At 38.5% G+C, this 144,179-nt stretch overlaps 4 protein-coding genes and 2 non-coding genes across 6 annotated transcripts; 3 read left to right on the top strand and 3 right to left on the bottom strand.

Moving 5' to 3' along the window:
* Window positions 1-15,205: 15,205 nt before the first annotated feature.
* On the top strand, window positions 15,206-16,277 carry LOC145051234 (expansin-B15-like). Its single transcript, XM_078999334.1, has 4 exons — window positions 15,206-15,356; window positions 15,456-15,568; window positions 15,681-15,871; window positions 15,956-16,277. The coding sequence occupies exons 1-4, from the start codon at window positions 15,206-15,208 to the stop codon at window positions 16,275-16,277; spliced, it is 777 nt and encodes a 258-aa protein (XP_078855460.1).
* Window positions 16,278-43,844: 27,567 nt separating this feature from the next.
* LOC145055895 (small nucleolar RNA R71) lies at window positions 43,845-43,951 on the top strand. Its single transcript, XR_013685442.1, has one exon. It is a non-coding gene; the product is annotated as a small nucleolar RNA R71 (small nucleolar RNA).
* Window positions 43,952-67,959: 24,008 nt separating this feature from the next.
* Window positions 67,960-77,045, top strand: OVA2 (tRNA synthetase class I (I, L, M and V) family protein). The gene is made up of 22 exons (XM_079000939.1): window positions 67,960-68,236; window positions 69,246-69,417; window positions 70,206-70,360; window positions 70,445-70,546; window positions 70,817-70,886; window positions 71,211-71,323; window positions 71,412-71,480; window positions 71,554-71,661; window positions 71,817-71,961; window positions 72,096-72,327; window positions 72,478-72,764; window positions 72,842-72,978; window positions 73,888-74,035; window positions 74,162-74,293; window positions 74,591-74,719; window positions 74,807-74,934; window positions 75,050-75,214; window positions 75,346-75,471; window positions 75,925-75,998; window positions 76,082-76,334; window positions 76,414-76,593; window positions 76,671-77,045. The coding sequence occupies exons 1-22, from the start codon at window positions 68,213-68,215 to the stop codon at window positions 76,899-76,901; spliced, it is 3,180 nt and encodes a 1,059-aa protein (XP_078857065.1). The 5' UTR covers window positions 67,960-68,212; the 3' UTR covers window positions 76,902-77,045.
* Window positions 77,046-81,144: 4,099 nt separating this feature from the next.
* Window positions 81,145-86,713, bottom strand: LOC145052987 (putative histone-arginine methyltransferase 1.3). The gene is made up of 15 exons (XM_079000938.1): window positions 86,264-86,713; window positions 85,512-85,574; window positions 84,987-85,089; window positions 84,598-84,741; window positions 84,301-84,404; window positions 84,094-84,192; window positions 83,933-84,002; window positions 83,759-83,855; window positions 83,591-83,645; window positions 83,376-83,459; window positions 83,164-83,241; window positions 82,961-83,064; window positions 82,646-82,818; window positions 81,605-81,759; window positions 81,145-81,533 (listed from the first exon to the last, which is right to left on the bottom strand). Exons 1-15 carry the CDS (start codon window positions 86,465-86,467, stop codon window positions 81,450-81,452), a joined length of 1,617 nt encoding a protein of 538 aa, XP_078857064.1. The 5' UTR covers window positions 86,468-86,713; the 3' UTR covers window positions 81,145-81,449.
* A 17,452-nt stretch (window positions 86,714-104,165) lies between these two features.
* Window positions 104,166-106,114, bottom strand: LOC145052986 (xyloglucan 6-xylosyltransferase 2-like). Its single transcript, XM_079000937.1, has one exon. It carries the CDS (start codon window positions 105,779-105,781, stop codon window positions 104,408-104,410), a length of 1,374 nt encoding a protein of 457 aa, XP_078857063.1. The 5' UTR covers window positions 105,782-106,114; the 3' UTR covers window positions 104,166-104,407.
* Window positions 106,115-106,537: 423 nt separating this feature from the next.
* TRNAK-UUU (transfer RNA lysine (anticodon UUU)) lies at window positions 106,538-106,610 on the bottom strand. The gene has a single exon. It is a non-coding gene; the product is annotated as a tRNA-Lys (tRNA).
* Between the last annotated feature and the right edge of the window lie 37,569 nt (window positions 106,611-144,179).

The raw sequence follows: 144,179 nt of genomic DNA, 5'->3' as shown, positions 1-144,179 counted from the left end.
GTCGATATGGATTTTTGTTTAGGTTATTGGACTCGTAGATACTAATGAAATAATATATTTTTTTAACTTTATATATATATATATATATATATATATATATATATATATATATATATATATATATATATATATATCAAACGGTTTGGTTCGGGTATCGGCGGATACCTAAAACCAAAACTGAAAACCGTAAGCACGAAGCTTAGTGAGCTCCCCAAACTACCACATACCATACAATAACATATAAAGCATCTACTGGGCCTTGCCCACTGCATCGGACCGAAGTCCGGAAACTAACCAGGGCCTTGCCCTCTGCATCGGACCGAAGTCCGGAACTGATTGGGACCTTGTCCCCTGCATCGGACCAAAGTCCGGAACTGACTGAACGTAACATAGCATAAACATATCAACAAGCATGAATACATATACTACATACTGCATAGGAACAGAGTCCGGAACACATAACACAAAACATGCTTGAATCACAAAGACATCAAGCACTCTAACTACTGCATTGGACCGAGGTCCGGAACTAACTGAACATAGCATAACATAATCATAGCATATAATATAAACACATATACTGTATACTGCATCGGACCATGGTCCGAAACACATAACTCACACCATATCTGTATCACAAAGACACCAAGCATACTGAACTACTGCATCAGACTGAAGTCCGGAACTACTGGTAAGTAAACGGGCCGGCATTGTGGCCGTAGACCCGTTCCTATTGGAAAGAAACTCACCTCACACTGCTGAAGTCTCGTAGACACAATCCCACACTGCTGAAGTCCCACAGACTCCACCCCAGCTGCTGGCTGACAGATTCCCGAACTGTCAACACCAAATAACACCCAATTAATAATTGCGTTCTAACACATAACTAAAAATACATGCTTTGGATAATTACTACATTACCTCTAGCTTGGCTTACCCAATCCCAAGGCCCAATCCACAGGCCCAAAGTCAACTAGGGATCAAAGCCCAACATATGGCCCAATTTTCCAAATCGGGCCCAATCCTTCATATGGGCCTTACCCTAAAGCCTAACTAATTACTCTAGTCCATTTGATTATTCTCGGATGGCCCAACACTAAGCCCAAGTGAAATTAGGGTTTCACATCAAATGATAACTAGGGTTAAGTGTTTCTTACTTAACCCACTAAGGACTTAACACACTAGGGACTTAATCCATTAAGTCCATTATTGCTTAGATTAATTTCTGCCAATGATTATTATTTAATATTCACTTATTAAATAATTCTCGTGTGTGTGCTGATAATCTCTTAAATATTAGTATTTTCTCAATTAGCCCATTAAGGACTTAGTCCATTAAGTCCTTTACTCTACTAGATAAATGAGATGGAGTGATTGGGCTTAATACATAATCCCATCTCAATGGCCCAAAAGTGGGTCCAATAAGTCTAAGGCCCAAACACTCACAATTAGGGTTTTCTAAACCCTAATTAGGGTTCCTCATCCAAACGTGGCCCGATAGGCCCAAAATAAATCTCTAAGCCCATTAGGGTTTTGCTTGTGGGACACCACCCACTACCACCTTGGGTAGTGGTGGTCCATGGCGGCTCGCGGCGGCGGCCACCACCTTACGGTGGTGGTTTTCCATTTCTTTTCATTATTCTTTTGGCAATTACAGTTACAATGCTTTAATCAAAATGAACACACACCACTAACTAACTAACATACACACACTTCCACACCATGGTGGCCGACGGCGGCTCGTGGCGGCAGCCACCACCTCACGGTGGTGGTGATGGCTTTTTCGGCCAAATAAACTTCCACACACTTCTTTATTGAATAAACCCACACATACAGGCTTCTGATTTGCGATGTGCACCCCAACCACCCGCTTGGTGGCTCACGGTGGCAGCAGCATCACCGGGAGCCAGCAGTAGCGACGACCACCATGGCAGGCGGCCATGGTGGTTCTTTTCCTCGATTTCCGGGCAGCAACAATCTCACAACACTTCATGGTTCGACAGCAATATGTATATTTGCGTGACACGAGACCACCACTCCCACCACCGACTAGGCGGCTAGCGACGCTGAAACAAGCTGGGGGGTAGCGACCAAAAGTCGTTGCCGGCGACAACAATGATCTCGACATTGAAATCGAAGAGGAGAATGAAGAAATCAAGTGTTGCTGGCATACCGAGAAGTTCCAGATCGCTCTTGGACCATTCGACGACGTTCTCGGCCTCCATCTTTAGTTTTCGTCGACTCTTACGGTTGCACACAACGACATCGGCACCAGGGGCTGTTGGGTGGCGTCCGACGGTAAGGTTGCAGGTGGAGGGATGGAAATCGAACCCGAGATCGGCGGTGGCGGCTGGAGGAAAATCGCACGGTGATGGCGGCTGGAGCAAAGAAATGGTCTCTTAGTTTTAGGGTTGAAGGAAATGACGTGGGGAAGGGATACGGGTATATCCCGTATCTTATTCCAAACATATGATCAGATTATTCAACTTCAGCCCCTCCACCCTAATTTGTTTTCAATCAAAGTCCAAAACATACCAAATAGACCCTACCCACAGAAATCTTTACAGATTGCATCCAAAACTTACCTTTTAAACCCTGAACCCATAAATTTCTTTCATAACAGATCCATAAATCACCAATAAACCCTTAAGCCTTCAAATCTTTTCAATTTAAGTCCATTAATTACCAAACGCACCCTGACTTTTGTAATTATGACTTTTAACTCCTCAAAACTATCACCTCGCTCAATTATTATTCATTTTAGGGCTTCTATACATTTATTTATTTATTTTATAAACGGGGTGTTACAACTCTCCCCCACTTAAATTAGATTTCGTCCTCAAAATCAATCCTTATCATACCTTACACGCTAGCCACTCAAGTAACATGGTCACCATCCTGGGCGCACCCTAACCTTCTCAGGGTAGTTGTAACCAATCATCACAAAACCCTAACATTTGCAGGCGAACTAATCCCTCGCAACAAGCTCTCGTGTACTCTGTCTGACGTTTGCTATCTCTAGATGATCTGAATCCCTAACAGACCACTCATACTGAATCATTATAGCTGAACCCCGCGGTGGGTGACTAAGAATTACTCAGAAATCTCTTACACTTATCATACATGAGATCCTCAAATACCATCACTGATGGAGACCCAAAACTGTTTGAATCCCTGATCTGCCTGAAAACACTGAACTGCCTGAAACACTGACTGTCTAAAACACTGAACTGCCCGAACACTAAACTGCCTGAAACAATGAACTGCCTGAATAGTGAACTGCCTGAAACACTGAACTGCCACATGGCTGCTTCCCAACATCTACCGAGACCTACCTGGTCTCAATTTTCCGCCAATCATCTGAAATATCAGGTTCCAGCCCAACTGTAGAGCCAAAGGACTCCCTACTTAGCCGCCTCGCACGACTTCTAGATGAAATCCTTCTATGGATCTAGCTGCTACTAGTTATCCTGACACTGTGTCCCTAACGGCCTTCTGCTCTAATTGACTGGTTCCATGTGTCGAATCCTGACGTCACCAAACCCAAAGCTAAACGCGATTGCTACATCACCAAAGGTAGCCTTATGTCATAAATGACCTTAAGCAGTCCACTGCTTCCTTGCTCTCATCTCTATAGTGGCGCTTCTACAATCTTATCACTGGCTTAACCAGGTCTCATCTGTCTGGGAAATTCCAAAATCCAATCCGTGGATTTCCATTTCCTCACTGCTATACCCGAACTGGTGGGTAGTACTGATCTTTTCGCGTTCTAACAACACACTCACGCTATCTACCAACCTAGTGAAGGCTGCAGCTATACCCACAGACTCACATCACTCTAGTACTATCTGCTAATCTTGTGAATGCTACGACTACACCCGCAGACTTACAACACTCTAATACTATCTGAATGCTAGTGAATGCTACGGCTACACCCGCAGACTTACAACACTCTGATACTATCTGGCTGCTAGTGAATGCTACGGCTACACCCGCAGACTTACAACACTCTGATGCTATCTGACTGATAGTGAATGCTACAGCTACACCCGCAGACTTACAACACTCTGATGCTATCTGACTGCTAGTGAATGCTACGGCTACACCCGCAGGCTTACAACACTCTAATACTGGATCGAACACGCGCTTGCCCCACACTCAGCTGAACTCGTGTCCTGACTGGAATCCCAAACCTGATTCCCTAAGGCTTGCTAGTAACATCACGGGAACACGATCTCCTTATTGGCAGGCTTTTCCGAACTTCCATCTCACACTATCCTCAAACCATACAACCGCTTGGGCTATCTTCCTTCCCAATAAGGATGCGAAACTTATCCTAGTCTCAAAACTGCTCCTACTTCTGAATCCTTGGGTGATTCTCCACCACTTTGATTCAGCTAATGCCCTACAGCACACAAAACTGGAAGAATTCCCAATCCTTCTCACCACCCATGACCAATCTGCTAGAAACCACACTTACCATTGCTAGTGTTTCAACACTAGCTAATCCAAAAGATCACACAACTTCTAAAAATCCGAATAAATTTCCGATAATAACATGCTATACCCAGGAAGCTCCGAATCTCAAATGGAGACCTCGGAATCTCCCACTGCATCACGGCCTCTATATTGCCCGGATCGACTAGAATATCCTTCTGATTAACAAGGTGCCCAAGAAATTTCACCCCGCGCAACCAGAACTCACAATTGAAGAACCTTGTGAAAATTCTCTCCCTCTTCAAAGTCTCTAGCACCTCCCTCAGGTGCTTCTCATGCTGCTCCTCAGTCTTGGAATAAACCAAGATGACATTGTACCTTCCCAATCCTGTAATCTAGGGAATTGCTCTATCACTATTCGTTAATGCTTCTCGGCATGGAATTGGCATATGACATCTCTTGAACATATAATTCAGACACAAACGGAGGATAACCCAGAGTCACACTACTCAACCCCTGGAACGAAAGACTTTATCATGCAGTTTCCCGCACGTGCTGTACTGAATCTAACCCTGTTGGCCTCTTAAAAGCTGATCTGAAATCTACGATCTCCTCCCGAGACCCTTCACTATAAGCAACTGATATGGTTCCCTCTTAACAATGTGCTCTAAGTCAATATCCCGCTCTCGTGCTCTAGAAGTCATATCATTCAAGGTCTTACACCCCGAGATACTCATGATCTCCCTGCTATCATTCTACAGTATGTTCTAATAACTTACCTTCTTCATTTCCTCATCTGCTACATATTGTGGCACCATATAAGCTCTTTCCCGAGACTTGGCAGTGATCTCTGCCACAGTCTCAATCTCTTAGTGGAGATTTAACAACTCTTGCGCCAACTGCTGCGCCTCAATCGCCTGGGCACACTCTGCCCAGAATCTGGTCTAAAAGTCATCCCATGACATAGCATCAACCACATCATCACTCAACTCACTACCAACCTCTTCCTATCAATCTTGTGCTCTATCCCTCAGGAGATGGGAAGTAAGTCAGATCTTGTTTCCTTTCGAGACAACGTCTGGTACGAAAAGTGTTGGCAACATCTGCCAACCATCTGTTACTAACAATGGGATCCCTAACCCCCATGTCAATCTGAAGCATCACAAACTCTGAATTCCCGAAACATCAACGTATGGGTCTCTATCATGACTGCTATCTCAGTGCAGAATGCACTCGGCCTCTCATCACATCTCTATAATGCCCTCCTTGATCACATTGAGGATCACAGGAGTCTGGTCAATGATATTGCGCGAAATTCTCAGATGAAATGAACTCCCTCATCTGAATATCAATCTGCCCGGCTCCAGAGTCCGAGCATGATCCCCTGTCGACACCAGAACTACCATCTGGTCTACCACGTAGCGTCACTATACTCGACAACATGCCATCACTAACATCACGATACTCATCCAATCTCGAGCGATCTCACACACTACAAGTTCCCTGGATTCATCTCAGCCTTCCTTGATTCAAGTACAGATCCTCTGTTTTCAGTAGTACGGGCCCATACAACCTTCCACATCTATCCGTACTTTCCTCAAGTACTGCCTCGACTCCACCAAGTCACTTCTACTACTGCTGGTCTCTGCTACTCTCATCCTAGGCTTGCCCTAGGGAAATCTCTGACTCCACCAACTCACTCCCCACCATCAGCTGCATAAGAAGTTCCTGGTTTCTTCCCCTAACTAGCTCGTGAATACTATTACATATTACTCAGACTAGATAATTCTTCGAATGAGAGACCCTAACCTACAACGGTTGGACTCAGACAAGAGCTACGAAATAGGGCTAGACCTAACCTTCTGAAATTATTTAGTCCTTGCAATATGTAACTTATCATATTCGTTTACTAGTTAGTGAAAGACAACTAGAACCCCTAGGAGCACAAAGCAAGCAGCATTCGGGCGTTGAGTACACATACTAAAGCATATACTACTCTGGCTATCATACTGGCTACTCTGTACTAGCATGCATCTCTCAATAAGCTGGTACACATATAACAGGCACATAAGGCATCCTTCCTAGATCCTTAGACCTATTCTAGCATGCTGTTCTACTGAAACTGAAACTGATATTGATAACATAAACTTGTATGGGTAATTTGGGAATACTTACTTGAGCTCGGCTGATTGCATGCACCACACCTTTTTTCTATTTTCAAAGTTATTCTCTTGCTAAAAATTATTTTTGCTTCTCTAAAACTCTTTTCTTTTTAAGTTTTTTTTTTCTAAAACTCTTTTCTTTATACTTTTTCTAAAATTGTTTTCTTTTCTCAAATTCTTTTGTAACCATGGTTTTTCTCTTGAAAACTTTATACCACTTCCTTAGTTTGAGTTCAGACACACTCGGGAGTGCGCCCGAATCCCTCAAACCAAGGCTCTGATTCCAACTTGAAACATCCCAAAAATACAGTCTAAAAATTTCGTTTTAAATTAGTAATAAAACCATATTCATCAATCGTCATATAAGAATCATAAAGAATGTATCTCAAAATATCTTAACAACTATCAAATATATCAGAGTATAAACATCCCAGGCTGAACAAATGATTTGTGCACTGCAATCTTCCCGAGCTCCTCTTTTGAAAACTGAGTACCTAAAACCAAAATTGAAAACCGTAAGCACGAAGCTTAGTGAGCTCCCCCAAACTACCACATACCATACAATAACATATAAAGCATCTACTGGGCCTTGCCCACTGCATCGGACCGAAGTCCGGAAACTAACCAGGGCCTTGCCCTCTGCATCGAACCGAAGTCCGGAAACTGCATCGGACCGGAGTCCGGAACTAACCAGGACCTTGCCCTCTGCATCGGACCGAAGTCCGGAACTAACTGCATCGGACCGAAGTCCGGAACTGATTGGGACCTTGTCCCCTGCATCGGACCGAAGTCCGGAACTGACTGAACGTAACATAGCATAAACATATCAACAAGCATGAATACATATACTGGATACTGCATCGGAACAGAGTCCGGAACACATAACACAAAACATGTTTGAATCACAAAGACATCAAGCACTCTAACTACTGCATTGGACCGAGGTCCGGAACTAACTGAACATAGCATAACATAATCATAGCATATAATATAAACACATATACTGCATACTGCATCGGACCATAGTCCGAAACACATAACTCATACCATGTCTGTATCACAAAGACACCAAGCATACTGAACTACTGCATCAGACTGAAGTTCGGAACTACTGGTAAGTAAACGGGTCGGCATTGTGGCTGAAGACCCGTTCCTACTGGAAGGAAACTCACCTCACACTGCTGAAGTCCCGTAGACACAATCCCACACTACTGAAGTCCCACAGACTCCACCCCAGCTGTTGGCTGACAGATTCCCGAACTGTCAACACCAAATAACACCCAATTAATAATTGGGTTCTAACACATAACTAAAAATACATGCTTTGGATAATTACTACATTACCCCTAGCTTGGCTTACCCAAGCCCAAGGCCCAAAGTCAACTAGGGATCAAAGCCTAACATATGGCCCAATTTTCCAAATTGGGCCCAATCCTTCATATGGGCCTTACCCTAAAGCCCAACTAATTACTCTAGTCCATTTGATTATTCTCGAATGGCCCAACACAAAGCCCAAGTGAAAGTAGGGTTTCACATCAAATGATAACTAGGGTTAAGTGTTTCTTACTTAACCCACTAAGGACTTAACACACTAAGGACTTAATCCATTAAGTCCATTATTGCTTAGATTAATTTGTGCCAATGATTATTATTTAATATTCACTTATTAAATAATTCTCGTGTGTGTGCTGATAATCTCTCAAATATTAGTATTTTCTCAATTAGCTCATTAAGGACTTAGTCCATTAAGTCCTTTACTCTACTAGATAAATGAGATGGAGTGATTGGGCTTAATACATAATCCCATCTCAATGGCCCAAAAGTGGGTCCAATAAGTCTAAGGCCCAAACACTCACAATTAGGGTTTTCTAAACCCTAATTAGGGTTCCTCATCCAAACGTGGCCCGATAGGCCCAAAATAAATCTCTAAGCCCATTAGGGTTTTGCTTGTGGGACACCACCCACTACCACCTCGGGTAGTGGTGGTCCATGGCAGCTCACGGCGGCGGCCACCACCTTACGGTGGTGGTTTTCCATTTCTTTTCATTATTCTTTTGGCAATTACAGTTACAATGCTTTAATCAAAATGAAGACACACCACTAACTAACTAACATACACACACAGCCACACCATGGTGGCCGGCGGTGGCTCGTGGTGGTGATGGCTTTTCCGGCCAAATAAACTTCCACACACTTCTCTATTGAATAAACCCACACATACATGCTTCTGATTTGCGATGTGCACCCCAGCCACCCGCTTGGTGGCTCACGGCGGCGGCAGCATCACCGGGAGCCAGCAGTAGCGACGACCACCATGGCAGGCGGCCATGGTGGTTCTTTTCCTCGATTTCCGGCCAGCAACAATCTCACAACACTTCATGGTTCGACAACAACATGTATCTTTGCGTGACACGAGACCACCGCTCCCACCACCGACTAAGCGGCTAGCAACGCTGAAACAAGCTGGGTGGTAGCGACTAAAAGTCGTTGCCAACGACAACAATGATCTCGACATCGAAATCGAAGAGGAGAAGGAAGAAATCAAGTGTTGCTGGCATACCGAGAAGTTCCAGATCGCTCCTGGACCATTCGACGACGTTCTCGGCCTCCATCTTTGGTTTTCGTCGACTCTTACGGTTGCACACAACGACATCGACACCAGGGGCTGTTGGGTGGCGTCCGACGGTAAGGTTGCAGGTGGAGGGATGGCAATCGGACCCGAGATCGGTGGTGGCGGCTGGAGGAAAATCGCATGGTGATGGCGGCTGGAGCAAAGAAATGGTCTCTTAGTTTTAGGGTTGAAGGAAATGACGTGGGGAAGGGATACGGGTATATCCCGTATCTTATTCAAACATATGATCAGATTATTCAACTTCAGCCCCTCCACCCTAATTTGTTTTCAATCAAAGTCCAAAACATACCCAATAGACCTTGCCCACAGAAATCTTTACAGATTGCATCCAAAACTTACCTTTTAAACCCTGAACCCATAAATTTCTTTCATAACAGATCCATAAATCACCAATAAACCCTTAAGCCTTCAAATCTTTTCAATTTAAGTCCATTAATTACCAAACGCACCTTGATTTCTGTAATTATGACTTTTAACTCCTCAAAACTATCACCTCGCTCAATTATTATTCATTTTAGGGCTTCTATACATTTATTTATTTATTTTATAAACGGGGTGTTACACACAACTAGAAATTTTAGCTAGAAAATTCTATACTCTTGTAAGCATCATCAGTTGTAATACATGTAATTCTTACTAATATCAAACATTATGCTAAATCAATGACAACAAATTCAATCAAGGTTCATCCAGTAAAAGTTCAAAACTCTATACAAAACGTTTTAAACAGTCAATTAAGGGTTGAAAACCCTAAGAATCCCGGTTCAAGTTTATGATGGACTAGGATTTTCTTATTGGGCCCAATGGACCCATAAGCCTTCAATTCGACTATTTTGGGCCTAAATACCCTAACTGGGTTCTAATTGGACTCACATTCATTAAACTTAACATTTTGGGTCACATGGGTTTAAAATGGATTAATTTACCTCTAATGGGCCCTGTTGGGCCATAAACTCATTCTTTTATATCGTATTTGGGCCATAAATACTCACAAGGGCCCAATGGGCCGAAAATCATTATTGGGCTCCAAAAATTTGAAACTAAGACTAGAATGGGCCTAAACTATCTCATTCTTATCCTTCTTAGCCCAAATCTCAGCCCACTAGATGTGTATATTCATATTAGTATTATATATATATATATATAAGAGAATTACCATGCAATTGACACATCATAATTTCATGGTGGTTCTCCATGCAAAAGACCCATCAAACAAAATGAAAATCACATACATCTAGGCACCATCTTATGATCGCCTCCTCTCTCCGTCTCTCTTTATTACCTTCGACCGAGATTCAAACCACATACACACACACAATATCAAACCCTCTCTAATACACTTTTCAGAACACCTCTCCCCTTCCATCAAGAATTTTCAAGATTTAGAGCTTTCCAAGGAGGTTTTTCATCCAAAATCACTTCAAGATACACTCTTGTGGTAAGATCTTGTAAACTTGAGTTGATCTAATCCATATTTAGCTAACTCACTCCTTATAAACACCTATTCTCATGATTTTCTTCCTAGAACTTATCTAAGTTCGAAAGTCCACTCAAGGAGCTAGCTAGAGCCAAAAATCACATCATCTTCTTCCACTCAAGGAGTTCATACCCCTTATTTTTTGGTTTTTATATTATTTTGGGGGAAAATACGAGTAAAATGTTTAGATCTATGTGTTTTATGCATGTTATGTGTGATTTCTTGAATTATGTTGTGAATATGTGTTAGATCTTGACAAATCTCGAGATCTTTAACAATAATGGGTAAATCCATAAACTAAAACACTTTATATATCATACTACAAAGATAAATGTGTTTTGCATGTCCAAAATGTGCAAAACAAAACAAAAATCTTATTTATGGATCATTTTTGACAAATAAACAAAGATGAGGAAAAATTGTGACATTTTCGGTTTTTATAAGGATCAAAAAGGTCATATTTGCATAAAATTATGTTTTTATGATAATCACCCTTTTTTAAAGGACCAAAGATGTAAATTTTAACATAATGGGCTTAAATTTTTGGACCTTACGATTTTTGGGCCCAAATTGTGAAAAATGTAAATTTTGGGGATTAAAAATGTTATTTGATCAAAAGCTTGAGCCAAAAACATAAATAAACCAAAATACGGGTTAAAAAGGATGCTTATTTCTAAATTGGGCTAAAAATGCAAAGTTTTTGGAATTTGGGCCAAAAATGTAAAATTTATTGAAAGAGGGCCAAAAATGTAAACTCTTTTACCAATAATGGCTGAAAATGTAATTCTATGTGAACAAGGGCTGGAATGGTCAAATAAATATTTTGGGTCAAATATGTCAATTTTTGAACAACTGGACGAAAGATACAAATTTTTATAACTTAAGGGTTTAAAATGGTATTTTTATATATAAGTTAAAATATATCGTTATAAATCAATGGATATTTTATAACAGCACGAGTTAATACTTCATCTAGAAACACTATACCACAACAAATATACAAAAATAGAACAATGGTACGAATATTGGGCCTAATACTTGCTATATGTGCTTATTGGGCCTTTGTGACCCATTTACATGTTTATTGGGCCCAATATATTCATTTCATGTCTATTGGGCCTTAATGACCCAATTACATGCTTAATGAGCCTAAATTAGTTTTATATGTTATTGAGCCTTAGTAGCCCATTTGCATGCTAATTTAGCCTGGATAAATTCATCATATGCTTAATGGGCTTTAATGTGTCCATTTGCATAATATCAAGCCTGGAAATAACTTACATGTCTAATGGGCCACAGCTGTCCCTTTTTCATGTTCGTTGGGCTGTGTCTTTTCACATTCAAGTATCATCTGGTGTTTATAAATCAAAATATAACATTAAACATATTCATGTGGCAATCATTGGGATCTAGTGAGAATTGTCGGTTGACACCATTGAGTGCTTGGTCGTAGCCTGTAGTTATAATCAGAGTTTCCTGGAGGGAGAGCAAGAGTTTGTGTATAAATCTATACGAGGGTGACTCCCCCACACCTGAATTGTTCGCTACAGTTAGACTCGGCCAGTATAAGGTGACAAAACCTTGATCAAACTGGCGTTTGGAAAAATGTCAAGACAGACGAATTAGTCATTATCATGCATGGTTATAACGACTCACGTAGAGATCCATTACCATCGATACAATACGGGAATCAAAGTGCTTAAATCATGATAATACGAAAACAATTCATGCGGTAATACAAGGACTACGACACTTTTATAAATCAGAAAATATCGGATTTTCTGAGGAAATACTATTATTCATTACCTTCTATTTACAACATATAGAATACAAGGAAATTTTTTATCATTGTTTATTTACACATGTTTTTACAATGGAAATCATACATACATCTATACTTGATCATTACATCGTTTTCATACAATTTAAAGAAAATATCGGATTTTCTGGGTTATACAATCAATACAAAATCTTTCAGTCAAACATTCTTATGAACTCACCAACATTATATATGTTGACCATTTTCAAAATAATGTGTATCCTCAGGTAATCGATAAGCCGAAGATTCATCAAGAGTATTTTTGGAATTTCTTTTATACAAATGTCAATTTATCGTACAATTTATGTTTTGGAATATGTACTGTAAAACAATGTACTTGATGTGAACAATACCAGTTGTGCTATGTAATGTTGGGTGATGATTGTGTTATGTTTCATGTATATTCATTGTGATGATATTTCAATTTATAGTCACACGAGCCATCGGACGTTTCTGCCGTCTGGTTCGGGGGTGTGACAGCTTAGTATTCATAACTATTAAAGAATAATTAACGTCTGAAAGTATTTGGTGTAAGCTGAAATTGAAATTAAGCAGAATAAGTATGCCCTCATATCTTAAAAAGTGAAAGGTGGGGAGTTTAGCTATCAAATGAGTCATTTTGCAAGGTAGGCTATAAGTCCATAGTCCATGGAATTTTAAAAAAATAGTCTTTCTTAGGCTTTTAGCAGAGAATTTATACCTAAAATAAAGAAATTCCCTTAGCCATTGTGCTTCTTCGTAGTTAGTTGTTGGTCAACTACCTGAAATCATAAGGATATGCAGTTAGTTGGTTGTGTTAAAAAATACATCATTAGGAGATATGTAGTTGTGATGTTTACCTAATCAATTAAGACCTCTGTAGCATCACACAGAAAAATTAATTAACTCAACTTTTATAAAATCAATTATTTCAAAATTAAAACCAGATGACTGCAATATGTTTAGCCATTTCTATTGTCGGATTAAAACTAATGCAATATCATCCAACATGTGAGTTGAAAAAAAAAAAAAAAAAAAAAAAAAAAAAAAAAAAAAAACCCGACAACAAAAAAACAGAAGTGGTTGTGAGGCATTTTATTGAACACTTGGTGTGTACAAAAAATCATCATAGGTTTACCACACAAGTAAGAGTCGGAGAGGTGAACAATTGTTGAAAAGAAACAGGAGGATGCCAATAAATTCACCATTTAAAAGTCAATTTTTACATGCTTACGTTAATGTTTTGAAACTCGGATGTGCAATTAAAACAACGAGAAGAAGAATTGTAGTAGCTGACCTTAAACTGATTTGTAGAGCACAACGTAAAAAGGACCGGATCCCTGATTTCGTGCTCATCAACTGAATTCAAATATGGGATGTTGATTTTTTTGGAATACAATAAAGCGGTAGTCAATGAATTTTTGTTGATTATTTAGGAGAAATACGATTTCAAAACCGATAATGAAGTGAACGGAAAAACAAAAGAACGTGTAAAAAGCATGAGAAGGGTAATTTCGGAAATTCAGTTTGATAATATAGGAGACGGAGGAGACTGAAGAATTGTCACGTGACATTTGAGGTATTGTTTCATTAGAATAGGGGATTTTTGATTTTCTAAAAATTTATTTTTTTCTTAAATTAAATTTTGAATATTTTAATTAACTTTAATATTTTGCAATAATGTTTTTACTTTTCTAGCAATGAACTTCATTTTTACCCATAAGACTACAACTATTTCACATAATAACAATATACTTATATTTCCTCCGGACGATACATTAGTATTTCAAATCCAGTCATGTAGTTTAGGCCACATTTGCTGCGGATCAAGTGTAAGTATAAAGTCATGGGCAAGTTCTTTTTAGGTCAAAGTAGCAATGTACTGTCATTTCAAATTATACAATGATGTTGAAAAGGGGTACATTATGTTTTCATTTATTGCTATATTTCTATTTTTTATTTTTTATATAACAATATTATTTTCATGATTTATTGTGTTTTTTTCTTACTTTATTCAAATTTATATTGCATTGTATAACATCATGATTTTATCAAATATGTACACATATAGAACATAGTTCAAAACAATAAATATATTAATTTTAATTAATCATTATAAACTTACGGCCAAAACTTCTATCTTTATAATTTAATATTTTTCTTTTTACAAATCTAGATTTGTCATTATGATTTTAAATTATCAATAATGATTTTTTTTACGTATATTAACCTAGTTTATATATATATCGTTTCACAATAAAGATACAAAACTTTTGTGTCAATAATATATACTTATTTAATTATATATTTGATTTATATTTAAGGTATAACTTAAGTGCTAGCTACTGGTCAATAACCTATAATTATATACCTATTTAATTATACTCTTGACTTATTTATGGTATAACTTAAGGGCTTTTATGTCCATAACAATAGTATATACATATTTATTTATATTCCGGACTTATTTATGGTATATCACCAATCACAAGAAATTTAAAACAATGCAAATATAACTTCCTCTACAGAAATTTTACTTACCAATCTTATGAAGATATTAAAAAGAGAAAAAATGAAAATCATATATTGAGCGTATTTCAAGAACTATATTTTTGTTAACTAAATAAAAATATTAATTATGCCATCCTTGTTACCAATATAAATACCAAAGGATTAATGCTGACCAAAATCAAACTAAAATGGCCTTCAACCTTCAAAACCCTTTTTTCATTTTCGTTTTTGTGTGTTCAATTGCTTCTCTTGATGCAAGCCATGAACTCTTTGTCAATGGAGACGGATATTCACCTGCTTTAGGGACATGGTATGGAGACCCAAGAGGCGCTGGAAGTGGTAACAAAAACTAAACATTATTTGTAACATTTCATTTCAGGAGAAAATCTCATTACTTATGAATAATCTATGTATTATTTTTATCAAAAATACGTACAGGAGGAGCTTGTGGATGGGCTAATGATGTACAATCTCCTCCATTCTCAGCCATGATAGCAGCAGGAAATGCAAGGATTTTTTTGCAAGGCAAAGGATGTGGAGATTGTTATCAGGTGAAGAAGTTAATCCGGAAGTGATGATTTTCTTCACTCTGATTACAAAATATGATCATTTTTTTACGTAATTATCAAAATTAATTTCATTATTGTGGTTGATTCTTCTCAGATTAAATGCAATCGAGAGCCATACTGCTCTAAGAACCCTATTAGAGTTACAATAACCGATGAATGCCCAGGTGCATGTAACAATGTTCCATTTCATTTTGATTTAAGTGGAACTGCTTTTGGTGCAATGGCGAATCCAGGACAAGCTGATAATCTTCGTAATCTCGGCCAAGTTGATATTCAATATCGAAGGTACATACTAACTATATATTTTACTTGTAAGATCCTTCGAATTAATTTATAAAAACATTCGTCCATGCATGCATGTACGTACAGGGTGCAATGCTACTATGGTAGAACAAAGATCGCTTTCAAGATTGACGCAAAAACAAACCCTTATTGGTTTGCAACTGCAATAGAATTCGAAGATAAAGATGGTGGACTTCGGTCAGTGGAGATAGCCTCTGCTAATACGCGACGGTTTGTTCCAATGAAGAATATTTGGGGTGCGGTTTGGCAAGTCGATGTTAATCCATCTCTTCATGCTCCGTTCTCGTTCAGGCTCGCATCTCCTTCGGGTTCAGTTGTGGTTGCTACAAATGTTGTTCCTATGGGCTTTGTGCCTGGAAAAACTTATTTCTCACACGTAAACTTTTAGATGCTATATATCAATGATTTTATAGGATAGATCTGAAGTAGAATTTTCGTTTTAGTTCGAGTATAATGTATTTCGTCTAGAAGTATTGCTGATCGTTTAGGATGTTTGGGTTTCTTGTTTAATTAGCTATGATATATAATATCAATATGACATGCGGAATAAATTGCTTTTAGTTTTTATGGTGGATATCAAACTTATCATTGTATGTTAGGGTCCCTATAATTTTCCATGTCTATTGATCTCTAAACATTAAAAAGTTTAATGCACTAGTGTATATTTCAGCATTCTACTTTTGACGAGACTTAATATTTTTTATTTCATATATATCATTTTTAATAATTTTATATAATACCTAAAACTTAATAGTTATGCTTGGGAATGTTTTTTACATGACACTAGAAAAATATTATGTAATTTCTGAAAGTTTTCTTCATTAGTCGTTTAATTAACTTTGATTAAATTCTTTTGAAATCTTTGTGTATAACTTTAATTTTATTTTATATGATAGTTATGTATCCGAATGTCCAGAGGGATTTAGTTACAGTTTGATTTTGAATTTTAGCTTGAAATTTATGGTTTTTCTATTAAATAAAGGAAAATATTTTTTTCCGGTTTTAACCACCAAAGTTAGTTTAAAAAAACACTTTTTAATGGGTTTCTAAGGTGATGAATTGCAAATATTCTTCCGACACCCCGACTAAGGTTTTTTCGCTGGAGTTCAGTTTTTTAGTTCAAAGTTCATTTGTACATGGATTGGTGAGGATTTTTTTTTCCAGTTTTTCTTTGGTGGGTTTACTTTTAATTTAATTTTTTTACTTTAAGAAGATATGATTTCCATGTGCTTTGATCTGTAATAGCAAGGTGTTCAATGCCTGATTTCACCGCCACTTTAACCAATAAAAATGGGATTAGTGTGTGTACTACCGCTTCATTCTTTGGAATTATACGACATCGTGTTACTACATGGGTTAAAGCTTTTCACTTTCCGATCCTTCCACGGCTCACTCCATCTTCCCCCGCCGCTCCACCTACTAACTGCTTCCTTTACTACATGGGTTAAAGCTTCTCACTCCTCCACAGTTGATCATTCTGATATTTGATTTCGATGCAACATCGATCTCCACTTCTCACTAGAAATCGATTTATCAAAGGTCATCCCTTTGCCAACCCTGCCAGTCACGTAGGTTAATCGATCTTCGTTTGCTCATCTCAACAATTTTGTGTTCATATCAACAAATTCTCATCTTCTCATCTTTCAATTTGTTTTTCATTTCTCACTTTCATCGGCATGTATGCATCAATTCTTAATTCTTCTACATCACTTGATCATACTAGTCTGTATTTTATCGGTTCTTCATATAATCCAAATTCTCTTCTTGTTACCTATGTTTTCAATGGTGTTTGGTTTTAACTCATGGAAGAGATCAATGATGATTTCTTAGGTGCGAAAAACAAAATTAGCTTTGTAGCTGGTTCGATTGCGAATCCTTCTGAGTCAGATCCTTCATATCCCAATTGGTTTTGAGCTAATTCTATGGTGATAAGTTAGATATTGAATTCTCTACACAAAAAAGATAGTTGATAGTGTTCTATTTCTTCAAATTGCTAGAGAGATATGGACTGGACTTAATCATCGCTATGAACAATCCTTTAAAGAATCCTACATTACACAAATAATTGATTGGTAAATTAAAGTTTTTACTAAATATTCACCCTGATTTGTCTTATGTTATTCAACATTATGAAGTTGACATTCATGTATTTCGATATCACAAAAGTACTCCTACAAAAGGATTGTTTTTAACAAAAATGAATCATTCCAAGTTGAAGCCTTGTATGACTTGGATTGGGGTGCTTGCCCAATTACACACAAATCCATTAGTAGCTTCTTTATACTCTTTGGAGGTACCCCAACTTCATGGAATTCCAAAAAGCAAACAACAGTTTCTTTATCCTCGGTTGAAGCTGAGTACCGATCCATGAGACGAGTTAACATGGCTCACTAGCTTACTAGACGAGTTACGAGTTCCTAATATCACTCCAATACCATTGAAGTCTGGCAATCAAGCTGCCATTTTATTGCTCGCAATCTTGTTTTCCATGAGCATACCAAACACATCTAGCTGGATTTCCATTATGTTAAAGAAAAGTTACAACAAGGATTAATCAAATTGTCTCACATTTCAACTAGGCAACAGTTTGTAGATGTTTTCACAAGATCCTTGAATGGATCTCAACATCAACAAGCTATATCCAATATGGGCCTTCATTCAACCGTACAAATTAAATGGAATTTTACATATAGATTAGAAGAGCCAGTTAAAGTCGTTATAATTTCTTTTAGCCTCAAGGGCATTTTCTTCATTTTGACATTAAGCTGTTTTAGTTAGTTATAGACAATTTGATGTACAAATATACATGATTAGAGCTGTATTGTAAGTTAAGAAATCAAATAATGAGAATGATTAACACTTTTCTCACTTAACTACAACAAATTATGGGGAACCTTAATCAACAGTTCCTATCCTTTTGGTAGATTACATTTCTCAAACATTCTTATTAAGATAAGGATTGGATTTATCCTATAAAATTAACAGAAATATTTAATTTTTGTTTATACTCTGTAAAATCCATATGTTGTTTATTCTCGTACATATAATGTTAAAATAAATGTCATAAATAACTACACATTTGCTAATAATATATCATAATTTACAAAGTTAATTAGTAAACAATATTAAAATGTGAACATTTTGTATGAGGAATAAAATTTTATACATATGTATCTTTATTGAATTAATTCAGGAAAAATATAACAACACCAATATGATTTCATAAATAACTTGGAAATGTTGTTCTTGTGCTCACCAATATGATTTCGGGAGTCGAATTAGGTAGGCTATGCAGCAAATGACTAGATTATCTTAAATGTGTGACAAATCCAATGACAGTTTAAAGGGATCGGTTTTTGCAATAAATAAACTGAGAAAAGCAATGCATAAAGATATAGCAAGACTTCTGGTTTTTCTTCTTGTACATTCAACGTACCCTATAAAAAGGCTTATATAGTCCAACTACAAGGGGAATATAATTCTATGTTATAGATAAAGACTAGGCTTATTTGAATTAACAAGAGATAAAGATGAAAGAGAAAACGACTGATAAAGATTTCTTTCAGTCCCCCTTAAGTTCGTGGAGATTACAAACGCCTAACTTGTCAAATAGAAAACGAAAAAGATCAGCTCCAACTTCCCAATAGTTTGGTGAAAATATATGCTACTTGATTCCTTGTGTTAATGATGCACGACTTGCGATTACAAAATTTCACTCTTTCAAGAACAAAATAACAATCAATTTCTACGTGTTTGATGTGTTTATGGCAAACTAAATTATCGGCAATATGAGGAATAGTTTGGTTATCACAATAAAGAGACAGTGGCTCTGACTATGGGGCAACATGGTCATTCACTAACCAATGCATCCATAGCATTTCACTGACTGTCATTTTCATAGCATGATATTCTGCTTCAGCTGACGACCGGGGCATGATCGATGTAACATCCCGAGGTTCAGGTACTTCTAATTTCATCCCTATAATTCCATTTCATGTCAATTGGTCAAGTTGCAACATTCTTGGGGTTAGACAAGGCATGTTGGAGGCACCAACACGGCGTGTCTGGATATTAAAAGGCGTGAGTTCCTTTGGGCAACACGACGTGTTGACCGCTGAAAATAAAACCCTAACATGTCGGATGTTTCTCCCTATTTAAAGGAATGTGGAGGCTAAAGTTTGTCTACCCTCAGCCTCCATCAGTCCCTCAAGCTCTGAAAGAAACCTTAATCATTTCCTCCCTCATTTGTGAAGCTAGTTGGTGTTTTGAAAGAAGAAGGTGAAAGAAGGAAGCAAAGATCCAACAAACAAGCCCCATTCTTCAGTTTGGCACTCTCATGGACCCTTGTAAGTGTCCAAGACTCAGTTTTTATCATTCAAAGTTGTGGGATCTTGAGTTTTGTTCCTTTTTCTCCTTTTTCTTGGATGTTGCAATGGATGGATCTAGTAAAGGTTTCAACTTTATGAATCTTCAGGTCAAGGTGACCTTGTAGTGGCTTGGATCTGGTCTTCAACCAAGTTTTGATGTCATGCATGGATATTAGGTCATAAATCCCCTTTTTAACCTAATATGGGTTCAAGACATGTATTGGACATGCATGTCTAAAAAGCACCAACCTTTGGGATGGTTTAGGTATTTGAACCACTTCTGGAAGGGATAAACTTCGGATCTTAAGGATTATGGGTATTGTGGTTAAGCCCTTGCTTTTTCAAGCTTGCATTTTGGGTTTTTAGACCTTGTGGTAGTCTCAACAGATAAAGTTGGAAACTTTATCCTTCCTAATCACATTTTGGTCTAGATCTGAGCTTTGGAGCTCTTGGGGTCAAAAAAGGCGGCTGAAAGTATTAAGTTGCGGGAACTCTGGCGAACACAAGGTGTTTGCAAGTCAACACATCGTGTTGGCTGAAGTTTTCCCGTCTTTTTAGATGCTCGCAGAACACGACATGGTCAAGGGGAAACACAGCATGTTGGGTCAACATGTACTGTTGACCTTGACTATTGACTTTGATCAAGTTTGAATTTGAGGGTATTTGGGGATTTTGATGGAATTGGTCTTGGTGGATGTAGGAATTCAGTAGAGAGCTAAGATTTGGAGTCGAGCCTTATCAGTTATGTTCATCTTGTGAGGTGATTATTCATCACTATACTTTTGGGCCAAAGGCACCAAGGCCGGTCCATTAGTTTAATAACCTCATATTGTTGATATGCTGAGTATGGAATAGATATGCATGCTAGTCTGGTAGATATGTAGGACTACCTATGATACTATTTGTTTATCTATATATGATATTATATGTTATATGTCGACATATTGTGTAGGTTGGGTTGAGGTTGTATTGCTCCATGTTGTAGCCAACAAACCCTTGAGCAAACCAGATATGAGCTGAGGGTCGGGGAGGGCATACCAGACTCATAATGAGGGCTTATGAGCATTCTAGACACGAGTTGAGGGCCGAGAAGGGCATGCCAGACTCATACTGAGGGCTTAATGGTGTTCATTCTGAGGACTGATTAGGCCGGGGAGCAAGCCAAACATAAGTTATGGGCCAAGGGAAAGCCAGACTTATGTTATGGGCTCAGGGGTAATCCAGTCGGTTAGTTGTGGACCCATTGCGTGTTTTTATTATATATATGCTATTTGTTTGTGTATTGGTATTTTGGGGAAACTCGCTAAGCTTTGGGCTTACAATTTTGGAATATGTTTCAGGTACCTCAGAGGATCGCGGGAAGGCGAAGGCGTGAACGTGCACCTCCTCATGTTTTGTTTTATGATTTTGGGAAGACTCTGACATTAAACATGTCTTGAAAACTATTTTGTAAACAATGATGATTTATAGGTTGATTCAAAAGTTTAAAATTTTCATGAATTTTATGGATGTTACAATCGACCACTTCTTTCTCTTCCAAGAAATCAGTGCACAACAAAGGGTAATAAAGTAACATGTTTTGGATTGTTGAGTGATTAAGGATCCAAGCTAATCAGATTCACAAAAGCTATTAGGATCAAATTTCCTTCAGTCGGTAAATAAATACCTTGGGCGATGTGGTTTTGAGATATGGTAGTATTTTGTTAGCAACATATAAATGAGGTTGGTGCGGATATGAGATTAACTGAATAAGGGTGTTGACTACAAGTTTGATGTATGACTTGGTGACTTGTAAATAAAGGAGTCATCCAACAAGTCATCAGTACTGTCCCACATCGACCCAAGGTGATGTAGTTGCATCATCGAGGCATGCATTTTGTTGTATTGGGGAAGAACTAGGTTGACAGACTTGAAGACCATTGTTGGCTAGTATGTCCAACATATATTTCCTTTGATTGAGCACCATTCCATATGGTGTGCATGCAAACTTAATGCGGAAAAATTCTTTAATGGTCCCAAATCTTTTATGTTAAACTTCATTTTTTGACACGTCTTGATTTTGGCAATCTGTTCATCATTGTTTCCTAAAAAAAGCCTCAATATAAGTGGTGTTTGTTTTGAAATGAACATGATCCTTCAAGTGCCTAAAACTAACTTCTAAAATCACTTAATTAAACTTCGTGTACCAGTTGTGTGATGCATGACGCATACCATACAAGGACTTATTAGGGCGACAAACTCTAGGATATACTGTCTCGATTAAACTTCGAGGAACCTTCATTTACACTTCTTTGGTAAAGTCACCATGTAAAAATGCATTATTAACATCCAGTTGATGCATGGACCTTTTCTTTTGTACCGCAACAACTAATATAGTTTTTGATGGTTACTAATTTTTCAACTAGTGTGCATGTCTCATGAAAAATTATACCTTACACTTGTGTAAAACCATTTGCAAAAAGCCTTGCTTTATATCGTTCAACTTCTTCTAAAGTCTTATATTTATTTTGTATAGACCCACTTTGATTTGATAGCTTTCTTTCCTGGTGGTAACGAAGCCAATTTCCAAGTATTATTATTTTCAATAGTGGTAATCTTCTTTTGCATGGCATCTCTCCAATGTAAATGTGTTCTGTCTGAGAAAATGTTTTAAGCTTATCTTGCATAGAGATGGAAACTAAAAATGTTTTGTTAGTTTAGTTAAATTTTTGTATGACACAAAGTTTGACAAAGGATGTACCGCCAAGGTTGTTGGAGTGACATTAGAGAGCAAATGATCGATATAAGAGGGAAAATCAACTTCATACTCATCGTATCATTGGGTCTGGTATGAACCTTTTTTAGGTCGTTTAATTTGGTCATTCGTGTTATCGATGTTGTTGGATTCCATGGTGGGCTCAACTATTTGTTGATTGGAAGTAAGTTGGTCAATAACAAACTATTGACCAGTAGTGGGCTCATCCAAAAGAAGCTCATTGGGTTGTTGTTGCTTTGCCCCCATTAAGTTTTTTTCTTAAGATAAGGATACAAATGGACCAAGGGGAATACTTGTTTCATTTTGTTCATATTTTTGTTTCTTTCCAATGTGCTTTAGGCATTAAAAAATGCAACGTCCTATTTTCACCAAGAAATTTTTCATTTTTAATTAAGGTAAAACATCATTTTCATAAAACCCAAGTTAAGAAAACTCATTTGTTCCAAAATAAAATTGTTTGAAAATCAGAGTAATGTAATAAATATGGAATCTCCAATGCTACTGATGAGTGTGTATAGTCACACCTTTGCCTTTCTACAATCTCCAAATGTACCTGAAAAACATTCCACAACTGTAAGCCAAAGCATAGTGAGTTCCAATAAAATATCACATACATCACAACATAATAATCAGGTATGGGTTATCAGCAACCCTGGGACTATCACCAGTCATGGGGACTATCAGCAATCCACATACAACACAACAATACAAACAGCTATGAGTAATCAGCAACCCTTGGACTACCAATAGTTATGTGTAATATTAACAATCCAATGGGCTCACAACAGCCCTGTGGGTTATCTACAACCATGCAAACTATCAGCGTCCTGAGGTTATCAACAACTCAATAGATACACATAAAAACAATCATAAAATAAAACTCAACTAGTCTAGCATGCACACCACTATGACATAGGTAATACAGTGAGAAGACTCACTACCATATATTGGGCCTCATACAATACTCTACACCGCCACTAGCAGATCACTAATGAATGCATAACTATATGTAGTCAGAGATGAGATAGACAGTCAAATAGGTGATCCTACTCTAGAGCCACAACAAAACAAGGAACAAGCAAGAAAGCCTAGATCAAGAGTTATCAGGCTATCCTACATGACTGCATACAACCCCTAGGGCACTCAACTAAATGATCACCAAACTCCTTTAACTCTAACCACGATGCCACTACTCCTATATCCTAGCATACAAGGATATATCAACAACCCCGATGTAACACCTAATTTCGGGATGTTTCTTAATTCAAGATTATGGTACGTAATATGATCATGAAAAGGCTTTGGTATTCAAGGAAATAAAGTTTAGACCTTACTGAATGTTGATAATATTGATTATGAGATCATTGGAACAAGAGGGTAAAATGGGAAAAGTGATGTTTTAGACCGCTTGCATGAATTAAGGAATTTAGTTTCGTATGATAAGTCAAAAGTAATTGTATATAATTGTGGGGATCGTAAATAGCTTCGCATGGATATAAAGATCGCAAAAAACAGAGTTGAGACGAAGAAGTTATGATTGTTTGAAGCTGGAGTGAATTTGGGTGAAAACCCATCGCCATGAGGTGAAAAGTGGATCCTCACGACGTGATGAGTCATCACGTGGTGACAAGCAGATTGTCATGAGATGAGCGTTGGGTAGCCTAAGCCCACAAATTTTTAGGATTTTCAAGGTATTTAAAGGTAAGTATTCATGTTTTATGGTATTTTCTTAGCCTCCATCACTCATATAACTCCTTAGGTGTAACCTTAGCCTCCATCTTCAAGATTATAGCTCTTCCCCTCTCCTCTATCCTCTTTTGGATGTTTTATGTAACACTTGTACCCTGGTATGTACCTTATGGCCCTTTTATTTTGGAATTCTGCATTTTAGTCCCTGAAGTAGTACGCAGGATGTACCACATGGTAAGCTTAGCCTACTAGTTGAAAAGCCAGTACTTGGGGCAAACCACTTGGTATGATTAGCATACTAATTTAATGGTGAATCGGGACCCAATTCATGTACGTTGGGTGTACGTGGACTTTAATGAAACCCTAGTTAGGGGTTTTGCACCCTATATAAACATCCTTATTCATTAGGGTTGGCGTCCTTACCAGCCTCTAAAGCCCCAAAACCCTATAAACGAGTCTTATCCTCCATTGTTGAGTGTTTGAGCCCTTGGAGAGAATTTGGTTTTTATTTTTTGCATTTTGAAGGAGTTGGAGAAGGTTGAAGTTGCTTAGCTTAGATAGAAGGTCGCCAAAATCACTACCCTTTTGCAAAGCTTTTGAGGTATCATGTTCTCATATTGACTTCTAGTAGTTTAGATCTCTTTTTGGGATGATTTGTCATGCTTTTGGCCGTTGTTGAGTGGATCGTTGAGTTAAGACGTCCTAAGGACTTACCCTTTCAGATCTAGGTTTATTATGGGCTCATTAAGCATAAAGGTGCCAACTTTATGGAGTTTAGGGCCTCATGCACGCATTAAGTCATTTATTAAGTCCTTATTGAGCTTAAGAGCTTCATTTAGCCACGCATGGACGTAAAGTTAGCAACTTTGCGTGGTAATCCAGCTCAAGGAAGTCAGATCTACATTCTGGAGTGAATTCTTAATGGTTTAAGAGTTAAAATTAAAAGGTGGCTAAAACTGGAAGAGTACGCTACATGTACAAGCCCGTACGCGCAACATACAAGCCCTAAAGCCAGTACGCTTGGTGTACAAGCTGAGTACGCCCCGCGTACTCAGTCAGGTGGCTTTGGGATTTTAGCCTTTGAGTTTGGGCCATGTTTTGGGCATTAGAAGGTTAGGGTTTAGTTGGGGCATCTGAATTTGGGAAGTTTTGGGCCAGGAACATTATTGGGCCTTGGGTTAAGGCTCATGATAAGGGATTGGGCCCAATTGGAAATTGGGCCATAATTGGGCCTTGGTGAATTATTTGACTTTTGAGCCTTCTAGATTGTGAGATAAGGCCATAGTCTTGGACCAATATAGGTTAGGGGTAAAATGGTCTTTTTACCCCAAGTATGGATTTATGGTTATGGATTAGAACCCAAATGTTAATTGTATTTTATTTGATGTTGATAGCTCGGGGATTTTTCGAACCAGCAGCCAGGGAGTATCCGTTTGATTCAGTAGTGTGAGGTGAGTTGCCTTACTGGGTTTAGCGGGTCGAAGGGACCAATGTTGACCCATGTTTATGCTATGTTAGTACGCTAGCTATATGTGTGACTCTTGCGTGTATTATGTGCTTATAGGCTTACCGGGTTGGGCCCAATGTTAGGCGGGGCCCAATGACTAATTGTTATGCTATGTATCTTTGTGATTAATACATTTGTATGTGTTTACTTGATATATGTTATACGTATTTTGGGCGGGGCCCGATCTGTTACCGATCGGGGCTCGATGTCGCGTGGGGCCCGATGCCGAACAGGGTCCAATGTCGGGTGGGGCCCATTATGTGTTATTATGTACGGTATGTGGTATTTTGGGGGAATCACTAAGCTTTATGCTTATGGTTTTTAGTTTATGTTTCAGGTACTTCTGGTTCCAAGGGGAAGAGCCCGGGTTGACTGCATCACACACACCACATGGATTCCGATTTTAAGATATCACTATGATTGTTATGATGTTGAGATACTTATTTTCATTTTATTTGTATGGATAATGTTTTTGGAATATTGTTTTATTTAAATTAAAAATGAAATTCTTGGATCATATTTTTGGGACGTTACATGTTGGTATTAGAGCCTTGGTTTGAGGGAATCGGGTACACTCTTGGGTGTGTCTGAACTCAAACTGAAGATTTGGTAACGTTTTTCAAAAAGAAATATATTTTTTAAGAAAAGGGTTTTTTCTAAAATACGACGGGGTGTGGTGCATTCAATCAGCCGAGCTCAAGTAAACCCATACATGTTATTCGTTATGCTTTGATATGTGAATTACATGCTAGTTAGGGATAAGGATCTGCTCAGTTTTTGCATGATAGAATGATATGAGAGATGCCCTTGTATACCTATTATATGAGCTTGTAGAGTTGCATGTTAGTGTTGATTAGTTTGTGATAGGGTGGCCTGATTAGGCAATGTTTGAAACTGGTTACTTGATGCCTGAATACTGCTTGCTTTGTGCTTTATAGGAGTTCTAACTAGCTTTAGCTAACTATTAAGTGAATATGCTAAGTTGCATATTATGATAACTAAATAATTTGAGAAGGCAGGTTTTAACTCTATTGCGCAGCTCTTGTCTGAGTCCAACCGTTGTAGTATGAGACGTCTCATTTGAAGAATTATCTGGTTTTTGTAATATGTAATTGTATTCGTAAGCTAGCTAGATGAAGTTAGCGGGAGTTCCTTCTACAGCTAATGGCGGAGAGTGGAGTGGAGTTTTCCCTAGAAAAACCTACAATGAGATCTAGTGCTCGGAGCCTTATATGAGAAGGATAATTACATGGATATAGAGTGACTTGGTGGAGTCAAGGCAATCCTTAAGGAAAGTACGAATAGATGTGGAACGTAGTATGGGCCCATACTACTGAAAGCAGAGGATCCATACTCGATTCAAGGAGGGTTGCAATGAAACCAAGGAACTTGTGGAGTTTGTGATTCCTTCGGTATATATTTTGATGCGTATTCTGATGGTTTATATGGTCTATTTTCAATATGGTGACATTGAGAGGCAGATTTGTTGGCAGTTCTGGTGCTGGTGAGGGTTCGAGCTCAGGTTCTGGAGTCGGGCAACTTGACGACCAGACGTGGGAGTTCATCTCGTCTGAGATTATGTGCAGTATCCTTGATCATACTCCTATGATATTCGGCGCGGTCAAGGAGGGTATACTAGAGATTCTGGATGAGTGATTGAGCGCCTTTCGCGCTGATATGGTGGCTTTGGTTAGGACGCGTTCTTTGACCTTCAGGGAGTTCCATGCATGTAGAGCTCCAGATTATCATGAGGCGAGGGACCTGATAGCAAGCAGGAGGTGGTTAGCAGATGTTGCTAACGCCTTCCGCACCAGTCGTTGTCCCGTGGGGGACAAGGTCATACTAACTTCTTGCCTTTTGAAGGACATGGCACGAGACTGGTGGGAGGAGGTAGGGCGTGCAATGGGTGATGATGCGGTTGATGTGATGTCATGAGATGATTTCTTGACCAAGTTTTGAGCTGAGTTTTCACTGGTGATTGAGGTGCAGCAGTTAGCGTGAGAGTTTCAGGATCTCCGCCGGACTACTAAGACGGTGGCTGAGATCACTACTATGTTCAGGGAGAGAGCACTTATAGTTCCGCATTATGTGGCGCATGAGGATATGAAGAAAGCCCGGTATCATGAGATGTTGAGGAGTGACATTCGGCAATTTGTGATTCGATCCAGTTGTAAGATGTTGGAGGATATGATAGCTCAAGCTAGGGAGAGGGAGATTGACCCAAAGATGGAGAAGAAGAGGAAGCCTGAGTATGTGCCGAGTGATGAGGGTTTGGGCAAGAGGCCTAGGGTATCTGATTCTAGACCGAGAGGCCATCAGGGTCGTAGTCATTGTGGCAAGTGCGGCAAGATACACGAGGGGGCGTGCAGGGTGGGTGGTTCTGGCTGCTTCAAGTGCAGTCGGATTGGTCATATTAGTAGGGATTGTACTGCTACCGCCACCACCACCCCGGTATCTGATCTGATTTGCTTTCATTGCAATCGGAAGGGCCACAAGAAGGCCCATTGTCCGAGTTTAACTGCAGCATTACCGGTATCAGCACCCGCTCTTGCAACTCTGCGGATTACTGACAACAGCCAGGGCCAGTCAGACGCGCATGTGGTGAAGAGTAAGGCTTTCTGGCTGATGGAAGAGGAGGCGCGTGTAGCTCCAGATGTGGTGGCGGGTATGTATATTCTCCTTATCTCTTTATTTATATTGAATTGCATGCTTATGTTTATATGTTTTATTTTAGGATTGCTCCTTGTGAACAGTATTACTGCTTTGGTATTGTTCGATTCGAAAGCTACCCGATCGTTTGTATCGCTTGTGCTGAGCAAGAGATTTGCTGGAGCTCCAGGGGAGCTGGATTGTCCTCTTAATGTTGAGATTGCTGATGATAGGACTGTTCGGGTTGCGAGGGTTCATCCGGGTGTACTCTTCAGTTGTTCAGTGAGCAGTATTTGGTGGATTTGGTTCCCATTCTATTGCATTGGAACAAGGTCATTATGGGCAAGGATTGCTTAAGCCCTAATGGGGCAGTGATCGACTGTGAGCAGTAGTTAGTTCGGGTTCGAACATCAAGAGGGGGAGAGTTGGTGATTTGGACAAGCTTGGGTTTTCCCCGACATTTGGACACGCTTGGACTCGACGAGTTGTAGGGAAACACGACGAGTCAGTGGGTGGGTTTTCACGACTACTCGAGTTCTGGAAGGACTCGATGAGTCAGGTCAACATGGATTGTTGACCTTGATCGTTGACTTTGACTTTGATCAATGGTTGACTGTTTGACTTCTGGGGCATTTTGGGAAGTTGGAAATTTATGAGCATGGTTTTATGGTGATTAGAGGTGGTAAAGTTTGTGTCGGTGATCCGAGAGTTTGAGCTTATCTTTGTTACTTGGGAACATTTCAGGGACTGGTGGAGATTGACGACAAGGTCGTACATTGATGATCAGATAGCTATTTTTACTTGGGAACAGTTCAGGGATATGTTCCGCGCCCGATACATTCCACAGGTTGAGCGGGAAGGATTAGCACAAGATTTTTTGAGCTTGAGATAGGATGGGGAGTCGGTGACAGAGATCACTTGTATGTTCAGAGAGAGGGAAATGTTCTGCCCAGAGTTTACTTCCGAGCAGGCTCAAATGACTCATTATCTGAGCATGCTCAAGACCAACACCAGAGAGTTTGTCTACCCAGCGATGTGATGCTCTACTGGATCAACAGGAGGCCGCTAGGCGGCATGAGTTGGAGATTGAGCTGCAGTTCAGGGATCAGTGTCAGGCCCCGGCACAGTCCCAACCAGCGCTGAAGCGGTCTAAGACTGCTGATTCTAGGACCGGGGGTCAGCAGAGCCGCACTTGTGGAAAGTGCGGCAAGGGTCATTCTGGAGTTTGTCGAGCGGGTAGTGGGTGCCACAAGTGTGGCAAGGAGGGGCGCTATGCTAGGGACTGTCGCCAATCCGCCCTTGCATCGGATATGAGGATATACTATCATGTCATCAGGTTGGTCACGTGAAGACCAACTGTCCATAGCTCGTAGCCAGGCCGGCGTAGACTCCAGTGCCGACTACATTGAGGATTGCAGATGGGAGGCTAGTTAAGGCAGGGCCTCCGAAGGCTCAGGGGCATGCCTTCTAGCTTACAACCGAGGAGGCCAGGGCAGCACCGAATGTGGTTGCTAGTATGTTTCTATCCTTCATCTCATTTATTATATGTGTATTACACTTATCTGTTGTACCTGTGATTAGGTACGTTTTTAGTGAACTCCTTGCCTGCATTGGTTTTATTTGACTCGGGAGCAAGTCGGTTTTTCGTATCTCAGACATTTAGTAGGGAGTTCAGTGGGCCAGTGGGCAAGCTAGAGTGTCCAATGCGAGTCTCTATCGCCAACGAACACGGGGTCTCTGCTTCTTCAGTATACCGAGGATACGAGTTGGAGATCTTTGAAATGTCCTTTCCGGTAGATTTGATTCTGATTCCCATGGGAGAAGTATGCATGATTGTGGGGATGGATTGGCTTAGTCGATTTGGTGCCATGATAGATTGCGAGGGCCAACGGGTGGTAGTTCGAACCCCAAGTGGGGGAGAACTGATTATATATGGCAAGGGCACCATAGTAGGATCAGGGTTTTGTTCAGGCGCCAGGGCTCGGCAGTGTATCCAGCACGGGTGTGCGGGTTATCTAGCGTATGTGGTGGATACGTGGGTTAGAGATCAGACTATAGTTTCAGAGGTTCTAATTGTTAGAGAGTTTGCTAACGTGTTCCCGTAGGAGTTACCAGGGGTGCCTCTAGAGAGGCAGGTCGAGTTACGGGTCGACCTGGTGCCGAGTGCGGCTCCTATCGCCAAGGCGTCGTACCGGTTGGTGCCACCTGAGATGCATGAGTTATCGTCGCAGCTGCAGGAACTGTTGGGCAAGCAGTTCATTTGACCTAGCAGTTCTCCATGGGAAGCACCGATCCTCTTCGTCAGGAAGAAGGACGGTTCTCACCATATGTGCATTGATTATACGGAGTTGAACAAGCTGATGGTAAAGAACTGTTATCTACTCCCGAGGATAGATGATCTCTTTGATCAGTTGCAGGGTGCATCTTGGTTCTCCAAGATTGATTTGAGGTCGGGATATCATCAGGTATGGGTTAGAGAGGAGGACGTGGAGAAGACCATGTTTCAGACTCGTTATGGTCATTATGAGTTAGTGGTGATGCCGTTTGGGCTCACCAACGCACCAGCAATATTCATAGACCTGATGAATCGGGTCTGCAGGGTGATGCTTAATCGCTCGGTCATAGTGTTTATTGATGATATCTTGGTATATTCCAAGACCCGAGAGCAGCACGAGGAGCACCTCATGGATTTATTGGGAGTTATGAGACAAGAACAGCTGTATGCCAAGTTCTCGAAGTGTGAGTTTTGGCTACGAGAGGTCCAGTTCGTCGGGCATCTCGTTAACCAGGATGGGATTTTGGTTGACCCGGCCAAAATCGAGGTAGTCATGCGGTGGGAGGTGTCGAGATCTCTTTCAGATATCAGGAGTTTTCTGGAGTTAGCAAGGTACTACCGGAGATTCATTTGGGATTTCTCCAAGATTGTAGTACCCCTCACTCGTCTGACGGGGAAGGGGGTGGATTTCCGGTGGGGCCCTGAGCAACAGAGGGCGTTTGAGACCCTCCATCAGCATTTGTGTGAGGCTCTAATTTTGACTGTCCCAGAAGGAGTTGAGGATTTCGTGGTGTTCTGTGATGCATTCATCACAGGTTTAGGGGTGGTCCTCATGCAGAGAGGACAAGTGATAGCCTATGTATCGCGGAAGCTGAAGCTGCATGAGACAAGATACCCTACGCATGATCTGGAGTTAGGGTGGTTGATGTGTGTAAAATGCACTTGTTTTATTCCCTACTTTTATTAATATATTTAGCACACAAAGGCAGTGAACCTGTCTTTTAGTGGTATAGTTTAGTAAGTAAGGTCTCGAACTCAGGGAACGGAAAATTAAACTAACAACTAATTTTAACTAAAACAATTAATGAAAGTAAAAGGTTTTTCTTCTAGTTTTACAAGACTAGAAACTTAAGCAACAGTTAATTAGCTAAATGACTAAAACAAACAACTAATTCACCAAATTTGATAAAGATGTTTCTATTTAGGTTCAACCAATTCACTCCTATGGTTATTTGTATTTATAATAGATTAATTGTTATTGGCTACCAATTAAAGTGGTTAGGTTCATGTTCATTACTCCTAGCCCTTAGACAATTAACTAATTTAAGCGGTGATCAAATGTTTAAACTAATTAATTCCCTAGATTAATGATTTGGATTAAATAAGATTTGTAGTGGTGAATCAGTTTAGTAAATCAACTAACCTCTTGTTTGATGGTTTCTCAAACAAGCTCACACATTAATCTAATTATTGTCTTATTAATCTTAGTTTCATAATCATTATTCCTAAGCATATGAATTGGTGTTCACATAGACATATGAGGTTAACAACTAAGAGATGTTCATGCAGCTTAACTGTCTTCCAATTAACAGAAAATAATCGTGATTAATGCATAAGGGTCTTTAACAAACTTAATTTAATAGATCACCAATAAACAATTAATCAAAACTACGAATTAAACCATAGGAGTTCCTTGGTATTCCCCAAACAGAAACAAAAACGAAATTAGTTCATAGTTGTAGTAAAATCACACACAAAAGCAAGTTCAACTAGATTAGACATACTCAAATCCTAAAGCTAAGTGGAATGATTAACCTAGTTGCTTCAATTCTTCAAAAGGTTGGAGATTAGAAATCCTTAGCGTCTTCCAGTGCTCTCAATCGCAGAAGGATCTTCAAAAATTGCCAAAAGTGTAGTCCCCTCGGATAAAGGTTCGATTTTTATAGATATCTCAAAACAGGGGGTACTCAGCGAGTAGCAGACCCAACTCGCCGAGTAGACTCGTTGTTATCCGTCTTAGATCAGGAGTCGTGGCTATCTTCTAGAATATTCAGCTGGACTCACCGAGTAGACTCGTGTACTCGCCGAGTAGATGGACTTTTGTTCCTCAATCTTCATTCTTTGGTCTTTAATTGCTTTCCCTTGCTCCCTTTCACTCCCAAGCATGTCTTTTGGACTGAAAACAAAATTTAAACAATATTAAGTACCTTTTGTTCATATTATTCACATAATTAGTTAAAAATGAATAAAAATGTATACTAAATAATTAACTAATTATGCACATATCAAAATACCCCACACTTGACTTTTTCTTGCCGCCAAGCAAAACTAAATTTTAAACATATTAGAATCACATATGACAACTCCAATCTAACCCAGCCATTATACCGAGACCGCAACGCGTGCATTTGTGTCTAAAATTTTTCCTAAGGACCTCCCATACTCCAAATACTCACAATCCTCATAAACACTTGCCCACTCATCCCGAACTATGCGCATTTTATGCAACCCTCCGAATCCATCCTCAGAAAACCTCTTACCCTCAAGGTATTTTTAATTGAGCAACCCAAGCATACATAATCTAGAATTACAACTTTTCGATACCACTATGGAGCTCTTTTGGAATTCTTCACTTCCTTTGGTAATTTGATCTTTAATCTCTTTGAATTCACCACCTTTATTGTTTGATTTTTGGTATCTTCAACTTTTTGAATTTCTTGGAATTTTTGATCTTCTAATTTCATATTTGACTTTGATGCTCCAAAAATTCTTCAAACTTTTCTTGTAATCCTCTCTTTTTATTTTAACATGTAACTCACTTTTTTCACTCAAATCCCTACATGCTTAAGCAGGGGCGCTCAATCTCAACCTTTATTGGCTAACGATAACAATTTTCCTGGATACATTTCAGGTTTAGGCTGCTAAACATATTGCATCCCTCAGGCCGAGCGGGGTCGTGTTTTTGTCCCATGATTTCACTGGAATAAGGAAGCCACAAATGCATTAGAACGTATATAGGCTCAACTAAACATTTGGGTTATCATGCAATTATCAACACAATTCTAACATGGAATCCTAATTTTACTTTTACCAAAATTTTCTAAATTAAGTTCTAAGTAATATTTTTTGTATGCAACAAAATTTTAAAATTAGCCTAAATTAAGATTCTAAGTTTTCTATTTATGTGACCAACCCCCTACTAAATTAAGATTCTAAGTTTTCTATTTATGTGACCAACCCCCTACCCCACACTTATTTTATGCAATGCCCTCATTGCATATTATGCAAAAATAAAAATGCAAATATAGAGAGAATTGGAACAAACTCCCCTGGGGTAGCAGTCGATAGATTGATACTCTTTTCTTCAGCTCCTTCTTCTCTTGACTTTTACCATGGGAACAGCCCATCCATGGCTCGGGTGTCATGCGTCTCGTGTGGTTGACGGCTCGAAAATTTTAAGGAACAATCTTCTTTAAAATATCTCCAGAGACAATTCCTCCCAAAAAGTGGGTAAATGTTGCAGTGAAAGTGCCCAAAGCAGTTCTGGAATTCGAAAATTGGCAGACTACTCGGCGAGTAGAATCGTGGACTCGGAGAGTAGCTCTTGTCTTAGAACGATATCGTGCAATAACTCAGGTACTCGCCGAGTAGAATTTGTGCACTCAGCGAGTAGAACTGTCAGTTCCAAAATTAATAACTGATGCTCCATTCGACTCTAGTTTGGAAATGCAACCTGACCCTCTCTTCTAATTCATTCAGTAATAGCACACTCCATCACTCTCAACTTGCACGGACTCAATCCTAAGAACAACACTCCATTTTTTTCTTGAAAATCTTTTAATCCCTTCTTGACCCTCAAATTAGCATGCCTCCTAATCTTTTATCCTGAAAAAAAAAAATTTAACAACTAAAAGTGACACTAATAATCAAACCACGAAAACAAACATCATCCAAGTGTTTTAACATTTGTCCAAAACATAATTAAAACATCATAAAAAAAACATTAAAGAAAACAATTCTTCATCATTCATCCTCCATATCGGCTCCTTCCGTGCCACTTCCTCCTTCTCCGGCTCTCCTCCTCATCCGCTCATCCCAAGTCATGATATATGGATATCCGGGACCGGGCCTTGAGGTGATATTCATTTGTTGAAAAAGATATTCAAAAGATTGGTTATTGTAGTTCACCCCTTGCCCAATGTCATCTAGGTAGCGGCGGTACTCTAATTGATTCCATCCATCATTATCCTCCTCCACCGGAATAACCGGTGGGTCTTCTCGTACCCGCTCGCTACGCTGTCTGACCCGCCTCCCCGGATCCTCCAGAATCGTCGGCTCGTCTTCATGTGGGATGGTGAATGAGTCACCAAACTTCTCGACTATCCTCGCCCTCCGATATAATGCCGTGTTGAATGGTGGAGGGTGGATAACCGTGAGCGCCCTAGCTTGCGGCAGATCAAGTATCCCAAATGACTTGGCCAGTCGAGTGATAAACATTCCTCCATTGATTTTTGAATTGACTTTCTCCTTGACCGCCCCTTCGGCAAGGAATTTGGCAATGCAGTACGGGAGGTTGCAAAAGGCTTCGGGAGTAATGATACTCCATAAATAGAAGATGTCAAGGGTTGGGACCTTGTCCCAATCCTTCCTTTGGTTGATGGTGTTGGCAACAAATCGGTGAATAAGGCGGTGGATTGGTGAGCGGATGTGGCCTTCTTGAGCGGTGGACGGGATATACACTCGGTTGGCGATTGTGTTCCACCATGTCGAGGCCACCACTGCCTCGGGAAGTTCTTTGTGGCTATTTTCCAGGAATGCTTCAAAATCTTCTGTCATCATCATGCTTTGATCATAAATTCCCAACCTCCACGAGAACTCAGCAATGCTACATTGTCGCAGCTCTCCACCCAAAGAAAAAGAGATTACGTTGGGATTGTAGTAGTCACTACCACCTCGGAATAAGATGGTAGCGAAAAACTCCCAGCACAACTCAGCATACACGGACTCCTGAATTTTGAACAATTGTAACCATCCATCACACGTAATGGTGGTGTACCCCAAACTACACTCTTTCACCAAATATGGTGTAAGTTCCTCCTCTAACCCGACATTGCCCAGCCAACCCCAGTCAACCGCATTTGGGAGATGAATTTCCTTTTGTTTAAGGGCTTCCAACCTGTTTCTAGCCCGGGTTTGGGATGACTTGGAAGTTATGTGTTGAAAGGAAAGCCATGGAATATCATTTTGACTTCCCCCGCGCAAAGACTGCCCCCTTCTGAACATGGTTCCTGCATACAAACACCAACAACCACACCAGCAAACAATACCCAGTAATTAAAAACAAGAAAGTGGGTCTGAATAGTCATCTACTCGCCGAGTACACGACCTACTCGGCGAGTAGGATGAACTTCAGGACTGTATTGTCTCGGACCTGTGTATAGCGGTTAATAATCCAATTTTATCATAGGGGTTTGTTGTAATGGCCTATCTAACCACAAATCATAAAGAAATTCGTCCTAATATAACGTAATTTATGGCTAATTTGAAACCCTAGAATTTGAGGAAACCCCCAAATCCGAAATAAAGTAAAATCGGGGCAAATCCATGATAAAGATCGAACCTTTAAGGAGTTTATAGTGTAAAGATGTTACCTTTTTGGTTGAATGATGCAAATCGAGTAGAAAATCGGAGAGGTGTCGCGTGGTTCGTTGAGAGGTGCTTGACCTGCCGTAGGGTTAAGGCTGAGCACCAGAGGCCGCATGGTAAGTTGCAGCCATTGGAGGTTCCCGAGTGGAAGTGGGAACAGATCTCTATGGATTTCATCACCAAATTGCTGAGGACTGCCAGATGGGTTGATGCAATTTGGGTGATTATGGACAGGTTGACGAAGAGCGCTCACTTCCTTGCCATCAGTGAGAGTTCTTCAGCAGCGAAATTGGCGGAGGTGTATGTGAGGGAAGTGGTATCTCGGCATGGGGTGCCGATCTCGATTGTCTCAGACCGTGATGTGCGTTTCACTTCCAGATTTTGGAAGAAATTCCATGAGGAGTTGGGTACTAGACTGCATTTTAGTACCGCATATCATCCCCAGACAGACGGTCAGAGTGAGCGGACGATTCAGACGCTCAAAGACATGCTTCGAGCATGTGTGTTGGATTTTGGGGGTAGCTGGGATACATATTTGCCTTTGGCAGGGTTTTCCTACAACAACAGCCATCATTCGAGCATTGGTATGCCACCCTTTGAGCTGTTGTATGGGAGGAGGTATCGGACCCACATTTGTTGGGGAGAGGTTGGTCAGCGGGTGCTGGGCAGTACAGAGCTCGTGCTTCAGACGACAGAGCAGATTCAGCAGGTCAGACAGAGGTTGTTGACCGCTCAGAGCCGATAGAAGAGTTATGCAGACCGACGTCGGTCCGAGCTTGAGTTTCAGGTCGGCAACCTTGTACTCCTGAAGGTCTCTCCTTGGAAAGGAGTGATTCGATTCAGGAAGAGGGGCAAGTTGGGACCCCGATATATTGGACCTTTCCGAGTGATCGCGAAGGTAGGCCGAGTAGCCTATCGTTTGGATTTGCCAGCAGAGTTGGGGCAGATTCACGACACTTTTCATGTGTCGCAGCTGAGAAAGTGTATAGCCGATGAGTCGGCAGTGGTTCCATTAGAGGATATTCAAGTGGATGCGAGTCTGAATTATGCCGAGAGACCAGTGGCCATCAGAGATCGGAAAATCAAGGTTTTGAGGAACAAGGAAGTACCCCTGGTGTTGGTTCAGTGGCAGCATCGGAGGGGATCGGAGATGACCTGGGAGCCGGAGCGTGAGATACGTGAGCAGCATCCAGAGCTATTTGCAGAGCGAGACTTCGAGGGCGAAGTCTAGTTCTAGTGGGGGAGAATTGTAACAGCCCGGATTTCCAGGTATCTTTTATGCTTATGTTTTTAATGTTTTGTGAGGGGACTCGGCGAGTTGGAGCTCAGACTCGCCGAGTAGGATCGCGGTTCAGGACGCAGGTTCGCGCCCGGACTCGACGAGTCCAAGGGATGGACTCGACGAGTCCTCGCTGTTTAATGAAACCCTAATTTCCCGGTCTTAAGCCCTATTTAAAGGACCTTATGGCCCTTCATTGTGGCTACCTGGATCTTGAGAGCACCGAAACAGCTGAGGGATTCGTGTGAGTGAGAAAGAGGCCATTGTTCACCAAATTTGTGTGTTTTTGCAAGAAAGGAAGAGGAAAGGCAAGCTAGAAGAGTTGGGGAGCTTGGATCTTCTTTCATTTCATCAGCGGAGGCTTCTTGAGGTATCCTTCAGAGCTTATTTTCGTATTTTGTTGATATGGTCAAATCTAGGGTTTCTTCATGCCTTATTTGCTTTGTATTGGAAGTGTGAGAGGTCCCATAGGGATATGGTTCCTAGATCTGGACCTTAGCAGGTCTAGAGAGTCCCTAATGTCATGCTTTATGTCCTCCCTTTCGGGTTGGAGGCTAGGGTTGCCATTCTAGAAGTCATTTCTCCAAAAAGAGCCTTGTAAGTGTTGTATGGTAACCAAGATATGAACTTTACGTGATGAATAAGCTTAGGAGGGCCAGATCTATGAGTGGATGGTGCGGATCTGACCTCAGAAACTAGTTTGGGTTGATGCATGGCATGGACTCGCCGAGTCTGAAGAACAAACTCGGCGAGTAGCATGAAGATCGTCCTTAACCACTCAGCGAGTGGTCTTGCCGAGTTAAGGGTCGACTCAGTGAGTCAGGGAGAGTTAGAGAGGGTGGACAGTTAGACTGAGTCGAGCTGGGACTCGCCGAGTTGTTCTTGAGACTCGGCGAGTTGAGTCATGGTGGCCCCGCGATTCATGCCAGGTGGAACCCGTCGAGTCAGGGGAGTACTCGACGTGTCAAAAGAGAATCCTAGAGAGTTGGTGAATATGTATAGACTCGCCGAGTCGCCCTAGTGCACTCACCGAGTCCGGTCAAAGTTGGCCGTTGACCAGAGTTGACCAAAGTTGACTTGATAGGGGTAGTCAACCTTAGTGGTAAAAGTGTTAATCAGAGATGTATGATGTTATAGGAGGATTATAGCTCGGAGGATCGAGCACGAGTGATTTCCCAGATTCGCGAGTTATCGAGATATACGAGGTGAGTCTTCTCACTATACTTTACCTTGAGTAGGTAATCAGAGTTATGTGTCAGAGTATGTATGTTATGTGTATGCTATGTGTTGTACTGGATGATGTCTATGTGATTTATGCTGTGCATGTTTATAGAGTTGGAACCGGAAGGTTCCCAAAGTTAGAACCTAAGGGTTCACAGAGCTTGGGTGCACGGACTTATAGAGTGATAGCCTCGAGTGGCTAATATATGTTTATGTGGTATTTTGGGGAACTCACTAAGCTTTGTGCTTACAGTGTTAGTGTTGTTGTTTCAGGTACTAGCGATGACCGTGGGGAAGGCGCCGGCTTGATCTGTACACACGCATGGGATTTTGATATACATATGATCTTGGGATTTTGTATAATGTGAATTGGGATTTAAACTTAATATTTTTATGAAAAGTTAATGAGAAATGTTTTTTTTTATAATTTGTGAAAAATTATTTTGAAATTCTCGGTGTTACACGGTCACTTATAAGGGCTTTCGGGACTCCTAATCGTGAGAATAGTTTCTTTAAAAACCGTACTACCACCCGTCCGTCATTTGTTGGTAATGCTTGTGCTTCCGCCCACTTAGATACGTAATCCACCGCCACTAGTATGTATTTGTTTCCTTTAGACATTGGAAATGGTCCCATGAAATCAATTCCCCACACATTGAACACCTCGCATACTTGGATACTATGTTGTGGCATTTCATTTCGAGATGAAATGTTTCCCACCCTTTGACAAGCATCACATTCTTTGACAAATTGGGTTGCATCTTTAAAAATTGTGGGCCAATAAAACCCAATGTCAAAGATCTTCTTCGCCGTGTAATGTGCTCCATGATGTCCACCCGTGGGCCCGCTATGACAATGCTCTAGTATTTTCCAGCTTTCCTTTCCGAATACGCATCTTCGTATGATCTCATCCGCACAGCTTCGGAAGAGGTATGGCTCATCCCAAAAGTAATATTTTAATTCAGCAAAGAATTTCTTCTTTTGTTGACTGCTAAAGTCTTTCGGGATGTAATTTGTAGCTAAGTAATTAGCTATGTCCGCGAACCATGGCTCTTCTCCCACTGTCACCATGATGTACTCGTCCGGGAAGTCGTCTCCAACTTTATCTTCTTGCAATCGCGGGTTCTCAAGCCTTGACAAGTGGTCAGCTGCCATATTCTCCATTCCCTTCTTGTCTCGTATCTCTATGTCAAATTCTTGAAGAAGTAGCACCCATCGTATCTGTCTTGGCTTGGCATCCTGTTTGGAAAACAAATACTTGATAGCCGAGTGGTCAGTAAAAACAGTGGTTTTCGATAAAACCAAATAAGGGCGGAATTTGTCAAAGGCATACACCATAGCTAGTAATTCTTTTTCAGTGGTGGTGTAATTTTCTTGGGCTGGGTTTAGAGTCTTGCTAGCATAATATATGGGTTGAAAGTGCTTATCAACCCTTTGACCAAGGATAGCTCCTAATGCATAGTCACTAGCATCACACATAATCTCAAAAGGTAAGTTCCAATTTGGTGCAATAATGATCGCGGCATTAGTTAGTTTTTCCTTTAAAAATTCAAATGCCTCTAAACACTCTTTAGTGAAATTAAATGGTGCATCTTTTAGTAGTAGTTGTGTTAGAAGTCTAGTTATTTTGGAAAAATCTTTTATGAAACGCCGGTAAAAACCCGTGTGTCCTAGAAAACTCCTAATGCCCTTCACATTGGTTGGTGGGGGTAATTTGGCAATAGTGTCTATCTTTGCCCTATCCACTTCAATTCCCATTTTGGAAATCTTGTGGCCCAACACTATACCCTCCTTGACCATAAAATGGCATTTCTCCCAATTGAGTACCAAGTCAGTTTTTTCACACCTAGCAAGCATTAAATCAAGATTAGTGGGACAATCATGGAAAGATGATCCAAAAATGGAAAAATCGTCCATAAAAACTTCCATGAATTTTTCCACCATATCGTGGAATGTAGCTGTCATACACCTTTGAAAAGTCGCGGGTGCATTGATTAACCCAAAAGGCATGCGTCTATAAGCGAAAGTCCCACTTGGGCAAGTGAATGTGGTCTTTTCTTGGTCCATTGGGTCTATGGGTATTTGAAAATAACCCGAAATTCCATCTAGAAAGCAATAATAGCTATGGCCCGATAATCTTTCTAGCATTTGATCAATAAAAGGTAAGGGAAAATGGTCTTTACGAGTGGCATCGTCTAGCTTTCAATAATCGATGCACACTCTCCAACCGGTTACCGTTCGTGTCGGAATTAGCTCGTTCTTTTCATTGGTTATGACCGTCATCCCTCCTTTCTTGGGCACTACTTGGATCGAACTCACCCATGGACTGTCGGAAATGGAATATATAATTCCCGCATCTAAAAGCTTGACCACTTCCTTCTTGACTACTTCTTGCATATTCGGGTTCAATCTTCTTTGGTGTTGTACAACCGGCTTTTCTCCTTCTTCCAGGTTGATCTTGTGGGAGAAATAGGATGGACTTATTCCCTTGATGTCGGTGATGCTCCATGCTATGGCCCGTTTCCGCTTCTTCAACACTTGCACGAGTTCTTCTTTTTCAGAATTGGTCAGGTCAGAGGCTATAATTACTGGCTTTTGGTTGCCTTCTTCAAGAAAGGCATACTCCAAATGATCTGGTAAAGTTTTAAGCTCCGATTTTTGGCTCTGACTGTTGGACTCGCCGAGTGCAGGTAGGGTACTCGGCGAGTTTGTGGTTGTATTCACGACTTCTGCCTTTTCTTCAGAGGTACTCGGCGAGCATATCGGTCCTACTCGGCGAGTAGAACTATTTGTGTTCTTTACCAATTCTTCATAGTCGGCTTCTTCCAGCAGTCTTTCAATTTCCATCAAGTCTTTTTCTGGATCAAATTCTTCATCCTCAGCTGTGAACTTGATGGAATCTTCAGTTATGCCTTCCTCCAGTAACTCATCTAACATATCGATTGAGAATGTCGTGTCGTCACTGTTCCTTGAATACTTCATGGCTTGATCCACTCCGAATGTGACTGAATCTTCTCCTACCCGCAAGGTGAGTTTTGAGTCCCTCATGTCTACTATGACACTTTCCGTGTTGAGGAAGGGTCTTCTAAGGATGATTGGCACTTGTGGATCCGCCTCCATGTCTAGGATGATAAAATCAGCGGGAAAGACGAATTTGTCCACCTTGACTAGTATGTCTTCGCATATGCCTCTTGGGAAGGTGACTGTTTTGTTTGCCAAGTGTATTGCCATGCGAATTGGCCTTGGTTCCGGGAGATCCAGATTTTTAAAGAACAAATATGGCATTAGATTCACACTTGCTCCCGAATCGGCTAAGGCATGAATGATAGTCAAGTTGCCAAATTGGCAAGGTAAGGTCAAACTCCCCGGGTCACCTTTCTTCTTCGGTAGCTTATTTAGCATAGCAGCTGAGTAGTTTTCATTGAGTACTACCTTCTTCACTTCCTCCATCTTCCTTCTATTGGTGAGAAGTTCCTTAAGGAACTTCGCATACTTGGTCATTTGCATGACGGCTTCAATGAAGGGTATGTTGATTTGAAGAGTCTTGATGTGATCTAGAAACTTCTGATACTCCTCTTCCTGCTTCTCTTTCTTAGCTCGGGCTGGGTATGGCATGGGAGGCTGGTAAAGTTTTTCAGGAATCTGTGCGGTGGGATTTTGTGATGTACTCGCCGAGTCCATACGTGGTACTCGGCGAGTAGGACTGTCAGAGTGCATTTCTTGGTTTTCTGCTTGCTTTTCTGCCTCCTCCTTCTGTGATTTCTTGGATGACTCAGTCTGAATAGCTTTCAGAGGAGTGATTATCTTCCCACTTCTTGTTGTGAAAATGTTTATTTGCGCGCCTCGTGGGTTATTTTCAGTTTTGCTAGGAAGTTCGCCCGGTGACCTTTGGTTGATTTGTTGAGCAAGTTGCCCAAGCTGTGTCTCTATATTGTGGATAGATGCTTGCTGGTTCCTTAGCATGGTCCTTGTTTCTTGAATTGTAGCATCATGGTCACTATGTCTTTTTTCTGAAGCAACTACAAATTTTGTGAGCATTTCTTCCAAGCTTGGCTTCCTTTCTTGCACTGGCTCCTCCTTTTGGTAGAACCCTCTCCCTTTTTGCCTAAACCTTTCCTCCTTGTCTTTCTTGTACTCTTCATAAGGGAGCCAATCTTTCTTTTGTTTGCGCCAGTCTTCATCGTATCGGTCTCCACTTGAATAACACACTTGCGCCTTCTTGTTGCCATTCTCATCTAAATCACAGTCTCTAGTGAGGTGAGGCCCATTGTAGTTTTCACAACCCACCCGAATAGCATGGAATGTTTGATCCATCTTATCCATCCTCCTATCCATTGTTTTTAGCATAGCCATGACCGCGGATAAGTCTTCAGTGGCTGCATAAGCGGCTCCCCTAGTGACATCATGCCTAGGGTTGTGGTATTCTCTAGAGTGTTTAGAGAATTCTTCAATCAATTCTTTGATCACCGGGGGTGGCTTCTTTGTGAGCGGGCCTTGCGAGTCTAGTAACTGCCTGGTTGTGACATTGACTCCATCATAGAAGATGGATACTTCTTGCTGGCTGTTAAGGTCATGGTGTGGGCAGTTTCTTAGTAAGCTCTTGTACCTCTCCCATGCTTCATATAGCGACTCTCCAGCTTGTTGTTCAAAGTAAGCAATGTCCTTCTTCAACTTGGCTATCTTGGAAGGTGGGCAAAAGTGATCAATGAATTCTTCTTTCATTTTGGCCCAAGTGGTGACTGATCCGGGGGGGAGCGACTTGAGCTAGTCTTTTGTAGCACCTTTGAATGTCACCGGAAGCATACGAAGTAGCCGAGTCTCACGGAGCACATTTGGAACATTGAAGTAATCAGCTACATCATTGACTTCATCCAAATGTTTGTAGGCATCTTCATGGTCTTTTCCATAAAAAGGTATTTCCTTAAGTAAAGCTAGGATATGAACCTTTAGCTCGAAGGTAGCAGTCGCGGGAATTGCGGGTTGCACAAGTCTCGGGCCAGTGTCGTCCCTCATCCTCTTCTTCCATTCTCCCATGGGGATTTCATCAATGTTAGCCATTGTGACAGCTAACTCTTCCTCGGACTCGGTTTCATGCTCGTATGTCGGGTCCTCTTCTTCCTCGGTCTCGTACTCGATATCCTCCTTAGCCGGTTCGTCGATTACTAAGGAAGCGTTGGATGCTCTTGATTTGCTGCTCTTATTTTTCCCAAAAACAGTCTTCAAATTGGACAAGGGTGACTTCTTTGGTGTACTTGAACTCTTGACGTCCTTTCCCTTGTTTCTTTTCAATGCGGTTTCGGGATCTTCAAACGGGGGTACCAGCGGGGTGTTTGATCCTCTGGTCATGAAAGTCCTGAAATAAACAGAATAAAAGCGTAAAAAGAACAAAAAAAATTGTACTAAAAGAAATCGAAAATTTAACTGCTGATTACACTGCTACTCGCCGAGTAGGTGCGACTGCACTCGGCGAGTACCAGTGTGTTTTTGAAAAAATTATAAACTTAATATTAAAACTAAAACAGATACTAAAACCTAATTACTGACTACTAACTGCAATAAAGTAACTTTATGCAAGTAAACTCACACAAAGGATCGAAAAAATTAGGAATTAGATTAATTATTTAGAACCGTTCCCCGGCAACGGCGCCAAAAACTTGATGTGTGTAAAATGCACTTGTTTTATTCCCTACTTTTATTAATATATTTAGCACACAAAGGCAGTGAACTTGTCTTTTAGTGGTATAGTTTAGTAAGTAAAGTGTCGAACTCAGGGAACGGAAAATTAAACTAACAACTAATTTTAACTAAAACAATTAATGAAAGTAAAAGGTTTTTCTTCTAGTTTTACAAGACTAGAAACTTAAGCAACACTTAATTAACTAAATGACTAAAACAAACAACTAATTCACCAAATTTGATAAAGATGTTTCTATTTAGGTTCAACGAATTCACTCCTATGGTTATTTGTATTTATAATAGATTAATTGTTATTGGCTACCAATTAAAGTGGTTAGGTTCATGTTCATTACTCCTAGCCCTTAGACAATTAACTAATTTAAGCGGTGATCAAATGTTTAAACTAATTAATTCCCTAGATTAATGATTTGGATTAAATAAGATTTGTAGTGGTGAATCAATTTAGTAAATCAACTAACCTCTTGTTTGATGGTTTCTCAAACAAGCTCACACATTAATCTAATTATTGTCTTATTAATCTTAGTTTCATAATCATTATTCCTAAGCATATGAATTGGTGTTCACATAGACATATGAGGTTAACAACTAAAAGATGTTCATGCAGCTTAACTGTCTTCCAATTAACAGAAAATAATCGTGATTAATGCATAAGGGTCTTTAACAAACTTAATTTAATAGATCACCAATAAACAATTAATCAAAACTACGAATTAAACCATAGGAGTTCCTTGGTATTCCCCAAACAGAAACAAAAACGAAATTAGTTCATAGTTGTAGTAAAATCACACACAAAAGCAAGTTCAACTAGATTAGACATACTCAAATCCTAAAGCTAAGTGGAATGATTAACCTAGTTGCTTCAATTCTTCAAAAGGTTGGAGATTAGAAATCCTTAGCGTCTTCCAGTGCTCTCAATCGCAGAAGGATCTTCAAAAATCGCCAAAAGTGTAGTCCCCTCGGATAAAGGTTCGATTTTTATAGATATCTCAAAACAGGGGGTACTCAGCGAGTAGCAGACCCAACTCGCCGAGTAGACTCGTTGTTATCCGTCTTAGATCAGGAGTCGTGGCTATCTTCTAGAATATTCAGCTGGACTCGCCGAGTAGACTCGTGTACTCGCCGAGTAGATGGACTTTTGTTCCTCAATCTTCATTCTTTGGTCTTTAATTGCTTTCCCTTGCTCCCTTTCACTCCCAAGCATGTCTTTTGGACTGAAAACAAAATTTAAACAATATTAAGTACCTTTTGTTCATATTATTCACATAATTAGTTAAAAATGAATAAAAATGTATACTAAATAATTAACTAATTATGCACATATCAGTGGTGGTATTCGCTCTCAATATTTGGAGGCATTACCTTTATGGGGTCCGTTTTACCATATACACGGATCACAAGAGCTTGATACACATCATGGATCAGCCGAACTTGGACATGAGGCGGTGCAGGTGGTTGGATGTAGTCAAGGAATATAATTGCGATATCCTTTACCACCCTGGTAAAGTGAATGTGGTGGCGGACGCTTTGAGCTGCAATTCAGCAGGGTCTTCCGCCCCAGCAATATGTATGAGGATAGCGGTGGATTCTCCGCTTGTGAGTTTGATCAGAGATGCTTAGGTTGAGGGCATGCGACCGGAGAACTGGAAGTTAGAGAGGATCAAGGGCGAGAACACCCAGTTTCTGCAGGATAGCCGGGGATTATTGACCTGATGCGGTCAGGTTTGGGTTCCGATGTCTGGTGGGGTTAGATAGACAGTCATGGAGGAGGCTCATAAGTCTCACATCTCTATTCACCCAGGGGCCACCAAGATGCACTGAGACCTGATTTTGAGTCACTGGTGGCCATGTATGAAGCGAGAAATCACTTGGTATGTCAAGAGGTGATTGACATGTAGGATGGTAAAGGCCGAGCATCAGAGGCCGCATGGTTTGTTGCATCCTCTAGAGATTCCCATGTGGAAATTGGAACATATCACGATGGATTTCATTACCAAGTTGTTGCGGACGGCGAAAGGGTTTGATGCTATATAGGTCATCGTAGATCGATTGACCAAGAGTGCCTATTTCTTGGCTATTCGGGAGAGTTCGTCGGCCGAGAAGTTGGCCGACGTGTATGTTCACGAGATCGTTGCTCGCCATGGGGTTCCGGTCTCTATTTTTTCCGACCGTGATGTTAGATTTACCTCCCGTTTCTTATAGAAGTTCCATGAGGAACTGGGCACGTGGCTGCACTTTAGCACAACATTTCATCCGCAGACTGACGGTCAGAGTGAACGGACCATTCAGAACCTTGAGGATATGTTGAGGGTGTGCCTCATTGACTTCGATGGGAGTTGGGATTCCCACCTACCCCTTGCAGAGTTCGCCTACAATAACATCTATCATTCCAGCATTGGCGCCCCGCCTTTCGAGCTGTTGTATGGGCGGAGATGTCGCACCACGGTTTGTTGGGCAGAGGTCGGACACAGGGTGATGGGACGGATAGAGGTAGTCTTGCAGACTACTGAGAAGATTCAACAGATTAGGCAATGACTGTAGTCCACTCAGAGTGGTTGAAGGGTTACACCGACAGACCCCGATCTGAGTTAGAGTTCCAGATCGGTGACATGGTACTCCTGAAGGTCTCACCCTAGAAGGGTGTGATCCGCTTCAAGAAGAAGGGGAAATTGGGTCCCCGATACATAGGGCCGTTCAGGATCGTTTCCAGGGTTGGCCAGGTGGCATACAGGTTAGAGCTATCAGATGAGCTCAGTCGGATCCACAACACCTTTCACGTTTCACAATTACGGAAGTGCATTCCGGATGAGGTGGCGGTAGTATCATTGGATGACATACGGGTCAATGAGTGCTTGAATTATGTTGAGAGGCTTGTGTCCATTCAGGAAAGGAAGATGACGGTTATGCGGAACAAAGAGATACCTTTGGTAAAGGTCCAGTGGGAGCACCGGAGGGGGTCTGAGTTGACGTGGGAGCCAGAGGCGGAAATGCAAGAGCACTATCCAGGGTTGTTCACCGCAGCAGACTTCAAGGACGAAGTCTAGTTCAAGTGGAGGAGAATTGTAATGCCCCGATTCTCAGGTATTGATTTATAGTTATAAATTTTCATGATTTCAAGGTCTACTCGACGAGTTGGTTGCCCTGACTCGTCGAGTAGCAGTGGGTTGGTCCACGTGTTTAAGTGACCTACTCGCCGAGTCTAGGAAGTGACTCGACGAGTAGGAGCCGAAGGATGAAACCCTAATTTCCGGGGTTTTTCACCCTATTTAAGGGATCATTAGCCTCCTTTGGCCTCCTTACTGTCCCTTGAGAGCTCAGCAAAACCATAATACGTGTGTGTGCTCCATTTGTGTGTTTTAAGCTTTGGAAGAGGATTCTTGGTGTGAAGAGCTTGGAGAACAAGTTTCTAGAAGCAAGGAACGTGTGGGAATAAAAAAGCTACCTCAGTTAGCATCAATTGAATGTATCAACTCGTTATCTTGACCTCATTTCCTTCTAGATCTCATTTGGGTGAAGTTTTTGGGCTTTTCTAGTATATTAGAAAGCTTTTCTTATGTATGAGCTAAGATCTGAAGTTGCAACTTCAGATATGTGCTCTCTTGGGTCTCTAAGTCCATAAAGCTTTTAGCTTTCGCAAGTGTAAACCCCTCCTCAGGTGTAAAACTCCATTACAAGCTTGGTTTTGTCATTATAAGGCCTTTGAGCCTTGCATGCACATAAAGTTTGCAACTTTATGTAAAGTTGCAAACTTTACGTGATAAACATGCCTTGGGAAGGTGGATCTGCAATATGGAACCTTAAGATGGCTTAATAAGCATCTGTATGGATTTAGACCGAAGGGACTCGGCGAGTTGCATGGTCAACTCTGCGAGTCCGATGAAGATTGTCGTAGGCTCGACGAGTCGGTAGGGTGACACGGCAAGTCAACTTGGGTTTTCCCCGACATTTGGACACGCTTGGACTCGGCAAGTTACAGGGAAACTCGACGAGTCAGTGGGGGGTTTTCACGACTACTCGAGTTCTGGAAGGACTCGACGAGTCAGGTCAACATGGATTGTTGACATTGATCGTTGACTTTGACTTTGATCAAGGGTTGACTATCTGACTTCTGGGGCATTTTGGGAAGTTGGAAATTTATGAGTATGGTTCTATGGTGATTATAGGTGGTCGAGTTTGTGGCGGTGATCCAAGATATTGACCTTTTCTTTCGAGTCGTCAGTTGCGACGTGAGTTATCCTCACTATATCAATAGGGTCTAAGGCACCAAGGCCGACCCTTTATGGATTTGTATATGGTTTATGGCATGATATGTTATTTATTACATCCTGGTAGTTAGGATGGTGTTATGCTTATGCTTGGTGACCTGGTTAGGTCAGTGTCCCAATTATAGGATGATGTTATGTTAGTGACCGGTTAGGTCTGTATCCTGGTTATTGAGAAGTTGCTATGATTAGTGGTATATTAGATTGGTTTGGTTGTTATATGATATGAGCTAGCGTATGATATTTACATGCACATGTTTGCTTGGTTGGGGATGGGTTGAGGCAGTCCTGCTTTGTGTTGTAGGCCAACATACCTAACGAGCGGTCCGGATAGGTTGTAGGCCCTGTGAGGTGGTCCAGTCATGCCGAAGGCTCGGGAGCGGTCCAAATAGGTTGTAGGCCCTGCGAGGCGTTCCAGTAAGTCTGAAGTCTCATTACGCATGTTGTTATGTATTTGTTGATATGTTATGATTATGGTTATATGAGGTTGGTATTTTGGGGGTAACTCACTAAGCTTTCGGTCTTACAGTTTCAGTTTATTGTTTCAGGTACCTCAGGGGATTCTAGCAAGGCAAAGGCGTGATCGTACAATTCCTCACTTTTTATGACTTTGTTTCTGGGATACTCTGATATGATACATTTTGAAAACAAGTTTGTAATGGTTTATAGATTTGAAATATTTTTAAAAATTTAAATTTGGCATGATTTTTATGGGTGTTACATGTAGTTTCTGGGGCGCCTTGTCAACCATGATGGTATTTTGGTCGATCCGGCCAAGGTTGAGGCCGTGATGCAGTGGGAGGTTCTGAGGTCTCCATCTGAGATTCAGAGTTTTCTTGGTTTGGCTGGTTATTATCAGAGATTCATATAGGATTTCTCCAAGATAGTTGTTCCTTTGACCCGACTGACAAAGAAGATGGTTACATTTTGTTGGGGGCCTGAGTAGCAGGCAACTTTTGAGACTCTTAGACAGCGGTTGTGTAAGGCACCGATTTTGACCCTGCCAGAGGGTGTCAATGATTTTGTTGGTTTATTGTGATGCTTCGATCTCTGGATTAGGGGTGGTGTTGATGCAGAGGGGTCGCGTGATCGCCTAAGCCTCGAGGCAGCTAAAGCCTCATAAGGCGAATTATTTGAAGCGTGACTTGGAGTTGGGGGATGTGGTTTTATCTCTCAAGATTTAGCGACATTACCTCTATGGGGTTTGTTGTACTATTTACACGGATCACAAGAGCCTGAGGTATTTGATGGATCAGCCGAATCTGAATATGTGGCATCGTCGGTGGTTGGATGTGGTGAAGGATTATGATTGTGAAATTCTTTATCACCCGAGAATGGCCAATGTGGTGGTTGATGCTCTTAGCCACAATACGGTCGCGGCTCCAATCAGGGATATATGCTTGAGGATGATTGTGATTACTCTATTAATTGAGCGGATTCGGGAGGCACGGGTTGAGGCTATGAAGGAAGAGCACCGGAAAAGCGAGTGTATTATGTGGCTTCCTTCAATTATGATAGGCGTGGTTTTTTGACTCTGCATCGACAAGTCTAGGTTCCGTACTGGGGTGGTGTGCACCATATTTTGATGGAGGAGGCTCACAATTCGAGGTTCTCCATCCATCTCGGGGGGATGAAGATGTATAGGGACCTTTGTCCTGATTATTGATGTCATTGCATGAAACGGTATGTGGCATGGTACGTGGAGCGGCGCTTGAACTGCAGGAAGGTCAAGGCCGAACATCAGTGTCCTCACGGCAAGATGCAGCCGTTGGAGATTCGAGTATGGAAATGGGAAGACATCACCATGGATTTTATCACGAAGCTTCCCAGGACCGTGCGTGGAGTAGGTTCGATATGGGTCATTGTGGATCGTTTTACAAAGAGTGCATATTTCTTTCCGATTCAGGAGAGTACATCTACAAAAAAAAGTTGGTCGAGGTTTATATCAGGGAGGTCGTGGCACGTCATGGGGTGCCGGTATCAGTGGTTTCTGACAGGGATGCCTGGTTCACTTCCAGGTTCTGGAAGAGATTTCATGACGAGTTGGGCACTCGTCTTCATTTCAGTACAACATCCCTTTTACATACCGATGGTCAGAGCAAGCGGACCATTCAGACCCTCGAGGATATGTTGTGTGCTTATGTGTTGGACTCTGGTGGGAGTTGGGATACTTATCTTCCGTTACCAGAATTTTCATATAAAAACAGTTATCACACTAGCATAGATTGACCTCCTTTTGAGATGCTCTACGGGAGGAAATGTAGGACCCCGATTTGTTGGGGCAAGGTCGATCAGCGGGTTATGGGGAGTACCGAGGTGGTAATCAAGACCACCGAGCTAATTCAATAGGTTTGGAGCAGGCTCTAGACAACTCAGAGTCGGAAGAATAGTTATGCCGACAGGTGCCGATCAGACTTAGAGTTCCAGGTGGGATATATGGTTCTCCTGAAGGTATCACCTTGGAAAGGTGGTATCCGGTTAAGGAAGCGGGGCAAGATGGGCCCCATGTATATTGGTCCCTTCACGTTTTAGCCCAGGTGGGCCGGGTTGCGTATCGTTTAGATCTTCCAGTCGAGCTCAATCAAATTCATAGCACGTTTCATGTCTCTCAGTTGCGGAAGTGCTTGGTAGATTATTCCGTTGTGGTGCCATTGGAGGATATTCAGGTGGATGACCGCCTAAATTATATTAAGAGACCGGTGGCGATTCTGGATCGAAAGACGAAAACCTTGAGGAACAAGGTAGTTGAGTTGGTGAAGGTGCATTGGCAGCACCGCAAGGGTTCGAAGTGGACTTGGGAGCCCGAAGATGAGATTAGGGAGCATTACCCAAATTTATTTGGAGCAGCGGATTTCGAGGACGAAGTCTAATTGAAGGTGGGGAGAATTGTAACACTTGTACCATGGTATGTACCTTATGGCCCTTTTATTTTGGAATTGTGCATTTTAGTCCCTAAAGTAGTAAGCAGGGCATACCACTTGGTATGCTTAGCGTACTAGTTGAAAATCCAGTACACAGGGCGTACCACTTAGTAAACTTAGCGTACTGAGTTGATGGTGAGTTGGGACCCATGTCACGTACGTTTGGTGTACATGGACTGTAATGAAACCCTAGTTAGGGGTTTTGCACCCTGTATAAACATCCCTATTCATTAGGGCTAGCCTCCTTACCAGCCTCTAAAGCCCTAAAACCCTAGAAACGAGTCTTAGCCTCCATTGTTGAATATTTGAGCCCTTGGGGAGAATTTAGTGTTCATTTTGTGCATTTTGAAGGAGTTGGAGAAGCTTGAAGTTTCTTAGCTTGGATAGAAGGTCTTGGATCCAAAATCACCACCCTTTTTGCAAATCTTTTAAGGTATCAAGTTCTCATCTTGACTTCAAGTTGTTTAGATCTCTTTTTGGGATGATTTGTCATGCTTTTGGCCATTGTTAGGTGGATTGTTGAGTTAAGACATCCTAAGGACTTATCCTTTCAGATCTAGGTTTATTATGGGCTCATTAAGCATAAAGGTGCCAACTTTATGGAGTTTAAGGCCTCATGCATGCATTAAGTCACTTATTAAGTCCTTGTTGAGCTTAAGAGCTTCATTTAGCCATGCATGGATGTAAAGTTAGCCACTTTACGTGGTAATCCAGCTCAAGGAAGTTAAATATACATTCTGGAGTGAAGTCTTAATGGTTTAAGAGCTGAAATTAGAAGGTGACTAAAATTGGAAGAGTACGTTGCGCGTAAAATCCCTTGAGCTAGTACGCTTAGTGTACAAGCTAAGTACGCCCCGCATACTCAGTCAGGTGGATTTGCGATTTTGGGCTTTGAGTTTGGGCCATGTTTTGGCATTAAAAGGTTGGGCTTAGCTGGGTCATCTGAATTTGGGAAGTTTTGGTCCAAGAATATTATTGGGCCTTGGGTTAAGGCCAATGAGAAGGGATTGTGCCCAACTGGAAACTAAGCCATAATTGGGCCTTGGTGGATTATTTGACTTTGGGCCTTTTAGATTGTGAGATTGGGCTTAGACCAATCTAGGTTAAGGGTAAAATGGTCTTTCTACCCCAAGTATGGATTTTTGGTTATGGATTAGAACCCAAATGTTAATTGGATTTTATTTGATATTAATAGTTCGGGGATTTGTCGGACAAGCAGCCAGGGATTATCCATTTGATTCAGCGGTGCGAGGTGATTTTCCTCACTGGGTTTAGTAGGTCGAAGGCACTGATGTCGGCCGATGTTTATGCTATCTTGGTATGCTAGCTGTTTGCGTGACTCTTACTTATGTTATGTGCTTATATGGTTACCGAGCAGGGCCCGTTGCCGGGTGGGGCCAAATGACCATTTTGTATGTTATGTATCTTTGTGATTATTGCATGTGTATGTGCTTACTTGATATAGGTTATATGTATGATGGGCGGTGCCCTTGTCTGTTACCGAGCGGGGCCCGATGTCGGGAGGGGCCCATTATGTGTTATTATGTATGATATGTGGTATTTTGGGGAATTCACTAAGCTTTCTGCTTACGGTTTTTAGTTTATGTTTAAGGTACTTTTGGTTCCAAGGGGAAAGTTTGGGTTGACAGCATCGCACACACCACATGGATTCCACTTTTGAGATATCACTCTGACTGTTATGATGTTGAGATACTTATTTTTATTTGAGTTGTACGGATAATGTTTTTGGAATATTGTTTTATTTAAATTAAAAATGAAATTTTTGGATCATATTTTTGGGTTGTTACATTTTAATGGTATTTTGATGAAGCTTGAAGGTCAATAAGGTTCTTTTGGTTGCAAGGAATGTTGTTTTAAGTTTGGATCCATCAAAGCCACTTGATTTATGCACTATTCTGAGTATAAAGTTCATATCTTGCTCTTTAGTTCTTTAGATCTCTTCATTTGTGGTTTTTGGCACTTTTGGTCCATTTCATGAGTGATCTTGGAGTTGAGTGGACTCCAACACCTTTTGATCGGTTTGGAATGCTTCTTAGACCTCATGTGTAACATCCGAAAAATTATGAAGTGAAAATTTCATTTTTAGTTTAGCCAAAAACACCATTTAATCCTTTCAATCATTCAAAAGTATATCAGAGTAAAATAGTTATTAAAGTACAATTCCCAAAATCATAAAGTGCAAAAACATGGGTGGATGCGATACGATCAAGCTGGTCCCTTCCCTCGCGAACCGGGAGTACCTGAACAACATTTTAAAAATAAACTATAAACACGAAGCTTAGTGAGTTCCCCAAAATATTGCATACCATACATATTTGCCAGCTCAAGGTTGTATCGTCCTCGGGTCTATTTCACCCCCGAGTCTATGTCAACTCATGTGTCAGACCACGTCCGTACCAGGTCTATTTTACCGCCGAGTCGATTTCAACTCATATGTCATCACAAGGCTATACCAGATCTATTTCACCCCACATACATATAGCAAACATGTACACATGCATATAACACATACAACAGAAGTCACAAAGACTACAAGCACATAACATATCCTAGTATCCTACAGTATAGTGAGCAAGCTCACCTCAGTCCGCTGTCAATCCATCTAATGCTCAGGTCACTGAACCGGAGAATCCTCTCTCTAACGAATCATATAAAACCTCAATTAATAATTGGGTCATAAACCATAACTGGGACTTAATTCACTAATCTCATCTCTTAGGGACTTCATGCACTACGCTGATCGTACTCCTACGTATGCCCATCGTACTCACCAGGTGACCAAAACCTCACATTAAGCACTTAATGCATAAGACCAAACGTCTAAACTCATATCCAACTTCATCTTAAGGTCTTAACACGTAAAGTTGGCGACTTTACTCCTTTGTGTGACTTAATGGGACCCAAAACCCATTTTTATCCAACTAAGTCCATAACATGGACACCAACTCTCACATGGTTCATCCAAACTCATCAAGATAACATTTTAATGCACTAAAGACTTCAGAAATGCTAAGATCCAACATTCCAAGCTCTTGGAGTTGCTCATACTCACAAATATGACTCAAGGGACCATAATATTCCTAAAACAAGCCCTAGATTATATCAAACATGAAGAGTTATCAAGATAGAAACTATATACCTTCAAATGCTAGCAAAATGAATGGGGACTCTAGATCTAAAAGCTCCACCCCAACCAATGCTTGAACACCAAGCTCCTTTGTGACATCCTTATTTTTGCGGCCAGGGAAGACCGATTTTGTTTATGCTTTTTAATAAAAATGAGAGTAACTTCTTAAGAAAAGTATTGCGGAATTTGTTCCCAAAACAAATATGATATAAATTTTATCAAAGCATGTCTTAAAGAAATGTATTTTCATTACATTACAAAAACTCGGGATGTCAATCATCGATACAGACCATAAGCATAAACCAAAAAGAAATAAACATCTTAGGCCACAAAACACAATCTAGCCCAAATCCATAATCTCTCGTTAAGTCATCCAACTATGCTTTTGCCACTACCTGTAATACAAGAAAACTGAGTGGGTTAGTCTGGGGAGCCTGGTGAGCATATAGGCTTTCAACCCACAGTAATAAGTTCATTATTTATTTTCATCAAATCATTAACCCGATTTCCCGTTCCCGTTATCCTCACTTTACGTCCCTAAAGCATCTATTATAAGGGACCTATCCTAAGGATTTTTCTTTGGGGTGACAACACTGCTTAGGGGATTCCTCAGCAATACATGTCAAATAAGGCAACCATGGGGGATGGAGTACATCTTCAAAAACACCTACAGGTTGCAAGCCTTCCAGCGCTCCACTGGACTGCCTCGAAAAGTCTGTGGTTGTCGTCTATACTCTGCTAGATGACTAGGTCATCGTTACATCGAGGCATCTCATCATTTTATCACACACCATCTATTTCATCTACCCATGTTCTACCCAACATCTTTGTAGATATAAAATACATACATGGTCCAGATCTGTAAAACAAAGCTTACATCTTTCATCCAACATAATTTTCAAAGCATATATAGTCTAGATTAGAAAAATAATGTTTACATCTTTCATCCAGCATAACTTTCAAATCATACAATACATATACGATCTAGATCTGAAGAAAAAGTTCATATCTGAAGGAAAGAAGTTAAGATCTTTCATCCAACAAAGATCTCAAAGTATACAGCTGAGATCTGAAGAAAAAGTTTAGATCTAAGAGGAGAAAGCGTAGATCTGAAGGAAAAAGTCTCAGATCTGAAAGAAAAGTCTTAGATCTGAAAGATAAAGTGTAGATCTGAAGGAAAAAGTTTCAGATCTGAAAGAAAAAAGCATAGATCTTTCACTCAACAACATCTCAAGTAATCAGCTAACATATACATATACACATAGCACATACAATACTTCATATCTATGTGTAAGATGAAAGTGACTATACACTCACTTGATACGGAGTGATTCGGACAACACTTCGCTTTTAAAAATAATCTTCTTTGACAAAACCGGGAAGTTTGCTTGAAAACCGTGCTCCGCGAGGGTAGAGTTTCAAACTGAAAAACTCTTTTTCTTGGAGACTCTAGGGTCTCCGAGGCCTTCTTCTAGAGCTAGAAAGGTTTCCTAGGCTTCAGGGGAGTTAGGATAGTCTAGAGAGAGAGTAGAGGGAGAAAGAAGGTTGAAAATGTGTGAAAAATGAGCTGCCTTTGCAGCCCTTTTATAGTCGTGCGAGGTCTCGGTACGTTGGGCGTACCTCGGACCTACGCGGGGCGTAATAGGGCACGCGTCGGTATTCTGCTGGGGCTACGTGGTCGCTTTGGAACCGCACAAAAGGTCAAACCGGGGGTCGTACCTCCTTAGTATGCGGGGCGTACTTCAGTACGCAGAGTGTCCCTTCGGTTACGCTGCGCGTACCCTTTGGACCAAACTAGCAATTTGCACACTCGACTTCTAAAATTCATATCTTTCACCTACAAGCTCTGTTTTCGATGTTCTTTATCTCCACACATAGGTGGGACTGTATTCTACGACTTTCGTTTAGACTTTGTTGGCTAATTCTCGACCGATTCTAAATTTAATAGTATGAGAAGATTACACTGTTTAACGATCGTGTAAAACTCATAACTTCTACATACAGACTCCGTTGTCGTCTGTCTTTTTACCGTTGATCTCCTATTGACGAGATCTTTGATTCTCGTTTAGGTTGCGTCGGCTAAAAATCGTTCTATCTACAATTCGAACTCTGGGATGTGCACTGCTGATCCGAAACTTAGAAATATCATAACTTCCTCATACGAAGTCAGATTTGGGCGTTCTTTTTATGCATGCTCTCGGTTTAATGAACACTATGAATTTCGTGTAGATTACCAAGGCAAAAAAGTCCTCTATTGTAAATTCACTATTTATGTCACACAATGTCGTGTCGTTTCTATCGTGAAACTTTGACAGGCCATAACTTCTTCGTTATAACTCGGATTTCGACATTCTCTATATCTCTGGAATCTTTGTCACGACAACTACAACTTTCTTCATAGATATCGGGTTTATCTAACCTTTTATTTTTTACACTTATTTTTATCCTTTATTTATTATATTATTATAAATAAGTAATAAGCACACAAAAGCACATAATTCACATAATATTCAAGAAAATCCTCTTTATTACTTTAAAATGAGTTACAATAGTTGACCTAGACTATTACATCATCGTATCAATGCTTAGCCTTGAAACATGGGCGTTACATCCTTAAAGTGAGCAAAAACACCAAAAGTTAACCACCAAAGCTCAAGAACACTCAAGAAAAATTTAGGGTTTCATATTTAGGGTTAAGGTTGATGGAGGCTGAAGATAATAAGGTTTGAACATAAAGTAAGGCCTTTAAATAGGGTCCAAGACCCTAAATTAGGGTTTGCACCTGATTAGAGTATGCCATGCGTACCCCTAGTACGCCCAACATACTCCATGTTACACCTGCGATCACCCAACCTAGTACGCCTGACGTACTCCCTGTACACCCAACATAATAGACTTAGCCTTAAAACCTCCAAACTTATGAGGGTCGTAACTTCTTCATTTAGAGTCCAATTTCGACGATCCTTATATCAACGGAAAGGTAATGAGAAGCTCTAAAATCCTATCAGCATTCCTTTGCCATAAAATTTTCTAAACTTATATCCAAAATTCATAAAAGGTCCGTACCACCACTTTCCCAATATGCCCTTGGGCTCCAAAACACAAACTGAACACTCGGTACCCACAACCTACATTATCCATCACCAAATTGCTATAAACTTCTCTTTCCCAAGTCTCGAAGCCTTATGATACTTGATCCTCAGGTCACAGCCCCAAATTATGAAATGACTTGAAACAGGGTGTTACAAATCTCCCATACTTAAATTAGATTTCTTCCTCGAAATCACTCCTTACTACCTTCCAGATATGCCATACAACCTGGACGATAATCCTACAACCTCGATACGAGCTGAAAAGTTGACTTGTACTCACAACACCCTTCTAAAGCTATAATCGAACCCATCCTTAGTAGGGTTCTCATATCCTGATGACGAACATGTCCTTACCCCACTAGCATTAACCTCTGAGATATATCTATCACTACTATGCCCGAAATCTGAATCCTAAAAACGTTGCCATACTTCTCGGTGGATAGACCATTCAGAATCACTGCCAAATCAACTCCACTTCGTAATCCAACTGAGCATAAACCCTTCTAACCCTGGATTATCTTGTTGTCTCCAATGGGAAATAGGATTCCATGACCATTCATTGTTGTCGAAAACCCTTTGCTTGAAAACAAGACGAATCCTAACATGAGCCTCCAATGCTAGTACCATCCCAGGCTCATCTTGTTGACCTATAATTACATTTCTGATGCAGTCGAAGCATCCCTGGTCTCATGATTACCAACCAATTAATTGATATAGTGGATTTCTAACTAGTTGTTGAGGATGATATCCTCACATAGTCGCACCATGCGACTCCTGAACAAGGGCTATCTAGCAAGAGTTGTCTTGGTTTGCTTGCCATACTAGATCCAACAGCCCTTCTGATCCAACTAAAGGATAACATAATCAACCATTACATCAATATTTTCATCACTAAGTGATGTGAATACCTGTTGAAAATTAGTTTAGACTAATTATGCCTTTCAGATTAACCATAATATATGACCAATTCTGTATGAACATGAGTTTGTAACCTTTTAGGTGTCAAGAGCTCTTGTAAATCAAAATTAAAGGTTAATTGGGCAAGAGGATGAGATACTAAAATCCTATAAGGATTATGATCATCTTAGTCTAAACCACATTGATCATATAAGAACTTATGAAAAGGGTTTCATAAGTTGTCTCCACCCAGAACACTGTTGCAAAGGAGTGTGATTGGATAGAGAAACAAATCATTTTTTGATTTATTAATCGATGAATCGTACTATGCTTATCAAGGGTTAATGGATTATACCATGAACATGTATTATAAGAGTCCTTAGTCTTAAACCAACTCAAAGGGTTTATGAGACGCTCTCAGAAATGTAGATTAATGGTTCATCCCTCTCTAGCACATTTAGAAGTCTATAATTATGAGGTTTACGCTTGTTGTGAAGTGCTCGACAATCTAGGACTTAGAATGAGATATGTGTTATGCCGTTGGACATCCTAACAAGACTTTTTGGGTAATTGTTTTACAAACCTTTTGAGAACCAAATGTTTATTAATCGAAGGACAGTCTTCGAAGAGAGGGATTCGATATCCAAATGGTCTAGTGGGAGCCATACTAATATTGAAAAGGATCAAGAGTTAACCAACAAAGTACATATAGTTTTCCTAGCTTTCAATTTGATTTTGAAAAAGGCAATTATAGAAACTAACATATCTCCAACTCTTCCTAATAAGACTTGGTAGAGGACGTCATAGACCTAGTTATATATAATCTATATTACTGAGGAATATGAGTCACTGGTAGATGACAATAAGAGTGTGCCAACTATCGTAAGTCACGGCAAGCCCTAAAAGGTTTCATGATGGAAGAATGACATGGAGAGTGAGATTCAACCCCTGTAAGTCTGAAAATTAGTTGATCAAGCACTTAGCCTTAATCATTAAGTGTAAGTGGATCTTCAAAAGGTAACAAATATGGATGTGAACAGGCACATATTCAAACCAATATAGGTTGTGAAGAATGTGTAAGCTTATGAAGTTCATTCATGAACTAAGACAAGCATCTCACATAATGGAATCCTTGTTTTAATGACATAATTCAAGGAGTTTTGAAATCCGAGAAACGAAGGTGGACCATAAATATGCCAAAGCTAGTGGGAGTAATTAGAATCCTTGTTTCAATAACGAAATTCAAGGACTTTTGAATTTCGAGAAACAACTATGAGTTATATATGTGAATGCTTGTAGGAGTACATTTCACCCTTGTAATGTATTTGGATAATACACAATGTTCTAACTTAGCAGGTGTAACAACTTGGCTTAGATTGGAATTGATTTGCCTATAATAACATGGGAGAATTAATACACGAGGATCCATCTGACTAAATCATTGGATCAAGCCAAAAGCATGGAATCTCGAGGAAACTTGAGATTTAAAACTTCTAGAAAGTTCATGCTTATAAAGTATGGTATGACATTTGAGCAATGATAATGTCCTAGTTCTGTAATTGAGTTAGAAGAGATAATTTGTATCCCATGAACATCTGTTTATGGGATCGATCATGACTTGTACCATATTTGATGATTTCTATGCCTTGAGCATGAAAGATCAGATCAGATCAAGTTAGAAATAATCAATGAATCAACATCAAGTATATTCCTTTGTATCCTAAAAGGAAAAAGAAGGTGATCTTAGTGTGGAAATGATAAATGTCAAAGTTACATTGACGTTAAGTTCCACACTAATAAACACAATTGTGTTCCAATCAGAATTTGTGATTTTTACTAAATGGTAAAGTATTAGCTTGGATGAATACCAAGTAATACATCATAGTGAATTTAAGATTGAAACTTGGAGTATATTGTATATTTTCAGAATGCAAAGGAAATTATGTGATTGAAAGAAATTCATTAATGAATCATTGTTGAAGTTTAATCATTAATGGTCCTTATTAAAGTTCTTGTGACTATAAGGGTGGGCTTACATCAAGCATAGATCCCAAGTCATACAAGATTACATGTCATATGCTCAAGAAGTATCATTACATTATTACTCGAATGTTACGACATCATTGTCAATAGGATCATATTGGAAAATAATTGTGTTGATCCATTCACTAAGCCAATGTCACTGACCAAGTCTGTTAGTCATACAAAGTCTTGAGACAATAGATCTTCAAATAAATTGGAGTAACAGCTCGTGTTTTTTTTAATTTAATTCATAAACATATAACATAATGAATTGTAATTATTTTGATGTTTATTTCGAAGAGACTTAATAAAGAGCATTTGTTACTATCATGGTTATGTTATTTATTACTGTGTTTCACTTTTGTATGTTTTGAACCCACTTCCAGAATATTTAATTATATTCAAAACTCCACAGTCGATTTACTCTCGGGAGTGAGTATTGGATTATAAGATTGTCATGATTATTAGTTGATTGTCTAAGTTGATTTGGATATTGCAATAACGCTAATGAGTACTTGAAAATAGAGGTTTTTAGTATTGAAACAACCCAATCTTAGAGATTACTTCATGGATCTTGTCACGAGTAATTCTTAGACAGTAATATCTTTTATTATTCAAACTGAGATGCATATGGGCCTTTGTTTGCAAAATTTGTTATGCATTGGTGTACTCCAACACTATCTATAACTAGTAGTCATAAAGGTTATGTCCATGTATGATTAGACTAGTGGACACAAATTATGTAGTCAAAGTTTATTTGTTCCTTATTCCTTAACAGGAGAAGTTATATCCTTAGCCTCCCTGGTGATTTGGTACTGACATCTGATGTATCTGGTCATGTCCTGACTAAATTGATTGTTCGATTTATAAGTTAGATGTGATTGTCAGAAATCTTAGTTGAGAAACAAAATTTGGAACTATGAGATTGATCCTAATCTATTTATCATGTTTATATGGATACCTAGAGCAAATGAATAATTGATCAATCATCTAAGGGCTAAAATTGATTATGATCAAGTGTTTGGCAGTTGCATTGGATTAGTAACTCTCTGTTAGTTATTTGAGAAGTATTAAGACCTTAAAATTTTAATGACTTCTCCAAGTGCGAGACAGTTGGAAATAATATTCAAGGTCATTAACTAGTTGGTAATATTTCTAAATAATAACAGTGTCCTTTTGGATTGGCCTTATAACACAAATAACATTAAGGAAATGGAGAAAAATAAGTTTTTAATTTATTAAGGAATTTATAAGTTAATTAAAAATTATGTTGGTAATTAATTAAAAAGTTTTAATTATTTAAATGAGTTGAATATTAATTAAATCTTTCAGGTTAATTGGAATATTCTATGACTCTCCAAAATGAGGATGTGGATGATTTCTGCTTATCCTGATAAGGATAATGCATGTTTTAAATATGGTAAGGATAATGCCTAAGAGTTTGAAACCCTAAAGGATTATTGAGTTGCCTATAAGTAAGGTGCTAGGGATCAAACCCTAGTTGATCTTTGTCTCAGTTTTTTATTCCTCTCTACCTCTCTCTCAATATGGACAAATTTCATAACCATGTTCTAGGGTTAGTGAATTTCGCATAAAACCTAATAGGGTTTATTCTTTGTTTGCTTTTGGAGTTTTGGGTTTGACTACATTAGACGAGTTCTACTTTGGGCTCTCTATCCATTTCAAGGTTGATGAGCACTTGATCTAATGATTAAGTGTAGTGTCCTGTTCCATATTGTTTTGTGATTTCAGGTCCGTGGGCCTTAATCCGAGTATGAGAAGGTTTTGAGGCTTTGAAGGAGAAAGGTTTAGGCCTTTTAGGATATGGTTAAGGTAGGTTGTGTGATAAAAGAGTTCGGTTTGTGATTTAGAGCCCAAATGTATTGTTAAAGGAGCTGGTGCGGTCTTTTCATGAATTTTGGATCTGAGTTCGAGTGGGATTTAGGAGGAATAAAGTTGATAGAAATGTAGGGCTTCTCGTTACCTTTTCGTGGATATAAGGATCATCAGAAATGGATTTATAACGAAGAAGTTATGGCCTTCAGAAGTTTTGAGGTTTACAGGCTTAGCCGAGTACGTTGGGCATAAACAAAGCATACGATGGGCGTAATTTTGGAGTATGCTGGGCATACTGACCAGGAGTGGTCGCGAATGTTCTTCAAAGCACGTTAGGCGTACTATATGAACGATGGGCGTACGCCAATCAAACCTAAATGCTATTTTAGGGTCTTGGACCCTATTTAAGCTTCTTATCTCATAACCTAACCTTAATATCTTCAGCCTCCATCCCTCTAAACCCTAGAAATCGACCCTAAGCCTCCATTTGAGTGATTCTTGAGCTTTTTGGTGATTTGGTGAGTTTTTGGTGCATATTGTGGAAGAAGTAGTTCCTTGAGGAAGCATTGCTTGGCTTGGAGCTTGTGGATCCAACCCCTATTCATGTTGATCTAGCTCCAGAAAGCATAAAGTTTGAACCTTGGTGGATTTTTTCATGTAGATCTAGTGGGGTGATCACTAGGCTTTTGAAGACGAAGGAGCTTTGAAAGAGGATAGCTAGAGCACCTAGCTTTTGGATCTTTGTTCTTCTCATGTTGATGCATCTTCCAGAGGTATCAAGTTTTGAACTTGCTTATTGTTGTGCTAGTTTTGTTTTGGGTCCATTTTAGGGTTTTTGGTCCCAAAGCTTGAAGCTTTATGAATTGTTGAACTCCAGAGCATAATATATGTCCCTTTAAGTATATATGTTGGTGTTATGTCATAAAAACCCAATTTTAGATGTTGGAATCAAGCCATGCATGAGATAGGAGGTTTTTAAGATAAGGAAGTGAGTGTTTTGGGTGTTTGTGTCCTTTCCAGCCATGCAAAGGCTTAAAGTCCTTCACTTTATAGAGTAAGTGCCATATAGGAGTCCGGATCCGGGGTTTGAGGTAATGTCTTAACTGTTTAAGAACAAATGAGTAGAAAGAGTGAACCTGGGGAGTACGCTAAGCGTAATTCCTGTACGCCCCGCGTACTACCCCAGTCTCCCCAATGGCCAATATGGATTTGTAAGTACGCTGAGCATACCAAGAGAGGTACGCCCCGTGTAACTTCACTGTGGACTTTTGGGCTAAGTCTCATTTTGGGCCTTGAGTGTTGGGCCTGGAGTTTGGACTTGTTGCAGTAGAGTCTTGGACCAGAGGATTATATATATGTGCTTTGGACCCTTGAGTTGGGCTTGTCATTAGATGTGAGAGAGTTGGGCCTTGAGAAAGCCCATTTATTATTGAGCCTTAGTGGGCCCACTGGGTTTAAGGTCATTGATGGGCTGGTTAGTGGACTACCTTTAGACCTAATGAGCATGAGTTGAGAATTAGTTTCTAATTGGGATAATTGTGGGTTTGGCACAGAGTTAGAGGCCGGTGCGTAGCAACAACGTTTATAGGGACTGTTCGTCATCCGAGGTGAGTCTTCTCACTATACTTTACCTAGAGTGGTAATTATGCGTGACCAGAGGGTCTTATGTGCTTGCCTGAGATATGCATTTTATGTGTGATATGTGTCGTGTGCTATATTATGTGATATTTAGACCGAAACGAAGGGTCCAACGAACCGTGCTATTTTATGACCGGACCGGAGGGTCCAATGAACTATGAGACCGGAGGGTCCTCACTTAGACCGGGCTGGAGGGTCCAACGAGTAGTGAGACCGGAGTGTTCTCACCCAGACCGGACCAGAGGGTCCAACGAGCCATGGGACTGGAGGGTCCCACTGAGACACATCGGACCGGATAGTCCTACAGAGTTATAGCCTCGAGTGGCTAATATGTGTATATGGTATTTTAGGAAACTCACTAAGCTTCTTGTTATGTGTTATGTGTTTCAGGTTCTTATCAGGATCGCGGGAAGGCGGCCGCTTGATTGTACACACAAGAGAAAAGAATTATGAATGATGATCCTGGATTTTGATAATTACTTTTGAAAACTATTTTGAAATATGTTATGACATCGACACTTAAGATTTTGAGAATTATTATATGTGATGTTGGTAATTTAAAATTGAAAATTTTGTTTGAAAATTTACGGTGTTACATTAAGAGGCAAGTGTTCTATTCTTTTAGTTTGATATTAAAGCATGTTGTTAAAACTAGTAAACCCTAGATTCTCGAATGCATGTGCCCTTAGGTAAAATTGTTGATTATTCTGCTACCTTTAGATGGTGTACTTGATACTAATAATCCCCAACACCCATATGGAACCCTAGGCAAGCCGACATTTACTTTACTTTTAACTTGTGTGATTTTCTCAATGATGCATGATCACACTTTTATTTCAAGACTCTGTCACAGTCATGCTTACAATTCAATCATAATAATAATCATTGAAAATTTTCATATGAAACATGTACATTTTCATACATCAATCATAAGCTTGTAACAAACTCTTTCTTTTCAATTCATTTCAAAAATACTTATCATTCAATCGCTAAGCTACTCTTTAAAAATAGTTCATAAAAATAAAATATACATATCATATTGTTCAAGTCATTTAACATATCTTATATCATACTTTCATCTTTTGAAAATCACACACACACACACACACACACACACATATATATATATATATATATATATATATATATATAAATGTAATCGATGCTTACTCTTGTAAAAAGAATCATAAAACATAGTTCTTAATCCATTAAGCCATGCATTCTTATTTAAGAAGCTCCATAATACTCACTTTGTTAGTTAGTGAAAACTAACTACCACTTTGAATTTTATCCTTCACTTGATGCATCATCGAGGGTAATAAAGTAGCATGTCCTAGATTGTCAAGTGAATAAGTAGTCACACCAATCAGAGTCAGAAAAAGTCGTTAGGGTCAATTTTTGATTAGTTGGTAAAAAAATACCTTGGTCGGGTGTGGTTTTGAGATAGAACAATATTTTGTGAGCAACATCTAAATGATGTTATCAATTTATGCAATTAAAATATATTATCATGTTGCATTAATCCTAGGGAAATCTCCAGAAAGTCCTAAAATTTTACCCTAATTTACAAAAAAGCCATAAACTAAAATTTGTTTAAGGAAAGCATGAATTATCGGTAAAAATGACGATTTGACCCATTTTTCCCGGTTTCCCGGTTTCATTACTTACCTGTTTCATTAAAGTCTCATTATTTTACCCTAATTTACGAATAAGTCTCAAACTAAAATTTAGTGATGATTTATCCCTTTTCTCCATCAAACATACATTTTATCGTTTCATTGTTGATTTAGAGACGTAGTCATTATATTAGTTGATAAGATGAATATGATGAGTTATATAATACTACATTTACTGTAAAATTTGATATCCATCCCATTGGCTCATTTATGAGTATGTATCTAAGTCAACAATGAAACCAATAAAATATGTGTTTTTAGGAGGAAAAAAAAAGACAGAAAATGAGTTGATATCTGATGACATGGATATATTGGATTACATAAAATTAGATAGATAATTTGAAATTTCTTATAAACGTAAAAAAATGACGTTGTTGTTGCTAGTTTATGTAATTATTGCAGTCTTTGTTGGATGCATTTTATATTCCAAAAAAATATACAATATATCAAGATATCAAGTTTTATGGTAAACATAGCATTATATAACCCAACATATCCATCTTATCAGCTCATTTAATTACTAGGCGTCCAACATGAATGAAACCGATAAAATGTATGGTATATGGAGAAAATGGTCAAATCATCATTAGATTTTAATTTGAGACTTATTCGTAAACTACTCTAATAAATGAAGATCAATTTTGCCACATGTTAATCTTCCATAAGTTTTGACACTTGTCATTTTGTGGTATTTAAAACAAAAATAGTATTCACATGTCAATTTCTAGATTTTTTTATTTTTAAAATTAAAAAGTCGCATAATACATATAGTTATATAAGTAAAGTATTAAATGTAATAAATATGATCATAAATTGCAATAAATATGTTTTTTTCATTCCTTATTTTAAAATTTACTTAATGTTTACATTTTGATATTTAATTTTTTTATTTAACTCATGTAATACATGAGTTTCATACCTAGTTAGGGGGTGTTTGGGATAGTTTTTCATACCAAAAAGTCCTTTTTAAAAAAGAACTTTTTGATTCATATCTTTTTCCAAAAAATGGTTTTAAAATGTGTTTGTTTAAACTTTTGAGGGGGAAAGGGAAAAAAAACAAAAGTTGCCAAAAGTAACACATACGTGACTTCTTAAAAGCCTCCTTTTTCTTCTTCTCAAAAAGCTATTTTAAAAGATCTTTTTCAATTGCCAAACAACTTTTTAAACTTTTGATTTTTTGGAAAAGCTAAAAGTTTCAAAAATCATTTTAAAAGCAAAGCCAAACATCCTTTTAGTATAAAATAATAAGACTTTAATAAAACAAGTAAGAAATGAAACCGAAAATTTTGATCAAATGGTAATTCATGTTTTGTCGTAAATAAATTTTAATTTGAGATTTTTCATAAATTAGTTTTTTACTTCGTGTTAAATATGTTGTAGATAAAATGAAACCTAACTATACATTTCGTATAAAAATGTCAAGCAAATTGAAATACATGAACTATGTGCATAAAATGTTAAAAATGAAACATATATTTCGGCAAATCGAAAACCAAGAAGTATGATTCGTTAATTTCGTCAAAATACATGACCTCTTGTTTGCGCATCTATGGGAGGTAGTATTTGAAGATATCAGTATCAAGCGCAGAGAAACGGCCAGCTCTTCCAGTCCTTTTTCACTTATCCAAACACAAAAGCCCTTCTTTCTTTCTTCGATAATGGAAGCTCGCAAGCTTTTGAAATTAACCAAAACAGGATGAACCATTAGCAGACTCCAAATCCACCTCCATACGAATAAAACTATTTACAATGGCGATGCAAACTTCGCACACCGTAAGTATCATACATATATGTGTTTGCCTGTGTTTACAACTTCAGAGTTCACTTCTAAATTGATGGGATATTTTGTAACTTTAAACGACTTAAAGGGTCTTCTTTTCTTAATTGAGTTGCATGCCAGGTGTTTGATTATATTTCTGCTTGAAAAGTGCTGCAAATTGCCCACGTTAATGATACTCAAATGTTCGAATTTTAACAAGGGGTTGTATTGTAAGCATATTCTGACATCTTCGTGATGACAAGTGTCTTATGGAATCGCTAGTGTAAAGAATTGGGGCTATAACAGTGTAGCGATTGTACGTTCTTATGAATAGAAATTCGACATACTAGTCGAGGCCCTGAATTATACTCGTTTAAAATTGATACTTCTTGAATGTTCGTAGAGTTTAGATCACTATGGCTTTGTTAGCTTATGAGAATTGGATTGCACACCAACTGTTTGATTTAATGTGTACTTGAAGTGGGCTCTGAATTAGTCACCTCAGCAGGGTTCAAAGCTATGTACTTTTGACATGAGTTTGTAGTAAGATTTTGACACTTCAAAAGTGTGTGAATCTGTTTTAAGACACAAAATTTGCACTAATGTTCTTCCTGTTCAAATATATCTAGCACTAGTTGACAAGTGGACACCATGTTTAGTGTTCTAAAGGATTTTTTTGAGCATTCTGATAATTTTACTTGTTCCTTAAACCAGAAATTGCAATCTTAATGTGAAAACAACTCAAGGTGTTGGGCTGTAAGTTAGTCAATTTAGTTTAGGATCGATTGTGTTATAATCCTTACCATATTTCGAATCTTATCTATTTTAGGTATTTTAGATTTTTACAATATTTGGTTTCTTGTTTACATGTTTAAGGTTGTTCTTACCATATTTAATAAAATATAAGTGGAATCCGAAGTTTATAAAGAATCTTACATGCTTAAAGTCCAGTTTCTTATTGATTCTTGTTTACATGTTTATTTTATTGAATTCAACTAATCTTATGCTACAAAAACTGTTCAGGTTCTGTCATTGAGAAGTTGCTCATCGTTTACAAAATCATCTTCATTCAGAAGGATTGATTTCAGGATATATTCTTCCATTGAGCTCTCATCTCTCTTCCATTTTTCATATTGCACTGTGTCAAAGAGAAGGTCTCGTGGGCCCGTTATGGCTGCAAAGAAAGAATCTAAAGGTATATACTTGATTACATTTTTTTAAAGAGCTTTTAGGGTTGTTTGGCTGGATGGGAATGGAATGGAGTGAACATGGTAATTGAGTAAGAAAGATACTGGAATCGGTGATTACATTCCATGATCATGACACGAATGGAAAAAAAAACTTCATATGATTTTGTATGTGTAGTAAATACAGTGTATAATATCAACTCTTTTCTATAGATTTTTTACTTATAAGAGTAAATTACAAAAATCGTCCCTGTGGTTTCTGATTTTTTCCTTGTGTTGTCCAAAGTTGAAACCTTTTTCAACTTTGGTCGTTATTTCAAGATTTCATATCGATTTTGGTTCTTATTTCAAGGTTTCATGGAGCAAAATTGACATGAAACTTTGAAATAAGGACCAAAATTGGAAAAAAGTTTAATTTGGGACTAAAAGGGTAAAGATTTATGAATTTATCTAAAACCACAGGGACCGTTCTTGTATTTTACTTTAATTATATTTAATGAACTTCTGCTCAAAAAAATTAAAAAACAAACTTGATAAAAGTTCAGTAAAACCCAAATAAGTTGTAACAAAAATTTTTGTTATAAAGTAATGTTTCATTATAAAGTAATCTTTCATTGCATTTCATGATGGAATGAAAGTTAACAAAATGGAAAGAATCAGGGTCCCATTCCATTCCATCAGGCAAAACAATTAACAAAGTCTCATTACAATGGAATAACCGATTCCATTCCTTCCTTCCCTGATTCCCTGATGCCAAACACTACCTTACTAACGATCCATGTATTACATTGTTTAGGAACAAAGCAAGGAGATGGAAAATACAAGCACACTGTTGATCTTCCTAAAACAACTTTTGGTATGAGAGCAAATTCTTCAGTAAGGGAACCTGAAATCCAGAAATTATGGGATGAAAATCAGGTTTTCAAGAAAGTTTCTGAAAAGAATAACGGGGTCAGTTTTGGAAATTATTCAAGTTCATCTTTAAATTTTTCTTATTCTACTCTTTCTGATATTTTTTTTTCCTGTTTTTAATAGGGAACTTTTGTCCTTCATGATGGTCCTCCATATGCTAATGGTGATTTACACATGGGACATGCATTAAACAAGATCATAAAGGATATTATTAACCGATATAAGGTATGATTTGATGTGATTGTGTATTTGTGTTCACTTATTGAAGGATAGAAATGGAATTTTTTCTATCTTCAATGATTGTTGTGCTATGTCCAAATCCTTTTATAGTGATAATGCAAAAGGGTATCCTAGAAAATGATTTTAGTCAACTTTTATGTGTGAAAATGTGCTTTACAGTATAAATACTATGCAAGTATGCATATGATGAATGTGTATGAGTGTATCTAAACTTCCATTATGTATTTATTTTTTGTTTTTTTTGTTTTTTGACAGCTTCTTCAAAACTGTAAAGTGCATTACATTCCAGGTTGGGATTGCCATGGTCTACCCATTGAGTTGAAAGGTAAGTGATAGTTTGTTGCTTCTTCTTCCATTGAATAATCTTTTAAATTAAGATAATATTTATATTATCTTCTGTTTTTCTTTATGTTAATATGATATTTTGGTCATTTACTGAAAAAGAAGAACGAGGATGAATAGTGAAATCCATTAACCATGGAATCTGAAGGATTCCAACGTAATGGTAATGGAATTCCGTCCATTTGGCAACCCTGGAATGCAATCTCGAATTCCAATTCCATCAGATTAATGCAATTCAATAATAAAAACTGAATAATCTTTTAAAGCTTATGTTAATTAAGATTAATTTTCTGTTGAATTATCTTAGTATTGCAGTCATTGGATCAAGATGCCAGAAACGGATTGACACCAATAAAATTAAGAGCAAAAGCAGCTAAATTTGCTAAAGCAACAGTCAAGGCACAAATGGCATCATTCAAGGTCAGTTTATTAATAATTCTTTATTAGTATTATTAAGAAAAAAAAAAGATAACATTAAACATATATAATATATAATATATGTCTACAGAGATTTGGAGTATGGGCAGATTGGGATCATCCTTATCTCACTCTTGATCCAGAATATGAAGCTGCTCAGGTACTGATGCAAATTATAATAATAATCGTTATTTTATTATTATATTATTATTTAATTGTTTTGTTTTTTCTAGATTGAAGTGTTTGGACAAATGGTTTTCAAAGGGTACATATACAGAGGGAGAAAGCCAGTGCACTGGAGTCCTTCATCACGCACTGCTCTTGCAGAGGCTGAATTAGAGGTAAACAGATAAGATTATAATTAAAATAAATAAATAAACAAGTTTTTAGTTAATTTCAAGAAAACAAAATTATAATTTAATTCATATCATGAAAACTTTACTAAAAATAGGATACATATATAGAGTGTCTTATTTTCCTTGGAAGTTTCTTGCAGTATCCTGAAGTCCATGTTTCAAAGAGCATGTATGCAATTTTCAAATTACTAACTACTCCAACTAAAGATGGATTACTTGATGAATTTCCCAAATTGTCCCTTGCAATTTGGACCACAACTCCTTGGACTATTCCTGCAAATGCTGGTATGTGTCCATCTTCATAATTCATATAATCATGTATCATGTGAGTTTTTCTTTTTCTTTTTCTTTCTTTCCTTAAACAACTTTTCTGCAATCCGTTGTTTATCTGTAGTTTTTCTTTTCTTGTTTTTTTTCAGCTGTTGCAGTGAATTCCAAGCTCCAGTATGCCATTGTTGAAGTGCAATCACCTTCACCTGATGTTACTTCATCTTCTGAAGATGGAAAGAAGAGAATTGGTAGTGTTTTGAAAGGCTCTGAGATACCATTTTTCATTGTTGCATTGGACCTTGTGTCAACACTGGAATCCAAATGGAATGTGAAACTTGCTGTTAAGAAAACAGTTTTGGGTTCAGATCTTGAAAATTGCAGGTATACTTAGGTAGGAATGGAATCGTTCATTCCATTCATTCCATTGGAATGAACAATTCCATCCAACCAACAAGTCTCATAGTTTCATGTTTTTATCAAGACTTACTTTTTTTTTTTTTTTTTTTTTCTGAAATTACTTATTTTGAACAGATATGCACATCCAATAAATGGGCAAGAATGTCCAGTTGTGATTGGAGGAGATTACATCACAACAGAATCAGGAACTGGACTTGTCCATACTGCCCCTGGACATGGACAAGATGATTATATAACAGGATTAAAATACAATTTGCCAATAATATCCCCAGTAGATGATGAAGGAAAATTCACTGAAGAAGCTGGAATCTTTAAAGGGCTTGATGTGTTAGGAGATGGGAATGCTGCTGTAATTGATCACTTGGATCAACTTTCATCAATTCTCATGGTGGAACCTTACAGTAAGTTAGTTATAAAGACACCATTGAAATGGTTTAATATAAAATTTACTTAAATGCCATTGTTTTCTTGATATTAGAGCATAAGTATCCTTATGATTGGAGGACAAAAAAGCCTACGATTTTTAGGGCAACTGCACAATGGTTTGCATCTGTTGAAGGATTCAGAGAGGCTGCTATGGATGCCATTAGTCAAGTAGTATGGACTCCATCTCAGGTACTAAAATTGTTCCAGTTCTTTCTGAATTTTACATTTTTAGTCCAAAATCCAATGCTTTTTCAAAATTGGTCCTTATTTCAAGGTTACGTATCAGTTTTAGTCCCTAGAACCTTGAAATACCAAAACTAAAAAAGGTTTGATCCATAAGATAATATATAGACTAAATTATTAAAATGGTTCCATTTCTTTCTGACTTTTTACATTTTTAGTCCAAAATCCAACACTTTTTCAAAATTGGTCCCCTTATTTCAAGGTTTCATATCAGTTTTAGTCCCTAGAACCTTGAAATACCAAAACTAAAAAATGTTTGATCCATAAGATAATATATAAGACTAAATTACTAAAATGGTTCCAGTTCTTTCTGACTTTTACATTTTTAGTCCAAAATCCAACACTTTTTCAAAATTAGTCCTTATTTCAAGGTTTCATCAGTTTTAGTCCCTAGAACCTTGAAATACCGAAACTAAAAAATGTTTAATCCATAAGATAATATATAAGACTAAATTACTAAAATGGTTCAACTTCTTTCTGATTTTTACATTTTTAGTCCAAAATCGAACACTTTTTTTCAAAACTGGTCCTTATTTCAAGGTTTCATATCAATTTTGGTCTCTAGAACCTTGAAATACCAAAACTAAAAAATGTTTAATCCATAAGATAATATATAGACTAAAACTAAATTACTAAAATGTTTCCAGTTTTTTCTGATTTTTACATTTTTAGTCCAAAATCCAACACTTTTTCAAAATTAGTCCTTATTTCAAGGTTTCATATCAGTTTTAGTCCCTAGAACCTTGAAATACCAAAAGTGAAAAAGGTTTCAATTATTTTGGACTATAATAAACAAATAAATGAAAGTACATTGCTATTTCTTCCATTAAAAAAATCATAACTTTTGTCATTCAGGCAGAAAACAGAATTTCTACAATGACTTCAAGTCGTTCAGATTGGTGTATATCGCGTCAAAGAACATGGGGTGTCCCAATTCCAGTCTTCTATCATGTAGAAACAAAGGAGCCTCTGCTAAATGAAGACACTATTGATCATATCAAAAGTAAGGCTGTTGTTATATAAACCTTGATTACTTTCTAGACTTATAACGTTACATGAAAAGGAGAGGAAAAGAGATTACTTATGTATATTGAATTCAACATCTGATGATTGTTTTTTTTTTTCGTAGCAATTATTTCCCAAAAGGGTAGTGATGCATGGTGGTATATGAAAGTAGAAGAATTGCTTCCTGAGAAATATCGTGATAAAGCATCAGATTATGTGAAAGGAACTGATACAATGGATGTTTGGTTTGATTCAGGTACATTACTAGTTTGTTAAAAGTTAAAAGTTTTATTCAAATATAATTTTTTTTTCTGATATTTTCTGGAGTTTAGATCCAAACTTTAAATTATTAAAAGAGTAAATTGATTTTGGTCTGTGGAACCTTGAAATAAGGATGAAAATGAATATGAAAAGTTGAAATAAGGACCAAAAGTGAAAAAAAGGTTTTAGTTTTTGGACTAAATACAGTAAAATTCAGAAAGCACAAGGACCATATTTGTAAGGGCATTTCAGTCATTTAGAATTCCGAGTATTAAACATGAAGTAATTGCAGGCTCTTCTTGGGCTGCTGTTTTGGAGACCAGAGAAGGCCTTCATTGGCCTGCAGATTTATATGTAGAAGGCACTGATCAACATAGGGGTTGGTTCCAAAGTTCTTTATTAACCAGTGTTGCTACAAAAGGTATATTATATTTAACATGTTTTATTATTATTATCTTCATTATTGTGGTTATTTCTTTTTCTTATTTTGTTGAATTGATTATCACAGGAAAAGCTCCATATTCTGGAGTTATAACCCATGGATTTGTGCTTGATGAGAGAGGTTTAAAAATGAGCAAATCCTTGGGTAATGTTGTTGATCCACGTTTGATAATTGAAGGAGGCAAGAATCAAGAGGTTTGAATTCTTCCTATTCTATTTTTTTTTTAAAAAAAATTAGATTTCTGAAATTACAAAAAGTAAAACATTAATCTTTTAGTAGCAGATTAAGTGTTTTCAGTTTTCTTTACAGGAATCACCTTCTTATGGAGCAGATGTTCTTAGGCTTTGGGTCTCAAGTGTAGATTATACAGGAGATGTTCTAATTGGACCTCAAGTTCTTCGCCAAATGTCTGACATTTATAGGAAATTAAGAGGAACTTTGAGGTTTCTTTTGGGAAATCTTCATGATTGGAAAGTATGTTTTCAAGTTCTCCAAATCACCTATAAGATCTTCATATGTTTGTTGATGGAATCGAATTCAAAGTATACTTGGAAAGACCAAAATACCCCCATCATTCTACATATTGAAATAAATTTTTTTGGCAGGGTGAAAATGCAATTTCATATGAAGAACTTCCTGAGATCGATCAGCATGCTCTGTTTCAGCTTGAGAATGTTGTGAAGAGCATTAAAGAAAGCTATGAAAGCTATCAGTTCTTCAAAATATTCCAGGTAAAAAAAATATATTCTTAAAATCAAACTCATCAAAATCTTTAACATATTGAGTAAATTACACGAATGGTCCCTATGATTTGGGGTAATTTGCGCGTTTGGTCCCTAACTTATTTTTTTAACTTGGAAGGTCCCTCCTGTTGTTTTTGTTACGCGTTTGGTCTCTGTCTTACCTAAAAAGTCTATTATTTAAATAAAGAAAAATGGTGGGGTAGGTAAGGTGAGGTGAGGGGTGGGGTTGGGAATGTGTTTATTTAAATAAATTTAAAAAATCAAGGGCAAAATAGTCTTTTTAAGTAAGATAGGGACCAAACGCGTAACAAAAACAAACAGTAGGGACCTTCCGAGTTAAAAAAATAAGTTAGGGACCAAATGCGCAAATTACCCTAAACCATAGGGACCATTCGTGTAATTTACTCTAAAATATTATTCGTTTTGTTCAATTCTCAACAGACAATTCAAAGGTTTGCCATTGTTGATCTCTCAAATTTCTATTTCGATGTTGCCAAAGATCGCCTTTATGTTGGGTAAAACTTTTCCTCCAATTAACACCCTTATAATCAAGTAATCTACACAAAGGGTAGAATTTGACAAGTTGGTTATACTTCAGGGGTGCTTCAAGTTTTACAAGAAGAAGCTGTCAAACAGTGCTTGCAATTCATCTACTCTCCATAGTGAGAGTCATTGCTCCAATCTTACCTCATTTAGCTGAAGACGTGTGGCAAAATCTCCCTTTTAAATATACACTTGAAAACACTACTGATATAGCCAAATTTGTCTTTGAGTCAAAATGGCCTCAAGTTAATGAAAAATCCATTTCATTTCCTCAACAACAAATTGATTTATGGGGGAAAATACTCGAGGTATTATTATTCTTATTATTATTATTATTTTATAAATATAATTATCATTGACTCTAATCTGTATTAATTTATTTAATAGTTGAGAACCGAGGTTAATAAAGCACTGGAGACAGCTCGCACTGGTAAACTCATTGGTTCGAGTCTCGAGGCAAAAGTTTACCTCAACTCATCCGATGATGTTCTTTCTGAGAAATTAAGGAACATGTGTGAAGCTAAAATTGATGCAGATTCACTTCATCGCATATTTATAACATCTCAGGTTTCTTTTTTTTTTTTTTTTTTTAGTTACTATTTTAAAACATTACACACTCGTTTAAAATTTAAATCAATTTGCAGGTGGAGATTGTTGATGCACCGAGTGAGAATATACCATATTCAGGGGAATATTTAATTGAAGGAGATAAAAAAATATGGATTGGTGTATCAAGGGCAGAAGGGTCAAAATGTGAAAGATGTTGGAACTTTACTCCACAAGTTGGTTCTTTTATTGATCATCCTACACTTTGCAAACGTTGTTATGATGTTGTTGCTGATCAACCACTTCCTGCTCTTGCAGCTGTTAGTTAAGTTAAATGTGAGAAATAGCAACATACTTTGATTAGAATACATAGTTAAATTATTTGAGGAATAATAATTGCATAAAATTTTAATTCATATTATACTGAATTATTTATTTTCACAATTAATTGATTTCCTTCAATTATTTTTGAAGTTTATGTAGGGAAACTGTTATTAAAATCTATTTATAGTTTGTTTGTGGATGTAACTTTGATTAATTTGATGAGTGAATTATGTTAAATCTTTGTGTTATTTATTTTCTTTGTTGTGTTTGTGTGTGTTCATTGACTCTTAATCTTATCATTTAAGAGATTCCAATTCTTTTCAAATCATATCTACAACTAAAACGGCCACTTAATAAAGGTAAATTGATATAAAGATAAAGAAAAATAAATAATAAAACCAATGTATATCTTTAAACAAAATGTATACACATCTATGTCGTTTACATTACATCTTAAATGATTTTTTTAATTGGTTAAAAAAAAAGGGTATATATCATCCAAACAAACCGTTAATTTTTTTAAAAAAAAAAATACAAACTGTGAAATCTTAAAATAAAATATTTCATAAAAAATATTTTAGTTTTTTTTTTTTGGATAACAAAACAATAATAATTTAGTTAAAGTTTTAAATTTTTTGAAAATGTAAGTATTATTTGAGATCATATGAATATAAGTAGCTTTTAACTATAAATCATTTCATAACCCCCCCCCCCCCCCCCCACCAAAAAAAAAAAAAAACCTTAACGACATAATATAATTGACGATTATTACGATAAAAATGGATGATTACGTTATGGGTAGACCACATGTCATGTATCACTAGGTTACATATCATGTGTCATTAGATATCTAGAATATGACGTAAAGTTTGTAAGATGTAATATAAAGTGTGTAACCCTTAATAGTCTATATAACCCGTATAAAATAAACAAAATGTTTTGAGTGTGTCCCCCCCCCCCCCCCCCCCCCCCCACACACACACACACACACACACACACACATACACACACACAAAAAAAAATGGAATATAAGCAAGCCAAGAAGAAAGAATAGCTATGTAAGGAATGCTCATTTCCATTTTTCTCTCATGTATATCGTAAGGATCCAATAAATTTTATATGTTCATGTTACATTCACTTTTAAACTCTGTAAAGAAAGTGCTTGCACAATTTTCCCAAGAGAAGATTGGCCATCTCGCCTCAAAAATTGATAGGACCAATGACTTCCCTCATGCTAGCTTCATACATGTACATAACCATTATTATGCACACATTAACTTCGTGTATATGATCGATTCAGGAGATTAAGTTGCAGAAACTATTCCGGATTTTAATACATTACTTAGTTCTATCTTGTAATTTAGTCAAATATAACAGACTAGGCCTAGGTTACTTGTATCAATGCATAACTATGGAGGATTTTCTTATAGCACGCATAGAAATCCTTACATTAATCGGTTTGTATAAAAACCAAAATTTATAACTTTCTCGATATTAAAATGTCTAAGATCGCGACTTTCTTGTTCTTGCAAGTGAGAAATGGAAATGATTCCCCGAAGGCCAAGTACTTACCAAGGTTTAGTTCGATACTTTAGTAAAGATTCCCTTTTTCTTCAATATTTTTATAGTTTTGTTTGTTTGTTTTCACTCTCTCTTGGATCAATCTAAAGCTCATCAACGGGGATCATCGTATGAGCAAACCTAATGGATTTTGTTGATAATTTCATTTCCATTTATTGTGTTTTGGAGCATCTATAATGCATGATTTAATGGAACATTTGAATGAGGTGGAATGTCTGGTTGGCATTGAATGTATTAAAATATTGTGAGATGTTAAGTTGACATTCAATGGATTTTAAGTTCAATAGATACAAGTCATTGAATTGTTTTATGAAGAAAAAAAATCTATTAAACATAGAATTCAACATATTGTAAGATTTAAATTATAAAGGTGTATGAAAAAGCAGGATGTTATGTGGTAATCTATTAAACTTCATAGATTGCATTGAGGATGCCCTTAACAACAAGCTTTAATGATAATTTAATATACAAAATGAACATCCTTCCACGTCCGGACATTCTCTCTTCATCGTCCCATGCATTATGACCATTAACCAACTCTACCTCCTAACTTTGTTGTCGGAAACCTAATTTGGACATGTCCATACAATTGTAGTCTTCATTCCTTCAAAATTTCGATGTCAAAGCCACTACAAACATATTTTTAATTGTTGTGTTCAATCCAACAAAGTTTTACCGTATGTCCACCGCAACATCCTCATTTATGCTAACTCTATCTTCTTTTCACATTTCTTACTTGGTCAAAATACATATTCATGCATTTTCCCATAAGACAACTTGAAATTTTCCCATAAGTTTCATAAGGACCTACTTGTCACGCAAGACTCATGTAGCCACCTCCACTTTACCAACCGGACTTTATGCAATCTATAATGTCAACCTCCACACTCCCTCCATTATGGATCATAGAGCCCACGTACTTAAAATTCACATTTAAATGTGGACTTGTTTTTTAGAACAGAAATCTACACCACCATTCCACTCCCCACCAAAACTGCACCAAATATAATGTAATGTCTTAATAGTGATGATCTATAAAGTCTTTCATCTTAATCATGGTTCACTTCTTTTTGTATGTCATATAGCGCTACCTTATTTTTACCACAATTTTCTAAAATGTTGCCCCACACACAATGAATGGTTTGTCATGTCATGTCATATTTATTTTTTAATGAACATTTTAATATAGCTAAAAACTAAAAATTTCATCGATTGAAATTCAAAATACATAAAAAAAAATTATTGTTTGATTGCACTTGGATCAAAACATATACTTACATTACATTAAGTAGTATAATTTATACAAATAAATAAATAAATGAAATGTGAAATTTAAAATGTAAAAACCTAAAAAATGCATAACATGAAATTTAAAACCTAAATAGTTACAAAATACACAAAGTGGAAGAGGTGTTTTTATTGTGGTAAAATTAGATGATGATAGATATTATTTATAATGTTTAAAAAAATAAAACTTAGAAAATAGTAAGAGAGAGAGAGAGAGAGAGAGAGAGAGAGAAAGAGAGAGAGAGTTGAAGTAAAAAAGAGAAAGAGGGAGGGGGGATGCCAGTAGAATATTCCTTATTTATTCACTAACCTACTTATTTATTCACTAACCGATAGTGAAATAACTCCAGGTGCATTAAAAACATTATAAATTTTTGAACAACCCTTCGAAAATATTTCACATTATCTAGCTGAATTACCTACGAAACTAAATAAGCAACTTTGCAAACATATCATGCGTACACCAATACATAATTGTAGTCATTATAATGAAAATACAGAAAAAAACACAATTCATGGAAGTAATGGACGAATAACAACAAACAAGCAAAAATAAAAAGGTGAAGTATTAGTAAAAGGATTCAAAGAAGTAATCAACAAAGATTCATTCTACAAGGCAGTTCTATAAGCAATGATCAAATAAAGCATTAACAATGTAATAATATAATTCTGTCGTTTCTAATAATATAAGTTGATTGTCATTTGTAATCATTTAAGATAGTGGGAAAATAAAGCCTTATAGTAGCGTCTTGTCTCATAATATAGAATGTTTGGGGTGTTGAACTCGACCAAAGTCACACATGAGGGGTGGTGTGTGCCATGGCTTAGCTGGCAAACCGTGGCCTAAGCCACATCCACTCCCTCAAGCCTAAATCTTTCTCTCCCAATGTCCACTTTCTAGGTAATAGGTATCCAACATAGCAATAACTTTCGCAATTTCTTTTCGAGCATCATTACTTGAGGAATGAAGAAAAATGCGGCCACTTTAATCATACAATTCCAAGTTGTAATTTAGGTGTAGTTATATGTTAATAACAACTTTAAAGGACTCTCATAGCTGGAAAGCTCTTTAATAATTTGTGATACATTGTAGACATTATGCTCTTTCTTTAAAACAGTATCAGCCTTTACCAATTTTTGACCCAATATAGCATTAATGTGTAGTATGTGATGGGTATTTAAATTTGGCCAAAAATCCTTATTTCAAAAATGTTTTAATGCTACTTGCATTGGAACGTCATTATATGGTGTTTACTCGCATTTCAAAAATGTCAACAAAGTTGAACAATTTAAAAGACATGAATGCCCTTTATCACACTCCGCATCAAAAACAACCTACAAAGCTCACCGAATGGCTTTTTCATGGGAACACCATTCAACTTCTTTAAAGCTAGAAATTAATTATTAGTCAACATAGTTGCGAAGAAGACTCTAAAGAGTAAAAAAGCAATAAAAAGGTCAACCAAGTCAACCTAATTTACAGGCATTGAAACAAATACAATAGTAGTAGTAGTAGTAGTAGTAAAAGGGCAGTCTTGGAAAGAAGCGGTGTGACATTTTTCATTTTCGTGGTGACTTGTATAATGTTACATCATGGATGGATCACATTTCTGAGAGCTTTGACTTTGACCATTTGTATAAATATAAATAGGTCTCAACTCTCAAATGCATTTCTTCATGAATCTTCAATGAATCTGGACACTTGAATCATTGGATGGTTGTTGGATGAAATCCGACCCATCTTCATCCAGGGATGGAAGGTGTAAATCCTGAAATTTTAGTAAAATGAGTTAATTGCAAAAATGGTCCCTGTGGTTAGTGAGTTTACTATAATTTGTACCTGTGATTGTAAGAGCTGATTTGGCTGCTGCTGATCTTGGGCGGATGAGTAGGCTTGTGGTTGAGACATTCGATAATATGGCTCTTTTAGATCGAGTCTGCAGCTTGATGTTTGTAGTATTCCTCCTTGTTCAGCACCCGGGCCCCACATTTTAGCTATACAACAATTCAACACAAAAAATCATCTTTTTTTAAATCTTCCAATTACCAATATTCTATTATGTGTAGAGAGCATTTACGTCTTTTGTACCAGTTACCAGAGGTTCCACCTTTTACAAGAAATTTTGTCCCGCCCAAAAAGGTGGGAGATGGACTCCTCCTTCTCCATCTCCCGTATGTATAAAAGACGTAAATGCCCTTCTCATCCTCATCTTTTTTTTTTAAATCTCCCAATTACCAATATTCTATGATGAATAGAGGGCATTTATGTCTTTTGCACAAACGAGAGGTTCCACATTTCACAAGAAAATTTGCAAATTTTTTGTCCTGTCCAAAAAGGTTGAGACATGGACTCCCTCTCAATCTCCCATATGTGCAAAAGACATAAATACCCTTCTCATCCTCCTCAACGAAAATAGCCTTGGAAAGCTTGTCTAGTCCTTGTGTAACAAACGCAGCCTCTGGCTGCGTTTGTTGCATGTGATTGGACTTACTAGACAAGCTTTGCAGGACTATTTTCAATGATGAGGATGTGAAGGGCATTTACGTCTTTTGTACATACGGGAGATTGAGAGGGAGTCCATGTCTCACCTTGTTCAACCTTTTTGGACAGGACAAAAAATTTGCAAATTCTCTTGTGAAATGTGGAACCTCTCGTTTGTGCAAAAGACATAAATGCCCTCTATTCATCATAGAATATTAGTAATTTGGAGATTAAAAAAAAAAAAAGATGAGGATGAGAAGGGCATTTACGTCTTTTGTACATACGGGAGATGGAGAGGAACCTCTGGTTTGTACAAAAGACGTAAACGGCCTCTACTCATGGAAGATTATAGAAAACATGCTAGGAAAATTGAAAGAAGTAAGGATAATGAAAAGGAACCTGATAGGGTGAGGTTAATTGTGTAACTCTGAGCACTGTGTGCAATCATGTGAAGATGACCACTTATTTCTTGACCAGGCATCACATAAATTGGTTGTGACAGAACACAACGAAGTTGATACCAGTGAGTTGTGGGTGCACCAGGGGCTGTGGTCAACCACCTTTGCACTGTGCTGTAATAATGTAACTCAACATACAAATTTATTATTATTATTATTATTTTTTTCTAAACAACTAGAAAAAAAAAATATATATATATATATATATATATATATATATATATATATATATATATATATATATATAATTTATTACCTTCCATTGAAGAGAACATCAAACCAACATGCTAAACCATGTATCCTTGTGCCCACAGAAGCAGTGAATTTCAGTGGAATGTCAATTTCATACAAATCCTCTTCCTGTAAATGAAATAATATATATCCAGAATTCACATTCATTTAATAATATTATAATTTTTTTTATCCATAATGGCAATGTAATAAAAAAAATGGGAATACCTTGACAGTAGTAAAATTAATGACATGGGAAACAGCAGGAGCCACTAATAACCTCGGATCAAAAGCATCAACCACTGGCTGAAAACATCATCAAACACAATGTTTTCAAATTAAGAATTACATTATTAAAAATTAAAGTATGAATTGAATGTTAATGATATTTATAACAAAATTGGATGTATTTTAATGTGTGAAATGGAAGAAAAGGAAACCTGTGAAAAATATCCTTGGAATGCAGTTCCATGTAAAGCTGTTAAATCAACACCATAATAGTTTTGTTGTTGCCAAAAGAGGGCCTGGATAACAAGTGTATATTTTATAGAAATAAGAAATATAAAAACTACTTTTCATAAATAATAATCAAAATATCAACCTATAAAAAAACAAATAGAATGAAGAAATGATATTAGGAACAAAAAGTCCATACCTTGTTTGCAATCTCAACATACAGATACTCATCACTGAATGGTGCCATATGAATTCTGCAAAATAAAAACATTAATTTTTGTTTATTATATCAAAAATAGCAATGAAAATTGATTCGATTATAATTTATATTTATATATACTCTCAAGATGCAAGTTTAATTAATCACCTTCCAACAGTAGGGAACATTTTCCCATTAGGAACAAGAAATCGATCTCTTGCAATCACATATGATTCCAACATTCTTTCATTCACTAACAATGTGCCTGTAAAAAGTAGAATATGATAAGTGAAATGGTTGTGACGGGTAGGGGTAGGGGTATAACCGTAATTCTTATCTTACCCATTGGCTCTGAGATCAATATATCTGCTTTTTCAGGCAATTCAACATCTTCCACTTTGCCCTTGATGACCTTCATTTTAGAAAACCACATAACACCCTTCTATTAAAGCAACCAGATTTACAGGTAGCTTAAAATGTACTAAAAAGGGTAGGGGTAAAACCGTAATTCTTTGTCCCAAAATAGGATTCCCAGCAATGAGCTTCTGAGCATAGTCAGCCATTTCAGATGCTTCCACAGCATAAACATGTTTAGCACCAGCCTAATAAACAACAACAACAATGTGATTTTAGTCATTAACTCATTATAAATGACATTGTAAATTGTAAATGAAAGAATGTTGGAGGGTATAAGTGTCTTTTTGTAGCACCTGAGCAGCAAATAAGGATAGTATGCCACTTCCTGCACCTACATCAACCACTACACGCCCAACAAAATCTGCTTGGTTTTCAATTACTGCAGCATAATAGGATCCTGAAAATAGAAACATCATCATGTATTTTAGCTCCAAAATAATGTATTTTTGTAATTGTTTATTATAGTTTATAACATTAAGTCAAAAGGAAACACAAATATATAGTTTATAGCATTAAGTCAAAAGAAAAAAACAATGGAAACACTGGTCAAGAAAGTCAATGAAAAAGAACAAGAAGGAGATTATCTTGACCTGTTCTCACATAATCCTGCAACATATTTTGCTGATGAAGAAGTTGTCCATAGTAATGGAAATACATTTTTGCAGAAGAAGCTTCTATTTTATCATCAAACTTGCTTTTAGAAGAAGAAAGTGTTCCATTTGGTAGATCTGATCCTGTAAAAAAACAATAAATAGTTAGCTCCATTTACTAGTATTTATTCCTTTACAATAATCTATGTGAAAAGAGTAACACAAACATGATGATCTTAAATAAAGGAAAGATGCTATTCACATCAAAAACTAAACTTCATGGGATATCAAATGCTCCAAAATGCTCATCATTACATTTTAAATTAACATAAATTGGAAAGTGAAAGGTATTATCATGAAAAAAGCTATTATAAATACAAATTACATACCTTGAATAACCACTTCTGTTTTCCATTGCTCAAATGCACCATGGAAGGAGCTATTTTCCTCCTCATCTTTAAATATAACAGTTACTCCCTTCGAATAAATTTTCTGAATTCAACATTAAAATATTAATACATGCAAATTGCACTTATAATACTGTTAAATGTATAAACAACATACTTTCTTAAGGCTAAATGTAAAAAAGCAATGTACATTCAATAATTTTGTGTATTATAGCATCGTATGTTCATTTCTTTATATAATTGCAATATAACTTTCTTTCTTTTTTCTTATTAAGAGTCTGGATCTTGAAAATCTACTCTACTATAGCGTTGTAGGATTGTAGGACATAGTACTTTAACAAATATACATATTTATAGCAATGAAAAGTGCTTTGTAATTGAATGACATTGCTATGATTGGGTAGATTTTTCAAAGAATAGTGTTGTAATAGGAAGAAATGAAGGCAAAATGTTGTAATAAACAAAAAATAAATGAAAGTGTGTTGCTTTTTTTCATTTGGATCTTACCTCTTTGGTGGTTTCAGAGCCTTCGGATACACAAAGAGATTGAACTTCACCCAATCTGAAAAGCTTAAGCACCCAAAAATATAAACAGTGAGCAGATGAACACAAACTAAATACAAAACTTTAGGTACTCAAATTACAATACTAAAAAGCATGATATATCATCACAATTTACAAGCTTATAGTGAATTAAAAGTGCTCCCTCCACTCCAAAACTACAGTCCACTTTGTAGTCTTTATAGTGTTAAATGACCCAATGTAGTCAACTATACCACATATCCTCATATTATATAAATGGGACCCATAAAATGGAAATGAGAAATCAAAAGAGGGAAGGGAAAAAGTGCTGAAATTTACAACTCAAAATGCATATAGTTGTATACTTTGGAAGGTGGATTCTGACAAAGGGGGCACTTGGAAAGAAAAATGGTGAGAAAGCAATCCCTCAATGGGGTATAAAAGGCCACATGTTTTACCCTAAGATGTCATAAATGGTAATGTTGTAAGGTTAAAACACATCCAAGTACAAATCAAGCAGGATATGAAACAGAGACTAAAATCAAACCAAAAGCATGCTCTTATTAAGAATAAGTTAATCAAAACAACACATATGATCAGAGTCTAGTTGCTAAACTTTGAACATCAAGAAATACAACTACGTAACCGAAAACAAAAGGGTCGGATTCCAATAAATTGCAAACTTCCGTTAACTATCAAACTAATAACGAATCAAAGAGGCGATGGAAGAGAGATACCTGAGTGGTTCGAAGGTCGAAGTGAATAGAGTGTTGTCCGTCGGGCTCTAATAAGAACCGTAGCTCCGGGAACCCTGAAGCGGAACCAAATGTCGCCGAAAGAGGACCAGAGACAGAGTTTGGTGGGTTTGATGAGAGCAAAGTAATAGAAGCAACAGTGAAATTCTGATGGTGCTTCAGATTTTCACCTGGTAGAGCAGCCATGTTGTATTGGAGCTTACTCTGTTTCAGTCGCTAGATTGCGTGTGCATATATGTTGGAATCGTCTCTTCCTCTGTCTGTATATATATGTATGTATATATAATGTGGGTGCGTGTGAAATACAAGTTAGGGTTTATGGGTTTGGAGAGAGAAAGCGCGAAGGTTAAAAGAAAAGTGGAGATTTGAGAAAGAGAAAGAGAGAGAGGGCCGCAGTCACTCTTGCTTTTGTTCGCTCCTTTGTTCTTGCTGGGTTAGTGTGGATCCTCCCATTTTGAAAGTAAACCCAAAAATAACAACTAAAAACAAATATGGCCAACTAGGGATGAGCATCAGAACCCGGTATCCATTTTTGGAACCGGAACCGCCTCGAAACTATCGGTTTTTTCCGGTTCCGGTTCTTAAAGTTATGGAACCGCCTTAAGCGGTTCCGGTTCCAGTTCTCGTTTTTTCGGAACCGCTACCCGCTGGGTACCCACCGGAACCGGTTTATATATATATATATATATATATATATATATATATATATATATATATATATATATATATATATATATGTGTGTGTGTGTGTGTGTGTGTTACTTAAACCGGTTTAGTATATATTAGTCTAATTTTGTCCGACTTTGGTCCGAATTGATTTGATTTGGATCGAACTAAATTGGTTTTGTCGAAAAAAGTTAACAAAATTAATGCGACCGGGTTACCCGCTCCCGGAACCGAAACCGCCGGTTCCGGGACTGGTTCCAAACATTTAAGAACTGCCTAAACCGGCGGTTCCGGTTCCGGTTCTAACTTTTTAGGAACCGCCAGTTCCGGTTCCGGTTCCGGTTCTCGCCAAATGAGACGGGTACCCGCCTACACTCATCCCTATGGCCAACCCCAATTAATGTCCTATTTTGTACACTTAGTTTTTAAGATTTTCATAGGAAATATATAAATAACTCATTTTGTCTATACAATTTTCTCATATATGTTATAATTTTTTCAATTTGACTATCTAAATAATGTTCTCATACGAAGTAGGTCGATTTTCACTAGAGAATCGTTGTAAAATATAAAATGACTAAGTTACTTTTAATGTTTACTTTTCGAAGATATAATAAAACTTATATCGTTTCCCACAATTTGATTGTATAATTTATTATTAATATTAACCCCACCTCCACCTAATTGGACATTCATATTCGAATGACAACCACCATTCATCTACTTCGATGAAAGCTACCAAACCCCCTATCCTCCAATCGCTTCAAGGTGATATATTGTGGTGTCGATGTCTTCACACTCTCTATCGAATGAACTCACCTGGGTAGTTCTTTGGATGTTTATGTTGTATTATATACATGTGCATAATTGTATGACGATAATTTAACTTAATAGGGCGTGCAATCATGATGAATAGTAAAAAGTTTGATGATCTTAATACCAATACGGAACATTGTAAGTGTTGTGAGGAAGTCATGCCAAAGACTACAAAGCGTTATGGAGTGAAAAGACTAGGTCAAAGGTAGCACATCCGCCAAAACATCTATTTTATGGGTTTTCTTAAAATAGTTTAATAAAACCAAGTTCTAATGGAACAAGGTCCCAAAGTTTAAGTATTTAAGTTGTTTATCAAAATAATTTAAGTATTTAAGTTGTTTATTAAAATGTGACGTTGCAACAATTCATTGCATAAGTAAATTAAAAGGTTTTACATACCAAAATGTATTATGAGAGTCCAAGCTTCTTTTACCTTTCATTTTCTTAAAATCTCATAATTTGAATATATATGTCAAAATATATAAGTTAGACTTGAAAATCATAATGATATTCCTGGGTCAACTCTTAAGGGGTGTTTGGTACAAGAAAATAAAACTAGAGAAAAAGAATTGATTCCTTTTCTCTTGTTTGGTTAACAAAAAAAATAAAGAATTGAGAAATTAATCAATTCCTTTTCCATCAAAATAATTCTCTATTTTTAAGAGAGAAAATAAAAAAGGGGAGGATCAAGAATCAACAAAAAAGGTGGAGAATTGAAACTGACCCTCATTCGAACTCCGTGAAGAGCATCAATCTGGAATTTATGAAAACTGTGTATTCGATTTGGCATCCAATAGGCATTCGACCCACTTCGCATGCAATCGGCCCTCTGTTCACGCTTCACTGTTGCTCGATCAAAATCATTCATGCATGTTGAGTTTGAATTTAGTTGTGAGGTGTCGAAGTCATTTGTAGCTTGTTAAGGTTTGAAGTTTGTATGTTAGATTCGAATGTATGTATTTCATAACGGTTGTTTTGTAACAACGTAAATTTCAAAGAAAAAATTTCATTTTTGTCACAACCATTTTCACATAAAATATTTTATAAAATATCCAACATTAGTTATCAAAACATTTCGTTTCCCAAGATCACAAAAATCAAATCCTCTCTCTAGTGTGTACGAGTCACGCCGGCGCCTTACCACGGTCCTCGCTAGTACCTGAAACACATAACACAACAACTGTAAGCATAAATGCTTAGTGAGTTCCCCAAAATACCCTTACACACATATGCCTTTCCAGGCCATACTCTACACGACCTTTCGGTCCATGTGTCTTAGGGGACTTCCGTCCCAATCCCAGTAGACCTTCCGGTCCTACTCATATCGACCTTCCGGTCCATGACTACTTTACCTTCCGGTCCACGTCATAATGCCTTTCGGCCCATATCATACATAGCATACATATCACATACATAACGCATACAGAACATGCAACGCATATCATACAAAACATGCATCTCATAACATACGAGACCTTCCGGTCACACATAGGTACCTTTCCAGGTACAGTATAGTGAGAAGACTCACCTCGTATGATGTCTAGAATCTCACGTGCTCGATATCTCTGAATCTCGAAACGACGACCTAGCCCCGCCTATTCACAACAAATAATCATTCTAATTATTATCGGCTTCCAAGGCTATGCTACGACCTTTTCCACTATCCCACAAAAGGGTAAAAGACCATTTCACCCCTCCCTGACTCGAAAGTCCACATGTTGACCAAAACCCTAAAAGTCAACAAAAGTCAACAGCAAGCAGTACGCGGGGCGTACCAGCTCCTGTACGCGGGGCGTACCCTTGCATTCCAGAAACGGGGGACGCGACCCATTACGCGGCGCATACTGGGATTACGCCCAGCGTACATCCGAGGTTCTCACTTCCTCATTCTAATGTCTTAAACGATTAAGATATAACCCCATATTCCATATCTGGCCATTTTAATACTTCTTAATCCATAAAGTCGAAACCTTTAAGCCTTTGCATGGCTATAAAGGTTCCCCACACCTTCTAACACCTTTCCTTTCTCCACCAAGAGTCTAGATCTCATGCATGGCTCAACATTCACGTCCAAGATTGCATTTTTATGAACATACAACTCATATAGTTCTGGAATATGATAGATCTAGACCAATGGAGACTACTTGCTCATAAAGTCTCCATCTTGGGACCAAAAACCCTAGAAATTGGTCCAAGAAGCACACCATATAAACTACAAGGCAAGATCTGAACTTTTTACCTTAGGAAGAAGCTCCAACCTTTGTAGTCCTCAGGTCTACACTTGTCCACCAACTTCTAGCCTCCACAATGGTCTCCTCTTCTCTTTCACCACCTTGAAAAGGCACTTTGAAGATTAGAACACTCACACCCAAGCTAAAAACGAAGGAAATGCTCTCTTAGGGTTTCTTTCTGAAGGATGTGGCTGAAGGACAAGACCATCTCATTCCTTTTATAGCCCTCAATTCATATTAGGGTTTTGAGTCTGGGTCGGTTACGCCCGGCATAATCTTAGGTACGCCCAGCGTACCCGGTTGGAACCGCGTACAAAATAAGCGCGCGAGTACGCGCAACGTACTCCTTGTACGCCCAACGTACTCACAAGCTTAACACTCAACACAAAGGACCCAATATGACAACTTGGAAAAGATGAAGGGTTAAATGGCTGAACCTGAATTTCGGGCTATTACAATTCTCCCCTACTAGAACCAAACTTCGTCCCCGAAGTCTTATACCGAAAACAACTCCAGATGCTGCTCCCGCATCTCCGACTCGGACTCCCACATCATCTCGGACCCCTTCCGATGTTGCCATTGAACCTGCACCAATGGCACCTCCTTGTTCCTCAGAACCCTGATTTTCCGATCCCGAATCGCGATTAGTCTCTCGGCATAATTCAGGCCCGCATCCACCCGAATATCCTCCATAGGCACTACCGCCGACTCGTCGGCTATACACTTCATCAACTAAGACACGTGGAAGGTATCATGAATCTGGCTCAACTCCGCAGGTAGCTCCAGACGATATGCTACTCCGCCTACTCTCGCAATCACTCTAAACGACCTAATAAACCGGGGCCCCAGCTTGCCCCTTTTCCTGAATCGGATCACTCCTTTCCAAGGAGATACCTTCAGGAGCATGAAATCACCAACCTGGAACTCGAGCTCAGATCGTCGCCTATCCGCATAACTCTTCTGGCGACTCTGAGCGGTCAACAACCTCTGTCGGACCTGCTGTATATGTTCTGTCGTCTGAAGCACAATCTCCGTACTACCCATAACGCGTTGCCCTACTTCTCCCCAGCATATGGGGGTCCGACACCTCCTCCCATACAACAGCTCAAAAGGTGGCATACCAATGCTCGAGTGATGGCTGTTGTTGTAAGAAAACTCAGCCAAGGGCAAATACGTGTTCCAACTCCTTCTGAAATCCAATACACATGCCCGAAGCATATCCTCGAGCGTCTGAATCGTCCGCTCACTCTGCCCGTCCGTCTGTGGGTGGTATGCGGTACTGAAATGCAGCCTCGTACCCAACTCCTCATGAAACTTCTTCCAAAATCTGGAAGTAAATCGCACATCTCGATCTGAAACAATCGAGATCGGAACTCCATGCCGCGATACCACCTCCCTCATATACAACTCTGTCAGCCTCTCAGCAGAAGAGCTCTCACTGATAGCAAGAACCTGAGCGCTCTTCGTCAACCTGTCCACAATCACCCAAATTGCATCGACACCCCCTGCGGTCCTTGGCAATTTGGTGATGAAATCCATGGTAATCTGTTCCCATTTCCACTCGGGAATCTCTAATGGCTGCAGCTTACCATGTGGACGCTGGTGTTCGGCCTTAACCCTGCGACAGGTCAAGCATCTCTCTACAAACCATGCGACATTCCTCTTCATACAGGGCCACCAATATTCCTTTTTCAGGTCCAAATACATCTTAGTGGCCCCAGGATGGATCAAGAATTTCGATCGATGAGCCTCTTCCATCAAAATGGTACGCGTTCCGCCCACGGACGGTACCCATATCCGACCCTGAAAAATCATAAGCCCCCGACTATCGGTAACGAATTCCGATACCAGCCCGACAACTCGCTCTCTCTTCTGGCTTTCTGACCTCACAGCCTCAGCCTGGGCCCCACGGATATCATCCAACACCGGGGTCATCACTGTCAATCTCAAACAAACATCCCGCAATGGGGCGCCCTCCGCCCTTCGGCTCAGAGCACCAGCTATAAACCGTCATTTTATAGGCAGTGACATTATACCCCCTTATAGACCATCTTCGTGAATGAGACATACTAACGGTAAGACTAACTTTTAACTTATACATATATAATTATTAAACTTTTAATTTTATATAGTATAAGGGCGTATTTTAAACTTTTAAAATGCTAGGTGGTTTAATCTCTTAATTAAACTAGACTTTTAATTTAATTAAACTTAAACCATGTTATTATGGATTTATTAAACTTCTCTTTTAATTAAACACTTTAATTAATTTAATAAAGTCCATAATGTGTAATTGAACTATTCAAAGCAACTAGGTTTTTAAAAATTCAAAATTAAAACTATTTAATAAAATTTTAAGTTATGAACCCAAGAGTTACACCTTCTTAATTACAAGAGTTTCTTAATTTGAGACTTTTCAAATACCAAAACTCAAGGGCAAGTTTTGTAACTCTTGAAAAACTTTTCATTTTCATAACTTATGAAAACTTCTGAGTTTTTAATGTTCATGAATGAGACTTTCCATATTACTTAAGGGCAAGTTACAAAAAAACTCATATAGCAAGACAATTCATATCAAATAATACAAATAATTACTTTATTGTCTTAAAATTTGACACTTTTCCTCTAATTAGATGAGGGTTAACATTACCAATTCAGAAAGTACATTTTTATGACTACAAAACCGTTTGTGGTAATGTTCCTAGTCTAATTCTGGCCAAAAACTCGATTTTCTGCAACCAGAGCCACCAACTCGTCGAGTGCATTATCATGACTCGTCGAGTTACCCTTTTATTAAGTGAACTCGTCGAGTCAGCCAGTGGACTCGGCGAGTTCATCAGTCAGAGGCCAGAAAATCGATTTTTTTTTCAACTTTTAAAATTAACAAGCATCATATATAACAGAAAACAATCCTAGGCTCTGATACCATTGTTGGGTTTTGTGGACTATAACACTCCTATGGTGCACATATAACCCTAATAGCTTTGGATCTAAGTTTTCTCTAGTTATACATGCAATAAAATTTCCAAAGCATGAAGCCTACAACTAGCATACAATTTTGGTGCATGAATCATAAAACTAGTTAGAATAATACCTCTTTATTTTAGCTTGTAGTTTTAGCCTTTCAAGAGCTTAGCACCTCAAGTGTGATGCATCAAATGGTTCACAAACACCATGAACAAAGGAAGACTTTGATAGAGAGAGAGAGGCTAGACACACTCAAATCGGTTATTATTCTCTTAGAATGCATAGGTGTCGATTTTGGCTAAGGGATAACACACACACACACATATATATATATATATATATATATATATATTGTAGGATTCCAAGAGTCATGGGTAAACCCTAATCCATAAACTTGGGTTATGATCCATATCTCATGTGGGCTACTCTTCATAGATACTTACATAAACTTAGCCCATCATGGATCAATAGCCCAAACAATATATATCACTGATTTACATAATCAGTCACCGTTAATTTAACTAGTCTCTTTTGATCACTAAATTAATTCCAAATTAATTCTTGATCAATACTAATTAAATATTATGATTTCTCAGTTAATATATTATACTTATAATATATTAGTAAATCATAAATTTCCTTTCTCAAATATCCATCCTGTCAGATTGTTCTGGTGAAGGTAACCCAAATGGACCATGCTACCCTCGGGTCAAGTACATACCAATAATAGTTATGGGCTTAGACACCTAATCCAACACCACCCACCTGGTGGCGTATGGCTACGACAACAGCAGCACTAGCGGCAATATCAACGGCTAACAGAAGGAAGAGAAGAAAAATGGTGGCGTCAGATTCTCACGGTGCCCACTTGACCTCGCCGGAAGGAAAGGCAGTCGCAAGAATGGACATGGCGGCAGCAGTGCAGTAGTGGAATAGTGGTGCGTCATCAACCGATAGCGCCGACTCCTCCATGGGTTTGCTTCTCCGGCAGGGATAGTCGTGCTGTCTGGCGATAGACGTGTCTTCGATCGGTAGCAAAATAGCACTAGTGGCTTCTTGGTGGTTGACGACGATGCTTCGATTCAACAGGTAAAGAGGTTGCGCCGGAAGTTGTAGGAAGGAGGGTGGCGGCCGGTGGTTAGGGGTTATAAGGTGGCGGCTGATGTATAACATTAATGTTAGGATTCATGGAATGGTGACGAGTTTATATACCCGATTATGATCATCTTCCCCATATTTACATTTGCAGCCCCTCCGTCCTAATTCCTTTCAAATAAAGTCCATAATTTACCCTTTTAGCCCTCAACATTTCAAATTCATTTCAATTTAGGTCCACAAAGTACAAAACAAACCCAATTGATTATCCTTTAGCCATATGTTCAATTATTCTTTCCACTGCGAACCCCGAAAGCACTCTTTAGACCTCCAAAACAAATTATAATGGCAATTACACACTTTTTCAGTAAACTCTTTATTTAAATATATACATATATCGAAATAAAATAACACTTAAAAGACATCTTCGGATTTTAGGGTTTGTCTTGGAAACGGGGTGTTACATTGGCATAAGGTCGTTCTCACCTCAAAACCCTCAGAAGCTCTCGAAGGTGCTCTTCATGTTGCTCTTTGGTCTTGGAATACACCAAGATATCATCAATAAACACAATAACGGATCGGTCAAGCATCGGCCTGCATACCCGATTCATTAAATCTATAATCACAGCAGGCGCATTGGTGAGCCCAAGTAATATCACCATGAACTTGTAATGTGCATAACAAGACTGGAACACGGTCTTCTCCACGTCCTCCTCTCTCACTCTCACCTGATAATACCCAGACCTCATATCTATCTTGGAGAACCAAGATGCACCCTGCAACTGATCAAAGAGGTCATCAATTTGTGAAAAGGGATAACAGTTCTTCACCGTTAACTTGTTCAACTCCCAGTAATCAATGCACATCCGGTGCGAACCATCATTCTTCTTGACGAATAGTATCGTCGCTCCCCACGGAGAATTGCTCGATCTGATGAACTTCTTGCCTAAAAGCTCCTAAATCTGAGATGACAACTCCTGCATCTCGGGCGGTGCCAAGCGGTACAACGCCTTGGCAATCAGGGCCGCACTTGGCACGAGATCAATCCTGAACTCAACCCGACTCATAGGAGGCACACTGGGAACTCCTCCGGGAACACGTCAGCAAACTCCCTGGCAACCAGAACCTCTAGAACTGAAATATGATCCCTAACTCGAGTATCAACCAGATAAGCCAAATAACCTGCACACCCGTGTTGAATATACTGACGAGCCCTGGAGGCTGAATAAAAACCTAAACCAACCCTAGTGCCCTCTCCATAGACAACCAGTTCTCCGCCACTTGGGGTTCAAACTACCAATCGTTGGCCCTCACAATCAATCATGTTACCAAACCTACTTAGTCAGTCCATACCCACTATCACTCATACATCTCCCATGGGGATAAGGATCAGATCAATTGGATAAGGCACCCTAAAGATCTCCAATATACAACCATGATACACTGTGGATGCAAAAACCCTGTGTTTGTTGGCGATAGAAACTCGCAACGGACACTCTAACTCCCTAATAGGCATATCAAACTCCTTACTAAATGACCGAGATACAAAGGATCGACTCGCACCCGAGTCAAATAACATAAGAGCAGGCAAAGAGTTTGATGGGAATGTACCTATTAGGAGTATATATATATATATATATATATATATATATATATATATATATATATATAAGCATAACTTAAAACACAATTAAAAGAATTATAAATAGAAAAATACCTGTCACGACGTCTGGTGCCGACATGGCCTCCTCTACCGTGAGTTGGAAAGTGTGACCTCGAGCCCTCAGGGGCTCCGCCATACCCTGACTCCCATCCATGATCGGCACTGGAGCCTGCGTCGTCCTGGCAGCAAGCAAGGGGCACTGGGCCTTCATATGGGCCACCTGATCACAATGATAACAAAGTCTGATGCCGGAAGCCGGAGCCTGCTGTCGGCAGTCCCTTGCAATGTGGCCCTACTTACCATATTTGTAGCATCCCGAAGAAGATTGACAAGCTCCATCATGAACCTTTTCGCACTTCCACAAGTGCGACCCCTCTGACTCCCAGATATAGTATCAGTGTCCCTGAACTGCTTTGGCGCAGGCTGCGACTGCGTCGGGGCCGGTCTCTACTCTCTCATCTGGAGCTCCATCTCAATCTCACATTGCCCAATGGCCTCCTGTAACTTCAAAATGAACCATAACGCTTAGTGGATACAAACTACCTGATGTCCATCTTGAGCATGCTCAAGTAACGGGTCATCTAAGCTTGCTCAAAAGCAGCAAACTCAGGACAAAACATGACCCTCTCCGTAAACATCTTGGTGATCTCTGTCACCGACTCAGTCCCCTGTCTCACATCCAAATACTCATGGGCCAACCTCTCACGCTCCACCAGTGGAATGTATCTGGAACAAAACATCTTCGAGAACCGCTCCCAAGTCATTGCACTCCTATTCTCGGGAGAATACGAGCTGGTAACAAGTCTCCACCAATCCTTCGCTCCAGACCTAAGAAGGTTCAGAGCGCACCTGACCCTCTGATTAGTTGGGCAAGAGCAAGTGAAAAAATACCCCTCGATGTCAAAAAACCACCTCATGGCTATGACCGGGTCCTGAACTCCATCAAAATTCGGGCGCTTCATATTTTCAAAGTCCCGATACTGAAAGGCTCTCCTAGCACCAATCCCAGCAGCCACAATGGATGTGGTGGCTACATCAGCAACCTCAGATAATGCATCATAACGCTCGTCAAAGTACTCCACCATGACGGTCTTAATAGAACCAAACATATATGGAAATTGTGCTTGAAAGTGAGCAACAACCTCCTCTTAAAGGATCTCTATAATCCTATCCTCGAACACAACTGGACCATTCTGGCCACTTGTCCCTGAACCTAATCTAGATCCCGCCTCGAAATGATGTGTCATCACCATATTGAAAATAAACCAAGTAGATATCATATAACACACATATCATACCAAGGGAACCAACTCCCAAAAAGGCCCTAGGGGTTGTGACTTCCCTGTTACGCGTACGGGTCCTGTGCTTCCAGTAGTACGGGCCCATACTACCTTCCACACCTACTCGTATTTGTCTCAGAGGATCATTACAACAACCCTAACAATACACACTAGCATATGCATACACTCAGTCCTCACTTCCTAGAGGAAGGCTAAAGATTACGAAACTAGCCGACTAACCCCACACAACTCATCAATAAAACTTCCACCAACCCTATAGCACTCGTGTATGCTAATCATACATAACATTGGACCCTATAGACAATCGAATATCTAATCCTACCATAAGCCCTTCATTAAACAAGAATATGAAATAAGGCCAAACCAAACATTCTCAGGCTATAGAATCTTAGTTATGTACAACTATGATGCATACACAAAGCAGCTACAGTAATGATGCCAATTTCATATAAGGAAACCCTAGGCTATCTGCCGTCATATAATCAGGCAATTCTATCATGCAATTCCTGAAGATCCCTAACCTATCACCATCATGTTGTTCTAACATATCACAATGTCAGATAATAGTGTGGTAATTTGGAGTCTACTTACTGGCTCTGGCTGATCATACACATTGCATCCTCATTGATTTTTTTTGTAAACAATTTGAAAATCATTTAAAAAAATATTTTTTCCTTAGTTTGAGACTGGATTCACATGAGAGTTCCTCCAATTCACTCAAATCAAGGCTCTGATACCAACTTGTAACACCCATAAAAATCATGACAAATTTAAATATTTTAAAACCGACTCAATCCACAAATTGTTTACAAACATAGTTTTCAAAACATTTTCAACATCAGAGTCTCCCAAAATCATAAGTCAAAACATGAGGATGTGCCTGGTCATGCCTTCGCCTTCCCTCGGTCATATGAAGTACACGAAACATAACCCAAAATTGTAAGCCAATGCTTAGTGAGGTCCCCCAAAGTACCAACACAATAACAGATAACAAATATATTAACGACATGTCGGGTCCAATCAACCATCAGGTTAGAATATCCCCAGGCCAAGTCAACCATCGGGTTGGAATGCCAATATACTATGGATCCAATCAACTATCGAGTTGGAATACCCTAGGCCCATCAACCATCGGGTTGGAATGTAAATCTACAACGGGTCCTATCATCCTCGGGATGGAATACCCACAGGCCTAATCAACCATCGGGTTGGTATCCCCCCTGTCCCGTTGGCTTACGCACAAAGCAGTAAAGCCTCAGCCATCGACCAAATATGTGCACATATAACATATAATCATATAAACAGTCTACAGATAGTTAAACCGATCTACAGATCACTAAGCATAACATCATCCTATATACCAGGATACCGATCTAACATATCACTACATCACAATAACATACATAACAGGATATCAAATCCAAAGGGTCGACCTTGGTGCCTTCGACCTGTAAGTACGATGAGGAAAACTCACCTCACAAACTGGACAAAAGCTGATGAGGTCTCAACTCTGAATCTCAGCTCTCTAACTGGCACCTATTCCCACCAAATGACTAATTTCCATCAAAATCCCAAAATACCCATAATAACCTCAAGGTCAAACTTGGTCAAAGTCAAACTGGTTAAACCAACTAGGTAAACTGAGTCAACTCGACTGATCAACTCAAGGTATGTATGTAGGGCATACTCCAAAGGTACGCTGGGTGTACATGTAGCCTTATATGTTGACCATCATCGGGTGGTTGACCTCGTACATAGGGCGTACTCCGAGTATGTGGTCTGTACTCTCAAAAGTCCAAAATCAATTAAGAACTTAATGGATAAAGCTCTTACGTCCATAATTCAGATCCATGGTTAAAATACTCTTAGGAGTCATAAAGTCTCAAACTTTATGACTTACCATGCCCAATAAGTGATTAACTTAAGGTCTTACTCCATTCAGACTTTCTAAATGATGCATGAAGCAAAACTAACCATTTGGAACCCATTTTTATGACTTAAGACCCCTCATATGGTCTGAAAGGACAACTTAATGGTCAAGAACATGCCATGTTCAAGATCTAACATTTTGGGACCATAAACTCCATAAAGACATCCAAATCTAGATCTATATGGTAGAGGGATAAAGTTGCAAGCTTTATACCTTAACAAGGTTGCAAAATGATGTAGAAACTCCATATCCAAAATGCTTCACTCTTCCAAGATGAGCTTGGCTTGCTTCCTTCCTCTTCTAAGCATAAAAAACACACACTCTTAGGCTTGAAATAGCTTCTTAAGGTGAACTAGGGTTGCAAAACGTCTCACGAGTGTCACAACCCAAAATTTCTTCCGTTCAAATCATTAAAAATAAATCAAATTCAGAATTTATTTCTACTCTCATCAGCATTATCTCGGGTCTAATTAAATATTCTAAACTCAGAACAATCGAAGTTTGGGTCCAAGAATGAGTTTTTCTAAGTCAAAGCATAACATCCGTGCCAAACACCCCTTCGAGAGCAGTGTACGGCCGCAAACTCGAGTTTACGGCCGTACACCCCCACCCCACCCCTTGGTCGTTAACTCACCCCTATATAAGGGATGAGTGGCCTTCATTTCATACTTTACACACTCTAAAGGCATTCTCTCTCTACTCTCTCTCTATAATTTTCGAGTTTGCTCAAGGACCCTAAAAAATGTAAGTGATTCTTCACTTTGATTGTGTTTATATCTCATTTCTAGTGTTGAATCCATGTTTCATCCCATTGAATTTCATCTTTTTCTAGATTTTCTCTCTCACCAAGAACACCAAGAACACACACTAGTTCTTGGTGGCTAAAAACCTCATTTCAAGCCTCTTATAGTAAGTAACTACCATATATGCTTGATATCTGCTAGAAACCATTGGTTTTTCACCTAAAAATCGACCCAAATCATGAACACGAAATGGGTTTACGCCCGTAAACCCATGTGTACGACCATACACCCTTCAATGGCCGTAAACTTCATTTTTGGTTGATTATTGGCCTTAAACTCTTCCTTGAACTGTACGCAAGGCTTAGAACACTTCCAAGAGGCTAGAAAGGACCTTGAAACACCGAAAATTGCACCTTTTACCAAGTGTTTACGGCCGTAAACTCATGGGCCGTAAACCCATGAACCACAAACACTTCGGCCATAAACCCGGTTGGGCCGCAAACCCATGACCGTACACTCCTGATTACGGCTGCAAACTCCCCATCTTAAATCACATATGATTTTAACACTTAGTTTCAAGTGTTTCCTAGTCCCTAAGGTGGTTTCCTTCTATAAACAAATAGTGTTATGTCCTCATCTAATACATATATGTGCCTTTATATGTTAAATAGGATCCGTTTGGGTCCGAGGCATTGTCTGACACCCAACAACTCTTATTGACCGACACTCGAACCCCACGTCAAACAGTGAGTTCATACCCCTACGCTTTTATAAGTTTTTATAACGTTTTCAGGGGGAATACAAGTCAAACACAAAGGTTTTCTTAAGTTAAAACTGATGCAGTTTCAACGGTTTTACACCAAACATTTATATATTTTATCCCTTTTGTAATATGCGGAGCATAAGGGATGTTTTTCAAAACTTAATTGCATAGTTTTCAGAACAGTACATGAACGTAACAAACCATTCAAACTATAATAGGTATAGTTTGGGGATTTCATTACAGATTCAAACTACGTATAAAGTCAAACATATAAACTATGACATATTTAGATTATCCATTACTACATTAAGATAACAAGAGTATCTTACTAAACAATTATGTTGTGTATAATTATTTATACTCTACGTCGTATACAAACGATTTCGAACATGAGAACCACAGAACAACACGTAAACTAGTTAATACAGGATTGTGAGACCTATCTTCGTTATGCCCTTGGGGTACCAGTAAATCCTCACATTTAGTATAACCAGAGTCTCCTGGAGGGAGAGCGTGAAATTTTTGAATAGATATATTCAGGACCGACAATCCCACACCTGAATTGTTAGCTACAGTTAGGCGGGCACGCCTGGGGTGAAAAATTTTGTAATCGTATGACGCCTGAAGAAACGTCAAGGAGGTCATCGGTTATATTAGCATGGTTATACGCCTCACAGTAAGTATAAACTAACATTTGTTTACATGATTTCTTTCTTCAATAGTTTTATTTTAATTAATAAAACTACCTATCTACTTACTGGAGGGTATTCCAGGGACACAACCTTTGGTTTATTTTAAGTAATAAAATTACTATACTTACTGGTAGTAGCCAGGGTTTTCAAACAGATCATACACTGCATACTGGTGGTAGCCAGAGTTTTCGAACAGAACATACACTACATACTGGTGGTAGCTAGGCTTTTCAAATGGAACATACTTGTCATACAGTAATCAACAAACATGTTAGAAAATATTGGATTTTCTTGGAAAACTTGCATACATATTTCAGAACTTGATAACATAGGTTTTCGCTACAAACGACATTTTACTTATAATGAAAAAAATCATTTGTACAAATTCAGTGACTAGTTTTCAATACAAAAACATGCTTATGAACTCACCAGCTTTATGCTGATACGTTTTCGAAACCGCTTGTATTCTCAAGACAACAATAGACAGGTACCTTCGCCAACTTTTGGAGAAGACGGAGCATTTTGGAGTCTCGCCTTTATTTTTGTTACTTTTGATGTACACAAACTATGTTTTCAAACAGATGTAAATATTCTTATTGTAATGTATTAGTTGTGTTTACTTTGATTTCTATGATATGATTGTTGTGATACTACGCATGACGTCGCCCGCCCCCAGATGTTTCCGTTGTTATTTCTGACAATTCGGGTGTGACACAAGAGGGATGAAGGCTGATGAGGTAAGGGGAAATGAACCCATAAGGGTGTTTAAATATGAGCTAAACCCTAAAAATTAGGGTTTCCAAATCTGACAAGTACGCCTAACGTACAACATGTATGCCCAGCGTAGTAGGGCGCGTCGTAGTACGCTCAGCGTACACACGTACGCATAGCGTACTCCCCCGAGGCATAATTACGAAAATGCCACTAGGGCACCTTTTGCACACTTTCTTGAACTTAGGGACCAAAATGCAACATAATTAAATTATATGGTTGAAATTAGAAGTACATTATCATCGGGATGTTACAACAACCCCTCATCCTTGCTTAATTGTCAATATCATTTAAAATGGCGGGATGAATTTAAGTTTCATCAAGCCAATGAGAAAAACATTAATCATGTATTTTCAAGACATTTATCATCATAAAGAAACAGAAATCGAATTAATCAAGCATGTTCCATTCTCATAAGATGAATTAGTACCTAGAATCATTAGTGTTGTTGGATTGTCTCTAAAAAAAACTTTAAAAATTACAACAAAATATATGTAAATCTCCTTTTGGATCAGAAGGTTCTCCTTCTGAATCAATCATAAATAATGAAGTGTTTCAAGATGCTCAATACCCATTTGACAATTCATATGAAGAATTTTAATTTGGTGTATACATTCAATACAAGACATTTCGTTTCTAATGTTTCTGAAAACTATTTGTTTTTCGAAAAGGTGGTATGAATAAACACTAGGAAGTAAACATCATTTTGTTGCGTATAACAAAAAATTAATCAAAATAATTATTAATGTTTGTCTTCTTATGATAATTATTAATCACAAGAATTCAAGAGCTTCATCAGAGAAAACCATCGTAACTATTGATCAAAAGAAATTAAATAACTTTATCAAAAATAGTCATCAAATTTGTCAAAAATAACTTCATTAAAAATGTTTATGTTTTGCTACGGGCGTAAAGCTAATAAACATTTTTAATCATTTTTTTTTAAATTTTGTTTTCAAACTCAAATCCAAACACCACGTGTATATTGTGAAATTCACCAAGATCTTACTCATGCTCTCATGAATTTTGTTTTCAATTCCTCTTTTTTTAATTGTTTTAAGCAGTAACAAAACCAAAAAGAAAACCCCTTAAAATCCGGAAAAAAAAATAGGTTTAGAATATGAAAATTTTCAGTATTGTTTCAGTTTTAAGAGGAAAAAAAACGGATTGAATTGTGCTTGCCCCTAACTACAAGCAATATGCTACGGACAATTCGACATACTTGCTTGAACAATTAGATCCCATCGACTCCATTACCAGCCATGTGCAATTAATGTGAGATCCACTCCACTTAATCACCACAAACTAATCAACATTGATGGATCCTAAACCTACCATTGACTCAAATCCAACAATAATAAATAATTTTCATGGATCAAGATCTCATATTTGAGGTTTAGCCAGGTCAATGAGGATTGCAAATGAATCAAGATCCCATTTTAGATGGGTTGACTCTTGTGCACCATGTTCTCTGATTTTAACAAGCATGAGATATGATGTACGCATGACATCATAATATTAAAAAATGTTGGAATACGTTATTTCCATAGTTTTTCTTTCCTTGATTGCATCTTCTGTCTATATTCATTCTTCAAGAAGCATAATGTTTGGATGAAATTAAAATGTATCAAAGAAACTGAAATTTAAAGGATTTGAAATATAAAAAAAAAAAATTAATTTTTTTTTTTTTTTTTTTTTTTTTGTGATACTTTTAGTTGACATAAAATGAAATAGAACATTAGCCCATTTTTTGTGGAGAAGTGAGGGCATTTACTTATGAAATTGTTACTATTTAAGTATTTTTAAGGGTTAATGTCATAAAATGGCCTCTAATAATATTTAATTTTAGTATTTTTATTTAAAGTTAACGTCATAAATTGGGCTCCAATTTGAGAATTTGATTATATTTTCTTGTATTCAATAGCACCACAACCTTTTTTGGTATTTCTATAAAACGAGTGAATTTCAACCGCCTACGTGGCATCCAATGTGTCAAATTTTGAACATTTATCCATGTGGCATCAAATATGGTAAAAATTTGTATATTTTGTATCCACACTTGATGCCACGTAGGATTATATATCAAGCCGTGTAATAGCAACTAGCCAACTATACATAAATTTATTTCAATTGTCTTGTGAAGTTTGCACAACATTTAATCTTTCACATGAATAAACAAGCATCATACAAGAAACAAGCTTTTATAGTATTTTAGAATTTAGATAGTAAATAAACAACATATAACATAACAAAAGTTGGCTCAACCTATTTGATTGCCTTCCATATAACTTTTTAATTAACATTCTAATAACAACAAAAAAATCCAATACAATCAACATGCTATGACATTTGATAAATAAAAAAAACCATACAAAACCCAAATGTATCATAACTTAGACCACAAAATACGTGAGCAAAAACAACAAACTAATTCAAATACCCAAATCTATCATTCCCATTTTATAAAAAAGATTTTTCAAGAAGATGATCATGATGATGATGATACCTTAATAGCTTTATACGCAGGGTGTAACAAACCAAGTTCATCTTTCACTTCAAGAGGATTACTCGTATCATTTCTTGTTCTTTTCACCCTCCTACTAGCAAGTGATTTGTGAGTGAATCCATACATTTGTAGAATCTGATTATCCCCAAAATTAAAAGCTCGATCCATTTGTTTCAAACATCTTTCAACAGGGTAATCACCGAATTTCCCACAAGGTTTACACCCCACAAAATGAGTAACAAGAGGCCACCTATGATCACCTAAACCTGGATGATAACTTGCAATCATTTCCTCATATCTATCGACCAAAATCCCCCAATACCCATGAAGATAATAATGATTTTCTAGATAAACTTTATTCGCCCATTTTTCCTTCTGTGAAGCCAATAGCCACACCATAGCAGATTGATCATCTGCTTCAAAAACGGGTCGATCTTTGAGTTCACGGGTCAAAATCTTTCCAGCTTCTTCTCTGATTTTCCCCTTCGGACCCATGGGAGCCCAAACATCGATTAAATCCAAAGACCATTGACAGTTTCTGAGTAGAAAGCTACCTGTGTTTAAACCGATCCAGTTCTTTTGATCATACACCATTTCATTCCAGCCATGGAGAACCAGGTTTTTGTCTTTGTATCTCTCCCATGGAACCTCGAATGCCATGTCTGTAAACATGGCGTCACTGTCCATCCACCATAAGAACTCAACTTCAGGGTGGCTCAGTAGAAGCTTTCTGATCAATGGGAGTTTCGCCCAGAAACCAGCCATTTCAGCATCGAGTAAAGCCATGTTGTAGAAGATTTCGATCCCGTGTACCCTACAGTAATCTATCTTGTTTTTGATCGATTTCAGAAGATAATGATCACCAACTGGATTCTCACAGGGCTTTGGTGAAGACCCGGTTACAAGCAAAACCCTAGGTTTATTAGCGTTGAGAAAATTAGGGAAATTAGGGTTTTGTTTCAGCCATTCACCTCTTTGTTCGTCCCAATCTGAGATCTTGGGCCCTATGCTGTAGGGTTCGTTTGGATTCTTCTTCACATCGTCTTCTTCATCAACAAACAACTTATTGATGTCGAATTCCGCGTAATTATTGGTCGACGACGCCGTTGTCGTCTGGTCAGTGGTTGTCTGTAATTCTTCGAGGACGCGGCGGGGCTCGGCGCGCTTGCCCCGTACATGATAGAACGTTTCCCGGATCTCCTTAAAATCCTGCTCCGGCGTGCCAAACTTTCCGGCACCGAGGTTGCCACGCAGGACGACGATGGTTAGGACCAAGCAGAAAAGCGTGATCTTGCCGTTACGGAAAATCCGCTGGAATTGACGCGTCCGGCGAGTCCCGAAAATCCGATCCAGCATCTTTCACCAATCCGATCTACAATTTGGTGGGATACAGTTTAGGGTTTTTGGAAAGAAACCAAATCAAACCCACCCAAGTTCTTATAAAGTTGAATCTTTATCGAATTCTGATCTCGATATAAAGGTAATAATTTGATGATTAACAAGACTAGTTTTGAAAAGCTTTTTGAATTAGAAAGCGATGATGCTAACAAGATAGGTAAAATGGGAATTTGGGACACTCATTCATTGGGGTTTTGGCTTTGAATTTGTTGAATTGATGAACGCTCCTCTCAAATTCATAGATTTGGAAATGTCGGTGGAGAGAGATGGTGGTACAGTAGTTGCCTGGTTGGGATGATTAGGAAATACAACATTACATAAATGGTCCCTATACTTATATACAAGTTATAGACGTAGTCCCTTCAGAAAGAGACTAATTTTAATGCATGGCACATCATTTTTATTGTTTCTTTAAATGTTCATAACAGTTTGTAATAATTTCTTAAATAATAAATAAATATAAATAATAAATAATAAATATAAATATAATAAATAAAAATAAGACTTTGTGATGGATCTTTTCCGATGATCACGGATGCAAATATGTAAAAGTTTAAAAGATATTGCAATGTTAAAAAATAATCATAATTATTGTAATGTATCGTCTAAGAAAAATGGTTTAAATAATACATATAATCATATACAAAAGTTCAATACATATCGATTGAAGGCAAACGGGCAACAAACTACGCCGCTAGCCCTTAAAATTATTCACGCCATCCGTGGGACTCGAACCCACGACCACGTGGTTAAAAGCCACGCGCTCTACCAACTGAGCTAGAACGGCAATATATATATCATGCAATAGTTAAGTGATGTTATTCTCATTTGTTTTTCAAAGAAACCAATACATTTTATTCTTTAACTAGGTGTGAGACTCATGTATTATATGGGTTTAATTAAAAAAAATATAAAATTTTAATAATTTGAAAAGTTTGAATTTATTAGAAAAATAAGAAAATTTTGAATTGTAACACCGAAAATTTCAAACAATTTTTCATTTAAAAATAAACGTTTAATTCTTAGAAACACTTGTTTAAAATCTCATTCATAATCGAATTACAAAACATAACTCCATTTTCACTTGTATAGAAAACCAGGATCCTCAAACATGACTCTTTCTCTGGTGTGTACAATCAAGCCGGTGTCGTTCCGTGATACTGAAAGAAACCTGCAACACAACATAAAACAAAACACTGTAAGCACAAAGCTTAGTGAGTTTCCCAAAATACCGCACACAACACACATTAGCCACTCGAGGCTATAAATCTGTGGGTTCGTGGACCCTACTCTGTGAACCCTCTGGTTCTAACTCTGTGGACCCTCTGGTCCTAAGCTCGTTGGACCCTCCGGTCCGGTCTGCTTAAGCCTTCCGGCCTCATAAATCGTTGGACCCTTCGGTCCGGTCTATAAACTCCGCATAGCATAAATCACAAAGACATAATGCATAGCATATCACATACAACAGGATAACATAATACTCACTGTAAGCACGTAAGACCTTCTGGTCACACATAACTACCACTCAAGGTAAAGTATAGTGAGAAGACTCACCTGGCAAGCAGAAAGCAGATATCCCCACACTTAAATCTCGAACTCGCCACCGCCTAACACGTAAGGCAAATACTCTCATGAATATAACTCTCGAGACTAGAATCAATCCTCTCATGGCACCCTCTTAAGGGTAAAAGACTATTTTACCCCTCTCTTGGCCCAAAGGCCACATCGTTGACCAAACCCTAAAAGTCAACGGTCAACCCTTGGTCAAAATCAAGTCCTCAGTCAAAGTCAACCCCTGACTGATCCTACTCGCCGAGTCAACCCTATGACTCGCCGAGTTCCCATAATCAGAACTTCACTCAATCCGCGACCTAACTCGCCGAGTCACCCCGAGACTCGCCGAGTCCAACAACTCTAAGTCCACTCGCACACAACTCACCGAGTCATCCCTTGACTCGCCGATTCTCAACTCGACCAGAAGATATTGGGACTTTTCGACAAGACTCGCCGAGTCCAACAACTAACTCGCCGAGTCTAAGGCTATCTTCAACCTACTCGCCGAGTTGTTCATACAACTCGCCGAGTTCCAGACCATCTTCATCCAACTCGCCGAGTTGTTCTTCCAACTCGTCGAGTTCGAGCTCATCTTTAAGCAACTCGTCGAGTACACCCATGTGACTCGCCGAGTACCATCGGTCTGAATCCATTCAGAAGCATTCTAGGCCATGCAATTGCTCCAAAACATAGATCTAGCCTCCTACCACTCATCCATCACGTAAAGTGGCAAACTTTACGTGAATCCAAAGAGATCTAGGCCATTTGCACATTGGGCTAGGGTTTGGGGACATGATGGCTCCACAAAACACTCCAACACAGGGACTTTCATGCTCTCTGATCCTTCTCCATTCCAGATCTGAGGTAGCAACCTCAGATCTAACCTCTAGACTTCCAATTACATCCATAGACAAGTTCCCACAATTCCCAAAATGAAGAAACAACATAACAACAGCCCAAGAACGAGATATTACCTCCAAGAGATGCCCCAACTGCAATGTAATTCGAACCCAAGCAAAGCCCCTTGCTCCAAGCCTTCAATCTCCCAAAATTCCTTCAACAATTACTTCTCCAAGCTCCAATCCACTCAACAATGGTGCTTCTCCGCGATTTAGGGTTTTCTGGGGCTAAAGGGGGTGATAAAGAGGCTGGGAGGAAAACATAATGCTCTTTATATAGGGCTCAACCCCGAGAATTAGGGTTTTCTCCAATCAGCGCCTACTCGCCGAGTCCTCCTCACCGACTCGCCGAGTCGGCTACTTAGCACGCGACCTAGTCGCGACTCTACTCGCCGAGTCACTCTTTCACAACTTACTCTTTTAGCCCTTCAACTCTACTCTTGATATTTCGGGATGTTACATGAATTATTAAAATTAATGAGACTTTAATGTATTGAATACATTACATATATAAACTCTTTCTAATAAGTACTTTATATATATATATATATATATATATATATATATATATATATTACTTTACACATAAAATGTGGAATTTTAATTTGATAAAATAAAAAATACAATAAAATGACAAGTGGAAAATAGAAATTTTAAAAATTCTAGAAAATGTCATGTGTCTAAATGAATGAGAAGAGGACATGTGACAAAAAAATTTTCATTTTATTATAGTAGAAATGTTGCAGTATTTGACTTGATATATGAAATTTAATAATTTACTTTTTGTAAGTGCCAAATAATTTATGAGATATCCTTTCCAAAATCAAACTTATTCCATCCTAGTGACACATAAAAGAACCTACTATGAAAATTTTTAAATTATTTTTAAGGATACAAAATTAATAATATACATATCTTTTCTGAAACCATAAAATAGAAATCAAATTGTGCTACTAAAAATGCAAAAGAAAACAAGTTGAAATACCTATATTGATTAACGCATACTTAGCTAAAATACAGCTAAATTTGGTCTATGTGTGTAAAAAAAAAATAAAAATAAAATAAAAAAAATTAAGTCCTTACATTTTTAGTTTTCAGTTTTACATACATAGTGTTTATAAAAATGTTTTGTTATGGTTTGGGTCCGTACAACTAACACTCGTTCGAAAGTAGTTGTTAGATTCATTATATGCCTCTTATATGAGGGTGAATCCATCCTTTTAATTTTAATCTCTCTCTCTCTCAAGTTTGGTTCTTTCTTTTAAAAGCCCGTGATCATCTTAGACAGGCTGCATAGTTAAATTTCTTTCAAATCACTCGATCATCTTAGTTTTCATTTGGCATCTCATTCTAATTCAAGCTATAAAAATGTTTGTAGAATTCTTATATGGTCAAGCGTAAATGTTGTATCTAGGAGACATACATATTTGGTCCACCATTGGGGTTCAACAAGGAGACTCAATGGGACCACATCTCTTTGCTCTTGTGTTGCACCCGTTCTTGCATAATGTTAGAGACAGTTGCAAGCTTCTTCTCCGTGCATGATACCCTGATGATGGAACTCTTATTGGAGATTCAGAGGAGGTAGCCAAAGCATTAGACATCATTAAGTTGATTGGTCCAGAATTAGGCCTTTAGTTGAATATCAAGAAAATTAAGCTCTTTTGGACCTCGTGTGATGGTAAGTAGTTTCGTGAAGGGCTATTCATGTTTTGCATCGAGAGGTCGCCATTAGGGATGAAAGTTTTTAGGAGAGATGTTAGTAGAGACGCTAGTTTCATTAGTAGTTTAACCATAAAGAGAGTCGAAAACATTGTGATTTGATTCGTTTTCTTCCACAACTATCTAACCCCAGAGTGAAATCATTTTGTTTCGGTCTTTTATGGATATTGTTAAAATTTTCTTTGGGCTGAGAACATGCCAACCCATTCACATGGAGGAAGTGGCGTTGTTCTTTAACAAAGAACTATGCGGGGCAATTAAGGACATCATGGTTTGTTGTGGCCCTTTCTTTGGCGACATACAATGGCGAATTGCTTCCCTACCCATTAGGTTTGGTGGTTTGGTTTGTACTCGGCAGTACAAGCTACCTAATATGCTTTTGTTTCCTTAAGGGCCTAATCTTGGGTGTTACAAGACCATATCTTACGGGATAGCCGCATTTATAGTATGAATTCTGATTATGCTTCTGCCTTGCTTCTCCCTATAAAAAGTTATCGGGGATTGACTTTAGAAGTTTCACAAATAAGGACACCCCCTAAATCCAAGCATGCACTGGCGAGTGCTTTTTTTAGTAAAATTATACAAGACATGGAAGTGGATTTTGACATGATATGTAACACCCTATTTACTATGTAAATAAATAGATAAAGATTAATAAATGAATATTGGCCTTAAAATCCATAATATTTAGTAGAGGGTTGATTCTGGGAGCCAAAAGTTATTATTTGGATTATTCATGGGTTAAAGTATAAATTCGAGACTTATTTTGTAAATATTTATGAAGGTAAGGGCTATGTGGTAATTATTGGGACTTAATTTGGATGAAAAAGAGAGGGGAAGACTGAATATGTCATAATTGAGAGTTGGGGGTTAAAAAGGTAAATTCTGGATTAGTTTTGTAAAGGAATTCAAGGGGCAGGGTTGAAATGGTAATTTGTAGACTTATTTTGAAATGATTTCTGGATTGAGGGACTGATCTGGACATTATGGCACTCAGTTACTAGGGCATGGGTATATAGCGGTTTCTACCCTAACCCTAATGGAAGCAATCAGTCATCACCCCCGTATGCCTCCATCTCTCCATCCGCCGCCCCTTTTCACCCCTCACCCCTAACCGCCGTTGTCAACCACATCGTCGCCGGATACCATTGTTGCACCGTTGATGTCAAAGTCGGTAGCCACCAAGTAAAGGGTTGTCGTCGTGATCTCTGTTGTGGTCAGCGACGGACACAACCGCCCCTCGGTCGCAAACGCTATCCGTTTCCCCTTCGCTTTCGTTCAGGCCACTGCTAGCCATCGTTGCCGCCACTCAAACGACTTTTCGCTGCTCCGATCATCATCCATCATTGCCTATTTCCGCGAGGAAAGCTGGGAGTGCACGTGTGCAGTGGGTTCTTGTGCTTCACGTACGTGTGTGTGTCGCTGCTGCAATCACGATTTAGGTGTGTGTTTTTGGTTGGCGGAAGGTTGAAGGGAGCCACCATGGTAGCCAACCATGGTGGATGCTGCCCATTTTGCTTTTCTGCCAGCCTCGACCACCATGTGTAGGTGGCTGTGGATATATATTGGTGTATGTGTGTGTGTGTGTGTGTGTTTTATGAGGAAATGTTGTATGAACGATTTCGGCCAGAATATCAAGAAAAGCCATCACCACCGCCATGAGGTGGTGGCTGCCACCATGTGCCGCCATGTGTGTGTGTGTTAGGTTAGTTAATGTGGGTGCTTATTTTTGGTATTTTTCATTGTAATTTTGTATCCGGTGATTAGAATAATGATAGGAAACCCTAACCACCATAGTGAGGTGGTGGCTGTCGCCTCCTGCCGCCACCGGCCGCCGTATCGGGTGGCGGTGTGCTTTGCATTGTTGTGTTTAATTCGTTTGGGGTGCTTGAATGAAGCCCTAATGGTCCTAGTGAAACCCTAATAGGCCTAATGAACCCTAATTGGTCAAAGGACCTAGCTATTGGGCCTATTGGGCTAAGATGGGTTGGAAACCTTAATTAGGGTTTGGAAAACCCTAATGCCATGAAACCCTAATTTGGGACTTATCAGGACCGCATTGGAATTATTTAATAAGCCCAAAATATTAATTAACAAGCATTGGCAATTTAACCTAACGACGATATTGGACTTAATGGATTAAATCCTTAATGGGTTAAGTAGGAACACTTAACCCTAATCGACATTTTATGTGAAAACCTTAATATTGGATTTATGGGCTTGGACTTATTGGGACCCATTTTTGGGCCATTGGAATGAAATTGTGTATTAAGCCCAATCACACCATATGATTTATCTAGAAGAGTGATGGACTTAATGGATTAAGTCCTTAATGGGTTAAGTGTTAACCCTAATTGTCATTTTATGTGAAACCCCAATTTCACTTGGTTTTATTGTTGGGCCTTTCTTTTGGGCCTTGATGATTAGGTTATTGGTGGGTCGTCCAAGAATAACCATGTGGACTAGAATATTTAGATGGGCTTTAGGGTAAGGCCCATATGTTAAGGGTTTGGGCCCAATTTGGAAAATTGGGCCATAGTTTAGGCCTTTATGATTATGAGATATTGGGCCATTAATAATGCCAAATGTTTGGACTGGACTAAATGGTTGGGCCTTTGAATAAGACTATTTAAAGGTTTGGGCCCAATTTGGAAAATTGGGCCATATGTTGAGCTTTGGCCCATTACTTGAATATTGGGCCTTTGGGGTGTGAGTTGGAACTTGGGCTTGGAGCCCAACTATTAATTAGGTATTGTTTGATGTTGATAATTCAAGAACCTGTCAACCAGCGTTGGGATTTTATCTGCGGGACTTCAGCAGTGCCAGGTGGGTCTCCTCACCATACCAATGGTTCTAAGGCACCAATGCCGACACATTTTATGATATGTGATACACTAGTTGAAGTTATATTATGTGGCATGTTAGCTAGTTATGTGATAGGGAGCATGCTAGTGATTATGTGGTATGCTAATTGATTATGTGGTACGTGATATGCTAGTGGTCTTTGTGATACTTGCATGGAAGACCTCGGGGGGTTCCCAGGGCACTTAGGTGTAAGACCTTGGAGGGTTTCCTTTGCATCCTAGGTCAAGACCTCGGGAGGTTCCCAAGGCACTTAGGTGTAAGACCTTGGAGGGTTTCCTTGGCATCCTAGGTCAAAGACCTCGGGGGGTTCCCGAGGCATTGGGCTAAGACCATGTGGGGGTTCGCACGACACCCGGTGTAAGACCCTATAGGGTTTCCAGGGCTTCCCTATATGTTTATATGCATGGATGGTTTAGTTGATATGATTTACATGAGTATGTGAATAAGACCTTGGAGGGTTTCCATGGCATTCTTATATGTATATATGCATGCTTATGCGATTGTTACGGTTTATGTAGCTGTTATAGCTGATATGGATTATGTGGTTATGTGGATTGTGTGTGGTATGTTCTGGGGAACTCACTAAGCTTTGTGCTTATAGTTTTGTTTATGGTTTCAGGTATCATCGATTTGGAAAAGAAGGGCTCAGATTGATCGTAGTGCAAGCACCTATGATTTCCGCAATAAATGATTTTGGGATAAACTCTGATAAATATTTTACTTAATGATGATTTGAAATGTTTGAAATGAATGGTATCAATGCTTTAGCTACATTTAAAAATGAAAATTTTACCCTTTATTTTTGGGTCGTTACATGATAGCTCGGCAGAAAGCAGTTTTCCAGTGTTTACGAGCACCACATGCTTCTTCTAGTTATCCTTATAGATGGGTTTGGCCAACGTATTTATTAAGTGGAGTACCGTACTATCCTTAAATAGCGATACATGATCCAAATATTTCCAGCTGACGAGATATGTATAATGTGTCGTAAGGCATGTTTGGATTATTTTGGAGAGCATGTGGTTTATTGTAAAGAACTCTCGCGGTTAAAATATTGACATGATATGGTTAGGAATGTTTTGTTTGACCTATTTAAGCGTGTCAGGGTTTCCTCCATGAAAGAGGCACACATGAATTTCTTGACTGACCCGACAAAAGGAATGTTAACCCTTAGACCAGCTGACGTATTGGTATTTGGATGGTTAGAGGGAAGCACGTTTATGTGGACCTTAGAGGGGCATCCCATCTCATGGGCTTGAGAGTTGGGAGTTTCAAGACGGAGTAGACTTCTTTAAAAACTACAAGCAAAGTTACAAAACATGAGAAATCGTGCATGGAAAATCAACACGTGTTCATACCATTTGTGTTTGATACGTTTGGTTTTCTCGCGTTGGATGCGGTGAAGCTTCTTAATAGAGTACAATGGATCACGTGTAACAATATTATATCCCCTAGATCTATGGATACAATCTTTAAAAGAATTGGTTTTATCATACAAAAGGTTTAGCGGTGCAGCTTGTTACCCGTTTGTCTTCCCATTCATTGTATTGTGATTACTAGTTTAAAATACAAATGAAAATTTTGTTTGTATTTGATTTCTTTAAATTATATATTACGTTCATGCTTATTGGACACAAAATAAGAGGTTGTACTATTAAAGTTTTAAACAAATTACACAATAGTCAACCTTTGCAAAAAAAACTTATAAACATCAAAAGTAAAAAAATGACCCCTCATTGATTCTGTCTAGAAGTGTCTTCTTATCCTTAAACCTTTAATGAATAACTATGACCGGGTTCAACAATGCCACCAGGATATCACCATCTTTACATCTAGCGCTAATGACATAAAATTGTGTTATGAGCTCTTTTAAACAGTGAGGGAGGTTGTTGAAACGTGAGCTCCTTTTCTTCACACCTTACTATGATTTCATCTCACACACCCTAAAACATTTTCATTTTCTCCGTATCTCTCTAGATACCATGATTGATTTCATTGATGATGTAGTATTTGTATTGAAACCTTGTTACCATTCCTTCTCATTTTGGAATATGTTTGTTTAAATTTTCTTTTCCATGAATGCAGTTATGTTGTTGTGTGTTTGGTTGTTTGTTAAGAGAATTAACTTCAATACAACATTAAATCTGTGTCATTTGAGAAGGCCATTTGGTGGCTTCTCCTTTCATGAGATAATTAATAATTTTTAGGAATTAATGTTGGTTTTTTAGAAGACTAGGGTCATAATTGCATACATACATAGGAAATTCTAAAATATTGACTTATAATTGTATATATACCTCCTAAACTATTATGAATTGCTTAGATACCCTATTATATGTTTATAAAAACCCAATTGATGTTACATTGTTATACCCATCATCATCAAGAGTTCATAACTTACTCATATCGTCTACCTGACTATATATCTATCTTAAAGGTTCACTAACCCTAACCTTACCCTTGAAGAATATAATATACAAATTGCATTGTATTTTGAAAAAGGGAGATTAAGATTCATGTTAGAAGACATTCAGATCTTAATGTTGAAAAACTTTATCTTTCTACTAATCAAGAAGAAAATACCAAAGTGTTGAAAGCTTTGTGAGGGAAGGAGGAAATTGAAAGGAGTAAATTGTCAATGGTGTATCTTGCTAAAGCAAATGTGAGTAACAATGATTTTATCGAATCTTGGAAGGGAGATAAACCGATTCCTACTTTTTCCTCTATTTTCCAGTTTTGATGCATTGGATTGATGGTCTTGCGATTGCTTGATATCATAGACTCATCGTGGAGGTTGTTTGTGTTACTCTGATTTGGGTGCTTTAGACTTACCAGATTAAGCTTGTCTTCTGAAACGTGAAGTTCAAAAGAGTTTTTGTTTGATTCAATTATTTTATTTTCTTTCAATTGGTTTTGTAATCAGAATCGTTAATTGATTCCTACTTTTTCCTCTATTTCCGATTTGATGCATTGGATTGATGGTCTTGCGAATGCTCGGTATCATAGACTCATAGAGGAGATGGGGGGTGTTACTCTGATTTTGGTGCTTTGGACTTATCAGAATGCACTTGTCTTCGGAAACATGAAGTTCAAAAATGAGTTTTTCTTTGATTCGGTTATTTTATTTTCTTTAAATAGGTTTTTCTAATCAGAATCGTAAAGCTAGAAATAATTGGAATGAGTGGTTGATTAATCCCCTCATGAACTAATCGTTTTTTTGAGTGGGTGCTCATTGTTAGTCTTTTGTTTTTACATATATTTTTAGCCGTTCAAAAAAACAGAAATGATAATGATTTGAATAGGTTAATTGACGAATTGACGAAGTTATTTCAAGAATTAATAAGCATAAAGGATGATAAGGGATATGTTGAAAAGCATAAGTTTTTCTAAAAATGTTATTTCGATGTTTTTTATTGAATATTTTATGTTTTGTTAATGGTTTCTGTTGAACATTTGTATTATTTTAATGTTAACCACAAATATACACGCTCATAAGAACTATACATACAAAATTGAAAGTCTAAGTACTTAAACTAAATTGTTTTACAAACACAAGGGCCCAATTTGTAGTTTCTCATTATTTTATCAAATAAAAGCTGTCCAGTGCTTTGCTAGTAAGCACGTAGCAGGACCCAACACATGAAAATGGGTGAGGGTCTACGTAGCTTCCTGTGGACCCGCCTCACCGGATAAAAATTTGTACGACACGTTTTTGGACACAAAATACAAATATTACATTTCTCAATAATATAAATCGGATCAAAACCAGGCCATGCCGAGACCCAATTTTGTTTGGATTTATGCATCTTACATGTTTGAAAAATGAGAACACTTTATACTATTTTTAGTTTTTAGGTGTTATAATTTATAAGTGTTAATTACGTATATTAATATAAAATAAATAATTGAATAAGAAAACAGTATAAAAAAATTAAAAAAATCTATCATTTTAAATCGATGGAGCATTACGTCTTTAATGTCTAGGTGATAAATGATTATAAACTTTAATAAAATATATTTTGGACTAAATTATAAATTTTGTCCAATGTGGTACAAATTTTTTTGATAAAAATATAAAAAATGTATTTCCTTCTTATTCAACATCTAATGCTCAAAATGCATCTTATTTCTGTGTAACTAAAAAAATTCCATGATCAACTAATTATTTTCCATTTATCTTTCTTTTTATTTTAACAAATGGGCTAACAAATAGCCTTTGGAGTTTGGACTATTCAGTTTTTAAATTTAGCATTCTTAGAGCCCAAAACTCGATTCGTTAGTTGTCATCCTCAAGCACATGGAAACTTATTTTATAATTGCTTAGTTCACTAATCAATGAGTCCGTTTGACTTTATTTTTAGAGTGTTATAAGTAGATTATGTACAAAGTTTCTTTTGGATGAGAATTTTATCCTGTTTCCGAATGTAGAAAATTAAATCCACGTTTTATTGGACCAAATTTTATGTAGAAATTGAAGTTTAAGATGGAGACGTGTTAACCTCACTTTGTTATTTTGATAACAAAAGCATTCTAAAAGAAGATAACCGTAGCACCCAGTAGACAAGATAAGTTTGGGATTTAAAATACAAGTAACGAAGGCAGAAGGCTAGAAGCATAAAAATCAAATACATTATATAGTAAATAATAAGAAGCGTCCATGCGGACCTGCAGGATGGAAGATTTATCCTTAGGTTGACTGACAATTTAGTCTTTGGACGAGTAAGAGGGAATCACGCGTGTGTGGATCTTACGGGGGTCTCTCCCCTTGTTGGTTTGAGGAGTGGGGGTTTCAAAGCAGGGTATGCCGCTTTTAAAGCTGCTGCGTGCAAAGTGACAAAGCACGAGAATACATGTATAAAAAATCAATATGTGTTTGTACCTTTTGCATTTGAAACATTTGGTTATTTCTCGTACCAGAGGCCGTGGATTTCCTCAACAGAGTCCAACGGGTCATGCATTCTAATGTCACATCTCATAGATCCACAAATGTTGTTTTCAAAAGAATTAGTTTTGCCATCCAGAAAGGGCTAGCGGCGCACCTTGTTCTCCGTTTGCCTTCCATATCGATATGTATTGAATTTTGTTTAGTTAACTTATAATCGAAATGGGGTTCTAAAAACAATAAATTATATAGTGCAATGATATTTATGGATAAAATAGTGTCTTGTAGAAAATTATACACACACACACACACATATATATATATATATATATATATATATATATATATATATATATATATATATAGGGAAGAGTTATATGAAAAATAAAAAAAAAACCCTAAAAAACCTTAAAAATCATAAAAATACATAAAAAAAATACTTAGAAATCACAAAACATTTTTTTTTTTGACTTTTTATATATAAAAATTACAGGTATTTTAACATTTTCGTTGAAAAAAAATAAAAAAAACGACTTTTTAAAAAAAAAAAATATTTTCAGCGAATTTATATAAAAAGTTGTGATTTTTATATATAAAAAGTCAAAAAAAGATTTTTGATCTCTAAGTATTTTTTATGCATTTTTATGATTTTTAGTGTTTTTTAGGGTTTTTTTTGTTTTCCATAGAACCTAAACCTATATATATATATATATATATATATATATATATATATATATATATATATATATATATATATATATATATATATACACCAGCCGTTTACCCGCGCCAAACGACGAGTTCAAATAGTTATTTCAGAAATTAGTTTCTAGAAATGATAAGTTTTTTTTTTGCGCAAATAATTTAATACATCTAAATAATTGTCAATAAGAGTCATGTTTTTGGAAGACCGATCAATTAAAAAGGTCCTTTTGGGAGGCCGGTGTCACGTTTCAGTTGATACCATGCCAAGATTTCAACTTGAGTTCCTTTCCATTGGAGTGGTGGATACATGTAATTACTAATAGTTAAGTGTAGATGTAATTACTAATAGTTAACTGTAAATGTAATTGCTAACAAATGATTGTACCGTACTAATCGTGCAACATTTATTCATACACCACACTTGAGGTACAGACTTCGTCATCGTTGAACTTTTTTTTTCTTTTAGGATTCACTAATGATATTTTCTATTGTCACGTGACGTACCACTAGAGAATGCAACGTAAAGTAGCTCATGCATGACTATCGATATTTACCTACATTCAAAATTGTTTGTCATTGTGTAACGACCTAATTTTCACGTCCAAAAATTTCATTTTTGATTAAGTGATTTGCAAAACATTTGTAACAAAATATCATCCGATCATATCATTTAATAAAAACATGTATCGTATCTGAAAACCGAATCGTAAAAACATAATAATGTCAGAGTACAAATCTCAGAATAACTCATAGTGCGGAAAACAAAGAGTGTGTGTATGATGTGCCGCTACCGCGCCAGCTCCTTCCCCTTCGCTGAAGAGGTACTTGAAACCAAAACTGTAAATTGTAAGCACGAAGCTTAGTGAGTTCCCCCATCGTACCACAACCCATACAATCACATAGCATACATACTGCCGGGCAATTCTGGGGTGCCCGACTTACCCGGTACGGCCATTCTGGGGTGCCGACCTACCCATGTGGCCATTCTTGGGTGCCGTCCTACCCATGCGGCCATTCTGGGGTGCCGACCTACCATGTCAAGCCATTCTGGGGTGCTGACCTACCCGTCGGTCCTAACAACCGACCCTCAAGGACTATTCCACCCCTTACTGCTACTATCACATATATCATAACATAAACATACTATCAGACATATCTGGGGTGTCTGAACTACCCTTCGGTCCTAACAACCGAACTTGGGGACTATTCCCCTCCTACTACCGCTATCACATATAACATATCATGCCAGCATATACACATATCAACACATATTATCAGACATATTTGGGGTGTTTAACCTACCCTTCGGTCCTAACCCACCCTTCGTAGTAGCTACTGCTCTGTGCGGGAATCCTCTGACTGCTGCCGCTGCTGGTCCGGAAATCCCCCGGCTATAATTCCCACAAAACACTTAGTCATACACTGCTAACTGTTCTTAGGGTAAAATGACCATTTTACCCCTGACCAAATCAAAGTCAAAGTCAACTTCTAGTTGACCTGACTCGCCAAGTTGGCTCGCCAACTCGCCGAGTCCCTATCCTTCCATTTGTCCTTATACCCGTCTCTACTTGTCGAGTTAGGCGATGACTCGACGAGTTTTCCTTCTTAATGAACATCGACTGAATCCTCATCCGACTCGCCGAGTTGTATGAACAACTGGTCGAGTTCACCTTCAACTGATGCACAGGTCCTGTCCTTGACTCGCCGAGTTGTATGAACAACTCGTCGAGTTCATCTTCATCCTTAAGAAGATTGCCTTGGACCCGCCGAGTTTGCTCATGCACTCGCCAATTCCCATGAACTTCTAGAACAATGGTTTAGTCCAGAACATTGGGTCACTCCCCGGGACCCCCTTAAAACCTTTCCACACTCAAATGGGTCCTTTTGACCCTCAACTGATATGGGACAGAAGCCTTGGACTCGTCGAGTTGGTCACATCCTCTCACTAAATCTTCGATTTTTGATGTACAACCCTTGATCAAAAGATAGATCTATGCTTCTACAATCGATCTAGCACATATAGTTACAACCTTTATGTGCTTGCACGGGACTTTGAGCTCAAAAGGTCCTAAAACAACCTCTTAGAATGCATGGGGCCTTCTTTGAGTGCAAGAGCCACTCTTTTCTGCATTATAACCCCTCTAAGGGCCTAGATCTGAAACATCAACCCCTAACCATGCTTGCAATCATGGTTGGCGACCAAAATGGCTTAGAAAAGCCCTAAAACTCCACAAAATGGGATCTAACAAAAGAACTAACAAGGTATATACTTTATACCTTCTGAAGACTGCAAATGATGCTCAAAATCAGATCCTTCCTTCAAGCTTTTCCTTCCTTTATTGGGTCACAAAAGCACCAAAATCACTCCAAATGCCTTAGATTGCTTCAATTACGGCTAGGGTTTGCTATGGGGGTCTTCTGGGAGCAAATGGGATGAAGGAGGCCGAGTTAAGGTGTTTAAATAGGGTGTAAACCCTCGGGTTAGGGTTTTTTTCCAGACAGGGCCTACTCGTCGAGTCCGGGACCCGAATCGTCGAGTCCACTGCTTAAACCCCGCGTCTCATCCCGCTTCTACTCGGCGAGTTGGTCCTTCAACTCGCCGAGTCCAAGGCTAAAATGCAAAACATTTTAAAGAATTAATAAAAGAATACGTACCAAGAACCAGGTGCTACAAATCTCCCCCACTTATTTTAGACTTCGTCCTCGAAGTATGCTGCTCGATCCTGAAATAGCTCGGTGTAATGCTCCATCATCTCGTCCGCCGGCTCCCAAGTCCACTCCGACCCCTTCCGGTGCTGCCATTGCACTTTCACGAGTTCCACTCTTTTGTTCCTCAAATCCTTCGACTTCCGGTCGAGGATTGTCACCGGTCACTCAATGTAGTTCAGGCTGTCATCAACCTGTATGTCCTCCAAGGGTACCACTGCTGAGGCGTCCACCAGGCACTTTCGCAGCTGAGAAACATGGAAAGTGTTGTGTATCTGACTGAGTTCGGCTGGCAAATCCAGCCTATACGCCACCTTGCCTACCCGGGCAATAACCCTGAACGGTCCAATGTACTTGGGCCCAACTTGCCCTGCTTCCTGAATCGGATAACGCCTTTCCATGGCGACACCTTCAGGAGAACCATATCCCCCACCTGGAACTCCAGGTATGATCGGCGCTTATCGGCATAGCTTTTCTGCCGACTCTGAGCAGTCTGAAGCCTGCTCCGGACCTGCTGAATCTTCTCTGTCATCTTGAGCACTACCTCAGTGCTCCCCATTACCCTCTAGCGAACCTCGCCCCAACATATCGAGGTCCTACACTTCCTCCCATATAGCATCTCGAAGGGAGGACGATCAATGCTTGCATGATAACTATTGTTATAGGAGAACTCTGCTAATGAAAGATAGGTATCCCAACTACCTTCGAAGTCTAATACGCATGCTCGCAGCATATCCTCTAGGGTCTCGATGGTCCGCTCGCTCTGACCATCTGTCTGCGGGTGAAAGGCGGTGCTAAAATGCAGACGAGTACCCAACTCGTCATGAAACTTCCTCTAAAACCTGGAAGTGAACTGCACATCCTTGTCTGAAATCATAGAAACTGGCACACCGTGCCGGCCACCACCTCCCGGATATAGACGTCGGCCAAATTCTCGGCCGAGATGCTCTCCTGAATCGGGATAAAATGGTCGCTCTTGGTCAATCGATCGACGATGACCCAGATCGAATCCACTCCCCGCGCGGTTCTGGGAAGCTTGGTGATAAAATCCATCGTGATGTCTTCCCGTTTCCACAGCGGAATATCCAACAGCTGCATCTTGTTGTGAGGTCTTTGATGCTCAGCCTTGACCTTCCTGTAGGTTAAGCACCGCTCCACGAACCATGCCACATCCCGCTTCATGCAGGGCCACCAATAGTCCAGAAGAAGGTCCCTATACATCTTCGTCGCCCCAGGATGAATGGAGAACTGGAATTTGTATGCCTCCTCCATTAGAACCTGGCGCACACCCCCGTGGTATGGCACCCACACCCTACGGTGTAGTGTCAGTAATCCTCGGCTGTCATAGTCGAAGGAGGAAACCTGTCCCATGATCCGCTCGCTCTTTAGATGTTCCTCCTTCATGGGCCCCTGCTGGGCCTCCCGAATCCGCTCCAACATCGGAGTCACCACTGCCATCCTTAGGCAGATATCCCTGATCGGCGCTGCCTTGCGGCTAAGCGCGTCGGCCACCACATTGGCCTTACCCGGGTGATAAAGGATCTCGCAATCGTAATCCTTTACCACGTCCATCCACCGACGCTGCCTCATGTTTAGATTCGGCTGATCCATGAGGTACCTCAAACTCTTATGGTCCGTGTAGATAATACAGCGAACCCCATAGCGGTAATGACGCCAAATCCTGAGGGCGAATACAACAACCCCCAACTCCAAATCATGCGTCAGGTAGTTCGCCTCGTGAGGCTTTAGCTGCCTCGACGCGTAGGCGATGACATGCCCTCTCTACATCAATACTGCGCCCAAACCTGAGATGGACGCATCGCAATACACAACGAAATCCTCCATGCCCTCTGGCAGGGCTGAGATTGGCGCCTCGCACAATCTCTGTCTCAGTGTCTCGAACGCGGCCTGCTGCTCAGGCCCCCAATGAAAGACCACGACCTTCCTTGTTAGCCTGGTCAGAGGTATGGCTATCTTGGAGAAATCCTGGATGAATTTCCGGTAGTAGCTGGCTAATCCTAGGAAACTCCAAATCTCGGATGGAGACTTTGGAACCTCCCATGTCATCACGGCCTCCACTTTGGCCGGGTCTACTGAGATCCCGTTCTGGTTGATGAGATGCCCAAGGAACTGCACCTCGCGCAACCATAACTCACACTTGGAGAACTTAGCATACAAGTTCTCCCTCCTCAAAGTCTCCAAAACCTCTCGTAGATGCTCCTCGTACTCCTCCTACGTCTTGGAGTAAACCAAGATATCATCAATAAACACTATCACAGACCGGTCTAACATCGGTCTACACATGCGGTTCATGAGGTCCATTAACACGACATGAGCATTGGTGAACTCGAAGGGCATCACCACAAACTCGTAGTGGCCATAGCGCGTTCGAAACGCAGTCTTCTATACATCCTCCTCTCTGACCCTCATCTGATGATATCCTGAACGCAGATCAACCTTGCAGAACCAAGATGCTCCTTGTAGCTGGTCAAAGAGGGCATCAATCCTCGAGAGTGGGTAACGGTTCTTCACCGTTACCTTGTTCAGCTCCCAGTAATCTATACACATCCGATGCGACCCGTCCTTCTTTCTCACAAACAGAATCGGGGCTCCCCAGGGAGAGCTACTCGGTCTAATGAATCTCTTGTCTAACAGCTCCTACAACTGTGTAGACAACTCCTGCATCTCAGGAGGAGCCAACCGATACGGTTCCTTGGCTATTGGAGCCGCACCAGGGACTAGGTCGATCCTGAACTCCACCTGCCTCTCCGGAGGTATCCCTGGCAACTCCTCGAGGAATACATCCGTAAACTCTCGCACTACGGGCACATCACCCACTGTCGCCTTACCCGCCTCCCGGGTGTCCATGACATAAGCGACATATCCTGCGCAACCCTACTGAAGGTAACGCCTAGCTCTCGCTGCTGAACATACCGCTGGTCCTTGCTTTGGCCTCTCACCCTGAACTACCAACTCTCCCCCACTTGGGGTCCTGATCCGGACCAGCTGCTGCGCACAATCTATCACTGCCCCATTGGGACTTAACCAATCCATGCCTATAATCACCTTATTCCCTCTCAACGGAATAGGAACCAGGTCCACCAGATAACGCTCCTCGAATAATCTCAGCACACAGTCTCGGAATACCATCGATGCTCGCACCGATCAGTCATCTGCAATCTCTATCTCTAAAGGGCAATCCAACATGCCCAAAGAGTTAGGAAACTTCTTGCTAAGCGCAAGAGAGACAAATGATCGGGTAGCCCCCGAATCAAATAGTACCTGAACTGGGATACCATTCACATGGAACGATCCTAAACAGAGCACATACATAACATATCAAATCATAGCAGCACATCATAAAGTATAATGATAAGAAATCATACCCGTCACCACATCGGGTGCAATGCGTGCCTCCTCGGTAGTTAACTGGAATGCCCGACTCCTCACCACTGGAGCCTCTGCCTTTCCATGCCGGCCATCAGTGATCCGCAGGGTTGCTGGAGCTAGCGCCTTCACTGGCGCTGATGCTGCTGTCAACTGGGGGCAGTTGGCCTTCTTGTGGCCCCTCTGGCTGCAATGGAAACATAGCAACTCAGACGTCTGAATAACCGGTGCAAGGGAAGTACAATCCCTGCTGAAATGCCCCATCTTGCCGCACTTGTAGCAGCCCGACGATCCCAATCTTCGATTTCTGATGTACAACCCTTGATCAAAAGATAGATCTATGCTTCTACAATCGATCTAGCACATAAAGTTACAACCTTTACATGCTTGCATGGGACTTTGAGCTCAAAAGGTCCTAAAACAACCTCTTACAATGCATGAGGCCTTCTTTGAGTGCAAGAGCCACTCCTTTCTGCATTGTAACCCCTCTGAGGGCCTAGATCTGAAACATCAACCCCTAACCATGCTTGCAATCATGGTTGGTGACCAAAATGGCTTAGAAAAGCCCTAAAACTCCACAAAATGGGATCTAACAAAAGAACTAACAAGGTATAGACTTTATACCTTCTGAAGACTGCAAATGATGCTCAAAATCGGATCCTTCTAGCCTCCTCTCGATCCTTCAAGCTTTTCCTTCCTTCCTTGGGTCACAAAAGCACCAAAATCACTCTAAATGCCTTAGATTGCATCAATAACGACTAGGGTTTGCTATGGGAGTCTTCTGGGAGCAAATAGGACGAAGGAGGCCGAGTTAAGGTGTTTAAATAGGATGCAAACCCTCGGGTTAGGGTTTTTGTCCAGACAGGACCTACTCGTCGAGTCCCAGACCCAACTCGTTGAGTCCACTGCTTAAATCCCGCGTCTCATCCCGCTTCTACTCGGCGAGTTGGTCCTTCAACTCGCCGAGTGCAAGGCCAAAATGCAAAACATTTTAAAGAATTAATAAAAGAATACGTACCAAGAACCAGGTGCTACACCTTGATTTTTATTGATGATTATTGCAAAACATATTCAAAGGGCTTTTATGATTTTATCTCTAAATATAAATGTGCTCTTATTTTTGGTTAAATATAAAATTATGTTGTATTGGCTGAAAAGTACGTTTTTTGAGTGGATTAAAATTAACAGTATGTCCTATGTTGGGTCAAAACTAAAAATCATTTGTTGCTTTAGGTTAAAATAAAAAAATATTTTTCTATAAATATTGTGATGTTTTGGGTTTGTTTTTTATATAGATAAACATTATTTTTGGTTAAAGTTAGAACTATGTTACTCTTTTAGTTTAAAATAAAAAACATATTCCTACTTTGAGATAATAAAATATGTTGTTTTTAAGTTAAAAATATAACTATATTGTTGGTTGTTTAGGTTTAGGATTTTACTTGTGTTATACTTACGTTTTAAGTTAAAACTTTATCTTAAATTATAAATATTTATATAATAAAACTTATGAGAATACCATTAAAAATAATGTTCTGCAAGTTACTCTAATTTATATAAATTAGAGACTTCTGCTTAAGTTTGGGATGTTTATTTTTGTTGATAAGTATACTTCTTCCGTATTAATTTGTATCGACTAAATTATCTACGTTATTTAAGAGTTTTATATTAATATTTTCAATTATAGTTATTTGAAAACATATTATTTCGTTCTATGAATTTAATTCAAAGTGATAAAATTGAATTCATATTCAATGTAATAAATATAAACTAAATAAAAAAAACCATAACAATTAATAACAAACTGCAAATATTAAATCAATCACTCTTTCTTATTTCACCTTAATATGTAATAAATACAACTCAATATATTTGCACATCCTAAACCTTTCAAAACCATATATTAAGAGATTCTTTCAAAATTACATTTTTTTTAGCTAATGATGATGATTCCAATATTCTAGTCTTAAAAATCTCTAGTCCGATCCTTAAACTGAAGAATAATATCGAATCAAAATAGCTTAGCATTCCAAGTGATAACAGTCAGTCACTTTATAAGCCTCTCACGTGAAAGATCCAATTGATTTTATTGTTTCGTTTGTAATAAATGAAGGCATAATCAAAAGCACCACACCATGTAGTTATTTGTGTTACTTTTGTGTACCTGATGCACTAAAATCAAAATATTATAAATGAAATATTGTAAAGATTATCATCAACTACGAATATAATCCATGTACATTTTTTGCTTAATAGCATCGCACCTCCATTTTTACTGAAAAAAACAACATACTTTATCTTTTTACAATACAATATTATACTTTGAATAATCTACCAATTATATCGATTACAATTATTTAATTTTTTTTTTTAAAAAAAAAATATGATTTATCCCACGAACACTTGAGGGTTAATGCTACCAAGCCCAAAGAAAAAGAGAAGAAAAATAAATTAAATTGTCTAACAAAAAGAAAGATGGAGAAATATGGTTACCTTGTAAGTATTTACACCATCATCAATAGTCCTTTCCAGATCATCCAATATGCTATCCGTATTTGGATGCTACAAAATAGTGGTGTTAGAGTTCCCATCTTCTTCGTTTCTTACAACATTCACATCAACAAATAAAGCTATTTTTATGACATGGTATTTTTTGTCTTTTTCAAAAAAATTCTAATCTTTACATAGCCTTGCACCACCAATTTTCCTCAACAGAAATGGATTCAACATATCCAAGTTCATCAGGATTCACAACACCAAGATTCAGCTAAAATTAAATATTAAATTAAATTATTAGCAAAAGCCCAGCTCAAAAAAGATCCAAACACTGAAACATGCTTACGACATCAACAACACCAGTGGTGTGACAAGATCGGTGAAAACCAAAATTGTAGTCGATTTTTAAGACAAATTATATCAATATCTTTTATGCAGAAAGAAATCCTTAAAATTTTAACTAATGGTTAAGACACACTTACCGCTTCATTTGCAGATATCATTGGTGGTGGTGGTATGACCTTAAATTCATCATTTGGGCATGGGTTTCAGTTTTGGTACATGAGGTTAGAATGATGAGAAGCCATTGATGGGAGAAATGATTCCAGGATTGAACCAACAACTATTGATGGTGCTTTCCAGCAGCATGATATGTATATAAATGAAGATTGAAGACATTTACAAAAGAAAAGATGATAAAACACAATAAACCAAATGTACATTATTGATTCAATGGTGGCGCCATGACCACCAAAAGAGATCCCGGTAAGCAATTCTTCATTTTTCATTTTAAAGGAAAACAGTTGTACAAAAGAAGATTCTCGAACTTGGTAACCCTCCAAAGAACTGAAAAAAATACCATATATTCCTGTATTTCATGTAGATAGGTAAGATCTCATTAGTTCCCAAAATCAAGAAAATGTATAAACAAAAAATGGGACTCGGAAAAAGTAAAGCAAGATAAAACTCTACTATCTAGATAGAGTATCCATCACCCATCAACATCATCAAAGATCATATTTGGTGTTTTTCAGAGGGTCATGTAATAATTGAGGAGGCTGGTTATCCCGATTAGGACTAACAACCTATGAACTGTCACATGTCGATAAAGAAAGAGGCTTTAAGGACTGAAAGATTTGAATTTTTTCAACTATGTTAGGGCTTAGTTGTATTTCCACAGAAAGACATATGCAGAAGGAGAAAAAAAAAGTGTAACTTCCCAATAATTAACACCAAAAATTTCCTTTTTAAATTAAACAATTATAAAACCAATTGTCTAAAACAATCATAGTATTACTCATATAAAAAACCAGTGTATCGATAGTCAAAACATTTCATGATAAAACATCATCAGAGTATAAATCTCAAAGATCTCTGGTGCGGAAAATATGGTGTGATGCGCTGCGATCATGCCGACTCCTTTCCCTTCGTAGAGGAAGTACCTGAAACCAAAACTGAAAATTTTAAGCACAAAGCTTAGTGAGTTCCCCCATCATACCACATACTATACAATAACATAATGCCTAGCATATCTGGGTGCAGGCCTCCCTTCGGTCTTTTCAACCGGTAACAGCCTAGCATATTTGGGTGCTGGCCTACCCCTTCGGTCTCTTTCAAATGGTAACTGCCTAGCATATCTGGGTGTTGGCCTCCCTTTTGGTCTCTTTCAACCTGTAACCGGGGACTATTTCACCCTGTGACAACCGAAATTTATCCTGTCATTGTAACCTATTTTTCCGTTAATAAACTAGTTCTTATTAACATTTTCCCGTTAACTTTTGGATTAGGTTATTTAAATTGAGACTTTTATTATGACTTCATGAGTGTCCAAACGCATTAGAAACACGTGAAAACACCCATGATATTCATTTGGAAAATTTTTAGTTACAACTAAGTCGGGTTACGACAATTTAATCTGGTACGACCATAAACCCCGTTTAACGTCAGTATCGGGTAGATTTCCACCGAGCCACAAACTCAAAACCTATATAAGGGTGAGTGGACTTCATTTGAATCTTTTCCACTCACTTAACACTCTCTCTCTACTCTCTCTCTTCAAGCCATTTTTGATCCAAAAACACCCTCTTTCAAGCTCCAAATTGGTAAATGACCTATCCTAGCTTGTTATTTAGCTTGTTTAGCATGAAAATCCATGTTTAAATCATCCAAATGTATGGAAATCATGTGTTTACGGCCCAGGAACAACCCCAAACAGAAAACACCCGTAAATGGGGTTTTGGAGCCCCAAAACCCTCCCAAATCACTCCTAGTGCTTAGATATGACTTAAGGACTTGCATGTTTGAGTGTAGAAAACCAAAATCTTGTCATTTGGGGAGTAAACATGAGTTTACAGCCCAAGAACATTCTTGGACCGTAAACACTCATTCATAGGCCGTAAACACCATTTAAGGTGTTAAATTGCCCCTTAAACACCTCCTATGGCTTGGAATAATTTCTACAATCAACCACCATCGAATTAGGGACCTTAAACTTGAAAGAAAACATGACCATAAAGGGATTACGGCTGTAAACTCCCAAGGGAATGGTTCTTTGGCCGTAAACTCCCTTAAGGAGGTCAAATGGTGCCCTAACTTCCCCTTATGGCTTGGATTAATGCATAGAACCTTGTATTCTTCCATTAGAGACCCCAAACCATGCAAGGAAGGAAAAAGTAAGAGTTTACGGCCGTAAAATCTATGTTTACTGCCGTAAACTCCCATAAATGGTCCATTTGGTGTCATAGCCACTTCCTATGCCCTAGAATTGAACCTAGCCTAATTCCACAAGTGTTATAAGGCCTTTGAGCAACCAAGAGCACCTCACCCATGAGTTTACGGCCGTCAACTCATGGGGATATGGTCTATGGGCCGTAATCTTCACTAGGAGTTTACTCTTGAAGAGCAAACTCCATATTTAGGCCTTACACCCGCTTAGATGCAACCCGGATCATTCTTAACACTTGAGATAAAGTGTTTTCGCGCCTCAGAGTGTATTATCTTACTTAATTAGTAGTTCAATATCTAATTAGATACAATTATGTATCTCCTCATGTTACATAGGATCCTCGCGCGTGTTCAAGCCCTAAACTGACATTTAGCATCCTACCCGACACATTCTCGTATGGTGAGTTCATACCCCTACACTTTTTTGAGTTTTTCATGTTTTCAGGGGGGAATACAAGCAAATCATAAAGGTTTTCGAAACTTAAAACTGATGTAATTATATGAATTTCTGACAAACTTTAGATATTTTATCCCTTTTGTAATATGCAGAGCATAAGGGACGCTTTTTGAATATAATTACATAGTTTTCAAAATAGCGTGGGAACTTACCAAACCATTCAATTTATTATGTGAATAACTTTGGGATCTTTATTACTTGTTTTATGGATTTAGATTTCATGCAAAGTCAATATATAAACTAGGTCTGATTTAGTTTACCCATGTTTAATCTAGAGTATCATGCTAAATAATTACTTTGTATATAATTATTTATAATCTACTTTGTTCTAAACAAATTTGAAACTCGATAACGACGAATTATATCGTGAATTAGTAATACTAGCTTGTGAGACTTGTCTTCGTTATACCCTTCGGGGTACCAGTAAATCCTCTCCGGAAGTATAACCAGAGTCTCTTAGAGGGAGAACGTGAAATTTGTGGATATACCTATTCGAGACTGACAATCCCACACCTTAACTGTTAGCTACAGTTAGGCGGGCACGCCTGGGGTGACAAATTTTGGAATCGAACGACGCTTGAAGAACGTCAAGGAGGTCACGGGTCAAATTAGTATGGTTATATGAATCACAATACGTATTAGATTAACTAACTTTATTCACGAATTCCTTTCTTTCTTCTATAGTTTTATGTACTAAAACTACCTACTTATTAGTCTTATATACGTGTTAAAACTAATGTACTTTTCAAGGATAACCAGGCTTCAGGAAACTTCACTTAAACGCTACAAGTATGGTAGATACTTGTACACTGCATTCCGAATCGATAACCAACTACCAACTTTTAAGTAAAATAAGGGTTTTTCCTGGGATAACTTAACTTCTCTTAACCAGGCTGTTTAACAAATGGATAACTAAACTTCTCTTATAAGAAATATGGGATTTTTCTTGGATAACAACTTTTTCAGTAAACCAAAGGAAACTTGTTCTTTTACCAGAAATAAACCGCTTATGAACTCACCAGCTTTATACTGATATTTTTAAAACTGCTTGTATTCTCAGGTTCTTGTTAGACATGTATTTAGACATGTATTCCGCGTTCTTTTGGAGAAGACGGAGCGTTTAGAAGTCTTGTCTTTACTTTTGTTCGTACTGATGTATAAATAAAACATGTATTACCTTGATTTTAAACAAATGTAAAAATTCCTATGTAATGTAATGTTTTGTGTTTACTATGCTTGCTATGTACATTGGTTGTGATACTTTACATGTCGTCCTCCTCCCCGGAACGTTTCCGCCTTCGGTTTCGGGGTGTGACAGATTGGTATCAAAGCCCTTGTTTATAGTGAACTAAGTATACCGAACCTTACATGGTATATAACTATAAACACTAAGGAGCCGAAGTGCTCTGAACTAAAAGTATACTTTAAAAATATAAGTATTTTTCAAAAGTATACAAGAATATCTAGACGCCAGAAACCGTAACCCTGAGTAGAACAAAACATAAGTAATTGGGTGTTGTGCACTGTCGTTAAACCTGACAGTTATGTAGTCGTGTCTAGGGTCAATATGGCCTGATCAACTATATTCATTCGAGACACAGCCAACATGTGCTTAGGAGTGACTGTGGTGTGCAGCAGGCCTAAAACTTACCAAATATCCAAACATCAAGTCGTCATCGCAACAAACCATAAAATACTATAGGAGTATTTTAGCCAAAGCCGAATACGTTGTAGAAATTCATTCCGAGTGTTGCTACTCATTCTTTCCTTAGCGATAGTTTACTTGCTTTGGTAACTCTTTCCTGTTTTATTGCTTAGTAGAAAACTCTATCTGCCATAATGAGATATCTCTTGTTCCATATCTCTTGATTCAATTCAGAGGACCTACCATCCCCTCTTTCCTGATCATTTTAAATCAATATGCCTCCAAAGAAAGGACCCAGCTGAAGGAACAACAACCCTCCACCACCACATCCTTCTCAATTCGACACTGTCATATTTCAGGCAGCTGTTACTGCCGCAGTGACGGCTAGAATGTCACACTTGAACCCCGGCGGGTCTGGCGGACCAGAAAGAGACACCCATTCCCAAGATCATGAAGGTGATCATGGTCACCGGAATGAGTGTAGTCAAAGTAAGAAGATATTTTGGAAAAAGCGAAAGGGTCAAAGTTCGCAAGGGCCCTCCAAGAAGCACAAAACTGTGGCAGTCCAAGCTGCTACTACTCCTGTCGCTGCTCCTACAGCTCAAGCACCTACCAATAGGTATGTTGGTGACCTCCCTTGGTGCAACAGGTGCAATTACCACCATCGTATCCCTGGCCCATGCCATGAGATGATCTGCAATAGTTGTGGCAGAAAGGGCCACACTGCTCGAAACTGCAAAACACCAGCTCAACCAACCAATCAAGCTTCTGGAGCGGGTGTCGATCAAGCCTGCTATAGGTGCAGTGAAGTCGGGAATTTCAAGCGAAACTGCCCAAAAGCAACAACAACCAACAACACCAGGATAGTTCTAATTATAAAGCAGGAGGAGGCAGTCGCCGACCCCACCGTTGTCACAGGTATGTTCCTCCTCAACAACTCTTACGCTTGTAATCCTTTTTGATTCTGGTGTTGAAAGAAGATTTGTTAGCCATTCATTCAAACATCTTCTTAAACATAGTCCTCAACTAGTAACCGAAGTATTTACCGTCGAGATGGCTAACGGTGAGAAAGAGAACGTTAGCAATATATTCATAGGCTGTACCCTTACCCTGAACGATCACTCCTTTCTCATTGACCTAATGCCAGTTTCCATAAAGAGCTTTGATATTATCATTGGCATGGATTGGTCGAGTCCCAATCATGCTGATATCCTTTGTTACGAGAAAGCCATCCGTCTCAATCTCCCCTCTGGCCAGACTCTCATGATCTACGATGATAAACTTAGTTCCAATCTTCACATCATTTCCTGCATCAAAGCTCAAAAGCTTCTGCGAAAGGAGTGTTACACATTCCTAGCTCATGTAATCAACGAGAAATAGGAAGTTAAAGACCTTGAGAGCATCCCCGAAGTCTGCAACTTTCCTGATGTCTTTCCCGAAGAGCTTCCAGGAATTCCTCCCGAACGTCAAGTTGAGTTTCGCATCGACCTAATTCCTGGAGCAAATCCTATAGCCAAATCTCCGTATCAATTAGCGCCAGCAGAAATGCAGGAGTTATCCAGTCAGCTCAATGAGCTACTTAGTAAAGGGTTCATTAGACCGAGTTCCTCACCCTGGGGAGCCCCGATATTGTTTGTAAAGAAGAAAGATGGATCCTTTCGGATGTGTATAGACTACCGTGAGCTGAATAAGTTGACCGTCAAAAACCGATATCCTCTTCCTCGAATTGATGACCTCTTCGATCAACTTCAGGGATCCAACTATTTCTCAAAGATAGACCTTAGATCAGGGTACCATCAGCTACGAGTTCATGAGAGTGATGTTTCCAAGACAACATTCAGAACTCGATATGGTCACCATGAGTTCGTAGTGATGCCCTTCGGTCTAACCAACGCACCGGCAGTGTTCATGGACCTGATGAACCAGGTGTATCGCCGCTTTCTGGACAAGTTCGTTATCGTATTCATTGATGACATACTTGTCTACTCCAGAAGCGAAGAAGATCATAAACAACACATGAGATTAGTGTTGGAAACTATTAGATTGGAAAAGCTGTACGCGAAATTCTCCAAGTGCGAATTCTGGATTCGGAAGGTAGCTTTCCTTGGTCACGTGGTAAGTGAGGAGGGTATACACGTGGACCCGTCCAAAATCAAGGCGATAGAGAATTGGTCGGCACCGAAGACACCCACAGAAATCTGTCAGTTCTTGGGTCTTGCCGGTTACTATCGCAGATTCATCCAGAATTTTTCCAGAGTCGCCAAACCCCTAACCACTCTGACACAGAAAGGTGTACGCTTTTGTTGGAATGAAAAGTAGGACACTGCATTCCAAACGTTAAAGTGAGCCTTGTGCAGCGCACCTATCCTGTCCCTGCCCGAAGGGACAGAGGATTTCGTTGTCTATTGCGATGCGTCCAATTAGGGCTTAGGCTATGTGCTTATGCATAGAGGAAAAGTTATTGCTTATGCCTCGAGACAGCTGAAAGCACACGAAGCCAACTGTACAACTCACGACATGGAGTTAGGAGCAGTGGTCTTCGCACTGAAGATTTAGAGACATTATCTCTACGGAACCAAGTGCACGATCTTCACCGACCATAAAAGCCTGCAACATATCTTCGATCAGAAATACTTAAACATGAGGCAACAACGATGGGTAGAGTTGCTTAGTGATTATGAATGCGAAGTCCGCTACCATCCCGACAAGGCCAATGTGGTAGCAGATGCCCTTAGCCGAAAGGAAAGCTCAAGCAACAAGACGAAGACATTGACAATGACTATCCATTCCCACTGTACACATCCTAGAAGTCCATTTGGAAGCCTTAAAACCAGAGAACGTATTGAATGAAGCATTGAGAGGAATGGATAAGAATCTTGAGATCAGAGGTGACAGAGTCTATTGTTTCATGGATTGAATCTGGACCCCAAAGTTCGGAGATTTCAGAGAAGTTGTTATGAACGAAGCTCACAAGACCAGATACTCTGTTCACCCAGGTTCAGACGAGATGTACCTGGATCTCAAGAAGCTATATTGGTGGCCAAACATGAAAACCGAAATCGCTACCTTCGTGGGCAAGTGTCTGACTTGCGCCAAGGTAAAGGTTGAGTATCAGAAGCCCTCGGGTCTGCTCCAGCAACCCGAGATATCTGAGTGGAAATGGGAGATGATCACTATGGATTTCATCACCAAGTTACCCAAATCTCCGAGTGGGTACGATACCATTTGGATAGTTGTCGACCGATTGACAAAATCCGCTCACTTCCTTCCGATTAAAGAATCGTTCAAGATGGAAAGACTCACGCGAATCTACATCCAAGAGATAGTCCGACTGCACGGTGTACCTATGTCCATTATCTCCGATCAAGATAGTAGGTTTACCTCAAGGTTTTGGCAATCCCTTCAGAAAACTCTTGGAACTAAGCTGGATATGAGTACAACTTATCATCCTCAGACTGATGGACAGAGTGAGAGAACAATCCAAACCCTGGAAGACATGTTAAGAACATGTGTCATTGATTTTGGAAAGTTGTGGGACACCCATTTACCCTTGATCGAGTTCTCGTATAACAACAGCTACCACACCATCATCAAGGCTGCCTCGTTCGAAGCCCTCTACGGTCGCAAATGCAGATCCCCTCCGTGTTGAGCCGAAGTAGGGGACACGCAACTAGCTAAGAGTCGAGTCCCCGACAGTGCTCTCACTGGTCCTGAAATCATCCGTGAAACCACCGAGAAGATCATCCAAATCTGAGAACGACTGAAAGCTTCACGAGACAGACAGAAGAATTACGTCGATAAACGATGAAAACCCTTGGAATTCCAGGTTGGAGATCGTGTCCTGTTGAAGGTCTCACCCTGGAAAGGCATGATACGCTTTGGAAAGCGCGGAAAACTTAACCCGAGGTACGTAGGACCTTTCGAGATCCTCGCTAGGATCGGTACCGTAGCCTACAAACTCCGACTACCTCAAGAGCTTAGCAACATCCATCCTGTCTTCCACGTCTCTAATCTCAAAAAGTGTCCATCCGATGAAACCCTTGTGATCCCTTTTGATGAGATCAAAATCAAAGAAAATCTAAACTTCGTAGAAGAACCAATCGAAATCATGGATCGAGAGATCAAACGCACGAAACAAAGCCGTATCCTGATAGTGAAGGTTCGCTGGAATGCCAAGCGGGGACCCGAGTTCACTTGGGAGCGCGAAGACTCGATGAAGCAGAAATATCCGCATCTCTTTCCAAATCCATGATTTGTATTTTAATTCTAAATTTCGGGATGAAATTCCCTCTAACGGGGGGATAATGTGACAACCAGAATTTATCCCGTCATTGTAACCTGTTTTTCCGTTAATAAACTAGTTCTTATTAACATTTTCCCGTTAACTTTTGGATTAGGTTATTTAAATTGAGACTTTTATTATGACTTCATGAGTGTCCAAACGCATTAGAAACACGTGAAAACACCCATGATATTCATTTGGAAAATTTTTAGTTACAACTAAGTCGGGTTACGACAATTTAATCTGGTACGACCATAAACCCCGTTTAACGTCAGTATCGGGTAGATTTCCACCGAGCCACAAACTCAAAACCTATATAATGGTGAGTGGACTTCATTTGAATCTTTTCCACTCACTTAACACTCTCTCTCTACTCTCTCTCTTCAAGCCATTTTTGATCCAAAACACCCCCTTTCAAGCTCCAAATTGGTAAATGACCTATCCTAGCTTGTTATTTAGCTTGTTTAGCATGAAAATCCATGTTTAAATCATCCAAATGTATGGAAATCATGTGTTTACGGCCCAGGAACAACCCCAAACAGAAAACACCCGTAAATGGGGTTTTGGAGCCCCAAAACCCTCCCAAATCACTCCTAGTGCTTAGATATGACTTAAGGACTTGCATGTTTGAGTGTAGAAAACCAAAATCTTGTCATTTGGGGAGTAAACATGAGTTTACAGCCCAAGAACATTCTTGGACCGTAAACACTCATTCATAGGCCGTAAACACCATTTAAGGTGTTAAATTGCCCCTTAAACACCTCCTATGGCTTGGAATAATTTCTACAATCAACCACCATCGAATTAGGGACCTTAAACTTGAAAGAAAACATGACCATAAAGGGATTACGGCTGTAAACTCCCAAGGGAATGGTTCTTTGGCCGTAAACTCCCTTAAGGAGGTCAAATGGTGCCCTAACTTCCCCTTATGGCTTGGATTAATGCATAGAACCTTGTATTCTTCCATTAGAGACCCCAAACCATGCAAGGAAGGAAAAAGTAAGAGTTTACGGCCGTAAAATCTATGTTTACTGCCGTAAACTCCCATAAATGGTCCATTTGGTGTCATAGCCACTTCCTATGCCCTAGAATTGAACCTAGCCTAATTCCACAAGTGTTATAAGGCCTTTGAGCAACCAAGAGCACCTCACCCATGAGTTTACGGCCGTAAACTCATGGGGATATGGTCTATGGGCCGTAATCTTCCCTAGGAGTTTACTCTTGAAGAGCAAGCTCCATATTTAGGCCTTACACCCGCTTAGATGCAACCCGGATCATTCTTAACACTTGAGATAAAGTGTTTTCGCGCCTCGGAGTGTATTATCTTACTTAATTAGTAGTTCAATGTCTAATTAGATACAATTATGTATCTCCTCATGTTACATAGGATCCTCGCGCGTGTTCAAGCCCTAAACTGACATTTAGCATCCTACCCGACACATTCTCGTATGGTGATTTCATACCCCTACACTTTTTCGAGTTTTTCATGTTTTCAGGGGGGAATACAAGCAAATCATAAAGGTTTTCAAAACTTAAAACTGATGTAATTATATGAATTTCTGACAAACTTTAGATATTTTATCCCTTTTGTAATATGCAGAGCATAAGGGACGCTTTTTGAATATAATTACATAGTTTTCAAAATAGCGTGGGAACTTACCAAACCATTCAATTTATTATGTGAATAACTTTGGGATCTTTATTACTTGTTTTATGGATTTAGATTTCATGCAAAGTCAATATATAAACTAGGTCTGATTTAGTTTACCCATGTTTAATCTAGAGTATCATGCTAAATAATTACTTTGTATATAATTATTTATAATCTACTTTGTTCTAAACAAATTTGAAACTCGATAACGACGAATTATATCGTGAATTATTAATACTAGCTTGTGAGACTTGTCTTCGTTATACCCTTCGGGGTACCAGTAAATCCTCTCCGGAAGTATAACCAGAGTCTCTTAGAGGGAGAACGTGAAATTTGTGGATATACCTATTCGAGACTGACAATCCCACACCTTAACTGTTAGCTACAGTTAGGCGGGCACGCCTGGGGTGACAAATTTTGGAATTGAACGACGCTTGAAGAACGTCAAGGAGGTCACGGGTCAAATTAGTATGGTTATATGAATCACAATACGTATTAGATTAACTAACTTTATTCACGAATTCCTTTCTTTCTTCTATAGTTTTATGTACTAAAACTACCTACTTATTAGTCTTATATACGTGTTAAAACTAATGTACTTTTCAAGGATAACCAGGCTTCAGGAAACTTCACTTAAACGCTACAAGTATGGTAGATACTTGTACACTGCATTCCGAATCAATAACCAACTACCAACTTTTAAGTAAAATAAGGGTTTTTCCTGGGATAACTTAACTTCTCTTAACCAGGCTGTTTAACAAATGGATAACTAAACTTCTCTTATAAGAAATATGGGATTTTTCTTGGATAACAACTTTTTCAGTAAACCAAAGGAAACTTGTTCTTTTACCAGAAATAAACCGCTTATGAACTCACCAGCTTTATACTGATATTTTTAAAACTGCTTGTATTCTCAGGTTCTTGTTAGACATGTATTTAGACATGTATTCCGCGTTCTTTTGGAGAAGACGGAGCGTTTAGAAGTCTTGTCTTTACTTTTGTTCGTACTGATGTATAAATAAAACATGTATTACCTTGCTTTAAACAAATGTAAAAATTCCTATGTAATGTAATGTTTTGTGTTTACTATGCTTGCTATGTACATTGGTTGTGATACTTTATATGACGTCCTCCGCCCCAAAACGTTTCCGCCTTCGGTTTCGGGGTGTGACATACCCCCTACCACTACCACATAATACCCTAGCATATACATATAAATCACATACTGCGTAGCATATCTGGGTGATGGACTCCTTTTCGGCCTCTTTCAACCGGTATAGGGTCTATCCTACCCTTCCTACCACTATCACATAATAGCATAACATACTAGCACATAAAGCATAACAGATAGTGGCACACCAGACAATTATCACAAAGACAATAATCTCAACTATAATCAAATACTAGTGGGCCGGCATTGGTGCCTTTGATACACTCCTACTGGAAGGTAACTCACCTCGATAACTGGGAATAACTGCAAAAACTCCTGCTCTGAAATCAACCCTCTTAGACTCCTACACATAAACATTTCCTTTAATTATCCTTCCGTACTCATGACCCCCCCTTAAGGGTCAACTTTGGTCAGAGTCAAAGTCAAGGTCAACATTCTGGTCAAAGTCAACCTTCCAGGGTGTCTCAACTCGCCAAGTTGGCCCATCAACTTGCCGAGTTCCATAATCCATAAAACCCTGGAAATCATGATCCAACTCGTCGAGTTCTTTCATGAACTCGTCGAGTTCCTCCCTATAACGGAGTCGGGACTTTTCAACATAACTCGTTAAGTTCCTTCATGAACTCTTCGAGTTCTTTAGTCTTCAAAACCCAAAAACCATGGCCAACTCGCTGAGTCATCTCCTAGACTCTTCGAGTTTGCTTAGTAAACAGAAAAGGTCAAGGGACCATGATCCAACTCGCCAAGTCAGATGAACAACTCGTCGAGTTCTCTTAGTCTAAATCCATTCAGTCACTTCCAATCGAGTTCAATGCTTCCAAACCATAGATTTGGTCCCCTAGGGCTGATATATCACGTAAAGTTCCTATCTTTACTTGCATGCATGGACTACTTGGCTAAAAAAACCCAAAAGGATGGTCCATAGGTTGCATGGGACCTTCATGGCCATAAAGTTGACACCTTTATGCCATGAAGTCCCCTAAAGACCCTATATCTAAAGGGTTTTCCCACATTGGACGTCCAAGTCCCAAAGACTAACATTCTTGGACCAAAACATGGAGAAATCACTCTAAAACTAGATCTAAACATTGAATAGACAAGATATGAGCTTTATACCTCAAATGAACCAGAAATGGAGCTCAACTTCTAGATCTACCCTTCTCCTTCACATCCTTTCTTATTCTTCAAGAATCATCTTCTTCAAATTCACAAAGAATGCACAAAAATGGCTTAAAGCACTCAAAAGTGAATTAGGTTTCGTGGCAAGGGTTTGGAATGATGGAGGCTGTAAATGAGGCCAACCTTTGGAGGTTAAGGTGTTTAATAAGGGTGCTAAACCCTGGAAATTAGGGTTTCAATCTGGCAGTCCTACTCGTCGAGTTGAGGCTCTCAACTCGTCGAGTAGACTTTCCAATCCTGCGTCCAAATCTGTTCCTACTCGACGAGTTTAGGCCCTCCAACTCGTTGAGTTTCTATATAAAAATGAATAAATTTTGAATTTAATACATACCATGAACCAAACATTACAAAAGGGCTCACTGCTTAAATTTAGGGCTTGAAATCATAGGATGTCTCTTATCTGCAAAATATCTAGATCGCGAGTAAGTTCTAAGGATTGAAATCAAGATAGATAGTGAGGATTGGAGCATGATATCGTTAGACACACACATATTTTTATTTCTTGTTGGTCTTCCGGATTTTATCCTACAACAAAAGAAAAATGATAATGAAAAAGTAACAAGAAAAATCACATGAAACATTTCTCAGCGAGATAGACATAGACAAAGAGAATCCTTTTGGGTTTCTAATAGAAAGTATTCCCAAATAGGAAGATTAAGGTGATGCACAGTGGTGACCGGAACATATGAAGAAAAGAGAAGGAAAGAAGGTGTTGAAAGCTTATGTGAAATCATACCTGGATGGTCACCACTGGAAAAAATTAAGGGTATGATGGTGGTAATGGTGGTGTAGACATCATCGGAGACCTGGAAATCCAAAATAAAACATAGATTAGAAAAATATGTAACCGGTAAAATCGAGGATGGTGGTGTGTGGTGTTGAAGGCCGCCGATTACAAAAGAGAATGAAGAGAGTGGTAGTAGTGGTTGCGTCAGCAATGAAGATGGTAATAGTGGATTTGATTAGGGTTTGTGTATAGAAAGATGAGAGAAATACATGTGTGTGTGTAGAGCTTGACAGTGGTGTTAAGCACCACCTCCATAATCCGCAACTAAAAAAAAACCATAGATATTCTAAGCAACAAAACCCAAAACTTGAGTTGGGAAAGAAGATAAGAAGTGAAGAGAAAGAGGTTCAAAGAAACCCATGTCAAGAGTAATGTCAATATCAATGTTTGTAGAGAGAATATTTTCAGTTTTTGGAACTCAACCAGCAATGTTTCTTTTAAATTGAAAATCGGATGAAGGGAAAGGCAAGGTGGCTATAATTAACGGAAAATAAGGTGATATAATGGGGAGTTTGTTGGACCGATTCAGTTGGATATGAGAAACACTTGGTCAAACTTAGAATATCACTTTTTCAATGGTTGACTAGATAAGATCTTATTTTTCTGGAATTCATAAAGTTGTTGTATATGATGCATTAAGGGTTGTACCTCTTAAAATTCAGTATTTGAGGCTAAATACTTATTAGGGTATATATATATATATATATAGAGAGAGAGAGAGAGAGATAGAGATAGAAAGAGAGAGAGAGAGAGAGGTTCTATTGAGATTCAAAAATAACATAGATACCTTGTGATTCAACATCAGCCACATAATTAACATATGCCGCTCTAACCCTCCGGCGTACCGACGCGGTGGATCGTTTATAATCATAAATGATTAGGTAGCGCCGCCCATTCCTTTCACCTTCGCGACCATCCCCACCACCACAACCACCACCGCTACCACCACCTCTGCCACTAGTCGACCTCACTACTATTACCTCCGTCACTTATACTAGCTCCACCTCTGTCACCACCACTTTTTATGCCACCAACCGTTATTTTCATATATGATTACTCAATCTGCGAACATATATATATATATATATATATATATATATATATATATATATATATAATCATTTATGATTAGACATGCATCGATGTTGCCAGTACGATGGAGCGTTAGAATGACAAAAAAGAAATATGTGACTGAGATTGAATCTCAAAATCTCTATTTTTTTTTATCTCAAGTGAATTGTCACACACACACACATACACACACACACACATATATATATATATATATATATATATATATATATATATATATATATATATATATATATATAAGATTTAAGTAATGGACAAATTATTTACATTACACATTGACCATCACTACAACAACATGTCGATGTGAGCACATGTCTTTGATTTTCTACCAGCCTCCGTTATTCCTTTCGTCGCTTCCCCTCTTATCAATTTTATTATTAAGTCCATGTATGCTAGTTCATTCTCAAAACACTAATTGATGAGTCATAATGTGTTCTTTTGTTGTTTAATTTTCTTTTGTCGATTGATATCCAAAATTTGTTTTTAATGAATTTGTTCCATTTTGATTAATTCGTATGTTATTGGCAAATCGAATTCCATAGTTCTCTCTCTCTCTCTCTCTCTCTCTATATATATATATATATATATATATATATATATATATATATATATATATATATATATATATATATATATATATATATATATAATCTAAACGCATATGAATATATGATTATCAACCCATTCACCAAAATTCGATGCTTCCTATTTACTAGAACGTTGTATGTTTTCTTTTTTATGTTATGCCTCATTAAATTTTATTATATATATATATATATATATATATAGAGAGAGAGAGAGAGAGAGAGAGAGAGAGAGAGAAAATGTTGAGAATGGGGGAATCATTATCAGCCACTCATTTAATCTAAACATAAAAGACACGGTGGCAAACTTGTAAATATCGTAATAACCTTCAATCTTAAATACGTAACTATAGAGAATTCGATAATTGTTCGTTCATCATCATAATTTTTCCTCCAACCTTCAATAATCATCCAGATTTCTTCAACTAAACCGTAATTTCTTCGCTGTTCATGAAATTGGAATCGGAGTTCTAGACTCGCAGTCACAGTCGACATCGAGGGACTTAGAATCGGTAATCACAGGTTCCCAATCAGATTTTCGGAAATCAAAATCAAATTGAGAAATCGATCAGAGATAGGATGTCGCATCTGAAGTCGAAATCGGAAGTATATGATGATTTGGAATTGATAACTTGATGTTTTTAACATTTTTAAAATAGTTAACTTGTTTGCACTCCAACTGTTTGATGAAATGCATAAACTAAATTACCACGTTATATTCACATATGAATATGTTTTCTCACCTGAATCAGTATATGATTATTAAAAATACAAAACAAATATGCAAGTCTGTATGTTATTCATATGTGAATAACATATAAAAATTATATATATTTGTCAAAATACCTTCAATATTCATATGTGAATATACCTTGTAATATTCATATGTGAATATACTGTGTAATTTTCATAAGTGAATATATCATCTGATATTCACAAGTGAATATACTCTGTAATATTCACATGTGATATACCATGTAATACTATATAATATTACATATGAAATATCATTTAATACTCATAAGTGAATATACCATCTAATATTCACAAGTGAATATACTATGTTAATATTCACAAGTGAATTCATCGTCCAATATTAAAATATGAATATACTATGTTTATTATATGCTATATTCATATATGAATGATACTTAAATTGTAAAAAAAAATCATACTTTTTATTCATAAGTGAATAACGAATGTACTGTAATAAAACCTGATGCATTGTTATTCATTTATGAATAACGATAGCTGAAAATATAAAAAAAATCATATCAATAGTTTATAAAAATCATATCAATATGGATGTCTATTTGTAGAGAATAAAAAAATCATAAATTTTGGTATATTTAAAAACATTTTTTGATAAAAATAGTTTATAAAAATTAAAAAAAACGAAAAAAAAACTATGTTTTTGTATATATTAAGGTAATGATTAGCATAGTTTAAGTAAATATGTTATGTTGGAAAACACATGTGTATTCGTTTCCCATTTCCGCCGGTATGTTGGAGGCTTTTGCGGCAAAAATAAATGATTGGCTGAGAATGATTCCCCCATTCTCAACCTT

This window comes from Lactuca serriola, chromosome 5 (assembly GCF_051521515.1).
Source record: "Lactuca serriola cultivar US96UC23 chromosome 5, Lser_US96UC23_V15, whole genome shotgun sequence".
NCBI classification, from domain to species: domain Eukaryota; kingdom Viridiplantae; phylum Streptophyta; class Magnoliopsida; order Asterales; family Asteraceae; genus Lactuca; species Lactuca serriola.
Note: the sequence above shows the minus strand (reverse complement) of the source record. Positions and strands in the feature narration are given on the sequence as shown.

Excerpts from the sequence above, each read along its gene's own strand:
- OVA2 (XM_079000939.1), top strand. The coding sequence starts at position 68,213 with ATGGCGATGCAAACTTCGCACACC. Across the intron at positions 72,765-72,841 it reads TCTCATGGTGGAACCTTACA|AGCATAAGTATCCTTATGAT; the intron begins GTAAGTTAGTTA and ends TCTTGATATTAG. Across the intron at positions 76,335-76,413 it reads TATGGGGGAAAATACTCGAG|TTGAGAACCGAGGTTAATAA; the intron begins GTATTATTATTC and ends TTTATTTAATAG.
- LOC145051234 (XM_078999334.1), top strand. The coding sequence starts at position 15,206 with ATGGCCTTCAACCTTCAAAACCCTTTTTTCATTTTCGTTTTTGTGTGT. Across the intron at positions 15,357-15,455 it reads CCCAAGAGGCGCTGGAAGTG|GAGGAGCTTGTGGATGGGCT; the intron begins GTAACAAAAACT and ends AAATACGTACAG. Across the intron at positions 15,872-15,955 it reads GTTGATATTCAATATCGAAG|GGTGCAATGCTACTATGGTA; the intron begins GTACATACTAAC and ends ATGTACGTACAG.
- LOC145052987 (XM_079000938.1), bottom strand. The coding sequence starts at position 86,467 with ATGGCTGCTCTACCAGGTGAAAATCTGAAGCACCATCAGAATTTCACT. Across the intron at positions 85,575-86,263 it reads TCGACCTTCGAACCACTCAG|CTTTTCAGATTGGGTGAAGT; the intron begins GTATCTCTCTTC and ends TGGGTGCTTAAG. Across the intron at positions 84,193-84,300 it reads TATCCTTATTTGCTGCTCAG|GCTGGTGCTAAACATGTTTA; the intron begins GTGCTACAAAAA and ends GTTGTTTATTAG.
- LOC145052986 (XM_079000937.1), bottom strand. The coding sequence starts at position 105,781 with ATGCTGGATCGGATTTTCGGGACTCGCCGGACGCGTCAATTCCAGCGG.